This window comes from Nycticebus coucang, chromosome 7 (genome assembly GCF_027406575.1).
Source record: "Nycticebus coucang isolate mNycCou1 chromosome 7, mNycCou1.pri, whole genome shotgun sequence".
In the NCBI taxonomy this organism is placed as follows: domain Eukaryota; kingdom Metazoa; phylum Chordata; class Mammalia; order Primates; family Lorisidae; genus Nycticebus; species Nycticebus coucang.
In genome coordinates this window covers 23,947,736-24,091,914 of record NC_069786.1, presented here as the reverse complement: position 1 = coordinate 24,091,914, position 144,179 = coordinate 23,947,736, and the positions used below count along the sequence as shown (strand labels likewise).

Genomic DNA, 144,179 nt, shown 5'->3' with positions numbered 1-144,179 from the left:
AGAAACCTGTAAGAACCTGTGGCCTCAATTCTCATGAAAAGTCAACGAGTGATTCTTGGCAGGAAAGTGACATAATTGAGTTTGGAGTGTCTGGAGACACTTGGATTGCTCTGTTGCAAATCAATAGGAAGAGACAAAGTCTAGAGATTGGAGCTAGAAAGACCAGTGAGGGAGCTGTGTAGGTGTCTAGGTGAGAGGTAGTGGTTGCCTGAGATTATGTATTGGTAGTGGACTGTACAAAATGGGTGGATTTGAGAAAAGTTTAGAAAGGAGGATTGATAGGACTTGGTGTTAGACGTGATGTATGGATGGTATGGGACGGGGAGGAATCTAGCATGACACTGAAATGGCTCCAGGTTTTGGCTTGGATACCAGGCTAGTTTGGGGTTATTTATTGAGACAGGAAGCCCAGGAAGAAGAGCTGACTTGGAGGTTAAAATCTGGAATTCCGTTTGGAACATGGTAGTTTGAGGTGTACAGTAGATACCATCAATGACCCACTTATACCTTTTCCTGCCTACCATAGAAGAGGGAGGCAAAATTGCCTAGGCTGTGAATGCAGGTAATCAACACATGTTATAAATCCTAGTTCTATACTCTGACTTGTTTTCAGATTGGATGAATCTTTTGCCTTTTACAAATCCTAGTTCTGTCAATTTACTAGCTGTGGGTCTTTGTGTACCTTCTATGAATCTGCTTTGTTCTCTATAAATTGGAGACAGTCACTGCCTTATGGGGTTGTTATTAGTAAATATTAGATACCTATAATGTATAATGTAATTCACTACAGTTCCCATGCAAACTCCATCATCAAGCAGCATCTGGACTCTGCAGGGCAGAAAGCTGTTCTTCTCTTGCCAATGAGCACTTGACATTCATGTTTGCAGGTATATTGGAGAGACATTCATATGTATTAGTCTGGTAGTTTCCTATTGCTGCTGTAACAAATTAGTCACAAACTTAGTGACTTAAAATATAGCATAAATTTATTGCCTTGTAGTTCCAGAGGATGGAAGCCTGAACTGGGTCTCACTGAGTTAAAATCAAGGTCTTGGCAGAACTTTATTCTTCTGGAGGCTCTGGGCCAACTCTGTTTCCTTTCCTTGGCTTGTGGCACCTTCCTTCATCTTCAAAGACAGACGTACGTGTGGCATCTTCAAATCTCTTTTTGCCTTCCTCTTTGGGCTCCCTCTTCAATTTTAAAAGATCCTTATTACATTGGGTCCAACCAGATAATACAGGATTATCTTCTTATCATAAAGTCAGCTCATTAGTAACCTTAATTCTATCTGCAGCCGTAATGCCCTGTTGCTATGTAACATAACATATTCACAGGTTCTGGGGACTTATGGATTCTTTTTATGTCCATAAATCCATTTTTAATATTGTGTTATAAACATTTTGTGTCAAACTCATCTAGAACTAACATCTCCAACTTTTGTGATATTGTCGTCCATAATACATTATTGCACAATAAAATATGTCTGGAATGAAAGCAGTAGTGGTGATTTTAATTTTTGTGTTCATAATTTATATAAGAAACACAAAACTCAAACTTTTAAGCCCCATAGTAAATATATTATGTGGTAGAAAATAAATATTCATAGAACTTTTCCCCAGTCTTCGTAACAATGACAAAACAGCAGCTCAAAGATTATGAAGAAATAATAAATATTAAACACCAGTGGAAGCAGTAGCTGCCTAAAGATCCCCAGAGCACACAGTCACTCTTTACTAATGATTCTTCTCCATACAAAGACTTGCTCCTGAAGTTCTTTATTGGTACATTCCCTATAAATCTTTAATGAGCTCTATTGTACCCTATTCTGGGAAGGAAGGGAGAGGTAAGAAAGGGAAGCAGAAACACGAATGGCATAAATATGTACAAGGCCCCGAGAACATGGGCGAGGCAGCATTAACAACCCATCCAACCAGCCCCTGGTACAAGTTGGCCAGCTCACATGGGGGCCACAGCCCAGGCTGCTGGGGTGACCGGTGCTGAAAGAGGGGTTACTTGAAGGTTGCTGAATGGCCAGCAGCACCCAGCCTGAAATGCACCTTTAATCCATCAGTCTCTAAGTAGAAAAATCAAATAAAGTTATTAACATCTCTGCAAAGGCTTATTAGATTGATTAGCAGATTAGCAGAAGATCTAAAGGAATGGGACCCCAGCCTACCAAAGAAATAGGCAGAGCTCCCCAAGGAAGGCTGTAGGTCACCCTAAAAGCGTAAGAACTGGGCACCAAAAAGGATTTGAACACTTTCATGGAACCTCCCACTTCTTCATGTTGAGATTCATAAAAGTGACAGTAATGACCTATCATATGAAAATAGCTCCCACTTCCTGAATCTGTGTTAAACATGCACCTGGTACTGGTGCATTTTATATATTATCACCAGTTCACTGAGTTCTTTTCAGTGCCTACAATGAGTAGAGACGGAACTGAGGCCTGAGACTTTCAGTTACTTACCTAAGGTCACATAGCTGGTACCTTTCAGAACTGAGAGTCTAATTCAAGACTTCTGGCTCCAGAGCCCTCCTTTTCAACTGGGAAGTACCTTAGACAGCTTTTTCCATAGGATGGTTTCTTCCTCAGTGGGGGGATGTTTTAAATAATCAGCCCATCTTGTCCCATGAAAAGTGGCTTTTTCTAGGGTTATTTGGGATAAAGGCTGAGGCAAATATAGAGGGTAAGTAGGGGACATAAAGAATGGAAGGTAGGTGTTTTGCTCAATTCTGCATTTCCAAAAAGAGTGTTAACTTTTGGCTGCTTAGATAAGATGTGGGATCACGTGTGATACTTCGTATCAACAAATACTTACTTGATGTCATCACCAGGAGCAAAGACGGTTTCTGGTATTTCACACCTTGTCTTCAGGAAGACCTGTTTGACTTGATTTTCCTCTCTGCCTTGGACAGACTCAGAGTTGCTCAACAACTATGGGGAAAGGAGCTTAGGCTGGAATTGCTTCCCTAGATTTGATGCTGCCCTAGAATCTTTAGTTCTCCACTATTGCTCAGTCATCCTTATACTAAGACTTAGGGTTGCTCTGACAGTGGAATGTGTTACTGGGTATGTCATGACCATCCACCAACGTCTACTTGGCTGATGCTTGCACACAGGAAGGCACTTACTGCATGTAGCCACTGTGTTCCTGTATAGATGAGGTGGAATTACTCCCTCCCTCTTTCTGTAGGAAATGTGGAGAAGATTATGGTTATTTTGTTGAAAGAAAGCAGGACAATTATGGCCCTAAAATCAGCTTACCAGTGAAAACTTGTTGACGTGGTATAGAAGCAAAACTTAAACACCAGAAATATGGACTTTATTTTATGTTTCTTTGGGTTTTTTGTTTGTCTGTCCATTTTTGAGATAGAGTCTCACTCTGCCACCTTGGGTAGAGTGTCATGACATCATAACTCACAGCAACCTCAAACTCTTGGGCTCAAGTGGTCCTGTTGCCTCAGCCTCCCAAGTAGCTGGGACTATAGGCACCCACCACAACACTGGCTAGTTTTTCTATTTTTAGAAGAGATGGGGTCTCACTCTTGCTCAGGCTGGTCTCAAACTCCTGAGCTCAAGCAATTCACCCGCCTCAGTCTCCCAGAGTGCTAGGATTACAGGCATGAGTGACTGCATGAGAACTTTTTTTTTTTTTGAGACAGAGTTTTACTATGTCACCCTCCATAGAGTGCCGTAGCATCACAGCTCACAGCAACCTCAAACTCTTGGGCTCAAGCGACTCTCTTGCCTCAATTTCCCAAGTAGCTGGGACTATAGGCACCTGCCATAACACCAAGCTACTTTTGGTTATAGTTGCAGTTGTCATTGTTGTTTTAGCTGGCCCGGGCCGGGTTTGAAGCTGCCAACCTCGGTATATGTGGCCAGTGCCATAACCACTGTGCTACAGTGCCAAGCCATGAGAATGGGTTTTTAAACTTTTATTTTAAAAAGTATTATATGCAGTAGAAACTCCATAGTTGACTACCTCTCTACATTGACCACCCCTTTAACTACGTATCACTATGTGTCAGTACAGTAGGCCTAGTTCCTTATGTTGATACCTCCAGATGTTGACCACTTTGTTCCAGTGCCTTGGGTGGTCAACTTACAGAAGTTCTACTGTAGTAGATTTGATTTTGTTCTCACTATGTACAGTTCTATTAATTTTAATGCATGTATTGGTCTGAGTATCTATCACCAGGATCAGGATACAGAACAATTTGCATGACTACCCCAAAGCTCCCTCCTGTGATCCCTTTATAGTCATTCACTCCTGGCCCCTGGAAAATATTTATCTCTTCTTTCTTACAGGTTTGCCTTTGAGAATGTCATATAAATGGACTCTTACAGTGTGTAACCTTTGGAGACTGGCCCATGTCATTCATCCAGGTTGTTGCATATATCAATACTTCTTTTCTTTTTATTGCTGAGTATTATTCCGTTACATGAATGTGTCATCACCCTTAACTTCTTAAAAACTAATTTATCTTGTAAATTGAAGTATAATTCATATATCATAAAATTAACCACTTTACCTTAGTTTTGACAAAGAAGAAATGGGTTATGCGATAATCCTCAGCCCATTGACAGATTTCTGAACATGCCATGTCTGTCTGACTTTCTCCAGTTTCCTGTCCCCTTGTTCTTCTGCATTTGGAGAAAAAATTAGATTATTTCTAAATTTGGAGAATTGTTCAGTACAAATTCCTTCTCCATCTGCTGGCACTCATGTTATTAACAAATGTTCACTCTTTTCTATTAATGTCAACATGCTCCATTGTCTTTATTTTTAAATTTCTGTTTTTGATAGTTTACTTAAAACTAGCTCATTATTAATTTTCATGTACATTGTTTCCAAGCTTTGCCATTACAATGGATACCTGCAATGTATACAGAGTATTTATTTAAATCATTTCACACATGTGGAACCATTTCTATAGGATCATTACTTAAAAGTGGAATTTTGATCCAATGAATGTTTTGTATGTTTTCTGCTTTTGAAGGTGCTACCAAATTATCCTTCAGGGAAGTTACATCAACTTACCCTCTATTAGCAACAAATCACAGTGTTTCTATATTGTCTACAGGTAATTAGTAACTATTTTAACATAATTTCAAACATATCAATGAATATTTGATTATAATATCAGGAAATTAGCATTGTTGATCTTTAGATCTTTGTTTCTTTTTTTATTTTTATTTTTGATACAGAGTCTCACTTTGTTGACCTGGGTAGAGTACCGTGGCCTCACAGCTCACAGCAACCTCAAACTCTTGGGCTCAAGTAATTCTCCTGCCTCAGCCTCCTTAGTAGCTGGGATTACAGGTACCCACTACCACGCCCGGCTATTTTTAGAGACCAGGTCTGGCTCTGGCTCAGGCTGGTCTTGAACTCGTGAGCTCTGGCAATCCATCCACCTCAGCCTCCCAGAGTGCTAGGATTATAGACGTGAACAGCTGTGCCCAGCCCCTCTTTGTTTCATTTTTAAAGAGTCTAAGCCAATGTATTCCTCAAGGTGGGCCTATTTTTTCCTTAAAACAAAGAACCAAATTCAAAAAAGAAAAAAAAAATTTTTTTTTTTTTAAGACAGTCCCACTTGGTCACCCTCAGTAGAGTGCCGTGGCATCTTAGTTCATAGCAACCTCAAACTCTTGGGTTCAAACTCAAGTAAGTGATCGTTTTGCCTTAGCCTCCCAAGTAGCTGGGACTATAGGCACCCACCACAACGCCTGGCTATTTGTTAGAGATGAGGTCTTGCTCTGGCTCAGGCTGGTCTGGAACCTGTGAGCTCAGGCAATCCATCTACCTCGGCTTCCCAAGTGCTGGGATTACAGGTATGAGCCACGGTGCCCAGCCCCTAAATTCAAAAATTCAAAGAAAAAAAAAAACATGTGAAATTTACAAGGAATAAAAAAGAACAAGCAAAATAAAAATTTTAAATATAGTTAGCAAGTAAACTTACCTTCTTTGGATTTTTAAAAAGACTATTTACCATTTTTGAACATTTATCATATGCAAGATATCAAGGTAAGTATTTTGGCCGGTGATGGTGGGTAACATTGCACTGGGCAAGGTACTAAGTGCCTGGTATGTTTCTGCATTATCTCATATAATCCTAACAATAATCCCTTAATGTTCTGGTCTTCTCCCTCTTCCCTTTTTCTTCCTTTCCCTTCTTTTCAAATTAGAAAAGTTATACATAATCATTTTAAGAAGTTATAATAATTAAGAGGAGAATAAAGTAAAAGTAAAGTGCCCTGGTCCGTCTCCATTGTCCCCACACCAGTGGTAAACTCTATTAATAATTGGCCATGCTTATTTCCAGACCATTTTCAATTGAAATGAAGAATCTCACACTTTTCTGAATCCAAAGCTTTTCTTCACATAATGAATATTCAATGTTTCCCTCCAAGTACATTTTGTGAACATTCTATTTGGCTGTTAACTACAAAAAATTGAAATAATGATGCATGTAACCAAAGAGGAGGAACAAAAGCTGCTAAAACAAAAAGCAGTCTCGTTGTGTGCCAGTTAGTCTAGCTGAGGAGATGCCCAGGAAGGAGTCTGGAGCCAGTGGGTCCAGTGAAGCTCTTGTAGCTTCATGTAATTCAGTAGAGGATTATCTGGGTGTTTTTGGTGGTATGATGTCCTGGTAGCTCAAGTGGTGCCTGTAGCTCAAGTGGCTAAGGTGCCAGACACATACACCAGAGCAGGCGGGTTCAACTCCAGCCCCGGCGTCAGACAACAATGACAACTATAACCAAAAATAGACAGGTGTTGTGGCAGGCAGTGGTCCCAGCTACTTGAGAGGATCACTTTAGCCCAAGAGTTTGAGGTTGCTGTGAGCAGTGACGCCACTGCACTCTACCCAGGGCGACAGTTTGAGACACTTGTCTCCAAGAAAAAAAAAAAGAAAGAAAGAAAGAAAAAGAAAAATTAACCTTGCATTTTGGGAGATGCTTCATCCTTCATAAACTGGGAAACTGCGCAGTAGGAAGGACCTAGCAGTTTCACAGAATCAAGATTCCCTCTGCCGGGGCGGTGCCTGTGGCTCAATGGGTAGGGCGCCACCCCATGTTCCAAGGGTGGTGGGTTCGAACCCGGCCCCAGCCAAACTGCAACAAAAAATAAAAAATAGCCAGGCATTGTCGCGGGCACCTAAAGCCCCAGCTACTCGGGAGGCTGAGGCAAGAGGATCGGATAAGCCCAAGAGCCGGAGGTTGCTGTTGCTGTGACTGTGACTCCAGGCCACCGCACTCTACCAAGGGCGACAAAGTGGGACTCTGTCTCTAAAAAAAAAAAGAGAGAGAGAGAGATTTCCTCCGCTCTCTTTCTATTCTACTTGAGAAATAGATTCCACCAGGACTCTGACTATTGGCCTATTTGCCAATATTTCTTTAGACATCTTTTATCTTTAACTCCCTTTTCTTGTATTGTGCCCATCCCATCTTTGGGTTAAAGTAATTACAACTTCATAAAATGAACTGCATGGCTTTCCTCTTCCTCCTTCTCTTTCTCCTTGTTCTTTAAAACTCTGAAAACTTTGGATTATCGAGTCTTTACAGGCCTGTTAAAATACACTGTAAAATTGTCTGTACCTCCTGTCTTTGTAAATGGAGAGAGGAGTGGTGGGAGATTCTTAACTACCCTCTATTTCTTTATTGAGTCTTGTTTCACTGGGTTTTTATTTCTTGTAAAATTTTGCTAATCTTTGTTTTCCTAGAAAATAACTTCCTTTAAGTTTTTAAGTTTACTGGCAAAAGTTCTTTGTACTATTTATAATTTTCTAAATCTCTACCTTATTTCTAGTTATGCCACCCCTTTGTTTATCTCTGTCATATTTCATTCTTTATGAATTTCTCTCTCCATTGATGTTTTTATAGAAGTTTATATATTTTATTAGGCTTTTCAAAGAACCAGATTTTGGTGTCAATGACTTTAATTTGTGAGTTTTCTATTGCATCTATTTCTACTCTTATTTTTATCTTTTCCTTCTTTTTTCTTTTGGGGACTTAGTCTTTGTTTTCCCTTATTGAATTGAATATTGAATGCTTAATGGGCTTATCTTTAATACTTTTTTTTTATATAAATGCATTTTAAGGTCATATCTTGAAACGCCACTTTAGCTGAGAGGGCTGACATAGAAACAGATTTCCTCAGTTTGAATTCCAGCTCTTTCACTTACTAGCTACATGATCTTGGGCAAGTTATTTCACTGCTCTGTGTCTTAGGTTCCCTTTCTTGTTCAAATCAATTATACTTTACCTTTTTTTCTTTTATTTATTTTTTTATTAGTATTAGATCATAGCTGTGTATAGTAATACGATCATGGGGCACCATACACTGGTTAACATAGCATTCCTGGCATTTTCTTAGTTATTGTGTTAAGACAAAAAAGGCAGACTTTCAGTATGTCACTCAGCTAGAGTGCAGTGTCTATTCACAGGTGTAATAATAGCACACTGCAGCCTTTAACTGAAGGACTCAAATGAGCCTCCTCAGCCTTTTAAATAGCTGGAACTACAGGCTCACACCACAGCATCCAGCTATTCTTATTAATATTTTAAATGGTTGATCCATCATTATCTAACAAAGATGTGTTATTTCTCCCAGTTTATGAATTAACATATTTCAAGGCTGGTTTTTCTTTTTTTTTCTTTTTCTCTCTCTCTCTTTTTTTTTTTTTTTTAGTGCATACAAGATTATTTTGTCCTCTGGGTGGGCTATTCCTTATCATAGAGTTTTATGACTCTTCAATAATAATTTTTTACTTAAATTATATTTTTGCAAATATTAATATTTTAATACCAGATTTTTTTTTTTTTTGAGATAAGAGTCTTACTTGTTTCCCTCAGTAGAGTACTGTGGCATCACAGCTCACAGCAACCTCAAACTCTTGGGCTCAAGAGATTCTCCTCTCTCAGCCTCCCAAGCAGCTGGGACTATAGGAGCCTGCCACAACTACCGCTATTTTTAGAGATGGGATCTCACTCTTTCTCAGGCTGGCTCAAATCTGTGAGCTCAGACAATCCATCCATCTCAGCCTCCCAGAATGCTAGGGTAGAAGCTTGAGCCACTGTGCCTGGCCCTTAATACCAGATTCTTTTGTTTAGAATAGATGGTGATAGTTTTTTATTTTTTCATAGTCCATTTTCAAAGACACCCAGCTAGTAAATGGCAAAGCCAGTTTTATTTCTAGATTCCCAGACCCTCTAGTTTTCTATTCCTTTTTTCCTATCATGATGTGTCCCAGGTCCACTTTCTTCCATGACTCAGCTCAAGTCATTCTTCAGTATGAGGCCCCCATGAACCACCCAGTTTTGTGGTTTATGACAGATGAGGCATTCTTCACTATGAGGCCAATGACTTGGCCTATTCCCCTTCTGAGTATGAATGCTCAATGTCCACAGTACTCACCCCATCCTTTAAGTCTTAAAGTATGCTATCCTGTGCTTGTGTTGATATCTATCCTGGAAGTTCTTTGAAAACTGCAATGTGGATTATTAGATATACTCCAGGATTACTTTAGTAAGGGGGTGAGGGTTACAATCTGGTTGGGAAGGGAATGCCTAGGGGACTTGTCTCAAAGCTAAATTTGCATAGCAGACAAACTATTTTATTTGCAGTGACTGAGGGTGGGTGTTACAAAGGTTGGAAGAGGCGAGCTAAAGCTCTCTTCAAACACCATTTCAGCTGCCACTGACTCTACTGGGTTTGTATATGATGGTGGTTTCTAAACAATCTAGCTGCTCTTCAAAATGACCTCGGGAGTAAGATTAGAAATATGTATTTTAAGATTCCTCCACTCCCGAGAACCACTGAATCAGAATCCCTTGGTTGGAGTCTGAGAATCTAGTGTTTAAGAACCTCTGCTAGTGCTGGCTGTGGTGGCTCATACCTGTAATCCTAGCACTCTGGGAGGCCAAGGGGGAGGACCCCTTGAGCTCAGGAGTTCAAGACCAACCTGAGCAAGAGCAAGACCATATTCTCCACTAAAAATAGAAAAAGTTATCTGGGCATGGTGGTGAGAACACTGAGGTAGGAGGATGGCTTGAGCCCAGGAGTTTGAGGCTGCAGTGAGCCATAAGAATCATGGTGATACCACTGCGCTCTAGCCCAGGTGACAGAGTGAGAATCTGTCTCAAAAAGAAAGAAAGAAACAGTGTGGGACTGTCAGAAATACAGAGGTCGGTCAGGTTTGGTTTTAGACAAGTTAAATCCAACAAAATAATTGAAACAGGGAGGTTCCTGAACAAACTTGGCAAAAGCCCACTGACCTTAGCCTCTGCGGTGTTTTCCACACACTAACACCCGTCTGATTTGCGGTGTTTTATACACACTAACACCCATCTGATCCACACATTCTTTCTCGATTGTGTTATCAGCATAAAGATTGCAATCAGGTCTCACACTTCTTGCTGGCTGGGAAGTATTTTGCCTTGTTAATATGGCTTTTGTTAAACATTGTTATGAGATTAGTTATAATTTAACTCTCAGAGTTACAGCCCGCCCCGCTGCCTCTCCAGGTGAGAAGCCAAGAGTACTAGTCACAACAGCAATGTAAAGAGAGAACAGATCTGAGAGGACATGACAGAGCTATACAAATTATAAAGGGACATGGAATGAGAAAGAAAGAGGAGTCTCACCATTCAAAAACTATTTATTGCATATCTATTACGTGTCACAAAAGCCATAGTGGTGGGAGAGAGGTGTAGTCAGTAAGCACCCTGAAGCTTTGGGGTTTTCAGGTCTGAGTGTTTGGGAATGTAGTGAGGTCAGATGTAGCATTAGGAACAGCAGAGAGAGGAAGACAGCTGATGAATTGAGATTTAGCCGTTTTAAATTTGGTCTTCTGAAAATGTATAGTGCAGATGTCCAGTAAATAACTATAGACACGGGAATGAGGTTAAATCCAACAAAATAATTGCAGTTGGAAGGTCAAGAGAAAATTCAGGGCAAGAGAAATTCTAGGGTTTATCTGCCAGCATGCAGTTAATGACACAGCCATGAGGGACGAAAGCCTTGTTTCCGAGGGTAGCAGGGTGGTGCAAGTGGAGGCTTCTAATGGAACAACCTACAGCTGCTTCAACAATCAAGGAATTACAGAAAATTGGTGAAAGGAAGAAAAAAAGAGAGGTGAACATAGTGCAAACAAGTCAGCCAAGCCAGGAGGAGGCTCAAAATCGGAACTTGCTTTTTGAGATATTCATTTCTTTGTGAGAAATACTCTACCTGTGTCCAAAAATCTTCATGTGTAGTTTGTGTGATTGTTTGTCTGAAAATATTCACCCTTGAAACTTTAGATGTAATTTCAAAATGTTCGAAGGTATGTCAGTCTGTGTGTGTATGCGCATGTGTATTAAACTGGAATTTCATATAGAGAATCCATTCTGTGGACAATAGAGAAGCCGAGAAGCCAACAGGGGCCAACTAGAGATTAACTCTTAGGTCAGAAGGGAAGTTGGAAGGAGGTGGTCTTACCTGACCATCTTACCTGACCTTCTAGCTGGACCTGCTACCATCTGGAATGAGTTAGCACCAACACAGGAACTGCCCAACAGGGCTGGGAGTCAAGAGAGACAACTCACAGAAGGAGACATCCCACCTTTCCCCCTTCTCCTTTCCCAGTTTACAGTCAGCACTGTCAGTATTTCCCAGCAGCAGGGCCTGGGAATGGGAAATGGATGCCAGAGGCCAAGGGAGCTGGGGAATTATTGTTCTTTTCTTTTTATAGCACCTAACTATCTTTTTGTTACTAATTTGTGTTTTTATTAACTGTGATCAAAAATATGTCTATATGACAATGATCATTTGGTATTTGTTGAAACTCATTTCGTGGCACAGGACATAGGCAATTTTTGTAAAATATTCCAAGTGTAACTTGAATATTCCTTATTTTTTTGTGTGTTTAGGATTCTACATATATCCATCAGCTTTGGTTAGTTAATTGTGTTGCTCATACAATAAAGATAAATCTTCTTTATTCGTATGACTATTTTATCTGCATGAAGTCAGTTTTCAAAAGAGGTGTGTTAAAAATCTCTCATTCTGACTGTAAGTGTATCAAATTCACGTGTCAGCTATGTGGAGAATAGCCTATAAATTCACATTAATGGAAATAGTCAGAAGGCTGGTACAATGGTTCAGGTAAGAAATGGTGATAGCCTGACCTAAGACAGTAAGAATATGGAGAGAAAAGGAAAAGAAGGAATTAATGCTGATTCCTAGGTTTCTGGGATTGGCAACTGGAGAGATGGTGGTATAATTTATATACACAGACTGCCACTGACCAGTGCTCTTCCTTGAGCAAATTATATAAACTTTCTAGGCTCAGTTTCCTTATTGATAAAAATGGGTATAATAATAGGCCATATTTCATAGGGTTAATGTGATGATGAAAAGAGTTAACATATATAAAGTACTTAGCATAATTTTTAAATAATTGTTCAATATATGTTTTTTTATTACCAATTATTACCTGTTTTGGTTAAAGGAGGAAACGTGTGGGGTTTGAGGTGGGAAATCAAGCTTCCCTATGGAGGCCCATTCTGTGCCTGTTATTTTGAAGCTTTCAGTCAAGAAGATCCAAGTCATCTTAGCAAATGCTGCTAAGGGATCAAGAGACATGAGAAAAGACCACAGGCAGGTCCAAGGTAACATTCAAGAGGTGGCAGAATCAAGGAAAGATTTTCTTAAGGTGGGAAGAGTAGGATGTGGTTTCAGGCAGAGAGTAAGGAGCCATTTCAGAGGGGAAAAAAGAAGAGCTCACACCACGTATTTTCCTGTTCATTTTGTTTTGCGCTGCTACAGTGCCTTCCTGCCTGGGCTGATTCCGAGTATGGAAGCCAATCATCCCCAAAAGGCGGGAAGAGAGCACAACTCTGGAAAAAAATGACTGCAATGAACAGAGCAACATTAACTTACAGAACGGCCATCACTTACCTCGAGTGTGACTTATCATATGATTAGTCAACAGATTACTCTAGCGACAGTTGTTAAGGAGTCTGTATTAAATTTTTGATGCAACAGGAAAAAGTGATTAACTTGAAAAACATTCACATGCACATATGTTTCTAGCTCTGAGCTACTGGGTGGAATGAAAACCGAAGTTGTGAATTCCGTAGTATTCACTGGCTTGGCAGATTTCAGTGTGAGATTAGGTATGACTATACCTCCCTCACAAGTCTACACAGGCTTAGGAATCTTCTTTTGAAGGCTGTTATGCAATCTGGATTTTAGTAAGGGCATACAGATGCATAGAAAGAATATTCCCAGGCATATTAATCTTGACTTATAATTATGTATTCCCCTTCCTGGGTTAGGGCTGAATTACTTTTTCTTTTCTGTATTTTTAAGAAGGAAGGAATTGCTTTAAGCCCATTATAATTGGAGCCATCTTTCATTACCCAGTTTTAGAAAAATCACAAATAAATTACAAGCTAGATTCAATTATGAAGTCATTTTACTAACACACTTCACATAAATAGAAAATGAAAAGCAAGCTCTGTACAAAGATAGATTTTATATGCACTTCTATCATCTTGCCTTGTGGAAATCCCAGTAAAACTACCAGTGAAGAGATATTTTAAGGCTGAAACTCAATAAATGTAGAAAGCAGAAGTGGCAATTTTGGAAGCTGGAAAACAGATGACTACATAGTGATAGAATGAGCAGATTTGAGAAAATTGAATCCAATCAGGGAGTGGACAAAACGAGAAACAAATATGATTTACAGTTTATCCAAAGACTTGGAAACTAACGGCAGCAAGAGCCTTCACAAGTGCAGGGCAAAAGAGGTCCGGATGAATAAGGAGGATGGTTAGGGAATTCTCTTCAGGAGGAATTGGATTGGATCTCTAGACCCCTTCTCAGATTTGTGCAGCATTCCTGGAGACTGCACCTTCCTTAACTGGCAAAAGCAATGGCTTATTTTCAAAATGGGGTAAAATTGATGATTATATACTGCAAGAACACCAATACAGTTGGTGTGAAAGAATAGTACTAAAAATAGTAGACTAAATGAATTTATGCCTATTTAGCTACCCCCATTCCACACCCATGTTTCCCACTCTGAAAGTTAGACCTTCATCTTCCAGGTAGGATATCAACTCTTCTAAAGGAATTATTAATATGATTAGTCCATGCTGAAAGACCTGACATTGGAAAGATACTTGCATCCAAAGTTGCCTCATCAAACAGCCCACCCTGCTGCTCCTTCAGTGGAGCCCACATCTGCCCAGCACGGCTCTCATACTGTCAAAGCTTCTGCACTGGTGTTTTAGTAGTTTACTCTTAAATATTGTCAGATACAAAGGCTGTAAGACAAGATAACTGAGGAAAGCCTTTAACCTGGAAGATAGAAAGTAAAATAAAGAGAAAAAAGTAATGTTAAGGACATAAAATTAAAGTAAAAATAAACACACAAAGAGAAGCTAATATGACCATGAAACAAGACTAGAACTCTATGCAAAAAATGAGCAAGCAAATAAATAAATGGAATATATCAGAAACATGCAGAAGGTCATAAGAATTAAATACATAACAGAAATGAAAATGTTCAATGGAAAGACTGGAATATGATGCTGAGAATTTTCCCAGCAAGGAGAGGAGATGGAAACTAAAAGATAAAAACTTCAGACAATTAAGAAATTGGAAAAAAAAGAAAAAGAAAAAGAAATTGGTTGGGCGGCACCTGTGGCTCGGTCGGTAAGGTGCCAGCCCCATATACCGAGGGTGGCGGGTTCAAACCCTGCCCGGCCGAACTGCAACAACAAAAAAAAATAGCCGGGTGTTGTGTACCTGTATTCCCAGCTACTTGGGAGGCTGAGGCAAGAGAATCGCTTAAGCCCAAGAGTTGGAGGTTGCTGTGAGCTATGTGATGCCATGGCACTCTACCTAGGGCCATAAAGTGAAACTCTGTCTCTACAAAAAAAAAAAAAAAAAAAAAAGAAATTGGTTAAGGGGTGTTAACATTCCCGCTAAAAAATAAAAACAGAAAGAGATAATAGAGAAAATGGAGGAAAGGAGTTAATGATCTGAATTTCCACTCTGAAAATTTTATTAAGGACAGAGAGTCTCAGGCTAATGCACAAGATGGTAAACATTAAAGGCAAAGAGAAGACCCTGCCAGATTGTAGAGAAGAAGAAACATACCCAGGTCACATACACAGGATCAGCAATTAATGAGCATAAAAGAACTTGTTTAAACTCATATTATTCATCAACATAATTCTCCCCATTGAACATGCTTTTGCAAACCAACCCATCAGTTGGCCCTCTGCTTCTGAAATTCAGCCAGTCAGAGATGGTTTCACTCCTATAAACATCCCTCTAAGTGCTGACTGATCAACAAAGTGTCACAAAGCCTTGGAAAGCCCACCAGTCCCTGAACTCCATGCTTCCTAAAAACAGCAGGCTTGAAGATGCTGTTCCTTACCAGTATAGCTCTCCCTCAGTAGAGTAAATTCAGCTTTGTCTTCTATTTCAGATATTAGTGGTGGTCTCATCATCCTTTGACACAGATTTTTAACTTCTGGACAGCAATATTGGAAGCCTCAAAGCAATGGAGAAAGGCTTTCAAAATGTTAAAGGAAATAACAACCTAAAATTCTACACTCAACCAAAGTGTCATTTAAATACAAGTATAGAAAAAGAAAAGACATGCACCGTCTCAAGCAATATGGTGTTCAAGTATTTTTTCTTGGGAAGTCACTGGAGGAAGCCAAGCAAAAGAAACATGCAGATTACTGGAAAGAGGAGATTTAATATAGGAAAAAAGGATAGGCCCAAGATGAATGGCAAAGACAGATCCCAGAATGATAGTTGTACTCCCAGGAACAAACTGGTCTATATTGATACTGGTATCACTTTTCTTGTTGTGGCATATAACAAACCAGCCCAAAATGTGCTGACCTAAAACAAGCATCTATTTAGGTTACAGTTTTGCTGGGCAGATCTTCTGGCTGATCTTAGCTAGGTTCATTTGTGTATCTGTGTTCAGCTGGCAGTTCAGCTGGGGCTAACTGGTTCCAGATGGCCTCATTCACATGCCTGACAGGTGTCTTGGTGTTGGCTAGGAAGATGGGGATGAATGGACTGTGTTTCTTTCCTCATCAAGAAAGTGAGCCTGGCTCATCACATGGCAGCAGGTGTCAAAGAGCCCAAAGCACAGGTCTCAGCAAGCCTCTACTGCATCATGGTTGCTAACATTCCATTGAGTAAAGCAAGTCTCATGGTCAAGGCCAGAGCCAAAATGGAAGGAATACTGAAAGTTACAGAGCAAGAGAGCATAGTTATAGGAAAGGCAATTGTTGCTGGCCATTTCTGTTATTAATCTATAACAGAGCTCATCAGAAGATTCCAGGAGAAAGTACGAAGATTGAAATTGATAAAATGTACCTGATGTGTCCATACATGTTAAGAAAAGATTTAGACAACTGTCAAGGAGTTTGATGTTGAATTCATGACAAATATAAAGACAACTAAGCATGAAGAAAATGGGCAATTATTATTCAATAATCAAAGCACAACAAGGGTATATGTGGTATAGTTGTGAGCATAGCTCCCCTCCAAAGCAAAGCATGTAAAAATAACCAAATAAAGAGATAAAGCAAATAGAAGTAACCATAGTCTGCAACAGATTCAGCAGTAAATAGTACTTACTTATTTATAAATAAGTCAGTTAACATTCAATATTGATGATATAGTCTGAAAATTTATGTATCCCCAAAATTTAAATGTTGAAACCTATCATATACAGTGACTATATTTAGAGGTGAGGCCTTTGAGAAATGATTCAGTCGTGTGGGCTCTACCCACATGGATGGAATTAGTTCTCTTATGAAAGAGGTTTCAGGGATCCAGTTTGCCCTTTTTTACCATCTGAGCACACATAGAAGGCATCTATTACTTATAAAGAATGGGTCCTACAGAGGCCAATTCTGCAGGTGGCTTGATGTTGGACTTCTCAGCCTCCAGAACTATGAATAAACTTCTGTTGCTTATAAATTGCTCAGATTAAGGGATTTTGTTATAATAGCCCAAATGGACTAACATTATTGAACTAACCAAAATTATAATTTGACCATATTAGGGTAAAGATAAAGGGCAAAAGGTGGGTAAAGATGGTGAAGCAGGAAGGATAACAGTGAGCTGAGTCCTAGTCTTTGTCTCCTCTTCCAGAGTGGAAAATTAAAAATTAGATCTAAAGTAAAATCAAGAAGTAACAACACAAGAATGCTATCGAGAAAAATGAAAACAAGTACCCAAACCATCAGGTTAAAGAGATGAAATGGGTGCCTCTTCAAAGGGAGAAATGGTAAGTGGGGTGGACAAGAACCTTGTCCTTATGGTTTTTCACAATAAGTCTTGGAAAACTATTCATCTTTAAAACTATGTGCATGTTAACGTATATAAAAATGAAAATGAAAGAAAAAGAAAGAAAAGAAAATTTTAGTGTCATTAATCAGACAGATATGCAATAATCTCTGTGTACTATTTTTTACTTCCAAATCAATAGGTTTCTTATTGCATCATTAAAAATTGCAAGTAGGTCTTAGAAATCATCTGGCAGCTGGACAATTCTTAGATCTTACTCTTCTACCTGCTGTTTATTTTTCAGAGACATAGATACCATTCCAAAATTTTCTGAATGTGATGGTATTCAGTGGTGGGTGGGTGCAGTGGCTCCTACCTGTAATCTGGGAGGCCAAAGCAGGAGGATGCCTTGAACTCGGGAGTTCAATACCAGCCTGAGCAAAGTGAGACCTTGTGTCTACTAAAAATAGAAAAATAAGCTGTGCATTGTGGTGGGAACCACAATTGCAGGTTGATTCAGCAAGGGAGGCTTGAGGCAGGATGGCTTGGACCCAGGATTCTGAGGTTACTGTGAGTTAGGCTGACACCATGGCACTCTAGCCTGGGTGACAGAGTGAGACTATGTCTCAAAAAAAAAAAAAGAAAGAAAAGAGGCCTTTGTTGTTTTAATAGTCAAGCCTCTAGATGAGACTGGCAAATGTGTTCTTTATTTCTTCCTTTCCTTTCCTTTCCCTTTTCTTCCTTCCTTCCTCTCTTCCTTCCTTCCTTCCTTTCTTTCTTTTGACAAAGTAGCACTCTGTTGCCCAGGTTAGACTGCCATGTGTCAGCCTTGCTCACAACAACCTCAAATTCCTGGGTTCAAGCAAGCCTCCTGCCTCAGCCTCCTGACTAGCTGGGACTACAGGTACCCACCACCACATCCAGCTGATTTTTCCACTTTTAGTAGAGATGGGGTCTCACTCTTGCTCAGGTTAGTGTTGAACTCCTGAGCTCAAGCAACCCTCCATCCTTGGCGTCCAAGGGTGCCTGGATTACAGGTGTGAACCACCATGCCCCAGTCTGGTAAATGTGTTTTTAACTGTAGTGGCTTGCTGAATCAATGCAGCTGGCTTTGTAACAAGCCCAATGTCATTTCCTTTAAGGAATAACTCCTTTTCCAGCCTTGAGATACTGAACAAGCAATAGCCGGCCTCATATAAATCCTACGGATGTATTTTCTACCCATGAAATACTGTATTTCAGCAAGAGACCCATACTCATGGATAACAATGTTGATAGGGAAGTGAATATACACAGACCGTATCTTATAACCAAAGCCCACCGTAACACCCTTGATCAGGTTCTGTATGTGACAAATAATGTGAGCCCTAGCTGGTTCCTTTACATTTCCACATCATTTTATTTTTCTTTCCCAGGGGACTGAGTTGTACACAGCTATAACTGAATCCCTCTGGGGCCTGGCACAATGACTGTGTCCCTTCAGAGTGATGTCAACATTTTCTGGAATGTCAACAATTTGATTGCTGGGAATGCTCTTTATTTTTGCAGTGGATGCTGAAAAAATCTGTCTATTATTAACTGGGAAAAATTAGTTTTCCAGTGAATATAGTTTGTATAATTAGCTATTATTTGTGTTTTTAAAAGGAGGTAGTAGCAAATATAAATATATGTGTATATATGCCTAGAATAAGTTATCAGCAAACTCTGAGAGTCTACCTTCCAAATAAATCCTGATTCCAATCAAAGCTTGCCCCTCCATCGCTCCCACACTTCAGAACACCTTCACTTGTTGCTGACACTAGGGCAGGGTTCTTTCTCACAGCTCCTACCCTTCAGACTCCACACTGCAGCTGAAGTATCCCAGTTAAAAAAACAAACAAATCATATCACCTCCTTCTTCAAAATCCTTACAGGTGTTTCCCGCCCCCCCCCCCAACACATCTAATAAAACCAGACTGACTCTTCAGCAGGGCCTCTACAGTCCCATGTGATATGCTTCTGACCTCTTACTCATCCTGTTCTAGGTCATTCTTACCCCATTCTCCTTACAACTCATGGCCCTGAATCCTTCCCCTGAATGTCTGCCAGGCTGGCGTCCGCTTACTCAGACATCATCTGCACAGATGTCATCTCCTGAAAGGCTGGCTCTAGGCCCTCTCTCTGCCTCTTCCCTCTCCATGTACTACATACTGTCATTGTAGCTGACTTATTTTTCTTAATGGCACTTATCATCACTTGACCTTTAACTACATATACATAGTTGTTTATTAGCCATTTCCCACAACATAAGGATAAAGTCCCAGGGAGGCAGCCATGTTTGTCCCCAAGCACCTAAAACAGGGGACATGGTAGGTATTAATAAATTTCTTCTGAATAAATTAACAAACAATGAAAAATATACACAGAAATAAAACCCACACCTATTTATAGTGGCTGCTTTGGGAGGGGAGCTGGGAACATGGGTGTCAAGAGTGGGAGAGCAGGAGAGACAGAATTGACTGTCATTGCTTTAGGTGCTGGCCTAAAATCCCACAGCACGGAGCTCCAAGCAGTGATCTCCTCGGTGCTGCATACCTACAATAATCCCCAAGGATGTAGAAGGGTAATGCAGGTACATTTATTTATATTGCTTCATTTTCTTTAAGAGAAAGAAAGCATTACAAACATTTAATTCATAGAGTTTGAGTACATGCATTTATAAATTATACTCTGGATTGCATGTTCAAAGTTTTCTTAATGACAAGGGTATACAATTGAAGAAATTTGGTCTGGAAGTGTTTAGTCACAAACCAATAGCCTATAGGTCTTGTAAACAGCAGGTGTGTTTGATTTGCCTCATACTGTTTTAAAATTGTTTGGACCAACTTTATTTTTTTTTATTGTTAAATCATAGCTTTGTACATGAGTGCAATCAAGGGGTACAATGTGCTGGTTTCATATACAACCTGAAATATTCTCATCAAACTGTTCAACATAGCCTTCATGGCATTTTCTCAGTTATTGTATGTAGACATTTGTATTTTGCCTTTAGTAAGTTTTGCCTGTACCCATTCTAAGATGCACCATAGGTGTGGCCCTACCCATTACCCTCCCTCCGCCCTAACCTCCCCCCTCCTTCCCCTTCCTTAGCTCTTTCCTCATAGTCTTGTGCTATAGTTGGGTTATAGCCTTCATGTGAAAGCTATAATTTAGCTTCATAGTAGGGCTGAGTACATTGGATACTTTTTCTTCCATTCCTGAGATACTTTGCTAAGAAGAATATGTTCCAGCTCCATCCATGTAAACATGAAAGAGATAAAGTCTCCATCTATCTTTAAGGCTCCATAATATTCCATGGTATACATGTACCACAATTTGCTAGTCCATTCGTGGGTCAATGGGCACTTGGGCTTCTTCCATAACTTAGCAATTATGAATTGGGCTGCAATAAACATTCTGGCACAGATGTCTTTGTTATATTGTGATTTTTGGTCTTCTGGGTATAAATCTAGCAAAGGAGTTATAGGATTGAATGGCAGATCTATTTTTAGGTCTCTAAGTATTCTCCAAACATCCTTCCAGAAGGAACGGATTAGTGTGCATTCCCACCAGCAGTGTAGAAGTGTGCCCTTTTCTCCACATCCACGCCAACATCTCTGGTTTGGGGATTTTGTTATGTGGGCTACTCTTACTGGGGTTAGGTGATATCTCAAAGTAGGTTTGATTTGAATTTCTCTGATGATTAAGGATGATGAACTTTTTTTCATGTGTTTGTAGATCGTGCATCTGTCCTCTTTAGAGAAGTTTCTCTTCAAGTCCCTTGCCCACCCTGAGCTGGAGTCACGTGTTCTTTTCTTGCTAATACGTTTGAGTTTTCTGTGGATTCTGGTTATTAGACCTTTATCGGAGGTATAACCTGCAAATATTTTCTCCCTGTCTGCTTGCTTTACTTACTATGTTCTTGGCTGTGCAGAAGCTTTTTAGTTTGATCAGGTCCCAGTAGTGTATTTTTGATACTGCATCAATTACCTGGGGAGTCCTCCTCATAAAATATTCACCCAGGCCGATTCCTTCAAGAGTTTTCCCTGCACTTTCTTCAAGTATTTTTATAGTTTCATGTCTTAAGTTTAAATCTTTTATCCAGTGAGAGTCTATCTTAGTTAATGGTGAAAGGTGTGGGTCCAGTTGCAGTCTTCTACAGTTTGCCAGCCAGTTCACCCAGCACCATTTGTTAAATAGGGAATCTTTTCCCCACTGAATGTTTTTAATTGGCTTCTCAAGGATCAAATAACGGTAAGTAGCTGGATTAATCTCTTGGTTCTCTATTCTGTTCCAGACATTTACTTCTCTGTTTTTGTGCCAATACCATGTTGTTTTGATCACTATCGATTTATAGTACAGTCTCAGGTCTGGTAACATGATTCCTCCTGCTGCGTTTTTATTGCTGAATAATGTTTTAGCTATTGGAGTTTTTTTCTGATTTCATATAAAATGAAGTATTATTTTTTCAAGATCTTTAAAATATGACAATGGAGCTTTAATAGGAATTGCATTAAAATTATATATTGCTTTGGGTAGTATAGACATTTTAATAATGTTGATTCTCCCCAGCCATGAGCATGGTATGTTTTTCCATTTGTTACCATCTTCAGCTATTTCTTTTCTTAAAGTTTCATAGTTCTCTTTGTTGAGATCTTTCACGTCCTTTGTTAGGTATACTCCCAAATATTTAATCTTCTTTGCCACTACTGTGAAAGGAAGAGTCCTTGACTGTTTTTTTCAGCTTGGTTATTGTTGGTGTATATAAAGGCTACAGATGTATGGGTGCTGATTTTGTAGCCTGAGACATTGCTGTATTCCTTGATCACTTCTAAAAGTTTTGTAGTAGAATCCCTAGTGTTTTCCAGATATACGATCATATCATCTGTGAAGAGTGAAAGTTTGGTCTCTTCTGACCCTATGTGGATACCTCTGATCGCCTTTTCTTCCCTAATTGCAATGGCTAAAACTTCCATTACAATATTAAAGAGCAATGGAGACAATGGGCAACCTTTCCTGGTTCCTGACCTAAGTGGAAATTATTTCAATTTAACTCCATTCAATAACGATATTGGGTGTGGGTTTGCTGTAGATGGCCTCTATTAATTTAAGAAATGTCCCTTCTATACCAATTTTCTTAAGTGTTCTGATCATGAAGGGATGCTGGATATTATCAAAAGGTTTTTCTGCATCAATTGAAAGAATCATATGGTCCTTATTTTTTAGTTTGTTTATGTGCTGAATTACATTGATAGATTTACATATATTGAACCAGCCTTGAGACCCTGGGATAAATCCCACGTGATCATGGTGTATAAATTTTTTGGATTCTGTTTGATAGGATCTTATTGAGTATTTTAGCATCAATATTCATTAGTGATATTGGTCTATAATTTTCTTTTCTTGTTGGGTCTTTCCCTCGTTTGGGGATTAAGGTGATGTTTGCTTTGTAGAATGTGTTGGGTAATAGTCCTTCTTTTTCTATATTTTGGAAGAGGTTTAGTAATATGGGTACTAGTTCTTCTTTAAAGGTTTGGTAGAATTCTGACGTAAAGCCATCTGGTCCTGGGCTTTTCTTTTTAGAGAGATTTTGTATAGTTGATGCTATTTCAGAACTTGATATAGGCCTGTTCAACATTTGCACTTCATGCTGGTTAAGTCTTGGTAGGTGGTGTACTTACAGGTATTGGTGGATTTCTTTCAGATTTTCGTATTTCTGAGAGTAGAGTTTGTTGTAGTATTTGTTAAGGATTTTTTGAATTTCTCAGGGGTCTGTTGTTATTTCATCATTGCTATTTCTGACTGATGAAATTAGAGATTTTACTCTTTTTTTTCCTGGTTAGGTTGGTCAAAGATTTATCTATGTTATTGATCTTTTCATAAAACCAACTTTTGGATTTATTGATCTGTTGTATAATTCTTTTGTTTTCAATTTCATTTAATTCTGCTCTGATTTTGGTTATTTCTTTTCTTCTGCTGGGTTTCGGGTTGGAGTGTTCTTCCTTCTCCAGTTGCTTGAGATGCCCCATTAAGTTATTAACTTCCTCTCTTTCTGTTTTCTTGAGGAAGGCTTGCAGTGCTATAAATTTCCCTCTTAGGGCTGCCTTTGCAGTATCCCAGAGGTTCTGGTAATTCGTGTCTTGATTGCTGTTGTCTTCCAAAAATTTGGTGATTTCCTTCTTAATCTTGTCTACAACCCATCTATCCTTCAGCATAAGGTTGTTTAGCTTCCATGTTTTTGTATGGGTATGCAGGTTCCTATTGTTATTGAGTTCAACTTTTATTCCATCATGGTCTGAGAAGATGCAAGGAATAATTTCTATTTTTAAAATTTTCTGAGGTTAGATTTGTGGCCTAGGATTTGGTCGATTTTGGAGTATGTACGTCGGTTGTTGAGAAGAATGTGTATTCAGTTTTGTTGGGATGAAATGTTCTGTACATGTCTGTTAAGTCCAGATGTTGAATCATTAAGTTTAAATCTAAAATTTCTTTGCTTAGCTTCTTTTTGGAGGATCTATCCAGCACTGCTAAAGGGCTGTTAAAATCTCCAACTACTATGGAACTGGAAGAAATCAAGATGCTCATGTCTGTTAGAGTTACTCTTATAAATTGAGGTGCGTTCTGGTTGAGTGCATAACTATTAATAATTGAAATATCATTATATTGGGCGGCGCCTGTGGCTCAGTGAGTAGGGCGCCGGCCCCATATGCCGAGGGTGGCGGGTTCAGACCCAGCCCCGGCCAAACTGCAACAGGAAAATAGCCGGGCGTTGTGGCGGGCGCCTGTAGTCCCAGCTGCTCGGGAGGCTGAGGCAAGAGAATCGCGTAAGCCCAAGAGTTAGAGGTTGCTGTGAGCTGTGTAACGCCACGGCACTCTACCCGAGGGCGGTACTGTGAGACTCTGTCTCTACAAAAAAAAAAAAAAAAATTAAAAAAAAAGAAATATCATTATATTGAGTATTAACTTTAAAAAATATGAAGTGTCCATCCTTATCCTTCCTTATTTCAGTTGGTTTAAAGCCTATTGCGTCTGCGAATAGGACTGCAATGCCTGCTTTTTTCTGCTTTCCATTTGCCTGGAGTATAGATGACCATCCCTTCACCTTGAATCTATATTTGTATTTTAATGTAAGATGTAATTCTTGTATGCAGCAGATATCCGGCTTGAGTTTTTGTATCCAGTCAGCCAACCTGTGCCTTTTAGAGGACAGTTTAAACCATTCACATTAATTTAGAATATTGATAAGCCTTTTGAGAGTCCAGTGGACATTTTTTATCCTTTTGCAACTGTGAAAGTTGGAATTTGATCAAAATTTTCTGGGTGAGTTTACTTTTGTGGTGGAGGATTACGCTGGTCTTTATGGAGGATAGGTCTGAGAACATCCTGGAGAGCTGGTTCAGTTATGGCAAATTTCTTCAATATGTGAATGTCATTGAAGTATTTAATTTCTCCATCATAAATGAAACTCAGTTTAGCTGGGTATAGGATCCTGGGTTGAAAGTTCTTTTGTTTTAGGAGATTAAAAGTCGATGACCATCCTCTTCTAGCTTGAAAGGTTTCAGCAGAGAGATCTGCGGTTATTCTAATATTCTTCCCCTTGTAGGTAATGGTTTTCTTTCGTCTGGCAGCCTTCAGAATTTTCTCCTTCATATTAACTTTAGTGAAATTGATTATGATGTGTCTGGGGGATGTCTTATTCGGTTTGAATCGTGCTGGAGTTCTGAAATTGTCTGCTACCTGAATTTCAGAATCTCTTGGCATGTCTGGAAAGTTCTCCTTCATAATCTCATGGAGAAGAGACTCTGTGCCTTGTGAAGCCACTTTGTCGCTTTCGGAGAGCCCTATAAGACGAATATTGGTTTTCTTTGACTTATCCCAGAGCTCTCTGAGAGAGTGATCTGTTTTTGCCTTCCATTTCTCTTCCTCTTTGAGAGTTTGGGACCATTCGAAAGCTTTGTCTTCAATGTCAGAAATCCTTTCTTCTGCTTGCTCCATTCTGTTACTGAGGGATTCTACTGGGTTTCTCAGATGTTTGAGGGCTACAACTTCTTGTCTCAATGTGTCAAAATCTTTGGTCATTTGGTCTTTAAATTCATTGAGTTCTTGAGATATCTTTTGGGTTATTGCTTAAAATTCTAATTTGATCTTATTTGCTATCCAGATTCTGAATTCGATTTCTGACATCTCAGCTATTTGTTTGTGCATGGGATCTTGTGCTGTATCTGCCCCATTGATCCTTGGGGGAGTTGATCTACTCTGACTATTTATATTGCCAGAGTTTTTCTGTTGATTTCACCTCATGATTGTTTTTCACTGTTGCCTCTGGCTTTCCTCAGCGTTGGGGAGGTGTCTCTCCAAGATTAGACCTCAGCGGTATCACTCTATTGTTGCTGGATCTTTCTAGGGAGTGACCCTGTGTATTTCCTCTGGGGCTGCACCAGCCAGGGAGTTCTGGTTGTGGAAGCATTTCTGGAGTGTGGCATACTCAGATCCAGCAACAGGGCGGGAGGTGGTGCACACAGTTCTGGGAGTGCCTGGTACCCACTGACTTTGGCACAGAGAGCCCAATGCTCCAGCAGTCTCTGACCAGAAGAAGGGCTCTGCATATAGGCAGGGAGGGCTCCAGAAGGCACGCAGCTACCAGAGTCCCTGGCCAGATGAGCGGGCCGGTGTGGAGGCAGGGAGGGTACAGGCGGGAGCATGCAAGGTTGCACAGCTCTTGCAGTTCCTGGTCAGGGCATGCAGAGGCCTGGCAGGCGCAGGTTGCTGGTCAGGGGTTACAGCACAGCTCTTATGGAGGTCCGGACGGAGCCAAGCCCAGGAGTTTGAGGTTGCTATGATCTGTGACACCACGGCACTCTACCCAGGGCAATAGCCCGAGGCTCCAGTGTGCTAAAACCAGTCTCACTCTTCCCCTGAGGGTTAAGGCTGTAAGGCAGCTCATTCCCTGCTTTTAGGCTGCTCAGTCGCTAGAGCTCCTGCCTGATTCTTGCTCTGTGACCCTGAGGGTGGAGCTAGCTAGGGCAGTTCTATCACAATGGCTCCCTGAGGCCCACATCCGAACACTATTAGCTCCGTCTGGCTCAGCGGCTCAGTCTGGGGCCCTAGACAATGCCCAAAGTTCTCCACAATCCTGCTCAAGCTCTCCCCAAGGCAGTTCAACTGAGTGCCAAGTCCAAAAACACCGAAACAGTTCACAGGTATGGCCTTTCTGGTTTACAGTCTCACTGCTGCTTGTACTTATGGCTGCCGGCGGGATTAGGTCGATCAAACACACTCAACTCCTTGCCAGTTTTCCACTGTTTTTGTCCTCTTCTTGGGGTCCAGAATTCCCCTGCTGACTCCCTGTATCCTCAAAGGGATGATTATAGGCAGATCCCATGAGCTAGAGATACCTGGAGTCTTATCTCCCCAGACTCATCGTGCCCAGTTGCAGGGAAGCTGTTACTGGGCCGCCATCTTGCTCCTCCCTCAGACTAACTTTAAAAGTCCAGAGATTTCACATAAAATTTCACATTTCTCACAATAAGTGAATAAGTGAGGTGAATGATACGTTGACCAGTTTGATGTGAACATTCTAGATTGTATATAGAGTCAGCAATTGTACCCCATAATTGCAGTAATGTAAACAGTTAAGATTTAATAAAAAAAATTCCACATTTCGTGTTTTTTTGAGATATTTGGCGAGCTGGAAGTGCCAGTTCTTAGAAAGTGTGCTTAGAAAGTGTGCATGTGAATGTCTGTATGTGCCTGAGCATATGGGCGTGTATGCACGCATGTGTGTCTGCATGCATGTGTGTATCTGAGTATGTGTGCATTTGTGCATGAATGTGTGTCTGAGCATGTGTGCATGTGTATGCATGTGTGTGAGCATGTGTATGTGCACGCATGTGTGTGTCTGATCATAAGTGTGTATGCATGTGTGTGTGAGCAGGTGTATGTGTGTGCACAAGCACGTGTGAGAGCACGCATACATGTGTGTGTCTGAGCATGTGTATGTGTGCACACATGTGTGTCAGAGCAGTGGGTGTACACATGTGTCTGAACATGCGTGTGCATACATGTGTGTGCCTGTGCATGTGTGCACAAATGCATGTGTGTCTGAGCAGGTGTGTGTGTGCATGCATGTGTGCGTGTCGGAGCATGTGTGAGCATGCTCTTGTGCACTAGGTCTTCCCAATGGCTTCCTGTAGATTCTGATGTTCAGTTCACCTCACTCATTTGTCAGCCTGGCCCTGTACGCATTTTCATTTGTGGCCCTTTTCTGACTGTTTCTCAACCTCAGTCAAATCATTTGTAACTGAAAGCAGTGAAATTGCGAAATTTTTCTAATAATGAGCATTTTTCTGAAACAGAATCTCACTCTGTTGCCCAAGCTAAAGTGCAATGACATCATCCTAGCTCAAACTCCCAGGCTCAAGCAATTCTCCCACCTCAGCTTCCTGAATATATGTGTGCACAGCCAAGCCCAGCTAGTTTTTCTGTTTTTGGTAGACACAGAGTCCCACTCTTGCTCAGTCTAATCTCAAACTCCTGAGCTCAAGGAATCCTCCCACTTCAGCCTCTCATTGTGCTAAGATTACAGGTGTGAGCTACCACACCTGGCAATAATATACTTTGCTACCCTAACACACGGCACTTTATTTCGGTCTTGAGTGAGAATAATAGGGCACTGTGAGTATTTGTTGACACACCAGAAAGCAAGCTCAACAGGGGAGTGTGACCCTGTGATTCACAATCCCTTGGGTGTGTCCTGGCTGAGAGGAGGCTCAGAACCACGATCTGTAGTTCAGTTTTGTACCTTGATATTCTAATTTATTTACAGCCCTTCTTTGTCCCATATGTCTCTACAGCCTCATAGAAACTTCTTACAAGGACTGCTTTTTGCACAGTGTTTCTGAGTTCCTCAGAGTGTCATGTACTGGGAATATTTAATAAAGAATTAGTTGAGTGATTAACACAAAACAGCATAGATACTGCCAGTAACTTAAATCACCATGGTTTGTGTAGCTAAATATAGAGAGATAGTAAAAGGAACACACACACACACACACACACACACGTATGCAGATACAGTATAAGCAGGAAGAATGTCTCATTTTTATTTTCTAGGCTGTCCTTATATCATTTTCTCATTTGATCCTTACAATAGTCGTATGTGGGCGTTTTTTTCTTTTTTTTTTTTTTACCTTAATTTTATAAATGAGAAAATGAGGCTTAGGAAAGTGAAATGAATAGTTCACAGATACACAGCTATTAAATGGCAAATCTAGGATTCAAAACCAGATCTAATTCCAAAGTCAAGGGCCTTTTACTAAGCAATACTCCCCCAACCCCCAAAGCTAAAACAAACAAACAAAAAACTCTTGATAAAATATTGAAATTTCTTCAATAAATATTCCAAAGGAATCATTGAGTTGTTATGGAAAATAAACTAGAAAATTAGTATGTTCTGCACCATCAAATAGACACGTTAAATATGTCTTGAGCCAAATTAGTTCAAGGAAAACAAAAGGCATCCCAGAGCACAATTCAGTGTGAGGTTAAGTCAGGTGGCCAAGAAAAGCCCAACTCTTAACATTCTAAAAACTTTGTCAGAGGTTAGAGATAACCCTATAAAATAATTGACAAATGAGAATTTCTTTGCTATAAAAATGGGAAGTTTCCTTCTTGGCCACAACTTCTACTTTGGTGCAGACAAATTGTAGAGGCTGAATCAATTTTGTTTTGTTTTGTTTTAGTCTTGCTCTGCTGCTTGAGCTAGAACACCTTGGCCTCAGCCTAGCTCACAGCAATCTCAAACTCCTGGGCTCAAGTGACCGTCCTGCCTCAGCCTCCCAAGTGTCTGGGACTACACATAACCATGCTCAGTTAGTTGTTCTATTTTTAGTAAAGATGGGACTTGCTTTGCTTAGGCTGGTCTCAAAATCCTGAGCTCAAGCAAGCCTTCCACTCTTGGCCTCCTAGAATACTAGGATTATAGGCAAGAGCCCCTGCACCCAGCTCAATTTTGTCTTTTAATACAAGAGCAAAACTCCAGTTTCATTCATTCAACAAAGGAGTGCTGCTGGGCAGAAGAGATGCAGGATTAGAAGACTTCGCTCCACTCTGCAGGAGTTTCTCACTTACAGAAGGATCTAAGGAGTCCCCTGCTGGCAAGAGAGCATCAGGTCAAGTGAACCCCAATCCCAGAGGTCCTGCCAGCCAGGCAGACACTTTTGGATGGATGGCTGTCAAAAAAGGGAGCTTTGAGGCAGCTAAGAGTTAAGAGGTCACTCTATGCGCAGGCTGCATATAACACTGCGCTCTGCTGAGAAAAAGAGATGTGGTAACCAGAGTCTTTCACAATGAGATAAGATAAAAGGCTTAAGTAAATTAATCAGAATGGTTCTGAACATGATAAGATAAGAGGTTTAGATGAAGAGGGTGAGGCAGCTGTATAAGAAAAGACATACATATTTCTCCAGCAGAAGCAGGTTATGCAATTCAGGGCAGCTTGTATAATGGAAAGAAAAATATGTTAAGTAGATGGAAAGTGGAGTGTCTATTAAGGGTGTGTGTGTGGGGGGGGGGCTGATGATAAGTGAAAAATCAAAGATGAACCCTTAAGCTGGTTGGCAGAGCATTGTTCAGGTGATACGGGGGGAGGTTTCAAACTTATTTTTAACTTTTTCTGTTTTTTCTAATTAAACAAATAATATATACATATATTTCCTCATACAAATTATTAAATTTACGAATCAAAATAAGTCCCCTTTGACTACCTCTCAACTCTACCCTGACAAATCTCAGTTTAGGATCTTCCCAGTTTACCTTTTTTTGAAATTTGAAGTATAAGTGCATGTAGTATTTGAGCATGATGCAAAAAACGAAAAAGAAAAAAAAAACCTTGCAATAATAATAGCACGTTAGTTGTATGTTAATATAACTTTTACTAAGCAGGGGCTGTGATATTCAGCTTACACATAAGATAATAGCTTATTCAGCAAATGTATTGTGAGCAGCTACTAAGTGCCAGGGACTGGGAATACAACAGTGACCTGCAGGAGATCATTACCACCTTCAAGCTTGGCCTCATTTCTCACAATATACTGATAAGAAAAGTGAGAGTCAGAAAAATTACACAACTTATCCAAGGTTGTTGTAAGTTAGTTGGTAGTGCTGGGATTCAAATCCTCACCTGCTATATTCAAAGCCTGGTCCTTCTTCTACAACTATCCAATGGCTTTCAAACGATTCATTTTAAAAGCAGGTGTCTTTTAAAATTTTTAAATGAAAACAAAATTAAATTGTCACAACATAGCTTAGCAGAAAAAAAACATAAAAGTGAATGCACTATGATTCATTCAAAGTGACCTACTTGTCAGGCTGAATTTATTTTCAGCAAGAGGAGTAGATGGAATTGCTGATATAAAATACCTCAAAGGCCCATTGTTAAACAGCTCTAGGGAGAACTACCAAATGTGGGTTATAGATCATCAGGACCAGTAAATTCCAATCTGAGAAATGCTGGGAATGACAGATTCTTGTCATCTTCCTCCCACTAGTTGTGACCCTCTATTGCTGATCCTAAGCTCTCTGGGGTTTAGCAATCTGTAATTGTTAAAAGGTCCCCTTTAGAGACTCTTATGATTGCCCAGGTTTAAGAAGCAATCCTAATGCATCTCTTTTATCTGCTTAATTCATCTTTTGGGGGATGCTACTCCATCCTTCACCTGCTGTCTGATCTGGAAACATTTGACCAGACTTACATAGTAAGGACATTATATGGGATGCCTAGCAGTTGTGGATTACCATCCTGAAATACCTTGCTTCCCCTCCTTCTGCTTTGATTTTCATTTTTACCCACTCTTTAGTTGTGTGCTACATAATGCTTGTGAGAACGATGCAGGTCTAGTTATTCCAGGTCCCAGTCTAATTGCTGCTTTTTAGTTATTTAACTTCTCATCATTGTTGGTAAAATGTAAAACTCTCTTTCAGGTAATATCAAACCTTTTTGACTCAGCACTCATCTAGGCTTCTCTTGCTAATGGTTGACTACAGGCCAATTGTGGACAGTAAAGCACTCAGTAAAGAGGGCTCCTGTCCAGCTGAGTAATGAGGCAGAGTTTCTTTCTCAGATGCTCCCAAGGTGCTGTCCCCCGAGTGATGCTTTCTCCCTGCTTCACCAGCAAAGGTCTGACTTGTATGCTGGGACTGTCCTGTGCCCCATACTCACCTTGCCAAGTAAATGCACCTGTCTGCTGACCACTACCTTATTAAAAACTTCTTCCTGAACTCACTCCCCCTACCCACATCCAAGCCTTACCACTTACCTCTGTCAGTTTTGACTTCTATATGGTCCAACCTTAAACATGTTCCACAATTGCCCTAGTCCTACCTGCATGGGTTCTTAAGCCGACTGAACAGGGCCCTTTTCAAAAAAAAAAAAACCAAAAACCAAAAAACACGTTTTTAGGAATTAACTGAAAATAATTAATTGGTGGCAAGATTTCATATGTTTGAAACCAGGAGAATCTAAAATAGAAAAAGCTTGACTTTACCATCAAACCTGTGTACTGAGAACATACTACATGCAAAGGGCTGTATCAAATATGATGGATATTCAGAACGTGGGAGGTGTGGTTCATCTCATCTTATTGGGAAGATAAAATGAAAAATAATAAATTCACAGCACAAATCATACGTAAAATTTAATATGACAAAACTAGAGCACATGGCTAATTGCCAATGAACGATAAAAATAACTTCACAAGTTCTAGAAAGACCAAATCACTGTGAATTTTTTGATCAGGAAACTTCCTGAAAGAGAAGAGAAATTTTGATTTTGATTTTAAAGTATAGGCTACGTTATGGGCTGAATTTTGCTCCCCCCTAAATTTAGATATTGAAGTCTTAACCCCTGTGTGTCCCAATATGACTGTATTTTGAGATAGGGTCAGCTCTGGTTTGAATGCGTCCCCTCCAAACTTCTGGTGTTGCCTATATTAAAAAGTGAGTTTTTTGAAGAAGTCCAAAAGTGACCAACTTTAGATGAATTTATGGTATATGAGATGGTTTAGCACAGACGCTCCATTCAAATAGGGTTACCATCATGTCAAGCAGATTCTCTCTCTTAGAAACGTGACATACAACTGACAAATTGTGACTAGGTTGATGTTTTGAGTTATCACAAAGGATGAGTGAGCAATTATGAATAAAGGTAAGCTGAGAACAAAATATATTCATAGGAAAGTTGAGAAATTAGTGGAAATTGAAATGGCAGTAGCACAGATGGAAAGATGCTGAGTCACAGCATTTATAGGATTCCTGAAATTGCCAAGGCAGCACCAAGATGACTCAGACAAGTGAGTCTTCACTGAACGCTTCCAGATTTTGAGCGACTTCCAATGTCCAAGAGACCCAGCTCAATAGCTTTTCCTGATATACCAGAAGGTTCTTAAAGTCTTCATTTCCATGACTATCCTCTCACTACCCCCCTTCCCATCACCTGAATGAGCCACTCTTCTTTGTAGTGGAATGATCCTGACAAATATCTTAGTAATAATCTTGGCTAACATTTATTTAACACATTATGTGCCAAGCACCAAGCTGTTAATTTTATACATTCTAGCTCATTTAATTTTCTCAACCATCATGACAAAACAGGTGCTATTATTCTCATCAATTTGTGGATGGAGAACCCAAACTTAGAGGGAGTACTTTCGTTGCCCAAGGTCACACAGTCTGTGAAAGTGCTAGAAGTAAAGCAGAGGTTTAGAGCTCAAATCTACAATTCTCTTTAACTTCTGCCAAGTCACTTCATTTCTTTGGGATAATTTTGAAATATATAGTAGAAGCCAACTCCTTTTATTTTTCATAAAATAAAAAATATAGCAATCAGAATTAATAGGGAAAAGGCCCAATGTTATGTGTTATAAAATAAAGATGTTATCTTATTGAAATTTCATAAAAGAGAAGTTCTAGTTTCCCCAAAGCAAGAAATGGCGAATGGAAATTAATTACTAATTTTAGATACATACTATGCGCCAGATGTAGTGTCTTTTTTTAACAAATGGTTAAGGGAAACACGTATTTCCAGATTAATTATGACCTTGATTCCCCTAATTTCCCTGGAAAAGCCTTACGCTCCTTAACAATGAATTCTCCTACAAAGGGGTTTTAGACATCAAACTTGGGTGGAGAGGAGAGATTACTTTGCATAAAAAAGGGAAATAAAACTGTAGGGTTTAAAAGATGTATGCATTAGCAAAAGAAACTGTGGAATATAAAGTGTAAGCTTCTAACTCTTTAAATTATGAAGTAATAACTAAAGTTTATTTCTCAAAAATTGGGAAATATAGCAGAAATTTACCTATTTTAAAAATGAATAATAATGCTGAATATGTGTTTGCTTCTCAAGGACATAGAAGTTTTGTGTTTCCTTCACTGCTGGAGCCTCAGAAGCTAGAACAGCCTCTGGTTTATAGTAAGTATCGGTAAAAATCTGTGAAGGCCAGGCATGGTGGCTCATCCCTGTAACCCCAGCACTCTGGGAGAGGATCCCTTGAGCTCAGGAGTTCAACACCAGCCTGAGCAAGAACAAGACCCCATCTCTACTAAAAATAGAAACAATTAGCCAGGCATTATGGTAGGTACCTGTAGTCACAGCTTCTCAGGAGTCAGGCAGGAGAATCACTTGAACCCAGGAATTTGAGGTTGCTGTGCACTAGATTGATGCCATGGCACTCTAACCTTTGCAATAGAGTGAGATCCTGTCTCAATAAAAAAAAAAAAAAAAATCTGGTAAATAAAATAAAATGAATAAATGACTAAACTCAAGAGAAGGGATTATTCTCTAAATTTTATCTCCAACTGACATAATGATTCAAGTCATTTACCATTTTCTTTTTGAGACAGAGTCTCACTATGTCACCCTTGGTGGCAACACAGCTCACAGCAACCTCAAACTCTTGGGCTTGAGCAATTCTCTTGCCTCAGCCTCCCAAGTAGCTGGGGCTACAGGTGCCCACCACAATGCCCAGCTATTTTTTGTTGCAGTTGTCATCACTTAGCTGGCCCAGGCTGAGTTAGAACCCGCCACCCTCGGTGTATGTGGCTGGTGCCATAACCACTGTGCTGCGGGTGCCGACCCCATTCAGCATCTTTGGATGCAAGCTTTATTTATTTATGAAATGTTTATTTATTTAAAAGATATTTCAAGAAGATGTAACTTATTCTGCTAGATATAAAAACTAATAGCATGGTGCTGGTTGAGAAGCAAGCAAGAAGTCAATGGAATCAACGAAAAAATGTAGAGATACATTATGTATTTGTGTATTTAGTATAAATACACACCCACACCCACACACATATTATATGTATTTAGTATTCCACAAAGGTAGCATACAGAATTGATATATAAGATAAAATGAATTGGTTTATGAAATACGGCTGTTTAGTAGGACAAAGAATCAAGCTGAATTCCAGATAGATCAAGGACTTGAGCATTTTTTAATTAAAAAGCAAATTATGAAACTACAAGGAGCAAAATTCAAAGAAATGGTTTTATAACCTCAGCAGGGTGAAGCCATTTTTAAGAGTAATGCCAAACTTAAAACTATAAAGAAAACAGATTAAAATGTGAACAATTGTGCACTCTAGAGTTCAGGAGAAAATAAAAAGTGCTATGGAATTAAGAGGAAAATTGTGCACATAAAGAAGGCACCACACACTGAGGATAATGATGTTACTTTAACACATTTCTTAAATTATGAAAGTAATATCACATTACCAAAACTTTAAGGAACTTTAGATAGAAAAATACTCCCCAAGTATAACATAATGACTATCATTTTAGTTTATTCCTTTGCAATATTTTTTATCTTAAGATGTTCACATGCCATAAAATTCACTCCTGTAGAGCGTACAATTCAGTGGATGTTAGTGTATTCACAAAGACATACAGCCATCACCACACTTTAATTCCTAAACCTTTCCACCCCCATCCCAGACAAAATGAGCATTAGCAGTTACTGTTTACTCCTCCTCCCTCGGCCCCCAAGTCTACTCTCTGCAGCTGTTTGTTCTAGGTATGATTTATACCCAGTTGAAATGTAGGAGCTCTCCTTGTTTAACAAGCTTTCCATAAATGAAAAAAAAGTGTTCAAATTTTGGGGTAGAGAAATCATTTCTACAATATTTGTAGAGGGAAAAACATAAAATTAAAAAAAGAAAAACCAGAAAGAATAAAGGATAATTCCAGGATACCAATTAAAAAATGAAGATATAAATTATTAATTAGCAAGTATACAACTCAGGCCAAGAAGTGAATTGTCACTTGCTCAGATCATTGGAGAGGGATGTTTTCTTGGGTCCTGATGCCTTTACTATTGCCCAATCTTTAAAAAAAAATTTTTAATCAAAGCAGTATGTGTGTACACCTATAAAAAAGTCAATATGGTAAAAAGATTGTTGTTAATGGTAAGACTGCTTTGCTGCTACACACCCCCACCCTCAAGACCTTTGCCTTCTACCCAAACCCCAGACCAAATCCAACTTTTTAAAGCAATAGTTTTTTAAATTCTTCTGGGTGATTATTTCCCTATCTCTAAATAATACAGTCATATCACCATTTCTTTATTTATCAAGCAGACAGACTTTATCCGTGGATTTCCTTCCTGTTTTGATAGATGAGAACATGGTTCACTCACACCCTCCTCCCTCCTAATATGGGGATCTCATTATTTTTAGTTCCTCTATTGTAATTTTAGATAACTTACTTTAGTTCCTCTTTGAAACTTTTTTAACATATGAACCTTTGTTGCGTGTTTGGTTAACTATACCCTGTATCTCTCAGCTCCCCACTTTCTATAGATTTTCTTCCTTTCCAATTCCAAAATGTTCTCACTGATGTTTTCTGTATGATTTCAATAGAAGACGTGAAAAAGTTCAAGTGATGAGCACAATGGAATAAGGAATTTTAACAGTGACATTTAGAAAAATATTGTGAAATCGTTCACACACACAGCAAGAACAGAAACTAACATAAGAACACACATCCATCTACCACTTAGCTTTTATGAATTTTAGCATTATACCATATTTGTTCCCCTTTTAAAAGAGAAAGTATTTCTGATCTCTTGAGGGCCTGTGTACTACTAATGGACACTATTTCTGTTCCACTTCAATGTTCATATTATATTCAAAACCTCCCACATTAACTCAGTATCTGTCACTCAACCATAGGATTTCATACTTTTGACACACACTTTAGCATCCATAAACATACCTTAACAATGACATTTTTTTTTTTTGAGACAGAGTCTCACTATGTCAAACTCAGTAGAGTGCTGTGGCATCACAGCTCACAGTAACCTCAAATTCTTAGGCTTAAGAGATTCTCTTGCCTCAGCCTCCCGAGTAGCTGGGACTATAGGCCCTCCCACAATGCCCCACTGTTTTTTTGTTGTAGTTGTTATTGTTGTTTGGCAGGCCCAGGCTGGGTTCAAACTGCCAGCCATGGTGTTATGTGGCTGGTGCCGTAGCCACTGAGCTATAAGCGCCAAGTCAACAATGACATTTTAAAAAGTAACTACTAGGAATTGGGAAGCACTAATATTTCAAAATTCTCAGATTTTTTGGGGGGGTAAATATTGAAAAGTATGCAAAAAGTTTCTAGAGCATGACTCACAAGGCACAATATATATGGTAAAAGGTCAAAAAAGAATAACTTGGTGGCTCAAGAGGAATTCTGGAATACACCAAAGGAGGAAATTGAGAAGATTATTTTAAATTTTGCAGCAAGACAGATTTTAGATTGGACTACCCATGCACAGAAATGAAGAGCTGAAAGGAGGAGGAGGAGACCTGGCAGGGTCTCCTCACCACACAGGAGAGCATCAGGGAGTTTGAGGCAAGGTCCATCCTTATGGTGCAGTGTTAGTACCATGCACACTGCAGAGAAATGAAATTGAAGGATGGAGGGACAAGCATTGGCAGACTGACCCCACTTTCAGCTGATGAAGAATTTATAGCTAGAATCTCTCACAGAAGAAGCATATCTTCAAACATTTAAACTTGAGCACATTCTAGAGAAGCCAGGGCAAGAATCACAAAAGATAGCACAAAATGGCCAGGTGTGGTGGCTCACACCTATAATCCGGGCACTCTGGGAGGCTGAGGTGGGAGGATCCGTGGGCTCAGGAGTTTAAGACCCCCCTGAGCAAGAGTGAGACCCTCTCTCTACTAAAAAATTAGAAAAGTTAGCTGGGCATTGTGGTGGGCGCCAGTAGTCCCAGCTACTCTGGAGGCTGAGGTAGGAGAATTGCCTGAGCCCAGGAGTTTGAGTTTGCTGTGAGCTAGGCTGATGCTACAAGCACTCAAGACCAACAAAGTGAGACTCTTCCTCAAAGGAAAAAAAAAAGACTAGGAGGCAAAAGCAAGCTCAATGGTACAAAAATACAAATCTAAAGCTAATAATTTTTATTATGAAATAGACTTTAAAGTTTTATAAGAAATGTTTTTAAAGTCACTTGAAATTCCCATATGACTGTGTTGTAATTTTTTCATTCTTCCTATTTTTTCCCAATTTTATCCCCTCTATCAACACACACATACACACACACACTTACAGTATGTATATAAAGTTGACCTAGTTTTAATCATAGTATGATACACATGTTGGTAATATTCTTACTGATACAATTCCATTAGTTAGACTTATATACTCAACATTGTTTGATATTGTACCTACTGTTCCCAGTAGCCTGCTATTATAAATGATATAATGGGTATCATTGGCATAAATGGCAAACGAAAAAAATTTTTTTTCTTTTGAGACAGAGTCTCACTATGTTGCCCTTGGTAGAGTGCTGTGGCGTCACAGCTCACAGCAACCTCAAACTTTTGGGCTTACGCGATTCTCTTGCCTCAACCTTCCTAATAGCTGGGACTACAGAAGCCCACCACAATGCCCAGCTATTTTTCTTTTTTTTTTTTTGGTTGCACTTGTCATTGTTGTTTAGCAGGCCTAGGCCAGGCTCGAACCTGCCAGCTTTGGTGTATATGGCTGGTGCCCTACTCACTGAGCCAGCAAATGAAAAAATTTTAAAGGAAAATGTTAGAGATTTTGAAGTGATTTCTGGGAAGCACTTAATTCAACAGAATTGGGTTCTTATTTCTTGTACATTGATTAAATACATTTTATCTTCCCTAGCAGTTATGCAGTTCTGCTTGTGAGAATTTTTTTAAGATTTGGAAACATTTATAAATGATAAAAAGAATAGATAATAATATATAATATGCAATATCTAGAATTAATCAATATCATTACTTTTTTTTAAAAAAAGAAGGAATACTCCTGAAAAGTTGATGTCTCCTTCGTAGTCCTCTGCAGTCACATGAAAAGCCTCTTAATAACACCAAGGAACAAGACAAATTTGTCCCAAAGTAATTCACGTGAATGTTGATAAATGAATGAGGCCTGAGGTGATCGATGCAGGAAATCTTTGCTCTTGAAGGTGCTGCTGTTTCTACCATCATTATAATAATACCCTATGTTGCATAATACCCTATGCATTATAGTTTTCAAAGTGCTTTTGTGGCCTACAAAGTAGAGCGGGTGTGAGGTAAGCTGCTTCAACCAACACTGCCCCACTAGCCAAGACAGGGTATGGAATGATGAATAGGGAAATTTCTGCTACTTAATTTCAGTGACTAGGGAGCACAGAAAAGAGTTTGGCCCAGTGGGGGAATCTTGATTAGGTGACACTACTTTAAGATTTCTTCCTGTTACATGTGAGGGGGATAAGTCCCTTTTTCTTGGAGCAGTGTGATTCTGAGACAGCTGAAGGAGAGACAGGACAGTCTTAAACAGGTAGAAACAGAGAGCTCTAGCTAACATACTACTAAGAGAAGAAACAATAAAGGGCTAAGAAGAGAGTGACGCTAGGCACAGAGTACATCCTCCAAGGAAAGACAGCAGCACTTGCCAAAGTACAAACCTATCTGAAGTTGTTGAATGTCATGGAGCCTCAAAAGTGAGCTACATATTAGACCACAATACTGGGCCTCTCCAGCTCTGGCTTTTCCCAGTGCACATTGGTGGGGCCCAGGCTGGTTGATGCTGATAAGATAAAGACAGTGAAGAAAATACAGAAAGGAAAGACAGTGAAGAAAATACAGATAAGATAAAGACAGTGAAGAAAATACAGAAAGGAAAGATGGAAGTTTCAGAAAATAAGAGGCCGGGTGTGGTGGCTCTTACCTGCCATCCTAGCACTCTGGGAGGCCGAGGAGGGAGGATTGCTTGAGCTGAGGAGTTTGAGACCAGCTGAGCAAAAGTGAGACCCCTGTCTCTACTAAAAATAGAAAAACTGGCCAGATGTGGTGCCACATACCTGTAGTCCCAGCTACTGAGAAGGCTGAGACAGGAGGATCACTCGAGCCCAGGAGTTTGAGGTTGCTGTGTGCTATGATGATGCCATGGCACTCTACCAAGGATGACAGAGTAAGACTCTTTCTCAAAAAAGAAAGAAAAGAAGAGACGAGGGCCAGGCATGGTGGCGCACGCCTATAATCCCAGTACTCTGGGAGGCCGAGGTGGGTGGATTGCCTGAGCTCACAAGTTCAAGACCAGCCTGAGCCAGAGCGAGACCTCGTCTGTAATAATAGCCAAGCCTTGTGGTGGACACCTATAGTCCCAGCTACTTTGGAGGCTGGGGCAAGAGAATCACTTGAGCCCCAAAGTTTGAGGTTGCTGTGAGCTATGATGTCTCGGCACTCTACCGAGGGTGATAAAGTCTGTTTCAAAAAAAAAAAAGAATGGGCAGTGCCTGTGGCTCAAAGGAGTAGGGCACTGGCCCCATATGTCAGAGGTGGCATGTTCAAACCCAGCCCTTGCCAAAAACTTCAAAAAAAAAGAAGAAGAAGAGAAGAGAAGAGAGAAGGGGAGAAGAGAGGAGAGGAGAGGTGAGAAAAGGGAAGAGAAGAAAAGAAAAGAGAAAGAGAAGAATGTATTGGAGTTAACGTCAAAGGAGGCATACACACATGTATGTATATATGTGTATACATACACACGTACATACGCAGGCATTAAACTGTATAGTAAACTGACCCCAGTTTCAGCTTCTGCAGGAGAAATCACCATTTATATTTATAATGTATAACAGAATGAGCATAGCTTCTAGCATTGAAGCATTTCAACACCTAACCTAGAGAAGCTGGAGCAAGAGTCACAAAAGAAAGCTCAGTATTTTCTGTAAATATATATGCATATATATACACACACATGCACACACACATTTGTGAAGTAAACGTTTATATTTAAATTGAAAAGATTTGCAATTCTCCTCTGTATGAGATGCCGTCACTTTACCCTGCAGTAGAGCTGGCCATTTCCCTCTAATGACCATAGAGCACTTTCTATCTCGGCTCATTTTTATATCAACCATAATCACAATGTGTTCCCTTGTTTGTTCTGTTTGTCTTTCCCCACTGAGCTTTGCAGTACTTAGGATAAGGACTATGTTCTCCCATCCTCACATCTCTGGCTTCTGATTCAGCATTTTACTCAGCCCATCCTGGCTGGACCCCAGCCAGACACAGAGAGAGCAGCTGTGCTATTGATGTAACTTCTTCCAACCTTCCCACAGCTTTGTTTTCTCCTTCAGGCAGATGATCAACACCTATCACATCAAGTTCACAGGGGCTTTCTTTAATTTTCTCCCGTATCTGTTACATTTTTTTCACTGAAGCTAAGACACAAATTCTTCCTATGTGCTGTTAAAGAAAAAATAAAGACAATTACAGACCTAAGATTGAGACCAAGTGGAAAAAGTTTAACTGCCAAGTGGGGAATCTGGCAGGGACAGAGGCAAAGATCTAGGAGAACCTCAGGGATGAGATTTAGGAGAGGAGAAAGGGGGGAAGGGTGTTTTAAGGCTGAACCCTCAGTTTCTGTCCTATATTATGAAATCAAAGTGAGTGATTCCGATTGGCTGACCATGTTTGGGTTTATTGTCACATAATTCCGGGGCTGCCTAGGTGGTCTGCTGAGCCCTGTTGGGGCCATCTTAAGATAAAGGTATGCAGGTGCCTGATAACCTGCCCCAAGGGGGGGCTATGTCAGTCTCCTTGAGTGGCACCAAGTGCCCCAGTTTCAGCAGGCTTGGTGGGTTTTTCAGAGTTTAAGTGTGCACATAATTATCTTGGGGTTTGAGAAGTTCACATCTCTGCTTCTATAAAGATCATACACCACTCCTTGTCTCCTAAGGTGTGGGTGAGTCCCACACTACTCATTCAATATCTACTACACCACAGGTACTCCATTGTTTTTAGAAACTTTACATATGAAATTGAGTAGATATCACCATTTACAGAGGACAACACTTCATTGGTAAATCCAGGGTCAAAGCCAGGTCTAATCTGGCTTTGAAACCCTGACTGATAGCTCCTGATACCCTTCAACAGCGGCTCTCCCACTATCAATGAATGACCTGGGTAGCAGGCCATGACTTGGGAGACAGTATTTATCACAACCCAGACTCCAGTCTTAGGGATCTTGTGTTACTCACTGAGAGAAAGACTAGCAGTCGGGCAGTGTCAAGAGGAATGACCAGCAGCATGAAATATTGTCTAGTCAGGAGGAAAGAGAAAGGAAAAACTAAAGAAAAAACAGTAAAAGATTGAAAGTATTGAGGTTAGAGGAAACTGATGAATGTGTCCAATGTTTTATTGGTTTTGATAGTGGAAAAAGTAAAATGTAGAAGCATATGATACAGAAAGTGCCTTTTATACTAGAACTCACTGAAATTCAAATGAAGTAATGCATCTGAAAGTGCATTAAATAAAGTGCTACACAGCTGTGAGGGATTATTTGTATAAGAAGCAAACTTCTATGGGGAAAAACTTGAAAGTTAGTATTTTTGCCTCCTCTTTAAGAACTAGAGCTGTATCGAGAGTTGTTCCTTGTTAAAGAAACAACTCATGTTTATTTTCTTAGTCTGGCAGGATTGGAGAGAGAACAAAATTAGCTTTCAGGAGATGAAATTCTCTGGAACTATATGAGGCTCCATAACCCTCCTCGGAACTGTGGCCAAGAAGGCTGGATAGCACGTTTTAGGGTACTTTTAGAAAATTATATAGTAAGCATGATAAAGCTGTGTAGTGAAAATTAAATATTAATAGCATGCCTGGAGACTTTGTTCTAGTGAAATTATTTCTAGCTAAAAAAAATCAATTTTTATTTTAACTCTTATAGACAATTGGCTTCTATTTCCATTCTTTCTGCCTTGTCAATCCCCTCCCCAAATTCTGTCCCTCTTTTTCTCTCCAGGCTAATGTCTCTGATGGTACTACTTAGGGGAAAAGTTATTTTACTATTTCTTTCTCCCAAAATTGTTTCTTTGATTCTTTTTTGTTTGTTTTAAGAGTGAGACCCTCTGTCACCCCAGCTAGCGTGCAGTGGCATCATTGTAGCTCACTGCAACCTCAAACTCCTGGGCTCAAGCTATCCTCCTGCCTCAGCCTCCTGAGTAGCTGGGATTACAGGTGGGCACCACTACACTGGGCTAGATTTTTAAATATTTTTTTAAAGACAGGGCTTGCTCTTGTTCACGCTGGTTTTGAACTCCTGACCTCAAGCAATCCTCCTGCTTTGGCATCTCAAAGTACTAGGATTACAGGTGTGAGCCACTACACCTGGCCTGTTTCTTTGATTATTGCAGAGGTCCTCAAACTTTTTAAACAGGGGGCTAGTTCACTGTCCCTGAGACCATTGGAGGCCCGGACTATAGTTTAAAAAAAAAAAACTATGAACAAATTCCTAAGCACACTGCACATATCTTATTTTGAAGTAAAAAAACAAAACGGGAGCAAATACAATCATACCCCGGGCCGTAGTTTGAGGACCCCTGCAAGAAGGATCTGATCAAATACTTACCCGGCATGTCTGAGTACACATTGCAACTTCTTCCTTTATTTTTCCCTTAACCCTACCCCTACCACCTTAGAACTTTAAGTTCACACTACAATTCCAAATATAGACTATTTTGCTCTTCCTCCCACTTTGAGAGCTTAAAAAGCCTCTAATTACACTGTTCTCCCCAGTCCTTCCTCTCCTTTGCAATTTAGATGTAGCACAGCAATAGAGTTTGCTTGACTCTCCTCTGATCTGTCATGCTGTTTTGATGGAGTTCTATCTTACAGGACTCTTGCTTAAATAACGGCCCAATACCCACCCCTGTGTTTAAAAGAAATGCTTTGCAGGCAAAGCAAAAAGGCCACAGAGCTGTAGTCACAGTGGGCTTTGCTATTCATCAGTGCCAGGTTGCTGTTCAGCTCTGCAGTGTCACCCTCCTAAAATATTTCCTTCTGTTCTGTAAGATTGTAAGCTCTTCCTTCGACCTGGACTTGTTCACAAATGGACATTAACATAACCTGACAGATTGCCTCTTTTTCCACTGGCCCAGAGTTGTATTCTCTAAATGAAGCCGGGTCTGTGCACTTTAAGCAACCCCCCCCCCCAACAATTTCATGAGCTTTCCCAAATTTGAGAGCTACCTGAAAAGCTGTGTGGAGAAAAGAACCACAGATGTGTGTGGCGAGACAGCATTTTGAACATTAATTTCTGTTTTCCTCTCCTCCTACCTATTCTTTCCTGTTAGCCTTCCCCTCCTCATCCCTCAACCTCATTATTCAGACTAGTTTTTTATTGCTTCTTTATTTTTCTTTCTTCAAGAAAGAAACAAAACAGAGCTGACTCCTGATTATCTTGTGTTTCAAAATAGACTTTGAAACCATAAGCAGGGAAGTGTTTAAGAGTCTTTTCAAGGCCAAAAATTAAGGTTTTTTGCAATTTCAAAGTCAGTGCTTGAAGGATTCAAGGCTTGGAGTGTATACAGTATGGTAGAGCCAGACCTTCCTCCTTCCTGAGACTAGATAATGGTCTGGATCCAAGAAAGTGTTAGTGGTTCCAGAAAAAGTGGTCTGCAAGGTAACACCCCGGCCTGACAACAGTGAGGATGTGTGCCCCCAAAGCTGAGGCAAGGCAGCGACACCTTGGAGTCCCTGTGGCCTGCCAGCTGGAGTGGAAGCAGAGGAATGTCTGGGGGAGAGACGGGCAGGCGGGCCTGTGGCATCACCCAGACACCATTCTGGGGGAAAAAAAAATCTTGACTTAATTGATGTCAAGTTTCCAACACCTGGTGGCATTTAGGGGCACACAAAGGGAAAAGAAAGTTATGCATTTACTCTGTGGCCTGAAATTCATACCCATCACTACTCAGTAGAAACAGGAGATCTGGGCTCAGGTCAAGAGTCTCTTTTGCCAACTGTGTGTGCCACTGGGCAGTTGCTCAGCTTTTGTGAATCCTGGGCTCTTCAACATTACAATGGAGAAATTAACATTATACTGGGCAGGAGAAATGAATATTTTTGTAGGTCAAAAATGGTTGACTATTAGCTATTTCACATGATTCAACCTAATACTTATTTCACAGGCATAAGGAAAAAAATAGAATAATTATTAGTAACTGTCCTAGGGATTTAGTAAGTCCTTGGTTAATAATAAGTACGTGATTTATAAAAAGTGCCTGTGGGTCAAAGGAGTAGGGTGCCAGCCCCATATGCTGGAGGTGGCGGGTTCAAACCCAGCCCGGGCCAAAAACTCAAAAAAAAAAAAAAGACATGTAAAAGATATTTGTAAGTATGTGATTTTACGTGATTTATATAAAAATATGTAAACACGTAAGTCCTTGTGGGATAATGGTCATAGTATAATCTGAGCTTAACATATGCACTCTCTGCCAGGTAGTGCTTGAAATGCCTGTTGGGGGTTTGGTGCTTCTTCCCCCTCCCTTTTCCTCCTCTTCCTCTTCTTCCTCCTTCTTCTTAAAGTGTTTTTTAAATAGTTAATACAGTCTCATAATTTAAAACCAAAAAAGTGTAAAAAAAGAAAAAAACCAAAAAAGTGTAAAAAGAAATAACAGTAAAACATTTTCTATCATATCACTATTCTCTGAGTACTATTTCTTATGTATTAAATATTTTCCTGATGTTTAAAATATTTGAATGTGTTGTGTGAGTTCTAAAATAATTTTTAAACATCTGTGTACACCTATATAGTAGTCCAAGACTATTAGTCTACATATAATAAAGTGAGACTCCAAGAAATCCAGTCCCTTTGCCCAAGTTCACTCAGAGAATCTGTAGCAGGGCTTGAATGTTAATTACACTTATTCAACACTCTTTGAAGGCTCACATCACAAATTACGAATATGAACTTTAATGTAAATAACCTATTTTTCTAGGCAAATAGGCAAGGAAAGCCAGGTCAAAGTATAGTCAATCCTTGCTATTCATAGCTTTCATATTTGCAAATTCTCCTACTTTATTTATAACCCCCAACACTACTCAATGAGCACTTTTGTGATCATTTGTAGATATGTGAGTAACAGCAAGAAATTTGAGTTGTTGATTGCCTATGTTCTCAGCCGAATTTGAACAAGCTGACTCCGTCTTCTCATCTCAGCTTTTATCCTATGTATGTGTCCTTTTTCTGTCTATTTAGTGCTGTGTTTTTCACATTTTTGCTCTTTTTGGTGATTTTACTGTTTAAAATGGGCTCCAAATATAGTGATAAGTTTTGTCTGGTGTTCCTAAGCACAGAAGGCTGTGAAGTGCCTCACAGAGGAAATAATGTGCGTTAGGTAAGTGTCATTCAGGCCTGAGGTATGGTGCTGTTAGCCATGAGGTCAACATTAATTCATCAACACTCCAGATACATAAATTATCTTTAAACAGAAACACATGAAACAAGGTTATATACTGATTGGCTAACAAAAATGTTGTGACCAAAGGTTCACAGGAGCCTACCCCTGGGTTATCCCCAGGAGCAATGGTTCAGTATTTGCTAGTTGTCTGCAGCAACTTTATAAAATACGACCACCATGAATAATGACAATCAACTATAATGTAGATATACCTGGAGTCACATTTTCCTATCATGTTTTTAGTTCTTAAAGTCTATTCAATTTAAGTTTTTTAGAAAATATGATAGCTGCTGTGCACCATGGTGCATGCCTGTCATTTCAGCTACTGAGGAGGCTGAGGCAGGAAGATGAGTTGAGCCCAGGAGTTCAAGGCTGTAGTGCACTATGGTTGTGCCTGCGAATGGCCACCACAGTTCAGCCTGGCAACATAGTAATAGCTAGTCTCTAAAATTAAATAATTAAATAAATAAACAAGATTAATTAATCTTATATTGGGTGCAAAAATTGCTCCTAAGTGCCATTCTTCAAAAGTGGTTTAAATAGATAGCTAATCTCATACCCTCTGAACCACTTATGAAAAAAAGCTAGTATGACAGTAGCTTTGTTTATAGTTCCTTCAAGAATATCAATATATTTTACTAGCATTAAAGAAGAAGTTTATAGTAATTTTCAGTAGAGAATTATAAGTGGGTAACACTGTATTACCAACCTGGAACTCTACTTTGCCTTTAATAAAAAATACAGTTTTTATGTTAATTACAATGAAGATCAAGGTTTTCCTATAGTAAGTTTTTACTCATAACCACTAGTTTTTCTACCATTTATATCATAATGAGGAACAGGTAAAATACCTTGTGATTTGTTAAAATGAAGATATTTTCAGGAGGAACAACCCATTAAAAGTTATCATTTTCTTATCATTGCTTTATATCCTTTTGGACCATCATACATTATAAAGGGACATAGACAGCTCTGGCCACTTACCTCTCAGTGAATGAGTCGACTAGATGTTTTCCTGACCAGAGGTTGTGCCAAAAGACAATGCGGAGAGGGACGGGCAAGTGGGTATGGGATGGAGAGTTCAGAAAGGGAGAGTAAGCTAATCTGGCCAAATGGATGGTTACGAGTTGAACTGTGTCCCCCAATATACTGGAGTTCTAACCCCCAGTACCTCAGAATGGGTCCCAATCCAAAATGACTGATGTCCTTATAAAACAATTTGGGCACAGAGACACACGCACAGGGAAAACACCAGGGAGGAAGAAGTCAGAGATTTGAGTGATAGAGCAGAAGCCTCTGAAGGTAGAGACTGCCAGCAAACTACTGGAATAGATCCCTCACAGTCCTCCGAAAGAGTGGCTGACACCTGCATTTTGGACTTCTAGCCTATAGAACTGTAGGACAATAAATTCCTATCATTTAAGCCATCTAGTTTGTAGTTTTGTTACAAAAGTGCTAGCAAATATACAGACCATCGCTGGCTAAAGAACAAAACTAATCCCCCTTGTGCTTTCTAGTTTGGCTCCATTTCAACAAAATCAAAAAAGGATTTGCTTAGATGCTAGACATGATGAACTGAATCCTGCCCAAGGTCATCAAACCACAGGCTAACCCTTTCAGAGAACATAAAATCAGATTTTTCAAAGCCTATCTCAAAGGATGGGTCACTCTTAGGCCCTTTTAGGTCCCTGACAACTGTCCTGGACTCATCCATATATAATAGTAAGCTTTACTTATTACATGACTTGCCACATGCTTTTGTGTCATGAGAAGGTCAAATTAACGCAGAGAGAGACTGTTTTTTTTGTGTGTGGGGGGGCAGCAGAGGTCATTAGGGGAACAGCAGTGCTGAAAGCATTTTCTTACCTACTCCAGGTGCTGATTACATCTTTCTTTTGTTCAGCAAATCCACTTGGAACTATTTTGGGCTCAGCGTGGGCATCGTTCTTTGTGCTCTCTGCTTTATTGCCTGTGGTTTCCCTTTTGATGGGAGATTGCTAAAAAATGAAGATAAGAATGAAATGAAAATGGCTTTAAAATTTTCTAATGGCCCTGTCTTTCAGTACCATGTATTTTTAGTAACACGCCCATTCGTAATTTTACATCTCTGCGGGATATTTTGGGATGTGAGCCTTGTAATACGTACACGAATTCTTCTATGATTGTGATCATTGTTTTGCTCTTTGCTTAATAACGTGCCTGGTACTGTCACTTCAGTGTGTGAGACAGCATCCAGCCAGACAGCAGAGTTCAAGTCAGGTAGTTCAGCTGAGGGACATTAATACCAGGAGGTAGTCATGGAAGTGATGAAAGGGCTGGAAAGCCAAGCTGGGGAGGAAGGGCCACTCTGGAGAGCTATCCCATATAGCACCATATGGGAAAAAGATAAATAGATATTTTAGAAGCAATCATAAAACTCTATTTAAAAATAATTTCTGTGGACCCATACTAACTTGTTTGGATAACCAAATTAAAAAGTGTTCCTTGTCTTTAATTCATCCAATTGAAAGTTTTTGGATAATATTTTTTATTAATCAAGAGCTTTTGGGTGGAATCTAAATTAGTTTGTGTAGGAGATGTCTTTTTCACTAATTATGCAGGCATCTTGCAAAAATTAACGTTCAGAAGAAAGTGATGTATTTTTCTTACTCTCTGGTTCATCACAAAAAATGTGCATTTTGGAAAGCAATAATGGAAGCATGTGGAATGACAGAAATACAAATGTATATAGTTTTCATAAAAAATGAGGCCAAAGGACTCAGATATAATAAAAAAGGCCATGGTAGCTGTAATTTTCTAGGTAATTAATAAAATTCATTCCCTTAGAAGTTGTGAGCATAAAATATGTGCAGGCACTAGGTAGGCTCTGAAAACATACAGATGAATAATAGTTTCTGGCTTTGGGAAGTTACATAGACAAGAGAGAAACCTAACTACAGGGCTATGAGACAACTATGGCAGGAAGCCACAGGCAGAACAGAGGGGAGGTGTCCCCAGGGCCCCAGGGGAGACCAGGGGCCTCTGATTTCAGGGCTCCAGGATTGAGCCTCTGGAGCTCGGCTAGCCCAGCCCAACCTTGGCTGCCTGCCTTGGCAAGCTCCAGCTGGGTCTCCCACCTTGAGCTAACATCAAGTTGTTGTACACATGGCCACACCTCCTTTTTACCTCTCACTGCCAGTTCCCAAGGGCACCCTTAAGAACTAAAATCCACCCCATTTCACTTCCCATATGGAACAGATCATCTAGTCCTGGGACTACATTACTCAGAAGTATGTGTGAAGATTCTCCCTCTGTCCATGCCCACTCCCTCCGCTACTGTGCAGGTGCTCACCATTGTTGTGACTCCATCACAGTCACTCTTCCCATAAGGTCTCTCCACCTCCTGTTTTGAACGTTGTAATACAACCTTCCACTGGCAACAGAGCCATCTTTCCCAAAACATGTGATTTTTTCCCAGTGTCCTATGATGGATCCTCATTGCCAACACATAGTGCTTCTCAAACGTGGATGTTCCCCTGAATCATATGAGGAAATTAAAAAACAAAACAAAACAGATTCTTCCTGAATCAACATTTTCAGAAGTGGAGCCTGAATACTCTATTTTTAGCAAGTTGCTCCAGGTGGGTCTTTTCTGTCAGCCTAGCTTTAGTTGGTAGACCAGGGCTTTGCAAGTACAAGGTAAAGTGCAAATGTAGTACACTAAGTTGTTCACAGCCACTCTTCCCTTGTACACACCCTGGACTATAGGACAGCCAGAGCTGTGACCCATTGCTAAAACACCTAGGGTTCTTCTAAGCCTTTATGTCACTGCAATTGTTTTTAGCTCCAGAATTGCCTTTTACCTCCTTTTCCACCCTGGAAAGCATTCCCTAAGCCAGGTGTCCTGAAACTTTTTAAACAGGGGGCCAATTCACTGTCTCTCAGATGGTTGGAGGGCCGGACTATAGTTTAAAAAAAAAAAAAAAACTATGAACAAATTCCTATGCACACTGCACATATCTTATTTTGAAGTAAAAAACAAAACGGGAATACAATTCACACCGCTTCATGTGGCCAGAGAGCTGCAGTTTGAGGACGCCTAAGCCTTCTTCTTGAAGCCTTCTCTGATCTCTCAGCTGAAAGTCCTCCTCTGCTGCTAACGCCCTCTGTAAATCCCTGCTCATGATGCACTTTAATTTTTTAGATGTCTATTTTCCTTTCTGTACTTTGACTTCTTCAAGGGGTGGGGCTGCAAATTACTCATCTCCTTCATCTTAGTGTCCAGCCTTGTTCCTGGTTCATGCTGGCATATAACATAAATGAATGAAGGGCAGATGAATGAGCAGAGTGCTAGCTACACTATGATAAAGAATCAGCTGTACATGAGGCCATTTCTCTTTATGAGCAGAATAATTACACACCTTCCACGAAACACTAAGTATAGCTACCACAAGCTCATCAGCATTTGAAATGAAATGGAAGCCAAAATAAACAAATGCTACTGCAAAAACATAATCATTGCTTTGCATTGATGGAATCATTAAACATTTAGATTAATGTAATGTTTGGCCCATGTCCAACATTTTTATTTTCCATTTGCCTTTGTGTTTATTTATGAACTAACAATATAAACACATGCACAGTACAGCATTTTTTCCTTTTCAAAGTCAATGATTTGTTTTTAGTGCATTTCTTTGTTTTCTGGGTTTACATTTTCTTCTTCCTTAATGTTGGTAGCTTTTTTTAAATGAAAACATCATGAATCCCCCACCACTAAGCAAGAAATGAACAGTTCATTGTATTAGTTTATAGTACAATATAAATATAAATAAAATGTTTAATGGACTTTGTTTTTGCCTGCCTCACATTCACTACCCATCTTGGTGTAATAAACCCTTATCATGCCCTTTGTAACCACTCTTTCCTTTCTGCCCATGTGGTTCTTTTTGTTGGGACTGGTGGTAGGGATGGGGCATGTGACTTATGCTTGACCAACTGGAGTCACAGTGTTGTGCTCAGGAAGGACACCTGATCCAAGTTAGGCAATGACAGTCTCAGGGTCCTTGCTGGGACTACCGAGAAAGGTGCACTTACTCTTTGCCCTGGTGTTGATAAACTTCTAAGACAGTGGTTCTCAACCTTCCTAATGCTGTGACCCTTTTAATACAGTTCCTCATGTTGTGGTGACCCCCAATCATAAAATGATTTTCGTTGCCACTTCATAACTGTAATTTTGCTACTGTTATGAATCGTAATGTAAATACCTAATATGCAGGATGTATTTTCATCGTTACAAAGGGGTCACACCCCACAGGTTGAGAACCGCTGTTCTAGGACATAAGTCATTGTTGCCACCGTAGGAGTGAAGCTGCTTAAGAATGAAGCCATCACAGTGGCAAGCAAAGCCAAGAGAGAAAAAGAATCAGATTTGGATTGAATTTTTGAGCCTTTACATCCAGCTATGCTTGAATCCAATTTCTCCCCTGAATCCAATTTATAATTTACATTTACTTGAGCTCCACTTACTCAAAAGAAAAGAATTTCTTTTTTATCCTTAACCTGGCTTGAATGTGGTTTCTCTCATTTACTACCAAAAGTGTCTTGACCACTAGGACTTCATGCTAGATTTTAGATTTTGTAGCATCATTAAATTTGCTATTTTCCAGAAGAATTGTGTGAATTTTCAATGTGACTGTTATCTTTTATAAATCTCTAGGGCTATATTTAAGTAGAAGTACTCCACCAGTTTGCTGTGAGATCTTAAATATGTCACTTAGCTTCTCTGCACCCTAGTTTTCTCATTTACTAAACTACAGAGCTATAATGTTCTCTCTGTAAAATTATTATCCTGAAATATCCTAGAATATCTAATGGATATATTGTTAGAGCAATCAACCACTATTAAGGCATCATGATTCCCTAGGCATAAACTTGGTAATAGGACAGCACATACAGCAGGGGCTATGAGGGGTGGGAAGAAGGAGGGGAAGTTTGACAAACTTCACTTTGGATAAATCCAAAATAGTTAAATAATTTATAATGTGTCATATGCCATTGTTAAATTCTATAATTGGAAGACTTGTTCCAAAAATGTGAGAACAGTCACAAATTGTCAAACTTCCTAAAGGATGAAGATAGATTTGTCAGGAAAATATATACGTATTCTCTATCCAGTTTCCTCTCAGACTAGAATAAACTGCACAGTTTTAGATTGAGATGAGAAGCCTCGATACTTTTCAAATGTGTGTTTTGAAGAGAAGGGCAAAGCCTGTGATGGAAGCAGAAAAAAGACAGTAACTATTTAAAAATCTGAGCTGCTGTAAAACTAAAACTAGTTTTAATAAAAATATGATGTCCAGGAGTGGTGCCTGTGGCTCAAAGGAGTAGGGCACCAGCCCCATATGCTGGAGGCGGTGGGTTCAAACCCAGCCCCGGCCAAAAACTGCAAAAAAAAAAAAAAAAGGGATACAATGTCGAGCTGGGCACAGTGGCTCATGGTGGCCTGTAATCCTACCTCTCTGGGAGGCAAGGCAGGTGGATGTCCTGAGCTCAGGAGTTCAAGACCAGCCTGAGCAAGAGCAAGACTCAGTTTCTAAAACAAAAACAAAAACAAAAAAACAAATATCTGAGCATTGTGGTGGGCTCTAGAGGCTGAGGCAAGAGAATGACTTGAGCCCAAGAGTTTGAGGTTGCTGTGAGCTACAATGCCATGACACTCAACCCAAGGATGACTGAGTGAGACTGTCTCAAAAAAAAAAAAAAGGGCTGCACCTGTGGCTCACTGGTGGGGCACTGGGTTTAAACCGGCCCCGGCCAAACTGCAACAAAAAATAGCCCAGCATTGTGGCGGGCTCCAGTAGTCCCAGCTACTAGGGAGGCTGAGGCAAGAGAATTGCCCAAGCCCAGGAGTTGGAGGTTGCTGGGAGCTGTGACGCCACAGCATTCTACTGAGGGCAATAAAATGAGACTCTGTTTCTAAAAAAAAGCCTCCCAAAACAAAAACAGAACATGCCTACGCTAAATGAAATGTACACACTGGGAGGTCACACGTTTATGTATGACTTCCAATTTCCTCTCCAACTATCAAAGTCACTGCAACTTGTTTGTGTTTTCTCCCTCTCAAATCTACCTTCTCTAGTTTGAGATATTAATACTCAAATTAACGGGCTATTCCAAAGATTGAACTTGCTCAGACTGAATTATCCTAAAAATATCAAATGCTTATGTTGTGGCATTTGCATCGGCTTTTCGATCTGCTTAACTTCTCAGCAATTTTCTCCCTAACTAATTAAATTTTTTTAAGTTAAAAAAATTAATGCATATTCATTTTAACAAAACATACAATACAGAGTTGTAACAAAACTGTTAATAATCTTCCTTTCCAAAATCACCCCTGTAAGTTTGCATTGTTTAAGTATGTAATCTTCCATGTGCTCTTTATGCTTACACCACATATAAATATACACATATAAAGGGCCTACCCTTTCTTGCTTTTCCCTTCTCCCTTTAAAGCATTTTCCCTAAATATTAGATCATATTAAAAAACAAAGGTCACCAACTGATGGCTTGCAGTCTAGATACAGCTGGAAAAAATGTTTTGTTTTTAAAACATTGGGGAATTTAACTTAAGAAATCGGAAGATCTCAATTCACATGCCTACATGATATCATTGATGGCATGGGCTTTCCAAGGCGACATGTCTTATGTCCTACTATTTATACTTTCACTCATCCACCTTTATTTATATTACTGGCTATCACTAATAAACATTAGAGTTTATATCCTTCTGATATTACTTTGCATCTAACATTATAATTTGGCATTATTAATCAGAATTAGATTCAGTTGCATATAATCAAAATGACCAAATTATGGGAGCCTAAAAACTAAGGGGTTATTTTTCTATCCTATAAAATAAGTCTGCAGATGAGTAGTCCAGGGTCATGAAGAACCTGGGCTCCTTCTATTTACCTTCCTTAGAACATAGCTTGTAGATTCAAGATCAATTAATCACCCATGTTGCCTGTGAAGCTCTAGTCACCTAACCTGTGTTTCAGGCAGGAAGAAAGGTGGAGGGTGAAAAACAAAATGGTGATCCTTCTAATGAGTCATCCTTCTTTAAAGATATTTTCCAGAAGTTCCGCCCAATTACTCTACTTACATCTCATTGGCCATAACTTATTCACACAGCCACACTCAGTTACCAAGGAGATTGAGAAATGTAGTCTTTTGACTGGGCACATAGGCACCTAAAATCCAGGTACTGTCACTAAGGAGGCAGCAAATCATTCTCCCTTCCACATTCCCCGGATCAACACAGACAGATGGAAGAGACTGAAAGTTGCCATTCAAGATCCACCTTTGTCTTCTTTTGGGCTAAATGATTCTTCTGACTCAGCCTCTGAAAGTGCTGGAATTATAGAAATGAGCCACCATATCTGGCTATCTTATAATAATTTTTTGTTTTGTTTTTTTTGTTTGATTTGTTCATGTAATAATTTTTTTTTTGAGCACTTGTGTTCCAGGCTCTCTTCAAATTCTGGTAGGAGTATTTTCTAGCTGGAAGAGATAGACAATAAACAAATTAACTAGTAAATAAATAAATACATACATAAATAAAAAAATAAGACAGCCCTGGAGATTAACCTGGCGATAGTTGGCAATTTGAATAAAGTATATGTGAGGGCTGTCCAGAACGTTTCCAGTCTTTGTGAACACTATTTTTTTCCATAGTACCTGGATGGATATTTTCTAGCAACCACATTATTTCTAAAGTAATTCTTCATGGTTATAATCTTCTCTCTAACATCAGTATTTTTATTTCTGTAGGATTTACCCAAATGGGATTCCTAAGTCTAATATATGTGAGCTTTAAGGTTATTAATAGATGCTGCAGAACAATTTTCCAGAAAGGTATGGCAATTCACATTCTCAGCAATGTTCTGTATGTCCATGTTCCCATATTATCATCAGCCTTGGATACTTTTTTAAAATATTTTTTCTAATTTATAATTTTAAAAGATGTCTTTAGGGCAGTGCCTGTGGCTCAAGGAGTAGAGCGCTGGTCCCATATGCCGGAGGTGGCAGGTTCAAACTTAGCCCCGGCCAAAAAACCAAAAAAAAAAAAAAAAATGTCTTTAGAGAGTGGATATTTAAGTATTTATGTAACCAGTGCTTTCCACTAATGGCCAGGGGTTTCTGTTTCTTCCTCTACTTAAGAAAGTCTTCCCTTGAGATTATACAAAATTTTTCTGAATTTTCTTCTAATAATTTTTTTTTTTTTTTTAGAGACAGGGTCTCACTATATTTCCCAGGCTGGTCTTGAACTGGCCTCAAATGATTCTTCTGACTCAGCCTCTCAAAGTGCTGGAATTACAGAAGTGAGCCACCATATCTGGCTATCTTATAATCATTTGTTGTTTTGTTTTTTTTATTTGATTTGTTCATGTAATAATTTTTTTTGAGCACTTGTATTCCAGGCTCTCTTCAAATTCTGGTAGGAGTATTTTCTAGCTGGAAGAGATAGACAATAAACAAATTAACTAGTAAATAAATAAATACCTGCATAAATAAAACATTTTCCCTAGAGACTTAAAACGTGTTTATAGAGGAGAGGTGAGGCAGGCCTCCTTAGACTGGGTGGTCAGGAAAGGCTTTCCTGGGAAGCTATCTGATTTCGGAGTGACTGATGAGTAGGGAGGATTTCCACGGAAAGGATGCAGATGGTGTGTGTGAACTACAGCAAGAAGGTTGATGTGACTAATACACCGGGGAGAAGATGAGGTAAGTAGGAGAGGGAGGGAGGCACCAGAACATGGAGGGCTTTGCAGGCTACCCCAAGGCCACTGGAAATTTATAGTCCATCTAGAATCTGTTTTTATACGTGACATGAGATGTGTGTGTCTGTACATGTGTTTGTGTGTGGGGGTGTACCTTTTCTTTCAAATTGAGACTCAAAATTTCATTAAACTATTTATACTTTGCAGGCAGGGAGGGGACTTAGGTACTATCCCACAGAATCTCACCTCATTTCAAATGTGGCACAGATCTTATCACTCTATGAAACATATTTTCCATTGAAATCAAACATATAATCAGTATTTTTATCCTACTTAGTCTATTAGGACCATTATAACAAAGTACAGGTGAAACATTCCTAATCTGAAATGCTGTAAAATCTGAAACTTTTTGAGCCCCTACATGACATCACAAGTGAAAAATTCCGCACATAAGTACTTAACACAAGCTTTGTTTCATACATAAAATTGTTAAAAATATTGTATAAAATTATCTTCAGGCTACATGGAACATAAATTAATTTTATGTTTGACTTGGGTCCCCTTCCTAAGATATCTCATTATACACAAATACTCCAAAATCTGAAAAAATCCAAAATCCAAAATAATTCTTCTCCCACCATTTTGGGTAAGGGATACTCAACCATAATAGGTTTTTAAGCAGCAGAAATTCATTTCTCATAGTTCTGGAGGCTGTGGAGTCCAGTATCAAGCTGTAGGTGGATTTCACATCTGGTGAGGCCTGAATTCTGGTGCATAGATGGCTGTCTTCTCATGTGTCTTCACATGGTAGAACGTTTAGGGGAGTTCTTTGGGTCTCTTTTATAATGGCCCTGATCCCATTCATGAGGGCTCTGCCACCATGACTTGATCGCCTACCAAATGTTCCACCTCCTGATACTTTGGGAGTTAGGGGAGCCCATAGATTAAGTCCATAGCACTAAGGGATGTGGTCATTGAAGAAAATCTTTCTAGAATTTTATATTTATTTATTTAGAGACAGAGTCTCACTTGTTGCCCTCAGTAGAGTGCTATGGTGTCACAATTCACAGCAACCTCAAACTCTTAGGCTCAAGTAATTATTTTGTCTCAGCCTCTTGAGTAGCTGGGACTATAGGCACTGGTCACAGTGCCCAGCTATTTTTAGAGATGGAGGTCTCGAACCTGTGAATTTTATTTTTAAATTATGGTTGAGGCAGTTCATAAGTCACACAAAGGTTTTCAATGAGCAGTAATCATGCCTCACACAAAGGTTTTGATCAAAAAGCATAATTCTAGTCTTGGCACCCGTAGGTCAGTGGTTAGGATGAGGGCCACAAACATTGGGGCTGGCAGGTTCGAACCTGGCCCAGGCCTGCTAAGCAACAATGACAACTACAATTAAAAAATAGCCAGGCATTGTGGCAGGTGCCTGTAGTCCCACCTACTCCGGAGGCTGAGGCAAGAAAATCACTTAAGCCCAAGAGTTTGAGGTTGCTGTGAACTGTGATGCCACAGCTCTCTACCAAGGATGACATAGTGAGACTCTGTCTCAAAAAACAAAAAACATAACACTAATCGATCAGCCATTTTATTCACTGAACTTGGCCCTAAAGAAATGACTTTTGGTCAATTCTAAACATTACTTCTACATACAAAAGGCCAACATTTGCCACCAAGGAAGATATTTTAAGGTATGTACTGTAGGTTTCAAAGGCATGTCTGAAGGAGAGCCTCCAAAAATATTTTACACTACAGTATCATTAAAAGAGTGAGCATGCAAGCCCTAAGACAATGTCTATGCCTGTGAAGAGGAGGACAAAGTTTTGGATGCTTACTTTATAATTAAACCATATTCCTCTTGACCTTGTCCATAGTAAGATCACTCTATGATAGTCATTATGCTTTTTTTTTAATTAAGCTTTATAAAAACCCTGTAGGTTAAGCATTCCTGTCAATTTTATAGATTAAACAATAGAGTAAATGAAAAAGTTCATATTTAATTTACATCTCTTGATTCCAAAATCTGTGCTCTCTGTACATACTGACTCAACTGTCTAAGATCACACTATTCAAGAAAGGCAATCAAGAAAGGAGAAGCCAGGCTTCATAGCCCTTCTTTCTGATCACTAGGCTGCATGGACATCTTGATGAATTATGTATCTGCTCTTAATTAATGCTCTCTATAGGTTTGATTGATCTGCTAATTTGCAAATAGCCATCCTGGTAGTAAGCACCAAGGTTTTTTTTTTTGCATAAACCACAGAAATTTCTTACAGTTATGAAGGCTGGGAAGTCTAAGATCGAGGTGCTGGTTGCTGGCCATTATGGATTCTTTTTCCTTTTCTTTTTTTTTGAGACAGAGTCACACTTTGTCACCTTCGGTAGAGTGCCATGGCGTCACAGCTCACAGCAACCTCAAACTCTTGGGCTCAGGTGATTCTCTTGCCTCGGCCTCCCCAGTAGCAGGGACTACAGGTGCCTGCCACAGTGCCCAGCTATTTTTAGAGGCAGGGTCTCGCTCTTGCTTAGGCTGTTCTTAAACTCCTGAGCTCAGGCAATCCACCTTCCTGGGCCTCCCAGAGTGTTAGGATTACAGGTGTGAGCCACTGTGTCCGGCTACTATTTGGTTTCTGGTGGGAGCTTTCTTCCTGGCTCACAGTAGGTAGCCCTCTTATTGTCGTGTCCTCACTGTTGGGGTTGGGCTGGAGAAAAACAGAGAACAAATAGGCTCTCTGGTCTCTTCTTACAGGACACCAATCTTATTTTTAAAATAATAATATTTCTCATTTTAAAATAATGGAGATTGAGTGATAATGAATTTCTTGGACACTTTTTAAGATCCAAAGACATTGGCTAAATTAACATTACAAGTAAAGAACCCTGAAAAGGGGGTCAGAATTGGGTCTTGATCTGGATTGTCTCTTAGTTTCTTTTCCTTTTCTTTTCTTTCTCTCTCTTTCTTTTTTCTTTTTTTTGTCTTAGTTTCTTTAAGATATTGGGAACATCACTCAAACTCTCTAGGCTTCTGTACCACTTAGGGTTCTTAAATTTGATACAAGTAATAGGAACTCACATGGCTAACTTTAGCAAAGAGGCTTTATTGGAAAGATAATTTTTAGACTTACAAATGCTGGAAAAGTTGAAAACCAGGTTTGTAAACTGGCAAGAACCAAGCATCTAGTTGACTTGAACTAAAAGGAAATTGGGATGCTACTATGGAGGAATAAATGCAGAGAAGTCAAGCAAACCCCCATTGCCCACCACAGCTTTCCTTTTCACTTCTAACAAGACAATCTATAAGAAGCCTTCTAACTCTGACAGCCTCTGTTTCTGTGTGTGGAGAACAGTGAGCAAGTGTTGCACATGCAAACAAGGTGGTCAGAGAAACTCTGGCCGGATGTGCAGCTAAAGGCTGGGCCACCACAGCAGCCCAGAGGTTGAACAGTTTGGTATGCTGCAAACAGGAAGTAAAAGAGATCTTAAGCAAGCCAGGTGGTTGGGCAGACAGAGGAACAGGCACAAATGACATTTCCAACAAACATCGGAAGCTTCCAAATGCTCCCAATAGTTACTGCCTTTAAAAACAGGACAATCTTAATTGTGTGACAGATACTGTGATAGAAACTTTCCTTATGCTTATGAAATGAGAGAGGGCACTTAGCACTGACACGAGCTTCATATCTGAAGGGAAAACACCGTTAAACCACAGATAGCCTCTGAAATCAAGTTACAAACCGCCAGCATACAGGTCAGCCATGGCATGTAGAAAATTAGTTACTGTCTTCATCTGGTTTGTGCTGCTATAACAGAATACTAGAGACTGGGTAATTTGTAAAGAACAGAAGTTTATTTCTCACAGTTCTAGAGGCTGGGAAGTCCAAGACTGAGGGGCTGACATCCTGATGAGAGTCTTCTTGCTGCATCATAAAATGGCAGAAGGCATCTCATGGAACAGGGGACGGGAGACTGCTGAACTCCTTTTCATCAACAGAGCACTCCTGGATTATCAGCATTAATTCATTCACGAGGGTGGAGGCTTCCTGTCCTTATCATCTCTTAAAAGTTCCATCTTTCAGGCTTGGTGCCTGTAGCACAGTGGTTGTAGCACCTGCCACGTATACTGAGGCTGGCGGGCTTGGACCCCACCCAGGCCGGCTAAAACAACAATGACAACTGCAATAAAAAATAGGCAGGTGTTGTGGTGAGTGCCTGTAGTCACAGCTACTTGGGAGGCTGAGGCAAGAGAATGGCTTAAGCCCAAGAGTTGGAGGTTGCTGTGAGCTGTGATGCTACAGCACTCTACCAAGGGTGACATAGTGAGAGTCTGTCTCAAAAAAAATTCCATCTTTCAGTACTGTTTCACTGGGGATTTTATTTCTAAGACATGAACTTTGGGAGTTACATTCAAAGTGTAGCAGTTACCAAAGAGAAAAATACAGATTTTAGATTTCTCTTGGGGAAGAACAAAAAAAGGTCTGCAACACCAGGCCTGCATTCCCACACAGCAACTGTTGCCTACTGCCTTTCCTTTGGGTATAGGCTCTCCACATTGCCATACCCTTTCCTTGGCCCCCTTTACTTATAACATTACCTGCCTGAATGTGGAAGCACTCACGTTTCTGATCCTTGATATCACTACTTCCATGGCAACCACCCATGCTACTGCTGTCCCTTAGTGAGTTTCCTCTGGACCTACCTGTGGATGCTAGTCCACAGACTTCTCTCCCTGAATCCAGCACACAGTGTATGATACAATGCATGATTCATTGTGGACTTTGTTGGATACATTTTCTACAAAGCATCTGGATGCTAGTCCTCACAGACTTCCTTCCCTGAACTCGGGCACCCAGGGCCAGAGTGTGGGCTGCCACCTTGAAGGCTACCTGCATAGGTTAGTGGAGTGACCTCTGCTCTTGGAACCCCAGGATCAAGATCTCTTCACTCCCAGTTATCCTGTAACTGATAGAAACAACCATTTATAGTACCTTACCAAGCCACATCTGTCTTTTTGGTCAGAGCCAATTTTCAAAGAAATGCTTCCCCAAATGACTTTAATTACCTGATAGTGGAAGCAAAGAATCCCATCTAATCATCTAAAATGCAGGGGATAAACCAACAATGATGCATCTGAAAGAACTACTTCTGTATGACTTCTTTGAAGACAACTTCTGAGAAAAGTCTTCCTTTAGGATTATTTAGTGAGAATGGCTGTGTACATGCTGGACTCTAATTATGCTACTGTTGCCCCTTAGTGAGTTTCCTCTGGACCTACCCAAAGCCCACTGGATGCTAGTCCACAGACTTCTCTCGAACTCCAGCACACAGTGTATGATACAATGTATGATTCATTGTGGACTTTGTTGGATACATTTTCTACAAAGCTGCCACATTTTCTTCTCTAAATCCCCCTTGGATGGCTTCAAGTCGCTTTTAGGGTAAACATTAAAATGCTTAGAGCAGTTTACAGTTCTTTCATTGTTTTGATTCTTTTTTAACTCTCAGGCTTCACCTTCCCTGATTCACTTCACTTTGACCACTTGGATTTTCTTTCAATTTGTGGAAGAAGCCAAGCTTGACACATACTATTCTCTCTCTTCTCTTCCTTCTCACCCTTTCCCCCAAATCCCACCATCATTCAGGCCCCAGCTTTTAAATGCCAGCTGGTCAGAGCGCCTTTCCTACCTCCCACCTTGCTCCCATTCTCCCACTCTCCATCCTCATTTCTCAGAGTCCCCTGCCATCTTCTTTCTTTTAATGCAATTTGTCTATTTCTCCTTTAATATAAGAGCAGAGATATTATCTATTGGACTATATCTATTATTATCTATCTATTATCCCCTCTGAATATTCAGTCTGGCATGATCTCTACCATAATAAGAGTAGGTGAGCAATACTTGTCTGTCAAATGAATGAATGAAAAACCTGCATTCCATCCCCCAGGTCAGCTTAACACCATACTATATGATCTACTGGACTGAATAATACATTCTTTCTTAAGAAAACTATTTTTATTTTAGCCTCACATAAGCAAATCTATGATGGTTTATCATAAATCTACTGGAGAGGAAAGCTATTAACCTTTAGGTTCCTAAAGCAGCACTAGGAACTTATTAGAAATGCAAAATTTCAGGCATTATTCCAGACCAACTAATCCGAAAACTCTGAGGTGTGGCTCAGCAATCTGTGTTTTAACCGCCTTCCAGGTGGTTCCTTCCCATGCTGCTTTCTGCTTGCAGTTATCAACTTCTAATTTTTTTTTCCTGGCCTTAATCCTTGGTATTATCCTGATAGCAGGATCAGACTACTGTAAGAGGGAAATTTTTGTTATCACCCAAAGCCTTGAATGAAGACGTATTTGTGTTACGTAGGATGCATTCCTGAGGTCTGCCTTTCCTTGTGCACACAGGCCTGCCGGGGGGTGAGGTGGGGCTACAACTAAAGTCCTCTCACAATGCACAAGAGTAACAGAGTAAGACCTGAGAACAAAGGGCGAGGGACCAGGGCGCAAGCCTTTGTTTATACGTTCCCCAATTGCTCAACCTCTGTCTGATACCGTCTTTTCCACCCAGAAGAGCGGTCACTCAGGTTATAAGAATGGCTGCAAGCCGCTGACAACGTGTTCAATTAGGCGTTTTTTTTTTTTACCGCGGCACTGGACAAGCTATTCCTAGCTGCAGGAGGCGCTTCCACTCCTCAATCTAGCACAGAAGTAACTGAAACTAACCCAACGCTGGAACCGAAAACCCCCTTCTGGCTTCAGAAGGAAAACTGGAAGCTCGGGCTAACTTGCCCGCCTCCACGCTCCTGGAAAACCCGAAACGGACGGCTGTAACCCGGAGGCGGGGGCGGACGCCGGCGGCCGCGCCTGAGCGCGCATGCTCGATCGCCCCTCCCGCTCGGAGCCGGAAGGGGGAGCGCTTCGGGCCTGGGCCTGGCCTGGCCCGGGCGTCGGCACCGGCGGCCATCTTGGCTTCCCGGGGAAAGGCGGCGCGAGGGGAAGAAGTTGTAGGGTGGGGGCAGGAGTGAGGAGGAGGGAAGAGAGAGGGGGAGGAGGCCGCGGCGGGGCAGGGCGGGGACTGCCTGCCTGCCTGGGTTGCGGAAGTGCTAGCCGCTGACCCAGCCTGCTTCTTTCTTGCTACTGCTCGGCTTCCCGGCTACCCCCCCGGACGGTGAGGGCGGCCCGGCAGTGGATGGTCAGATAGCCCCTATCTCCTGCCGCTAACCTCTCGCCCCTACCAGCACGGAGCAGACAGTGGCAGCAGCAGCAGCAGGAGAGGAGGAAGATGGCGGGACGGCTGCCGGCCTGTGTGGTGGACTGTGGCACGGGGTAAGGGGGCTGATGGGCTGGGGTGGGGAAACTGAGGCGGAGGAAGGAACATGGCGGGGGAGGGCGGAGGCCGAGAGATGAATGGTGCGGCGAGGTGCGGCCGCCGGCTGTCAGTCTTAGACCCGCCGGCTAGCGAGGGGTGGGGCCCGGAGCCAGGGCCTCCCTCGTGCACCCGCGGCGCCCTCCTGGGACTGGGGCGCGGGTCCAAGACCCACCCCCTCCCCCAGAAGCAGCTTCCTTCGCGCGACCCCTCCCTGCCCTTCCCCCACTGCGGTGGGCAGCACCACGCAGAGGGAGGTGGGGACGGTCCCCTGCCCCAGGGCCGCGGTCGCCGTGGAGGTGGTCGCTGTGCCCGACCCACCCAGCCTTTTCTTCCGCACCCCTTTCTGCCGGTGGGATTGGGGACCTAGTGGATGAGCGCCGGGACCGCCCTGGCTCAGGAGGGGAAAAGAGAAGCGCTCCTCGTAGGTTTTGCAAGATCGCTCTGACAACACTGCCCAGGGTATGGGTGGGGAAAGGGAAGAATCGGACTCTGAAAATGGGAACCTAGAGTGGGGCTCTTGTTTGACCACCCACCTTCTCTTTTCTACTCCTGGTCATTTCCATCTCCCTCTTCGTTTTTACCAGTGAACCAAGTCACATTTTAATTCGAGAGAGAAAGATGTCATGTGTTACTTCTCTAGCCTCAAAAAAGTCCCTCAGTGAGCAAGCGCGCTGCAACTTCCTTAGTTTTGTCAAAGCCGCTTCCTGCTTTCAATCTTTTATACCCTTATAAGGTAGTTTTTCGTTTCCAACCTGGACCCATTTTACTAGAACTTTCAAAATTAAGCAGGTTTTAAAGAGAGTGAGTTACCACTGCTAGGTATCAATTTATGTGAACTTAAAAAATATATACTTGTGTTCCACGGGGAGGGGAGAAGTACAGCACCCAGGAAAATCAAATAATTTAAGTTGTGTATGTTCGTTCTCTGAAGGTATCTTGAGTCAGGAAGGAAGGTATAGAGGTATAAAGGAATGTGCTTATGGCAAGTAGTTTCTGATGAATCTGTAGTGTAGCTTACTAAAATATAGGATGGCTTTAAAGTGGTCATTCATTTTGTATTAATAGACACATTTTAGAGTTATACCACACTCTGCTTCATGGATAGAATGTTTTATGTTAAAATGTTTTCCTTCCTCCTTCCTCCCGTTCCCCTTCTCTTTCTCCTTTTTTTCCCCTATCTTTCGCTGATTACATCTCTTTAATTCTTAAAACACTCCAACTTTTTGCGGGGGAGAGTGGTGGTGGGGTGGATTGCCAGCCTTTTTTTTTTCCTATTCACCCTGTACTTGTACAAGGATTTTATATCCTTAGCTCTTCAGTTGTCTCTTTGTAAAACGTTTTTAATCTTCATACTCCTTAAGTTTCGCTAGTGTGGCAGTTTCTAAGATTCCAGTTAGGCAGGGGGACATAACTGACTTCTTAAAAACAGTTTCTCTTGGAAAACACTAGCCTGCAGGAGACTTGGAACATCTATGTATTTTTTTGATGGATACTTTTGTTAGTTTCTTCTTAAGCCAGTCTCCTTTGCCTGAACCAGTGTTTTTTTTTTTTTTTTTTCCTCCTTCTTTTTCTCTTAGGCTAAGTGTGTAGTTTTATGTTTAGGGTCAGTTTAAAATTAAGTGTAGCCTCAATGAGTAGGACTTCTCAAGTGTGTAAAGTGACAAGTATTGCTATGTGATTAATAATGCTTTAGAAATGACTGAGTTGTCAATAAATATAGTGTAAATAATTGTTGCCCCAAAACATAACATCTTAAGTAGGATGTTACTTTTTCTGTTTCCATTTTTCTCCTTTTGAAATTGTTTTGGTTATTTTTGAATTAGTATATTAGATGTATCATTGAGGTTAACTGTCCTTAAGTGACCTCTTTTCTGAAAGGGCAATGTTGAATTTAAAGCATGCTGAGTGACCAGTAAGAGTGAGGAGATGATTCAGTCTGTATTGGGATATTTTTGTTTTAATATTTCAGTTATTAACAGTACTACATATTTATGTTACTACTTTAATCTTGCCACACTAGAAGTTGTTAACTGGACATTCATTTTGATGTAAATGTAACTGATTAGGAGTTTCCTTATAACCTCACCAGGTTTTATCTTCTGTCACAGTCTGAAATTCCCCCTTTAGAGTTTCATTTCTTTTTGGTCTTTCCAGTTGCTTCTTAATTGCTAAAGTTACACCTTTTTATTACCACGTGGAGGATAAATCCTTGCTGTTGGTCTTGCCAGATAAGCATCTCAAAGCCATGCCCTTAAAAAGGAGTTTTACATACTTTGGCTCCCAAATGCAAACTGTGCACCTATAATTTGTGTATTTCTTTATGCATTAGAGACTGCATTCACCTTTTAGGTTCCTAAAATTACAATTATTCACTTAGTATTAAGTGAAAAACAATATTGTTTTAAACAGAATTAGGGAATTGAAATTACTTTTTTGGTGATAACTAGTTAGGTGATTCAGTCTGCTGTTTGAATCTAAGTTCTGTATTTAAGCCCTGTATTCGTTTTGTTACACTATGAGGACTCCCTTTTCAGAACTATACAAGTTGTTTTATTTTTGTTAATAAAGTTAACTCTATTTATTCTTGGTTAAAGTAATCTTTTTAAAAATATTAGCCTTGGTCGGCGCCTGTGGCTCAGTAGGTAAGGTGCCGGCCCCATATACTGAGGGTGGCGGGTTCAAACCCGGCCCCCGCTGAACTGCAACCAAAAAATAGCTGAGCATTGTGGCGGGCGCCTGTAGTCCCAGCTACTCGGGAGGCTGAGGCAAGAGAATTGCTAAGCCCAGGAGTTGGAGGTTGCTGTGAGCTGTGTGAGGCCACGGCACTCTACCGAGGGCCATAAAGTGAGACTCTGTCTCTACAAAAAAAAAAAAAAAAAATATTAGCCTTATGAATTTGGTTCAGTTAGTTAGCAAAACCTTTCTGTGTAATCTTTTCCGACTTGATTCAGACTTTTCTTTCTGGCTATGTGAATTCCTAGACTATGTTCTTGTTACTTTGCTTAAATTTAATCTCTAGAAAAAATTTACTCTCTAGGTTTTGTTTCTCAGGAAGTAATAATAGCTAGCATTTGTCAAGAATTATGTCTCAGGATCTGTGCTAAATGCTTTCTTTATACTATTCTCATTAACTTTTCACATCAACCAATAACTATTCATTTTATAGATGAGAAAATTTAAGCTTAAAGAGGTTAAGCTACTTGTCCAAATTATTATAGCAAGTAAGTATGACACAGCCACTACATTATATCCTCTTTATGTAAAGGATGAAGCTTTGGCAATTTGAATCATTTACATATTTTTGATTTTGGGTGGGAAATAAATTTATGCTGTAGTGAAAGTACAAAACAATGTTAGTAGCTTACACAGGTAGAAAAAGTGGTATTGTCTCATGGAAGCTTCTGATTTAATTAGCAGGGCAGGGACTCTGCATTGTAATGAAACTGTATAATACAATTTAGTCTCAAGAATCTTAGAAAAGAGCTAAAATTATTAAAAATTTAGAGGTTGGTAGAAATCTGCATTTAATCAAATGTTAGGATATTTACTTTTCAGACTGTAGTAGCTGTTTTATAGAAGGAAAGAAAGATTACAGTGGTGAGGGAGTTTTAGGAATGTGAGCTATTCTTTTAAGGATTTGGATAGATGTACAGGAGAGCATTTTACCAAGGGGAAGGAAAAACATGTAAGTCTGAAAAGAGAAGTTGCTTTGTGTTTAGCCCCTTTAGTATGGCATTTTGCACTGCTCCCCTCCTTTATGAATTGAGGACTATGTAATTCACATCTAGCCAGGGATCCTCACACTGGCTGGTGGGCCACATGAGGTGGTGTGATTGTATTTGTTCCTATTTTGTTTTTTTACTTCAAAATAAGATATGTGCAGTGTGCATAGGAATTTTTTCATAGTTTTTTTTTTTTTTAAACTGTAGTTCGGCCCTCCAATGGTCTGAAGGACAGTGAATTGGCCCCCTGTTTAAAAAGTTTGAGGACGCCTGACAGACAATGGAATGTGAAAAGAAACTAACATTTACTGAGCACCTCCCATATGCCAGATGTCATTATATTTCAACAAATTTTTGATTACAAAAGTTTTTGCTTGATAGGGAATACAAATCCTCCAGAAGAGTGAAATGTTGAAAAATAGGGCTTTTAGAATATTTGCAGAGTGGAACTCATGAGGATCAGATATAGAAGAGATACTTGGAATAAAGTTATGGGGCTTGGGTGTCTAGTAGGAACTCAAATGTTTGTTGAATGAATGAACATGAATTAGTAATATGGTTTAAAAAAACTACATCAGAAACACCCCATACCAAATGACTCAGAATCTCAAGAGTTGGGCCTAGGAATGTTAATTTAAGTGGGCTTCCTAGATGATTTTTTAGTAGCCCACTCAAGCTTCAGGTTTGTAGAAGTTCTGAAATGGCTATTGGCAGTGGGACTGGAGCAGAAATAAGTCTGGAAAAGATTACTCTTTTGTTTTGTTTATACCTTTCTTCTGTCAATTATATTGTATTGTTTATTTATGATTAAGCAACGGATTTGTAGTCAGCTGCTTTTTGAGTTCATTCCCTATTACTTACTAGCTGTGTGCCTTTATACATTTCAAACTCTAAAGGTCTTATTTTTCCCATTTGTAATTTGGAGATCATAGTTTACCTTATAGGATTTTTTTCTTCGAACCCAGCAAGCCCCCTCCCCCTCTTTTTTTAGATAATGCATGAAAAGCACAGTGCCTGGCACATAGTTAAGAGCACAATACATGGTAATTATTATAATAATCAGTTGGCTACCCCCTTTTTTGAATTGAAATTCTTAAGGAAAGGAACAGAGTGTCTTATGCTTATTTTCTTATCTCCTGCAGGTCATGGCCTGCCTACCACAGTTCCTTGCAGTCAGATTTTTTTTTTTTTTTTTTAGACAAGAGTCTCACTTTGTCATCCTTGGTAGAGGTAGAGTATTGTGGCATCATAGCTCACAGCAACCTCAAACTCTTGGGCTTAAGTGATTCTCTTGCCTCAGCCTCCTGAGTAGCTGGGACTACAGACACCTGCCACAATGCCCAGCTGTTTTTTTTTTTTTAAATTTTAGAGGCAGGATCTTGCTCTTGCTCAGACTGGTGTCCTGAGCTAAGGTAATCCACCTGTCTTGGCCTCTCAGCGTGCTGGGATTACAGGCGTGAGCCCTTGTGCCTGGCCTATACAGTTAGAATGTTTTCTGCTGATTTGAGAGATTGTGAAGGAGATATATCTAGGATTTGGCAGTCAATTTTAGTGGATTCTAAATATGCATCAATGAATATTTCAAGATTGTGGGCTTGAGTGATTGGGACAATAAGGGATTTGGTTTTAAGAAACTGAGTAAAATTGGAGTTGTTATATTTGGAATGATGACCTACAGTTGGAAATATCCTAGAGGAGATTAAAAATATAGGAATTTTAGGAATGAAAATGGGGACTTGGGAATCATTTTAATTTGTAAATTGATACTGTAATAAAATGAGAACATTCAAAGAGAAAAGAACAGAAAGATTGGATATCAGGGTTCCATCTTTAAAAAGTTCTGGACATGTTATTCAAGTTCTTGAGCATCACAGTAAGAAAAATGAACACATGTGGCTTGTGGTGACTGATATCTATGATGTGGCCTTCTGAATCCTAGCTTGTGGCCTTGACCAAATCCAAATTGTTTTGTGTCCTCACTTGGGGATCTGGAGAGCCACAGGCAGTCTTGAGGCTACAGGTTCCCTACCTCTAGGCCAAGGGAGGGCTGAATTTCCTTTGGCCGGCATGCTCCCATATCCCCAACTTGTGGAAATAGCTAAATGCTTGGGCTGAGGACAGAAGTGTGGAATGGTTAAAATGTAGCTTCAGGCAACAAGTTTCCTGAAACAAAATTCCAGGAAAGTTTGAATGTTCCCCTGTGATTCTCCTGGAACTTGTAGCCTTTTTATGACACTACCTGTGATAGGCACTAACAAGAAGAAGAAAGAACAAAGCAATTAATAATAGCAATATAAAAATATGTGTTATAGCTTACCAAACACTTATGTTCATGAATTTTTAGATAGCAGTGTGAGATAAGATGAAGTTATTGGATTAATGTTTTAAATGTGATTCTTTAGGATAGTGATTAATATTACTTTGTATGCTGGTTGTTTTATAACTTTATATGTGCCTTTATATTATAAAACATACGTAACTTACACAACTTTACTAATATCAGAGCAAAAAGACAAATATCTAGTTTTTCTTTCTTTCTTTGTTTTTTTTTTTTTTTTTTTAGACAGAGTCTTATTATGTCCCCCTGGGTAGAGTGCTGTGATGCCACAGCAACCTCAGACTCCTGGGCTTAAGTGATTCTCTTGCCTCAGCCTTCCAAGTAGCTGGGACTACAGGCACCCAGCACAATGCCCGGCTATTTTTTGGTTGTATAGTTGTCATTGTTGTTTTGGCAGGCCTGGGTTGGGTTTGAACCCGCCAGCTCTGGTGTATGTGCTCTAACCTCTGAGCAACAGGCTCCGAGCCAATATCTAGTTTTTCTAAAGGACCGTTTTGTAGGATTTTAAAAAGTTGGTTTTCAAATCTTGAAAATCCTTTCTGAACTGTTGATTTAAACTCCAGTCATTCTTGCATACTTGCAACCAGGAAAGGAATAGCTTGAATTGTGCAGCCAGGTGTATTCTTTTACCCATCTACTAGTCTTCTCCCCACCCCATACACAGCTCAGAAGAGTATTCATATGTTCTGATGCTCAGCATTCCATCTTTAAACATTCTCTCCTTGCTTTAGGTTTTCTTACCCTTTGTGAAAATGCAGTACTTTTGAGAACAGTGTCTTTGTGCCTTTTTCAGTATTTAGTGTGAATGGGGGTTTGCTGCCAGGTGAATAAAGGTCCTGAAAAGAGAATTGAGTGGTATGAAACTATAAAAATGTAACTCTGCTTTTAGTGTTGGGTTGTGGTAATATTTGCTTTTGCTTACTTAAAGTTTTAGAGATTATTATAATTAAATTTAGTATGCTTTTCTTTCGCTATTGAGAGTTATTCTAACTGTTGAGTCAGTTATTTTGAGGTAAAAACATAGCATTTAATGTGTATCTGTGAAACTTGTTTTAGTGAGTTAAGGGAATTGCCTAATGACTCACACAGACTTTTAGTGCTGAAAAAGGACTTGGAGAGATAATTTAGTTCACTGTTCATTTACAAATGAAATAGAGGTTGAGAGTTGAGAAAGGTCTTTTGGGGATGTTCTTAATTATTAATTGGTAGGTTTGTTGAATTCTCTTACGTTTTCTTATGAGCTGAAATTTCTTCTCAGTTGGAATAGTGTAACGTATGTCATTTGTAGAGAAGGCAGTCTTGATTGAAGTCTGGTACAGAACATGCTTCAGAATTGTTTGGTTGTTTTGTTGTAATGCAGAGGCATACTGTATGGCACAAATGAAAAACAGATTTTATGTTCCCTAACATAACGTTTATCTTAGACCAAGTTTAGAAACAGTTTTAAAAAGGAGCTGCACTCTGTAGATGCCAGGACCAATTACCTTCATAAAATGAGTACTCTTTTTAAAGAAATACTCTTTTTTTATTGTTTCAGAGATTCAAATCTTTGGTTTTCTTTTATGGAAGACTTATTAGATGTGTATAAATAAGCCATTTTAAGACCCTTTACAAGTTTTGTTTCTGGGATTGTTAATAATTACCTTTATAGAAACCCTACGAAATAAATACTATTATGTAACCCCATTTTGATGATGAGGAAAATGAGGAATAGTTAAATAAGTCCAGATTTATTTAGTCTTATTCCAGAGTCCCCCTTGCTGTATTGCCTCCTATTTCAGATATATTCAATGACAATGATTAAGATGTTAACTCAGTTTTTAAGAATGTTCATCTTATACCTACTTAAAAAAAAAATCTTGCTCTCTACAACTACTTAAATTTTAGTGTAAATGTGAAATATATAAGGAAGTCTTAGTAACATATTATCCTGTAATAACACATTAAAATTAAATGATACAGGATTCTTAATGGGTTATCTGAATATTGTGAGGATATATATTGTATCTAACATAATACAACTGATAATTGCTGATTAGTACTGGAAACAAAACTAATGTATGTGATACGTGAGGATAGCTTATTAGTATTTAATTGTTTGGGGAGATTAATAAGACTACTGTGTGGAGGATGGTTTATAAAGGAGCTGAATTTGATCAGATCCTTGGAAAAGCATTAATAGATGGAACACAACTACAACAGGGACTGTACCTAACAGATGCAAACTTTGTAACCAAATTCTTTTTACCCTTAAATAACCTGAAAAAAAAAAGTAAATTAAAAAAAAGCATAATAGAATGTGATAGATAAAAGGGAAGGAAGACTTCAGCAATGTAAGATAAGTGAGCTAAACTGAAAACTTCAGGATTGTGTCTTTTTTGTTCATTTTTTCCCCAAGTGATAGTCTTGTGCATAGTATTTAATAATGTCCAGTAAATATTTTATAGTGTCCAGTAAATATTTTATTGATGAAGGGAATTCAGGAAGGAAAGAATTTCATTATATTTGGGGAAGGGGTCAGTTAGGAAATTGTATTCCCTGGAATTGAGATATTTCTGCTGAGAGCTGTGGGATGGCAAGTAGTAGTATATGTGTTTCTGTCTTGCCTTATTGCAGAAGGATCTTCAGTGGGACAGAATGATTTGGAATTGATTTGATGGGCAGTAGTATGTTGTGTTGATCATGAAGCATACGAGTACTAAAAGTTAAATTTAGTTTTGTTTCTTATGTACAGTATTAAATAGCTTTATTGAGGTGTAACTCACATACCATAAAATTTACTCTTTTAATGTTTATTATTGAATGGTTTTTCGGATATTCACAAGATTATGTAACCATCTCCTATCACTTTTATTTTATGTTTTACAGTTGACAACATTGATAAGAATCCAGTCAGTTGTAGGGTTGGGCTCATGCCTGTAATCCTAGCACTCTGGGAGGCCGAGAAGGGTGGATCGCTTGAGCTCATGAGTTCGAGACCAGCCTGAGCAAGAGCAAGACCCTGTCCCTAAAAAACAGCCAGGTTTTGTGGTGGGTGCCTGTAATCCCAGCTACTAAGGAGGCTGAGGCAAGAAGATCGCTTGAGCCCAAGAGTTTGAGATTGCTGTGAGCTGTGACGCCATGGCATTATACCAGGGGCAAGAACGTGAGACTCTGTCTCCAAAAAAAAGAATCCAGTCAATTTCAGAATATTTTTATCACTCTAGAAAGAAACTCCACAACCAGTAGCAGTCATTCTCCATTCCCTTTATCCTCAATCATTGTCAAACTCTTATTTACTTTATATCTTTATGGATTTGTCAGTTTTGGCCATTTCATGAAAATGGAACCATATAATTCCTGGTCTTTCGTGACTGGCTTCTTCCATGGGGCAAGTATTAACTGCTATAATCTGTGTCTTTGGTGGTGGTAGTTGGACTGATGTAGTAGCAAAGGGTTTGGGAAAACATTGTTAAGAATCTTTTTTGTTGTTGTTAAATCATAGCTGTGTACATTAGTGCAATCAAGGGGTACAATGTGCTAGTTTCATATACAATCTGAAATATTCTCATCAAACTGTTCAACGTAGCCTTTATGACATTTTCTTAGTTACTGTATGTAGGCATTTGTATATTGCATTTAGTAAGTTTCGCCTGTACCCATTCTAAGATGCACCATAGGTGTGGCCCTACCCATTACCCTCCCTCCGCCCTAACCTCCCCCCTCCTTCCCCTTCCTTAGCCCTTTCCTCATAGTCTTGTGCTATAGTTGGGTTATAGCCTTCATGTGAAAGCTATAATTTAGCTTCATAGTAGGGCTGAGTACATTGGATACTTTTTCTTCCATTCCTGAGATACTTTGCTAAGAAGAATATGTTCCAGCTCCATCCATGTAAACATGAAAGAGATAAAGTCTCCATCTATCTTTAAGGCTCCATAATATTCCATGGTATACATGTACCACAATTTGCTAGTCCATTCGTGGGTCAGTGGGCACTTGGGCTTCTTCCATGACTTAGCAATTATGAATTGGGCTGCAATAAACATTCTGGTACAGATGTCTTTGTTATATTGTGATTTTTGATCTTCTGGGTATAAACCTAGTAAAGGAATTATAGGATCGAATGGCAGGTCTATTTTTAGGTCTCTAAGTATTCGCCAAACATCTTTCCAGAAGGAACATATTAGTGTGCGTTCCCACCAGCAGTGTAGAAGTGTGCCCTTTTCTCCACATCCACACCAACATCTCTGGTTTTGGAATTTTGTTATGTGGGCTACTCTTACTGGGGTTAGGTGATATCTCAAAGTAGTTTTGGTTTGCATTTCTCTGATGATTAAGGATGATGAGCTTTTTTTCATGTGTTTGTAGATTGTGCGTCTGTCTTCTTTGGAGAAGTTTCTCTGCAAGTCCCTTGCCCACCCTGAGATGGAGTCACGTGTTCTTTTCTTGCTAACACGTTTGAGTTCTCTGTGGATTCTGGTTATTAGACCTTTATTGGAGATATAACCTGCAAATATTTTCTCCCATTCTGAGGGTTGTCTGCTTGCTTTACTTACTATGTCCTTGGCTGTGCAGAAGCTTTTTAGTTTGATCAGGTCCCAGTAGTGTATTTTTGATACTGCTTCAATTGCCCGGGGAGTTCTCCTCATAAAATATTCACCCAGGCTGATTCCTTCAAGAGTTTTCCCTGCACTTTCTTCAAGTATTTTTATAGTTTCATGTCTTAAGTTTAAATCTTTTATCCAGTGAGAGTCTATCTTAGTTAATGGTGAAAGGTGTGGGTCCAGTTTCAATCTTCTACAGGTCGCCAGCCAGTTCACCCAGCACCATTTGTTAAATAGGGAATCTTTTCCCCACTGAATGTTTTTAATTGGCTTGTCAAAGAGCAAATAACGGTAAGTAGCTGGATTCGGAATAGAGATATTAAAGAAAGCCTACAGATAAAGGAAAATCTTCTAGGGGTGGAATTGTTTACAGAACACTTAGTGATTGTCATCCACTGTTATTTTAGTTCTTACAAAGGTCTTTGGAATTTAGTTTTATTTCTTATACATTAGGAATAAAATCTACAATCACAGGATCACAAGCTAGTAAATGGTGGAACAATCACTTCATTCACGTCCTTCTGATTCCAAGGTCCATGTTCTTTTCTCTCTACTAGTGAAAAGAAATTAAGATTTTAAAATTTAGGCTTGAAAGGACCAAGAAAATGTTGTTTGACACCAGAGGAGTCCATGTTCTTCACTCCATAGTCTATCAATCTGTTGTATCAGTTTAAGCATTGATTTGCATGTAGTAAGAAAAGTTTTTTTAATGATTGTTTCAAAAGTTGATTCTGTCTTATTCTACCTGGCAAATTTCTCTGTGAATTAGCAACTGCTTTGTTGTTCTAAAATTTCCTAAGATCAGATTACCTTTTTGAGCTTTGGTGTAGTATAAATGAAGCTATGGCTAACCTGATATTTGGGCTTTTATGTGAGTAGGCATTGAGATTAATTTGTAGATTTTGATTTTCTTTTAACATTTGGTAATTATATCTTATACATATAATAAAAATTACATATGACATTACTTTTATGATATGGTAAGGGTAGAAGAACTGCTCTTACTAATTCATTCATATTAGTGTAGAATTGTTTTATGTCAGTATTAAGAAATTTTGGAAAATAAGTTATGCTACATCAGTAAGATCTCTTCTGTCCTGAAGTTCTAGTGTCATATTCATTTTGTTATATAGTTTCAAATTGTTGAAAATTGAAAGTTAAAATTAGAGTGCCATGGCGGCGCCTGTGGCTCAGTCGGTAGGGCGCCGGCCCCATATGCCGAGGGTGGCGGGTTCAAATCCAGCCCCGGCCAAACTGCAACCAAAAAATAGCCGGGCGTTGTGGCGGGCGCCTGTGGTCCCAGCTGCTCGGGAGGCTGAGGCAAGAGAATCGCGTAAGCCCAGGAGTTGAAGGTTGCTGTGAGCTGTGTGAGGCCACAGCACTCTACAGAGGGCCATAAAGTGAGACTCTGTCTCTACAAAAAAAAAAAAAAAAAAATTAGAGTGCCATTTGTCCTTTATGTAGGCTGGAGGGTCACACAGGGTGTTCAAAGTAGTAACATGTTAGTTTTTCTCTAGTATGATTTTTATTGTAGCTTTTTATTCCAGATTCTTCTTGAAACTTTTTTTTTAGGTTCTATTCCCAGCATAGTGGTTCAATATTGGTAACTTTTTGGTATCTTTTAATAGCTTTTTTGATGTGAGATATTTTTCAAAGTGGAAAGAAATGTGAACCATTTTATTAAGTGAAAGTATTCTTTCTCAACTACAGGAGATACTGCAGGTTCAGTTCTGTTCCAGATTATTGCAATAAAGCAAATATCCCAATAAAGGGAGCCACATGAATTTTTTTTTGTTTCTTAATGTCTGTAAAAGTTATGTTTTACACTATATGATAGTTAATTTGGGGGTAGCATTGTCTACAAAAACAATGTACGTACCTTAATTAAAAATGCTTTATTGCTAAAACATGCTAATGATCATCTATCTGAGTCTTCAACGAGTCATAATCTTTTTGCTGGTAGAGGTTCTTGCCTCAGTTTTGATGACCGTTGACAGATCAGTGTGGCAGTTGCTGAAGGTTGGGGTGGCTTCGGTAGTTTTTGAAAATAAGACAACAAAATGAATTTTGCTACCTAATTGGTGTGTTCCTTTTGCAAAAGATTTCTCTGGAGCATGCAATGCTCTTTGACAGCATTTAACCTCACAGTAGAACTTCTTTCAGTATTGGAGTCAGTCCTCTCAAAACCTGCTGCTGCTTTATTAATTACATTTATGTAATAGTCTAAATTCTTTGCTGTTATTTCACAGTATTCACACCATCTTTTAACCACTTTTTTTTTTTTTTTTTGTTCATCCATGATAAACAACACCTCATCCATTGAAGTTTTATCACTAGATTGTGGTAATTCAGTTCTTTAGGTTCCACTTATAATTCTAGTTCTCTTGCATTTCTGCCATATCTGCAATTACTTCCTTCACTAAAGTCTTTAACCTCTCAAAGTATTCCCTGCCAGTTGGAATCAGCATCTTCCAACTCCTTTTTATGTTAATATTTTGACTGCTCCCATGAGTCATCAATGTTCTATAATGTTATATACATGGGCCACTGTGAAAGTTTTGAGATAGGTTATGCTATGGTACATTATTTCACTTCCAAAAAACACAGTGTACAGGGTCCTTTCTGATTCACTTGTGCAAGTTTCAACGTGAGGAGCTTATTGGTGTTGGTGGGAGGGCTTCATTTGTTTCCAACCACACAGGTTTTATGTTTTCTTATTTTTGTGTATCTAAAAAGTTTCCTAATGATCCACATAGAATGGAGAATCCTTTTCAGAAGGTTTTCAGTATGCTCAAATCTCTCAGAGGAATCACTGTCTATGGTAGCGATAACCTTACAAAATATATTTATTAAATTATAAGACTTGAAAATTGAAAGGACTCCTTGATCTATCAAGTGCATATTGTGTTAGCAGGCATGAAAGATGTACAGTAATCTTGTACATCTCCATCAGAGCTCTTGAGTGACCAGGTGCATTGTCAATGACCTGTCATTGTCAGTATTTCGTCAGGAATCTTTTTCTGTCAAAACAGTGGGTTTAAAATACTCAGTAAGCCATGTTGAAAACAGATGTGCAGTCAGTCATCCAGGCTTTGTTGTTCCATTAGAGCGCAGAGACAAAGTAGATTTAGCATCATTCTTAAGGACTCTAGGATTTTTGGAATTGTACATGAACATTGGCTTCCAGTTGAAGTCATAAGCTGTATTAGCCCCTAGCAAGCCCCTTTTGAAGCCAGACGTTGATTTCTCTTTAACTATGAAAGTCTAAGGATGGCATCTTTTTTCTCGTTTTAGTCTGTTTCATCTGTATTTAAAATCTCTTGTTGATTGTAGTCACCAATATCAGTTAACTTAGCTAGATCTTTTGGATAACTTGCTTCAGCTTCTACATCAGGACTTGTTTATTTCACCTTACACTTTGATGTTACAGAGATGGCTTTTTTCTTTAAACCCTATGAACCTATCTTTACTAGCTTCCAACTTTTTTTCTGTACCTTCCTCACCTCTTTCAGCCTTCATAGAATTAAATAAAGTTAGCACCTTGCTAATTAGGTTAAGGGAATGCTGTGGTTGGTTTTATCTCTACTTTCCTCTTGCTGGTTTGTTCAGGGGAGTAGCACTTTTAATTTCCTTCAAGAACTTTTCCATTCACAACTTGGCTGTTTGGCACAAGAGGCCTAGCTTTTAGACTGTCTTGGCTTTCAGCATTGCCTTCTTCACTAAGCTTAATCATTTTTAGCTTTTGATTTTAAGTGAGAGATGTGTCCAGTGCTGGGATGTTTGCCTGTAACTCCAGCTATGAGGGAGGCTGAAGCAGTAGGCTAGGGAGGAGTTCGAGATTGCAGCATCGAGATTGATTGGGTCTGTGAATAGCCACCGCATTCACACTGAGTGATATAGCAAGACCCTGTCTCCTTTTTTTTCTAAAAAGTGAAGACATGCAACTCTTCATTTGATTTGAACACTCAAAGAGGGTGTTATTGATGGCTGTCTCCAAATCCACTTCCTCCCTCCCCAGGGGCAATTTCTTCTAGTCAGCAAGGCTCTGATAGCTTCAAAACTGCTTTTGACTTCTTTCTTCTACATTCCCTTCTCCAAGCAAGTCCTTTCCTAAGTGCCTTATTACTGCCCAGTGTTGTAGATTATTTTTTATTGTTGTCAAAATCAGAGATTTTCTATATACAGTAGAACCTCCATAGTTGACCACCTCTCTTCATTGACCACCTCCTTAAGTTGACCTGATTTGCAGAGACTGAACGTGCACTCCATGTACTATGTTACCAGTACAGTAGGCCTAGTTCCTTATGTTGACTGCCTTCGTATGTTGACCAGTTTGTTACAGTCCTTTGGGTGCTCAGCCTGTTCTACTGTATTTGATTCCATGTACGAGTACAAGATTTTTTTATCTTTGATTATCAGTAGTTGGATTTTGTGCCTAGGCTTTTTTTGTATTTATTCTGCAGGGATTTTCTTGAGCCTCTTAAATCTATAAATTTCACCATGTCTTTCACCATGTTGAGAAAGTTTTCAGCTAAACTTCAAAAATGATGTTTATTACACACTATCTCTACTCCTTTTGGGACTTCATTATATCACATTTTTAATATTGTCCAAATAAAAGTGTCTTTTCCTTATCCATTATAATCATCATAGTTGATTCTAAGTCTTTATGTGATAATTCCATCAGTTACATCATTTTGGGGTTGCCTTCTGTTCAATGTCTTCTGGGACATTCCTCTGGTTCTTCATATGTAATTTTGTTTTTTTTTTTTTTTTTGAGTTCATTGCCCTTGTTTATCCACTCTCTTATTAATAAACATTTGTGTTGTTTCTTGTTTTGGGCCAGTGTGAATTATGCTGTTGTGAATGTATTTGTGCACATATGTGTGAAATGTTTTTATTTTTCTTGAGTATATAACTAGAGGTAGAATTGCTGGTTCAAATGGTAAATGAATATTTAACTGTTTTCTTAAGTGGCTATATCATTTTGTGTTTCGACTAGCAATGTATAAGAGCACCTCAGTATACTTAAAATTTTTGTATTTTTAATCCCATGGAGTTGAGCATGTTTTTATTTAATAGCTATTTCTTTTTTTTTTTTTTTGGCTGGGGCTGGGTTTGAACCCACCACCTCCAGTATATGGGGCTGGTGCCCTATTCCTTTGAGCCACAGGTGCCACCCTATTTAATAGCTATTTCTATTTCTGCATAATGGTTAGTGTCTTTGCCTTTCCTTCTTTCTTATTTTTGCCCTTCCTCCTCCTTTCCCTTATTGTCATTAACTTTCATTATTTATTTATTTTTAGAGACAGAGTCTCATTTTGTCACCCTCGGTAGAATGCTGTGACATCACAGCTCACAGCAACCTGTAGCTCTTGGGCTTAGGCGATTCTCTTGCCTCAGACTCCCAAGTAGCTGGGACTATAGGCCCCTGCCACCATGCCTGGCTATTTTTTTTGTTGCAGTTTGACCAGGGGCAGGTCCGAACTTGCCATCGTCAGTATATGGGGCTGGTGCCCTACTCACTGAGCCATAGGCGCTGCCCTGTCATTAACTTTTAATATCCCTTACACATTAAGGAAATCACCTCTTTCTTTGTAGATAATTTTTTTTTTTAGTTATTCTTTTGGCTAATGTAAAGAAGTTTTACATTTCATATAGTTGAAATATCAATTTTTTTTTTTTTAGTATTTGTATTTTAAGTTAAAGTTAGAAAGTCTTTCCCCACTCCAGGGTTATAAATTATTCCACATTTTGTTGTAAAACTTAGGTTTGAGACTTTTAGATTTATCCTACTTTAACATGTGCATTATGTACCAATTTTATTTTTTGGGGGGCAATTACCAAGTTTAAATAGCTTTTTAAAAATTGTAAAAATATAACAAGTTTACCATTTTTAACTGTGCTGTTTGTTGGCATTAAGTACATTCACATTGTCATTACTATCATTGCCACCATCCATCTTCAGAACTTTTTTTTTTTTTTTTTTTTGAGACACAGTCTCACTTTGTCACCCTCACCTCATATAGAGCCATGGAGTCACAGCTCACAGAAACCTCAAACTCTTGGGCTTAAGCGATTCTCTTGCCTCAGCCTCCCAAGTAGCTGGGACTATAGGTACCCCCCACAACACCTGGCTAGTTTTTGGTTGTAGTTATCGTTGTTGGCAGAGTGGATTCGAACCCACCAGCTCCGGTGTATGTGGCTAGTGCTCTAGCTGCTGAGCTACAGGTGCCGAGCCCATCTTCAGATCTTCCAAAATTGAAACTCTGTGCCCATTAAGCAATGACTCCCAATTTTTTTTTTTACCCCACTCCAAGTCCCTGGCAACCACCATTCTGCTTTCTGTCTCTATGAATTTGACTTTTCTAGGTACCTTATATAAATGGGATCATCAATTGTTCTTTTGTGACTGGCTTACTTTACTTAGCATAGTGTCTTCAAGTTTCATCCTTGTAGCATGTGTCATAATTTCTTTTCTTTTTAGGGTTAAATAGTGGTCCATTGGATGTATGTTTTACTTTATCCTATCCATGAACCCTTGGATTACTTCCACCTTTTGGATATTGTGAATTATGCAACTGAGAACATGTGTGTACAAATACTTGATCAAGTCCCTGCTTTCAGTTCTTTTGGGTTTATACCTAGAAGTGGAATTCCTAGATTATGTAATAATTCTATGTTTAAGTTTTTGAGGAACCACCATACTGTTTTCCCCTGTGGTTGTACCATTTTACATTCTCAGCAGCAGTATTCAATGGGTCCGATTTCTTTATATCCTCACCAACATTTGCTATTTTCTGTTTTATGATAGCCATTTTAATGGGTGTGGAGTGGTATCTCATTCTAATTTTGATTTGCATTTCTTAATTATTTGTGGTGTTGAACATCTTTTCATGTGGTTATTATATGGAGTAATGTCTGTTCAAGTCCTTTGCCCAGTTTTTAGTTGGGCTTTTTTGTTGTTAAGTATAATTGTTTATTCTGGATATTAATTAATCCTTTAACAGATAAATGATTTGCAAGTATTTTCTCTCATTTCATGGGTTGCTTTTTCACTATGTTGATAGTGGCCTGGTAGTGGCCTTTGATGCACAATAGCTTTGAATTTTGAGGAAATCCAGTGATCTCTCTTTTTTTTTTGGTTACTTATGGTTTTTTTTTTTTTTTGCAATTTTTTGGCTGGGGCTCGGTTTGAACCCACCACCTCCGGCATATGGGGCTGACACCCTACGCCTTTGAGCCATAGGCGCCACCCTGTTACTTAAGCTTTTTTGGTGTTATCTCTGAGAAATCATAGTCAAATTCAATATCATGAAGCTTTCTTTTTATTCTTATGTTTTATTGTAAGAATTTTATAGTTTTACCTCTTACACTTAGGTCTTTGATCTATTTTGGTATAAGATAAAAGTTGAACTTTTGCATGTGGATATGTAGTTTTTCAGCATCATTTGTTGAAAAGACTGTCCTTTCCCCATTTGAGCAGTTATGGGACTCTTGTCAAAAGTCATGGATTATATATGTGAAGGTTTATTTCGGGCTCTCTGCTTTCTTATTAGTCTGTATGTCTGTCTTTATGCTGGTACCACACTGTTTTGGTTGCTGTAACTTTGTAGTAAGTTTTGAAATCAGGAAATGTGAGATCTCCCAACTTTCTTCTTGTTTTGCAAGATTATTTTGGCTTTTATTTGAAGATTTTGTATGAATTTTAAGATGAATTTTTTTTTTGCAGTTTTTGGCTGGGGCTGGGTTTGAACCTGCCACCTCCGGCCTATGGGGCCAGCACCTTATTCCTTTGAGCCATAGACAGCGCCAACAGATGAATTTTCTGTTTCTGCAAAAGAACTGTGATTTTAATTGGAATTGCATGAATCTGTAGATAGATTTGGGTAAATCGCTTTTCAAATATGAAAGTTTGTCCCACGCCTGAATTTTTCTCTAAATCTAGGCGGCAAATTTAAGAGACATCTAAACTATTTAATTCCATTTTTGAAGTTTAATAGGAGGAAATGAGATCAAAGTGAGTACTAGCTGTCCAAATGAATTTTTTGCTAAAAGCAATTTAGATTTTGGGATGGGTGGCCCTGGAAGAGAGAGAATGAGTGCCTCTTGGAATATTTGTGTTTTAGTAGGTATTGTCTTTTTAAGTTGCTTTTCTAAATGACTTTTTTGAATACCCAGAAGGATTTAACAAAAAATTGCAAGGGCCATGGAAATAAATTATATGGATAGGATTTATGAATTCAAAGCAAAAAATTCATTTTGGAAAAGTAAAGTTAAAAATGGTTCGCAGTAATATTTGATCAGTGTTCTGAGGAACATTGTTATTCTTTAGAGAGCAATATATGTGCATCCTTAGAGAAATACTAATATGAAAATAGTTTGATTTGAGTCTAGATTGTTATTTGAACCTTGCATGTGTTAGTGAAAAGCAGAGCTTTAGTTTAAATACAGTGATTACATCCTTAAATTACAACTTAATGAATTAATATATCAAATGTCAATTGTGAGAAAGAGGTTTCTTTTAGAGAAAAAGCAAGAGAAATTCTTCTGCTGTCTACTTGTACAAAGTTTCTTTGTGGTGAAGAGTTTCTGGTTCGGCACCTGCAGCTCAGTGGCTAGGGCGCTGGTCACATGCACCAGGGCTGGAGGGTTCAAACTCGGCCCGGCCTGCCAAACAACAATGGCAACTACTAAAAAAAAAAAAAAAAAAAATAGCCGGGTGTTGTGGTGGACCCCTGTAGTCCCAGTTACTTGGGAGGCTGAGGCAAGGGAATCACTTAAGCCCAAGAGTTTGAGGATGCTATGAGCTGTGACACCACTGCACTCAATGGAGGGCAACATAGTGAGACTGTGTCTCAAAAAAAAAAAAAAAAAAAAGAATTTGAAGAGTTTATTAAAATGCTGTAATCAAGGATAATATGTAGTTATTCCAAGTATAAAGTTTGATAGAATTGTGAGGTTATGGAAGCTAGTTTACCCTTGAACAGTTCTTTTTTGGAAATTTTATTTTATTAGTTAATTTATTTTTTGAGACAGAGTTTCATTATGTCGCCCTCGGTAGAGTGCTGTGTTGTCACAGCTCACAGACACTTCAAACTCCGGGGTTTAAGCGATTCTTTTGCCTCAGCCTCCCAAGTAGCTTGGACTACAGGCTCACGCCACAACGTCCAGCTATTGTTTGGTTGTAGTTGTCATTGTTGTTTGGCAGGCCCGGACTGGGTTTGAACCTGCCAGCTCTGGTGTATGCGGCTGGCACCCTAGCTGCTGAGCTACAGGTGCTGAACCTTTTTTGGAAATTGTAAACAAATGTAGTAGTTAATGTCTTTCTTAATAATTTATGTTTTTTTTTCCTAACAGTTCTGTAATATAAAGGAAATTTAAATGAAGTTTGTAAAGCACACCTCTGATCCCCTCCAGTTTATTTGAATGTGCTTTTCTAATATTAGCGTATTTTGTGTGCATTGAAGTGAGAAAGGTTGAGGGTGTACCGTCCCAGCTTATCATTTATGGACTTGGCTCAGCAGTTCTTTAGATCTTCCTAAAGATCTAAAGATCTTTTTTCTTCTTATTATTTTCCCACTTGAATGTTTCTTACCTCTTCTCCTCTATGAACATTAAAACATTTTTATTTGAGCATTAACATGTACGTTTTTAGTTTTGAGATTTCTATTCTGATTTTTAAATTCTTGCAGTGTATTTCGTACGTACTTGTTCTCTGAACTTTGGCTCTTGTGATTTTTTTTTTGCAGTAACTTCAAAACTCTTGAATTTTATTTATTTATTTATTTTTAAGTAAATACACAAAAAGTTTCTTTAATCAAATAAGTTTGTGGCATGCTGCACATTATAGTGTCACAAGACACAGATACATTCAAATGCTCTAAGACGTCCCACAGTAAAAAAAATAAAAACAATGGCATGATTTCTAGTCTTGTGTTTCTCAAACTCATAACACCTCTTCAAGGCTTTCAAGGGATGTGGCTTTTCCAGGCTCATCTACAGGATCCTAAACTCTAACCACACTTGTAACTAATATCTTTTGAATTTTAAAGTTTGTTGATAGTATAAAGCAGTGGTTTTAATGAATGATATTCTTATTTTTAGTACTTTGCTTTCTGTTGGAGAAGATCAGACTTTTTGAAGTTGAGCCATCAAAATACTTTTTAGATTTTAGGATATGACTTTTTCTGTTGTTTAGATTTGTGTCACAGACATTTTTCTTTGAGCCAGGAGCCAAATTAGTTTTTAGTCTAAGCAACTTGTAAAGTTAAGTAAATTAGGACATTTCTCCTCAAATTTCTTAAGAATTGGTAAAAATATTCTCTATGATAATTATCAAAATTGTAATTTAATGGTCTGTATAACCTAAATATACAGACTTAAATGATTTTATTCTAGGATATTTATTTAAATTTTAAATCTAAGGCAGTTGGACAGTAGTTTATACGGTATATTTAGTTGGTGCTCCCCCAAATTCAGAAATTTATTTTGCTATAGCATTTAAAATACCTTAGTAATGATTAAATAAGTTACAGTGTATCCATAATTTGGATGCTATACATACTTATTTTTGTTTTGGTGAAGATCCTATTTGTTTTGATTACATATTAACTGTTTTGTATTAAGTTTATTAGATCTTTTATTTTTTTAGAATTCTTGCAGTGTATTTCCTATATACTTATTCTCTGAACTTTTAATGTTAATTTGAAAGTAATTCATTGATGAATTGGTTCAACCTAGGGAATTTGATTTTGTCCAGGAATGGAATCTTGATCAATCTGGAAAGCTGGTTAAGTGGAGGTTTCCTAAAGAGAGTTTCTCTTGTAATATGTTCTCTACTTCATATATCTTACTATCATATTTAGGAGATGGTATTTACACACATTAAAATAACAATTAGGCTTGTATACATGTTTAACAAGTAGTTGAAATGAAGAGTTTATTCAAAGAAAGACTGACTACAAGCTAAAATGATCAGGAAAGACTGCAGGGAGGACCAGCCAAGGCATATTGGAGGAAAATGGGTAGCAGGTGTGGTGTGCTTGGAACTGGGTGCATGTAAGCAAGTGATAGCAGACACTTACAAAGTTAAATCGGAGCTGATTATGCAGAACCTTAGTATTCTGCAGAAGGAATTAGAGAATTACATAAGTTTTTATCTGGAAAGGAGTTTAGGAATTATTTTACAATGAATAATTTTATAGAAATGGAAACAAGTTTGTCCTTATTCTTGTAGGGTTATCATTTGAAAATTTTTGGGTTAGGCAGTGTTATACTGAGAAATACATATGTGATCTTCTACCCTATTTCCTGACTAGCAGGTCCTAAAATCCTTAGAAACTCCAAAGTGATAGATATCTTTTTGTATCCTAATGAGTTGACTGATAGCTGGCAGCACCAAGGTAGTTTCTGGATGGGACTGGTCACCTGAGAGACCAAGGCAGATTAAAGGGGTGAGACTTTCATGCCTAATTAGAATTCAATTAAAGGACCCCCCTTACAGAACTGATTGCTTGCTTATTGGTAGGGAAAACCTTTCGCACATTTGATCGTGGAAGTCACCTGTGTTGTTGTGTGAGCGTAGAGGAATAAACAGTTTGAGTTTTTTTCCCCTTCACACATTGATTTTTAGGCATATTATTCTGTTTTTCTTTCTAGGAGGTATAGAGTTAGAAATTTTGTTGTGCCCATTTTAGCGTTTTTTTGGGTATAGCAACTTGAACTCTGCTGATGTATGAAAATAAAAGTTAGAGGAATTAATATGAAGAGTCAGACTGAGAATTAATTAGGTATTTTTTAGTAAATATTGGTCAGGCAGTAATAGACTTTTAGGTGGAGTATTTTGATTTAGATGGTTTTAGACTGTCTTGTATTGAGCAAGTCTTTATTTTGGTACAGTGTACTACTCAGTTCATTAGTCCATTGGGGGTGAAAATATACTGTTTGCTTTTTTTCCTGTCACTGTCACCATAACCTATACTTTTTTGGGTACTGTTTTAATTCTACACTCTTAGCTGGGATATTGTTAGTTTCAGTGAGGTCAGTGAGAACAGATTATTCCCATCAGTTAATGTGGTTTTGTGTATTGGAGAATTAGTTCTAATTTTTTTTTGTCTATAGACAAGGTGGAGTGTGAGCTGTTCAATCATGTTGACCTCCCTCTATTACAGGAGTTGTTTTTTTCCACATTTGAAAGTTTTACATTATTAAGGGACTGGATTGGAAGAACAGAAAAAATTACTTGGTGGTGGAAGAGTGATAAAAGTAGACACAAGCTACAATCTGTGAATCTACTATAGAATGATTTAGGTTTACGAGTAAAAGGGATAGTTTGTGTTATAACTGTAAGCATTTAAGCGTTCTGGTATTTGCATGGCGTTTATGATTATGGAAGGAATGAAAAATTTAGGGAGACTAGATGAAAGTGCAATTAGAGTTGACATTTATTCAGTGTGTATTTTGTGCCAGGTACTGCTTACCTTGTTATCTTATTTAATATTCAACAATCTTGAGTTTACTTTTTCTGATTTTTACAGATGATGGAATCAAAACTCAGGAATTACTATTAAGTAATATTTATGCCTATAAGGACAGAGGTAGTAAACTATCTGGGAGGTTATGAAAATTTTCATACTGAGGCAGCTGATACCTAACTTTTTCAGGATGAGTAAGAGTAGTATAGTTGAATTCAGGGCTGGAAGGAGAGCATCTAATGTGGTAGGAAGGAACAGTGTTAATAATGTCTTAGTGACATGAAAATGAGTTGGACTGTCACTGTCGACAGTTTTTATGGCTAGGGAGTCTCATGTGGTATCAGGGCAGCTAGGAGAGGTTGTCAGGGACCGGTTATTAAAGGGACTTTTTTATATGGCTTGCTAAGCAGTTTTATTTATTTTTTTAACATGGACAGTGGTGAACCTTTGAGGCAGTTTAGTCAATAGAGCAATATTCCATTTTGAACAGCTTATAGTTTCCCCTTATTTTTAGTGATTTAATCAATTTGGAACAACTCAGTTCTCAAACTTAGCTTGGGGGCTAAAACATCTCCCCAAAGAGATATTTTTTCATTTTTTATTAGAAAAAAATTCTGCATATGTTATTAGAGTCCAGGAATGTCAATAGCAACTTGATTGCCTACCACATATGTTTAGGAGTGGGTTTGAATATAATTATGTTCGTTTTTGAATAAGTAATCCATTTGAACAGTATGAAAAGATAATTAAAAATTTTTCCTCTCATCACTGTCCATCACTTACACAGTTTCCTTTTCTGGAGACAACTAAAATGACTGATTCTTGTATATTCATCCAGAGATGTTTTGTGCCTATATAATCAAATATATTTTATGTGTTCTTACCCCCCATTACTTGTATACAAATATACCATATTTGAAATGTATTGTTCTATATCTTGCTTTGTTCAGTTAATAATACATTTTGGAAACTATTTTATGTCAGTACATAAAGAGCTTCTTCAGTATCTTTTGGTAGTTGTATAATATTCCAAAGTATAAATAAAGCTTAGGCAGGTGTGGTGGCACAGGTCAGTTCTCCTAGCTACCTGGGAAGCTGAGGAAGGCTGGATACTTGAGACCAGGAGTTCAAGGCTTCAGTGAGCCATGAGCAGCACACCACTGTACTACAGCCTGGACAACAGAGAGAGACCTTGTTTCTTTAAAAAAAAAAAAAAAAAAATTCTAGCATGTTAAACTAGTTTCCTGTTTGATGGACATTTAGATTATTTCCAAATTTATAATTGGTAAAATACTAGTAAAATCTTAACAAATACCTTTTTGTTTTTCAGGTATACAAAACTAGGATATGCTGGAAATACAGAACCACAGTTTATTATCCCTTCCTGTAAGTATTTTTTCTAAGCCGCAAATGAGTGGATTAAAAGATCTCTTTCCTAATAATTAAAGTGAAAGAAGTAATCAGTTCTGACATTCTAAAGTATTTTATCCTTTGCTAAGTTCTAAGTGTGGCCTCATTTTTGCACTGTGACCATTCATTTCAGCTCTCTGTTTACCAAATCTACCAAATAACTCTCCTAAAGAGAAAAGATAACAAGTTTTCTGATAATTAAGCAATTTCTGCTTTGAGGATATTGCTGTTAACGGAGTGAGTGTAACTAATTATTAAGTAACGCATTCCCCATCACCTACCTACAAAGACTGTTCTTTGGTTTGTAGGTATGACTGATGAGTACCCCTATTTCAAAATAAGGGCAGCATGTCATCTTTAGAGATTTTGATCTCACTTTCTTTCTTTTTTTTTTTTTTTTTCTTTTCTTTTAGAGACAGAGTCTCACTTTGTGGCCCTTGGTAGAGTGCCGTGGCATCACAACTCACAGCAACCTCCAGCTCCTGGGCTTAGGCGATTCTTTTGCCTCAGCCTCCCGAGTAGCTGGGACTACAGGTGCCTGCCACAACGCCTGGCTATTTTTTTGTTGCAGTTTGGCTGGGGCCGGGTTTGGACCTGCCACCCTTGGTATATGGGTCTGGCACCCTACTCACTGAACCATAGGCGCTGCCTGACCTCACTTACTTTCTAATATCCTATAACCATGCTGTTCTTATATGTTATGTCTTTAGAAGCGTGTTTTTGTTCTATTTTTGTTAACCTCACTTTAGTTGACAATGAACTGTCTTTCAGTAGTTTTAAAAAAATACTCTGAGCATTTTGTTTGTTAGAGCTCTAGTTTGCTAGCATAGGTTGGGAGTTTGCTCCTCGATGAACATACTTTTGTACTTATGACTTTCAAGCAGTTCTCCTTTTTTGGTATATAATATAGTAACATCTTTGATCTATTTGTCCTACTGCTAAATTAAGACCTTTGTAGATCAGATGACTAACCCTTTGAGCCATTGCTTGCTGGTGCTAACTCCTAAGCAGTTTTGTTTTGCGAGTGTCACTAGTTTTTCACAGTAGTGTTTATATGACTGTTAGAATATTTTTTCTGTGTTGTTCATTTATGAAAATAAGAGGTGGAAAAATGAAGATGAGATAATATTGAGAACTGCTTAGGTTTCAAAATCAATGAAGCTGAGAATAAGGTAGGAATTGTTAGGCTTGCTTTAGTCTCAATTGGATACTCATTGGTCACAAACAGCTCAACTGTTTTGCATTTGCATAGCAAGAACCATATTAAGTGTGTGAGATGTGAGAAATACAAAGTCAAAATTATACCTAAAAGGGGAAATTATTTAGGGCTTTTATCTACTTTTTTACTTTTTAGAAACAAATTTATGTGATTTTTACATGTTTTATTTTTTGGTATACTTCTCTAGGAATTGATTATGGAAAGACTTAGGCTCCTACCTAAATGTGACACTTTTTAAATACCTAGAATGGATTTTAGGTGATACTGATGAAGTAGATTATATATGAGTATAGTGGTCTTGCTTTGAAGGTACTAGTGCCTTTTACAAAACATTTTACTCATATTTGTTGTCTATACTGAAGGATAGATTTGCTTTTATATATCAAAACATTTATCTTTTATTTTTTTTAAGACTCTGGTGACAAATGTTGGTCTATTGCTAATTAATGTAGAAGTACTTGTATGGGCTGGTACTTGATTTTAGTTATGTATGAATTTAGTATTAGACTATTGTGTATGAGTTTCCTCAGGCTGCTATAACAAAGTACCCACAACTTGGTGGCTTAGAACAACAAATTTGGCCAGATATGGTGGCTATCTACTATAATCCTAGCACTTTGGGAGGCAGAGATGGGAGGATTGCTTCAGGCCAGGAGTTCAAGACAGCCTGAGCAGAAGGGAGACCTGTCTCTAGGAAAAATAGAAAAATAAGCTAGATGTAGTGGCACATTGTTGCAACCCAAGAACTGAGTCTCAAGGTGGCGGACTGGTGGTGCCTGTGCATAGGGACTTTGCTTGACCGCCCAGGGTCTGGCACATAAAGGGAGAGAAAGCACTGAAAATTTTACACATAGTGTTCTGACCCATGAGAGATGACATTGTATCAGCCTCTTGTGAGGCTAATAGGTGCTGCTGGGAGCCAATATCCAAGGCCATTTATTAGAAAATTGGGGGCATGTATACACAAAGGCAAAAAAGTGAAAAGGTAACAGTTTCATGTTGTAATTTAATAGGCAGTTCCTTGTTCAAGGAGGAAAGATATCAGGCTGAAGGACAGGGGAGTACTAAGGTACAAATCAAAGAATAATTTGGAGAGAATTTAATGAAGGAAAGTTAGAGTCTACAGGTCAAGGCGCCTTCAGAGTATCTGCAGTGGGCAATTATCAATTACTTCCTAGTTTTATTTATATTCTTGTCTCTAAGCTGTTGTTCTCTAGTCATTTCCCAGACTATTTTCTTATCTACTCTGCTGGACATTCCCACCCCCTTTTCTCACCATGGGGGTACTTTGCAGCACAGGAGGTTGTGGTGGGGAGGTAGTGGGTGAAACTCAGGGCATAACCCACCTGAGATTTCAGGGAATTGCCAGCTTACTCTAGCTTCCATCCATAGCACATGCCTGTAATCCAGTGGTTCTCCACCTTCCTAATGCCAGGATGTATTTTCATTGTTACAAAGGGGTAGCAACCCACAGGTTGAGAACCACTGCTGTAATCCCACCTACTTGGGAGGCTGACACAGAATTGCTTGAGCCCAACCAGCTATGATGATGCTATGGCACTCTCACCCAGGTGACAAGAGACCTGTCTCAAAACAAACAAACAAATAAACAAAAAACTAAACAAAAAGAACAACACACTTAGAATTCTGGAGTGTGGAAGTACAAAGGCAATGTGTCAGCCAGGCCACCCTTTTGCTGGCAGCTGAAACCTTGCTTCTTGTCCCAGCATCTGATGTTTTGAAACCTCAGGATCCTTTCTAGGCTGGTAGATACCACTCCAGTCTCATGGATGTGTCTTTACATCATGGTCATTCTGTGTGTGTTTTTCTTTGTCCACATTTCCCCATATTATATAAGGATACCAGTCATTGGATTAGGGGCCACCCTGATAACCTCATTTTAATTCAGAAAATCCTGTTCCTAAACAAAGCCACATTCTAAGGTTGTGGGAATTAGGACTTCATCCCATTTTTCTTGGGGGACACAATTTAGCCCATTACAGTGCTGATTATTCCATCCCTTTGTTTATAATCTTTTGTAAGGCCTTCCATTGTGATTGTTTATTTCAGAAGATGAGTGAAATATTTCTGCCAGCTTTGCCAAAATTTGGTTTTGGTTATGTTCTTAAATGGCTGTGTTAAGTCTTTGTTGGAGGGTTATACCAGTTGTCTTGATCTTTTAAACTTTAGAATCTCATCACCATTGAATACATTCTTTATTTCATCTCTCTGCCAACATATGTAGTCTTTTTTGTTTTGTTTTGTTTTTGTTTGCCTTATGTGTTAGGTACAGCATGTTGAAATTCATTCACCTTTTCTCAGAAAGTTTTTGATTTTTGAGTTTACTTTTATATCCTCCCATTTTTAATGTGCAGATGAAGTGTTTATAATCAGCAGATGCAGACATTCCCACTGTCTTTTAACTGATGAATTTGAATGTTCAATCTGGAAAAACTGTAGATATGTTTCAAAGTTATTTTTGTATATCCTCATTTTTCAGGAAATTTATAATGAGCTATTTGAAAGTCTATGTACCTACAGATAAATTTCTGGACAGAATTTCTAATATTTAGAAGGCTGTGGATTTTTAATTTTTTCAGTCATTTTTCTACCGATAGTTGTAACTGTTATTAAATGAAACTGACAGTTGAAAGCCAGATCAGTGTAAGTACGTTCAGATAATTATTTTGATTGAAGAAAAATTCAGAAACTTAAAATTTAATTGAAACTTAAACTTTAATTGAAACAAGTTTAGTTCTGAAACTACGTTTTAAGGGGATTGTTGTAGTTTTTACCTAAATGAATTGAGATTTCCTTTTGCATATGTGTTTAAAGTTGAGCAGATTCCTATTGCATTTAAACTACTACAGCACAACAGTGAAATATATAGAGATGTGAAGAGAGTTTGTTTTGAAAAATTCTCCTTGAAGTTTTTCTTTTTCTTTTATTAGTGTTTTTCAGTTTTTCTAATTGTCCATCAAGCAGATGTCTACTTGGCTGAATTATAATTGTACTCAGAATCAAAAAAGAGCTTTCATAGGTTTAAAAAATATGTAACTGAAACATTCCCACAGTAGTACTCCCCTTTTTTTGGCTTTTTGCTTTTGAGGCCATGTCTCTTGACTGGAAGTTGTGATTTCACTGTGTAAAATGAATTTTATTCCTAGTTTCTTATGACCTTTATGCATTAGTTTGACAATTTACCTATTAGGCCATGTTTTGATTTATAACACTTTATAATGGTGGAAGTGTAAGTTGTTGTTGCAGTTTGGCGGGGGCCAGGTTTGAGCCCACCACTTTTCTGCATATGGGGCTGGTGCCCTACTCACTGAGCCACAGGCGCCGCCCAGGAAGTGTAAGTTGAAAGTTCATCTCCATTGAAGAAAAATTCTTTTTACATGTCCGAATAACTTATTTTAAAGGTATTGCTATAAAGGAGTCAGCAAAAGTAGGTGATCAAGCGCAGCGGAGGGTGATGAAAGGTGTTGATGACCTAGACTTCTTCATTGGTGATGAAGCAATAGAAAAACCTACATACGCAACAAAGGTATGTTTTTATGATTTGTGTAGATAAATAACATTTTCTTTCAAAAATTAGTTTCTTCAATGATTGTACCTTTTGTAATTTCACTCTATTATATAGATCTAATACCCTCAACCTCTTCGTAATAGAAATATCTTCTCTGTGGCCCCTTTCCCTGTTGCTTTAACTCTCTGCTCCCCCCATCGGAGAATAAACTTGTAGCCCTTTAAAGTCAGCAAGCAATATTTACTTTTCCATTCCCATTGAACTTAGGGCCCTCAATGGGATAATTACTTCCACCTTAGTATGTCTAGAGATATTTCCCTCTTATCTTTATTTTATTTTATTATTATTATTTCTTTTTTGAAACAGAGTCTTACTGTGTCACCCTCAGTAGAGTGCTGTGGCCTCACAGCTCACAGCAACCTCAAACTCTTGGATTTAAGCAATTCTCTTGCCTTAGCCTTCCAAGTAACAGGGTCTACAGGCGCCTGCCACAGCGTCTGGCTATTTTTTTGTTGTTGTTGTTGTTGGCAGTTGTCGTTGTTTAGCTGGCCTGGGCTGGGTTCGAACCTGCTCGCCTTGGTGTGGCTGACGTTGTAACCACTGTGCTACGGGCACCGAGCCTCTATCTCATCTTATTCAGACCCGTATTTCTTTTCTTTTTGAAGCTTATCTCATCTGGAAATCCTGGTTTCTTTTTTCCTTTCTCCTTCTTACTCTTTTTCCTCCCTCTTTTCACTGAGATATAACATATGTAGTAAAGTATGTTAGTCTTAATTGTACAGTTGAAATAATTTTTGTGACTATGATCATAGCAGTGTAAGATACAAAGCAAACTATACCCAGAAGCATTCCTTGAGCTCACTTTCAGTCACCACTTCACCAATCCTGTTCTGACCTTTATCATCTTAGTTTTTGACATTGACTGCCTAATTTGCAAATAATCCTCCTTAGTATTTCTTTTCTTCCCTTCTGTCATAATTTATTCATTAATGAGAAACTATCACTATTATGTAAAAATCTTTGCTAAATACTGAAAGTACACTGGCAAATAAGAAAAATATATTCCCTTACTTCAACGCTATTATGATATTGTGGAAAGGAAGACATTGAAGAAATAATTGTTAAGTGTGATGGCAGTTAGAGAAAGGAAAGAACAGGGTGCTCTGAGCTTAAATCAAATAGTAGCTAACCTACTTTGAGGATTCAGGAAAGTCCTTGAAGAGTAAATCTTTAAACTCAGGCTTGAAGAATAAAATAGGAATTTTCTGGGTGAGGTATGTGGGCTCAGTTGTTTTAGGCAGAGGCACCAGTATGCAGGGCAGTTTTAAAGTAAGAGAGAAGGGGAGCTATATAGCCATTGTGCCTGAAGCAGTAGAGAATGAGGTGGAAAGAAGTGAGCATTGAAAATGTTGTTAGGTTATGTTAATGTACTTGAACTATACCTTATGGGCAACATTAATGGGTTTAACTAGAGGAATAATTTCCATGCAAGTGCGAATATTGGAGTCTGCTTGTTTGAATATGAATTCTGACTGTGCTGATTTCTAACTTTGTGATATCATTCAGTGATATAACCTTTCTGAATTTCAGTTTTTTCATTTGTAAAATGGAGGTGTTATTCATGCTTCAGGATTGTTGTGAGGCTTAATGAGAAATTGTTGGCCAGGCGTGATGGCTTATGTTCTAAGCACTCTGGGAGGCAGGAGAATTGCTTGTCAGGACTTCAAGACCAGCTTCAGCAAGTCAGACCTCATCTCTACAAAAGATAGAAAAATTATTCAGGTGCGGTGGTGCATACCTCTAGTCCTAGTTACACGGGAGGCCAAGGCAGGAGAATTACTTGAGCACAGAAGTTTGAGGTTGCAGTGAGCTATGGATGATGCCACTGTATTCTAGCCAGGGCAACAGAGAAAGTCTCTGCCTCACTGCACCTCCCCTCCAAAGAAATTGTTATACTGTAGTTTTTTCAACATAATGTGTTAACTTAAAAAGAAAATTAGCAAGGCTTATACTTCGGAAAAAAGAGCTTTATGTCTCATGAAGGATAGCAACTGTTTGGTGGCCATTCAAACAGGTTGGGAAGCAGAGCCTTGGCCAGAAGCCAGGCACAGGTCCTTCAAAACAGAAAAAAAGGGAACAGGATTTTATACTGAATGGGGTGGTCATATATACATAGTCAATAAGCTGTAGGAGGGCTTAGGATTTTATTTTTGGTTCACAAATGTATACTCAATGTCTTGGCTACTTCTATTATTTAGAAAAGATTATTTATGCCATGGTGGCAATGAAGAGAAATTATTAAGGGGAGGCAAGCATGATTCTTAGAAGACTAGATGATTGACTATTGTAGTAGCTAAGGCAAGAAATATTAGTGTATTAGTGACTTGGACTACAGTGGTACAGTGGAGATATAGAAAAATAATAAAATTTTGTATGTTTATTCACACACACAGATTTAACTTTTACTGTGGGAAACTTAATATGTAAAAGTAGAGAAAAGCATATAATGAACCCTCTTGTTACCATCATACAGCTTTGGCAGTCAGTAACTTATTGACAATTTTGTTTTGTCTGTGCTCCCTTCCTTCCCACCCCCAATTATTTTTAAAGTAAATTGTATGTACTATTTCACTTACAGATACTTATCTCTTAAATATAAAGATTTTCTCAAAGATGATCATTATATATTAATATAGTATGCAATTTCTTAAGATTATCAAATATCTAGTCCTTAAATTACCTCAGTTATTTCCTATATTGGTTATTCTGTTTGAATCATGATTAAAACAAGATCTATTCATTGGTTTTAGTTGGTAAGTCTCTTGGCTGTTTTTATCTATAGATTCTTCTTTCTCTCTCTGTGTGTGTTTTTTCTTTTTCTTTTTTTTGAGACAGAGTCTCAAGCTGTCACCCTAGGTAGAGTGCCGTAGCATCACAGCTCACAGCAACCTCAAACTCTTGGGCTTATGCGGTTCTCTTGCCTCAGCCTCCCAAGTAGCTGGTACTACAGGTGCCCGCCACAATGCTTTTCTCTTTTTCCTTCTTGCTATTTGTTTAATGGAAGAAACTTTGTTGTCTGCTTGTTTGAATATGAATTCTGACTGTGCTATGTACTATGCCAAAAAGGTTGGGGACCAGCATTATACACTAAAACTTATTCTAATCACTGTAATTTTGTGTCCTTTAACCAACCTCTCTCTATCCCTTTCTCCTTCCTATCCTTGCCAGCCTTGGATAAATATTTTTCTACTCTATACTTCTATGAATTCAACTTCTTAACATTCTGCATATGAGTAGGAACATGTGGTATTTATTTTTCTGTTTCTGGCTTATTCTTGTAATATTTCTCATATTCTGGATTCTGATTCTTCCTTATTGTGTCATTCAACATGATATGATTCTTCCTGTATTTATGTTTTTGTTGTAATGAGGCAGTTAAACCTACAGGTATGTGAGTTTTTGTTTTTAAAGAAAAAAAATGGATATTTAAAGAGTAAGAAGGAATGATTAATGAGATTGGTGGGAACTAGACATATCACTTGAGGATACTTTCCAGCTCCTAGATAGTCTCTTATCCCTTGCCTCCTGAGATTGTGAACATTAAAGGAGAAACCCTTAAAAAAAGTTTTTTACATTTTTAATTGACAGTAGCAATCTTTTGGTACATACAATGTGTTGTGATCAAATTAGGGTGATTAGCATATTTGTCATCTCAAACACTTATCATTTTTTGTATTGAGCACATCCAAAATCCTCTTTTGTTGCTGTCTGAAAATATATAATAAATTGTCGTTAACTGTAGTCATTCTACAAAACTGCAGTCCCTAACTTTTGTGCACAGACCAGTACTGACTGTTGCGAACTTGACTGAACAGCGGGAGGTAATGGCAGGAGAGCAGACAACCCTTCATCTTTACAGATGCTCCCCAGTGATGGTTGCCATCACCACCTATCAGATCAGTGGGAGGCATTGGGAGTGTGAACCCTTGTATAAACTTTGCATGCGAGAGATCTTGTTTGTGGGATCTCCTACATGCTCCTTATGAGAATGTAATAATAATGTAGATGATGTAATAATGTAATAATAATAGAAGTAAAGAGCACAGTAAATATAAGGGGCTTGAATCACCCCCAACCCCCACCCCCCTGCCTTCAAAGTCTGTGGGAAATTGTCTTCATGAAACTGATTCCTGATGCCAAAAAGGTTGGGGACCAGTGTTATACACTAAAACTTATTCTAATCGCTGTAATTTTGTGTCCTTTAACCAACCTCTCTCTATCCCTTTCTCCTTCCTACCCTCGCCAGCCTCGGATAAATATTTTTCTACTCTATACTTCTATGAATTCAACTTCTTAACATTCTGCATATGAGTAGGAACATGTGGTATTTATTTTTCTGTTTCTGGCTTATTTCACTCAATGAAATATCCTCCAGGCTTTTCTGTGTTTTGTGAATCACAGGATTTTGCTCCCTTATGTATATGTATGTATACGATATTTTCTTTGTTCAGTCACTGATGAACACTTAGGTTGAGTTCATGTTTTGGCTGTTGTGACTAGTGCTGCAGTAAATCTGTGGGTGCAGATATCTTTTTAATGTACTGATTTCCTTTTGTTTAAATATATACCCAGGAGTGGGATTGCTGGATCAGTTTGTGGTTTTTGAGGAACTTCCGTACTATTCTCTATAATGGCTATACTGGTTTACATTCCCACCAACAGTGTGTAAAGAGTTCCCTTTTTTCCACTTCCTTGCCAACATTTGTAACTTTGTGTCTTTTTGATAGCCATTCTAACTAGGGTGAGAGCATTTGCATTTTTTACTGATGATTAGTAATGTGGAACATTTTTTCATATATTTGTTTGGCTATTTGTATGTTTTCTTTTTGAGAAATGCCTGATTAGGTCATTTGCCCATTTTAAAATCAGATTATTTTTATTACTTTATTTTATTATTATTTTATTATTTTTACTGTAGTTTGAATTCCTTGTTTCAATATTAATATGCTGACAGACATATAGATTGCAAATATTTTCACCTATTCTGTGGGTTGTTTTTTCCACTCTGTTGGTTTTTTGCTTGGCTCTGCAGAAGCATTTTAGTTTGATATAATCCCATTTGTCTAATTTTACTTTTGTTGCCAGTGCTTTGAGGTCTTTTCATACAATCTTTCCCAGGCTAGTGTCCTCAAGTGTTTCCCTTAGGTTTTCTTCTATTAGATTGTTAAGTATGAAATGTCCAATTCCCCTAAGTACTGAGCTTGACAGTTGATATCTCTGACATTTCACACTGACAGTTTTTCTTAATTGTGAAGGTACATCCTCATTAACTATACGTTTGGCTTGTGATTGGCTTTCAAATGTACTTTTAAAACCGTGTGTGTCAAACCATAAGTTAAAAATTTGTGTTATTTTGGGAGGGGGGTGGGGCCTTGGTGTGTGTAACACTTTATGGGGGCAAGACATGATTGCAAGAGGGACTTTGCCTAACAATTGCAATCAGTGTAACCTGGCTTATCGTACCCTCAATGAATCCCCAACAATAATAAAAAAAAAAAAAAGCAAAAAAAAAAAAAATTGTGTTATTTTTTAATATATGTTCATCCTTGAACCAATGAGCAGAAACAGCTCAAAATACCAATGATGTGTTTGGAAAGGATGTGGCTAATGAAAGTGCAGTACATTGATAGTTTGAGAAGTTCTGTCCTGGTGATTTTAATCTTGAAAATGAGACATGTGGGTAATCTGAGACCACGATGGATAATGATGAGCTGAAGACTGTAGTGGAAGTAAATCCTCCTCAACTTACACACAAATTAACAGCAAGGACTGGCATTGCTATTCCAATAGTATTGGACCATTTGCACCAATTTGGCAAGGTAAAGAAGTTGGATTCTGCATGAGTTAAACGAGCATCAGAAGAGAAGTCTTGAAACTTGCCTTTCTCTGCTGTCGTGACATCAAGGCAAACCATTTTTATACTGTATTGTTGACATATGATGAAAATGGATTCTTTATGACAATCGCAAGCGTTTGGCCCAACAGTTAGATAAAGATGAAGTGCCGAATCACAGTCTAAAACCAAATAGTCATCAAAAAAGGTAACGATGTCTGTTCAGTGGTCCAGTGCTGGTGTTATTCACTACAGCTTCATGAAACTTGGTCAGTTGAGTTTGGTGGATGTCTGTTGCAGTGAGTTTGATGAAATGATGAGGATGCTTGTCATTAACCTAGATTGGTTGATAGAGACAGACCAATCCTCTTGCAAAACAATGCTTGACCACATATGGCACAAACAACGCTGCTTAAACTACAGAAGTTGGATTTGGAAACTCATTGTCATCTACCATATTCACCAGACCTCATAGCAACTGACTACCACTTTCTCCAAACTTTGGACCACTACATGCAAGGAAAAACATTCAATTCTCAACAAGCTGTGGAAAATTGCCACTCACTCTCCAGGCTTCTTCACTGTTGGCAGAAACAACCTACCATTAAAATGGTAAAATTGTGTCAGTAGTTTAGGGGCATACTTTGATGAATTGTACTGCTTCTTGTTTGAGATGTTATAAACCAAACTTTTGATTTGAAATTGGACATTTCATATTTAATGACCTAATACTAGTTTTATAATTTTGAGTCTTACATTAAGACTTTAATACAAACTGAGATAACGCCGGAAAGGCTATGTTAACCACTGTGATAAAAATGTGTCAAATGGTTTACGAAGTGAGTGTGTGATGCCCCATAATCATATCATTGTATACAGTTATGATTTAATAAAAAAATAAAAAAAATAAAAAGACTTTAATACATTTTGAGTTGATTTTGTATATGGTGAGAGATAAAGGTCATTTTTAACTGATAAGTCTAATTTTGGACACATTGTATTTGAGGTACCTGTGAGACCTCTGAGATACTGTTAGATAGTCAAATATGTGGATTTTGAAGCTAAGAAATAAGACAGAACTGAAGGCAGAGATTCAAAAGGTATCATTTACCTCTGGAGGGGATGAAATCACCTAGGGGAGTGTGTAGCAGGAGAAGAGGCCTAAAACAGAGCCCTGAACAGTGTGCCAATTAGTTTTGAGTACAAGAGGGCAAGTCAGCAAAAAGACTGAGAAGGCAGGGTTAGAGTGACAGGAGTAAACTGGGAGAGGTGACCAGCAGTGTGGAATGTGCTGAGATAAATTAAGCTAAAGCCTATGGATAATTTGCTGTCTTTAGCTACAAGGAGATCATTTATAACGTGAGTGAGATAGCTTTAGAAGAGTAGTTGGGCTGGATGATAGCAGAATTGTGAATGGTACGTCAGGGAAAAAAGTCACAGAGTGCTGCTATTTCAGTATTGGCTGTGGTTGGGTGGGAGAGATAGATGAAGAGAAAAGTTACAGAGGTCAGATGGATGAGATGTTTAAATGCTAATGTGAACAAGCCATTAGAAAATGAGATTAAGCTAACAGGAAAGATGGGATATGATCAAGTTCTCAGAGAAAGCTAGAGAGATGGGAACTCAGATGATTGAATTGATACTAGGAGTCTCTCTTACATTGTGAAAGAGAAAAAGGGGGTAAGTGTGGAGTCAGTCTTACAGATTTGGTAAAGGGAGGGTGGATTCCTGTTGGCTTCTGCTTTCTCTGTGAAATAAGAATTAATGTCATCTGCTGCTTACGGAATGGGGGAAGAGGATGAAATCTGAATGGTGGGAGGAGAGCATTGAATAACACCATTGCCTAGAATAATGATGAACAGAGTAGGGAAACAGTTTTGCCAGGCATGGTTAGGTCCATTTGAGAATAATGAATATGAATTCTAAATTTTAGCAACCCAGGTTTGTATATTTCTGCAGTATAGTCATTATTGTGGGTATTGGCAATTTATGGTAGGGTCATGCCAGGTTGGATTTTGGTAAATGGGATAACAGAAGGAAATGAAATTAGTCTAAGTGGTAGGTCATAAAATCTAAACTGTGTGTGTGTGTGTGTGTGTGTGTATTCATGGCTAGAGAATAATTAGGGTAGTCAGTGGACTGAAATTCTTAATTGTGATCATGGGAGGTATAGTGAAGTGGTTGAGTGTGCCAAAATAATATGAGATTGTGGTTACAGAAGGGTTATACCTGCATTTCAGGGATATAGAGATGATAGTGATGATCAGCTGAAACTGGTCAAAATGGAAAAGAGAAACCAATGAAGGTGATGAAGTTAGTGAGCTGAGAGGCCAGAATTCCTCTGCACTGATTCTGTCCCCTCACCTGAAAAACATTTTCAAGTCTCCCAAGTGCCACTAATAACCCAAAATAACAAAATATCTGTCAATTTTTATTCATATCCTTTGTCCTCAGCAATTTAGCTGTATTTTTCCTTTCTTTTTAAAATCAGACTTCCTGTTGAGTTTCAAGTTACTTAATATACTTTTTGTAAATTGAATATAACAGTCTTTATTCTTCTTGATTTGTCTTTCTTTCTCATGATTACTCTGATTCTCTTCTAATTTGGACTATTCCGTTTATTACTTTTAATTTTTTTTTTTAAATTTATTTTATTTTATTTTATGAAATAGAGTCTCAAGCTGTCTCCCTGCATAGAGTGCTATGGTGTCATAGCTCACAGCAACCTCCAACTTGGGCTTAAGCGATCCTCTTGCCTCAGTTTTTTTTTTTTTTTTCCTATTTTTAGTAGAGATGGGGTCTTGCTTTTGCTTAGGCTGGTCTTGAACTCCACCTCCCTTGGCCTCCCAGAGTGCTAGGATTATAGGCATGTGTGTGTGTGTTTTAATCCTCCACCATCACTGTTTCATTCTCCTCCTTTGCATACTTCTCGAATGTTGGTATTCCCTAAGTACTGTCCTTGGTTCTCTTATTTTTTCATTGAAGACGTTCTGTAGGTGATCTCATCCACTTCTTGTCTACAACCACAGCCTAGGTCTCTGCTTCTATTTCCTTGACCAGATTTCCAACTAGCTGTCAACTATCTACTTCTACTTCCTGGCTCTTGTGTTTAATACAGTCAAAACAATACTTGCTGTATGATATACTCCACTGTTGTTATTCTAAGACTAGGTAAAACACAACTTTTCTGTTTTGATCAGCGGATCCTGTTCATCCTGGCCTCAGAGCTAGAAACCTGTTGATACTGCTTGAGTATTTTCCTCATTCTCACTGACTGAGAAATCTTGAATGTGGCCCAGCACCATCCATATCACAATTGTTCCTCTTGTTCTTTCTTGCTTGGTTCTCATAAGATTCATTTCAGCAGCTGTAATAATCATCTTCCTAAAAATTTAAGCTATTCTTGTCATGTACTTGCTTAGAAATTTCTATTGGTGTCCTTTTTCTTATAGAATAAAAATGAAACACAAGGGAAAAATTTGAGAATCCGGTCCCCTTGACTGGCATATCTTTCTGCATACTTTACCCCAGCCCTTTTGGCCTATATATTTTTCATGGATACTTTCAGTGTTGTTTTTGTATATTTTGCAGTATTTTTCTTTGTGTGTATATATCTTTTTCTATGTGAGTTCTCTCCCCTCTTCCCCCAAAAGAAAGCAAAACTGAGAAGATTGCTTCTTTAAAACCCAGCTTAGTTATAAGCAACTTCTGATAATCTAATTTCTCAAAGAAAAATGATGTTATTGAAAGGAATATAATATCATCTAATATTAAAACTGAGCTATCTCGACTTGCATGTAGATCCTGCAGTGTTTACTGTTAAATATCATTGTATTTCCCCAGAAAATTTAATATTTAGTAATACCTTTGTGAATTTGCTATGATACACCGTTAGTCCATTTTCTGTTTGTTATAAGAGAATATCTGAGACTGGGTAATTTGTAAAAATGGAGGTTTATTTTGGCTTATGCTTTTGGAGGCTGAGAATTCCAAGATGGGGCAGGCACATCTGGTTGGCTTCTTTTGAGGGCCTCTTGCTGCTTCATACACAGATAGGGTGGGGAGGCAAAAGGGGAAAGGGTCAGAACCTAAAGGGCAGTATCACCTTATAACAAACTGTTCTTAACTCCTTGGAGAATTAATCTAGTCCTGTTGAGAGCTACATTGGTCCCACTTTACAGCCTGATCACCTCTTAAAAGGCACTGTCACTTCTCAAAGGCCTTAACCATCTCTCAATACCTATTGCTACATTGGCAATTAAATTTCAACGTGAGTTTTGGTGGAAACAAACCATGTCTAAACTATAGCAGGTGTCTTGGCGGGCAGTTTTGGAAGCATGATTCTATACAAATGTATATAACTTTTCTTAGAAAGTTTTATGTGCTTGATTTTTATGATTATTCTAGCTATGTACTTATCAAGTGCATTTTTCTTATTCAGCATACAAATATTTGGTAATGAGCAAATCAATTGAAAATTAAGGAAACAGTGATGAACTATAATTTTTTGGGCTTTATTTTAGTGGGCTAAGTTTTCACATTGTTACGAAAATTTGCTAAATCTAGAAAGATAGTACATCTAGATTTAATAATTTTTAACATGCACTTCATGTTTTTTGTTGAACCATCTGACAATACGTTGTAGAAATTTCATTTATTTGTAAGTTTTTTTTGGGGGGTGGGTGGGGAAGCATCTTGCTCTGTCACCAGGGTAGAGTGCAGTGATCTCACCACAGCTCACTGCAACCTCAAATTCCTGGCCTTAAGGATCCTCCTGCCTCAACCTCCCAAGTAGCTGGGCCTATAGGCACACACTACCCAACCCAGCTTATTTTTTATTATATTTTTGGTAAAGGCAGGGTCTTGCTCTTGATCAGGCTGGTCTCAAACTTGTGGCCTCAAGTGATCTTCCTGCCTTAGCCTCCCAGAGTACTAGGGTGTGAGGCGCTGGATCCAGCAATATGTGTGTATTTTAAAGGGATGATCTGCAGCAGTATCATTACCACACTTGAGAAAATATACCCTCATCTAATATCCACTAATGATCTAATATTACTTGGTTAGTAATATTAAAAACTTGGTTAGTTTTTTTCTGGGTGGTATTTATTTTTGATATTAATAAGATTTAATTTGTATTTTTGTTTTAATAGTGGCCAATCCGCCATGGTATAGTTGAAGATTGGGACTTGATGGAAAGGTTTATGGAGCAAGTGATTTTTAAATATTTAAGGGCTGAACCAGAAGATCATTATTTTCTCTTGGTAAGTACAAGTTATTTTACTAAGGGCATTTTTGAAGTAACTTAATGAGAACATTTTTATTATACCATACTCATTAGATATACTTTGTTTTTTAAATTGTCATGTATCTAAAAATCTTTGTTATAAAGCTGAATCAAATTATCTATAAGACTGTCTACTTATGGGCTGCAGTAGAGTAGTAGTATGTCGAAGTACCAAAGCATGTACTAAGCATGAAAAGTAAGTAATGTTCAGAAAAAATTGGATATCTAGGGCTGTGTGCTGTGGCTCACACCTGTAATTCCAGCACTCTGGGAGGCTGAGGATTACCTGAGCTCATAGGTTTGAGACCAGCCTGAGCCAGAGCAAGACCCCGCCTCTAAAAATAGCCAGGCATTGCGGTGAGCACCTGTAGTCCCAGCTACTTGGGAGGCTGAGGCAAGAGAATCGCTGGATTCCAAGAGTTAGAGATTGCTGTGAGCTATGATGCTACAGCACTAAACCAAGGGTGACAAGTGAGACTCTGTCTCAAAAAAAAAAAAAAGTTGGAAATGTATGGTACTTTCTTTTTTTGGGGCATTTAAAAAAATTTTATTACTAGTCTGATTATCATTTCATTGGTAATCCTTGGTAACAAAAATACAATGTAACTTAGTTTTTAAACTTTTTTTTAATTTTATTTTTATTAAAGCAATACATGTTCATAGCTTAAAATTCAAATGCCTTTAAAAGACTTAAATTAATAGCACTTTCCTTTCTGATCTCTCCCAACTCTTGATTCATATTCCCTAGAGGCAAATATTTTCAATTTAAAAAATGTTTCCTTGGTAGTAATCTCACAAACTTAAATAATATATTTCATCTGTTTCTTACTTGTTTTTTAAACTGTTAAGCACTATTTACTAATTTTCTAGTAGGAGAAATGAAGATTCCTCTTTTTCTTTAAGCTTTCTTTTCCCTCAACACAAAATACCTATTCTTTTTCTCTCCCTGCAGTATAGTTAAATTACAATTTTTAATTAAATCAATATTCTGTATTTTATTATGGTGATTTATAAATATTGTTTATAATTGAATCATAATGTTAAAAGATTTAACTTTAGGGGCGGCGCCTGTGGCTCAAGGAGTAGGGTGCTGGCCCCATATACCGGGGGTGGTGGGTTCAAGCCCAGTCCTGGCCAAAACTGCAAAAAGAAAAAAAGAAAAAGATTTAACTTTATAGTACATGTTCGTATATCCATTAACATTAACATTTTCCTGTAATTGCTTTATGACAGCTATCCGTTTGTCATATCCTTTTTTTTTAATAACTTCAAAATGAGTTTCAGGTGGGAGTCATTTGACTCCTGAATGCTTCCTCATGTATATCGTGAACTAGAGTTCATTTGATTATGATTATTCTTCCTTAATATAAAACACACATAACATGAAATCACAGATTTGAACCATTCTGTGGATTTTGACTAGGGGTCAGCAAACTTTCTAAAGGACCATATAGCAAATATTTTTGGCTTTTTAGGTGATGTAGTCTCAGAAGAAAATGAGAACTTATTGGGTCTCTGTCATAGATACTCAACTCTGCTATTACAGAATAAAAGACATAGACAATACTTAAATTCATAGATAGGGCTCTGTTCCAATAAAATTTTATTTATAAAAATAGGTGATGGGCCATATTTGGCCTGCAGGATAAATGCTGACAGATATTATACATCTGTATAACCTAAACACTTACCAAGATGTAGAACATTACTAACAGTCTGGAAAGTTTTTATGCCTTTTCTTTTTTTTTTTTTGTTAATCTCTGCCCACATTCCCTATAGGCAAACTGTGGTTTTTTTCTTTTTCCTCCTTGTTGAGATTAGTTTTGCTTGTGTGTTCATTTTATGTAAATGGAATCATGCAAGATATGCTTTTCGGTAAACTTCTTTCACTCAGCATAATTGTGAGATTCATCCATGTTGTATATACTAGTGATTTATTGAGTACTCCATTGCGTGAATATGCCTCACTTTATCCATTTTCCTGTTGGTGATCACCTTGGCTGGTTCTGCTATGTTTTTTGACTATTATTAATAGTTTGACTATTGAGAACATTCTTGTATAAGTCTTTTTATGGACATATGTTTTCATTTCTCTCGTCTAAATACATAGATAATGGAATTGCTATATCATAGAATACCTGCATGATTGATTTTGTAGGAAATTGAGAACTTTTCCTAAGCAGTTGCACCTTTTTACATAACTGCGAATACACATAATGAATGCATCAATGATATGGTTGCTCTGCATTCTGTCTAGCGTTTCGTATGCCATTCTTCTTAATTTTAGCCATTCTGGTTAGTGTGTAAGATTTCTCTTTTGCTTTTAGTTTGCATTTTCCTGATGACTAATGATGAACATTTTTTCATGTATTATTAATAAATTATTGTCATATTAGGTATTTGTGTATTTTCCTTTATGAGGTCCTCTGGTTTTATTTTCTATTTTACTTGGAGAGTATGATTTAACTGTTTAGCTTTTTAATTTGTTTAATTTGATATGTGCCTATTATAAATTATCTTCAAACTTTTAAATGTAGTTCTAGAACTCTTCTAATAAGAGCAGCAAAGAGTTCAGCTATTTATTAAAGGTTTTATGTATGGAAAAAATAGTGTTTTGAAATAATGAAAAAAAGGGATTTAATTTGTAATGAACTAAGATTTTATCATTTTTTTCCTTCTTTACATTTAAGGAATATTTCCTTTTGTAAAATTTTAACATTTCTTTTTTTTTTTTTTTTTTTTGAGACAGAGCCTCAAGCTGTCGCCCTAAGTAGAGTGCTGTGGCGTCACAGTTCACAGCAACCTCCAACTCCTGGGCTTAAGTGATTCTCTTGCTTCAGCTTCCCAAGTAGCTGGGACTACAGGCGGCCTCCACAACGTCCAGCTATTTTTTGGTTGTTGTTGTCATTGTTGTTTGGCAGGCCTGCCTGGGCTGGATTCGAACCTGCCAGCTCTGGTGTATGTGGCTGGCGCTTTAGCTGCTTGAGCTACAGGCACCGAGCCAACATTTTATTTTTAATATTAATAAGGAATCACTTTTTACCTTAAGGTCAAAAAGATAATTCTCTATTTCTTAAATTTAAAAGTGTTGCTTCACATTTAAGTATTTAAGATACCACAAATGTTTGGATTGTCAAATCAGACTCACAGAATCAAAGATCTTAGCCAGTGTGAAGCTATAATAATTTAAATGATTTAAGTGATCATGAGGCATAGGGGAAACATCAAATCCAGGATTGGAGTGCTGTTCCCCAGTTCTCTTTTTGCTTCATTAGAGTGTATTTGGCCCAGACCTAACCCATGTGGTTTCTAAGTGATATAAGTAGCTAAAATCTAAGAGAACTATGTGGACATCTCTATTTTATACTCTTTTAACAGTTAAATAACTTAGTGTAACATTTTCTAGGATGTGATGCTATTAAATTTGTAGAATCCTGGCTTATTTACTATACTTCTAGACAGATCAGAGACATCCTGCTAAAAGCATCACTACCACTGGTGTTTCTTTGGAGGTCTGTCATTGCCGTACTTATGGGGTTCTTTGACTAAATCACTTTTTTCTTCCCTCTTTCTCTCCCTTTTCATTTCTTTTCAATGTTAATTCATTTAACCTATAGGTAGAACGATAAATACGAAAGCCAAAGAAAAATTATAAAGAATTTAAACACATATGTACATGTATAAAAATAATATGGTCTGTTCACATGAAAAAAGTAATGAAACTGTATCCCCATAAGTTTAATGCATTTTAAACATAGTGTTTGAAATAAATTCTTTCTCATTTAAAAATGTCTATGAAGTTATCAGAATAATCTGATGCTATCTATTTAATACTGTATTCAATTCAATAGACTGAACCTCCACTGAATACTCCAGAAAACAGGGAATATACTGCTGAAATAATGTTTGAGTCCTTCAATGTTCCAGGCTTGTACATTGCTGTACAGGTAAGCAAGTTTATGTATATTTAAGCTTGACGCTTAAATTTAATCTGGTTTAATTTATTGTTAAAATACATAAGTTTTTTTCTTTTTTTCCCTACAAAGTCTTAAACATAATGTCAAAGCATATCATAGTTCTATCCTGAATTGTTAATTTAGAAATAATACTATAAGAAATAGAGATAGAGAAAAAGAGAATTGTTAAAGGAAATAAGTTAATGATTGGATATTTCAAGGGCTTTCAGAGGATAGACAAAGGGAACTAGTATTTATTGAATGCTTATTCCATGCCAAGAATGTAACATACCTGTTTATCTATTCTTGTACATTCTTTATGCTGTTTATCATAGTCTTTTTGATTGACTTACCTTTAGATGTATTTGACCAGCCTCTCTTTTGTGTTTCTCTGTATCCTGTATATAATAAATATCTGTAATATTTTATTGCACTTAATTTGTGAATGTATCTATATGTAACAACTTCTCTTCCATCTCTCCTTCTTAAGATCAGAGCTTACCTGATCTTGGCTTTTTACCCCTATAACAAATGCAATACTTGACATATCACAAATGCTTTATGAGTATGTAAATATATTATTCCAATTAATTATAGCTATTTTTATTTGTTGTTTTTGTTTCTTTCTTTTTTTTTTTTGAGACAGAGTCTCACTATGTCGCCCTGGGTAGAGTGCTGTGGCATCACGGCTCACAGCAACATCAAATTCTTGGGCTTAAGCGATCCTCTTGTCTCAGCCTCCCAAGTAGCTGGGACTATAGGCACCTGCCACAACGTCCGGCTGTTTTTTTGTTGTAGATGTCATTGTTTAGCAGGCCCAGGCCGGGTTCAAACCCGCCAGCCCGGGCCTATGTGGCCGGCTCCCTAGCCATGGAGCTTCAGGTGCTGAGCCATATTTATTTTTTGTTTTTTGTTTATTTTTTTACAGAGTATAAAGCCTAAAATTTATTTATTTATTCATATATATTTCATGTTAATGTTAAGTTGTAGGCGACCAAATCACAATAATTGAATTTGTTAAGTAGGGTCCCTCTTGTAGCTATGTTTTGTACCCAAAAGGTGTGACATATACTCTTACATTATGCCTACTCATTGGGAGCACCCCAACTTGAATTGAAATGAGTTTTTCTCCTATGTGGGCATGAAATAAATTATCTGCTGGCTTCATATTAATATTGAGTACATTGGATATTTGCTTTTCCATTCTTGTGATACTTTACTGAGAAGAATGTGTTTCAACTCCATTCAGGTTAATATGAAGAAAGATGTGAAGTCATCATCTTTTTTTTTTCTTTGAGATAGAGTTCTATCCTATGCCCTAAGCAAGTGCACTGGTGTCATAGCTCACTGCAATGGGTTGTTTCCACATCTTGGCGATTGTAAATTGATCTGCAATAAACAATCTAGTGAAAATGTCCTAATGATAAAATGATTTTTTTCTCACGCAGGTAGATGCTTGTAGTGGCATTTTGGGGTCAAATAGGAGATCTAAGTTGAGTTCTTTGAACATTCCCCGTATTTCTTTCCAAAGAGGCCATATTAGTTTGTAGTTCCACCAACAGTGTAAAAGTGTTCCTCTCTCCACATTTGTGCCAGCATCTGCAACTTTGGGATTTTATGATGATGTGGACTAAACTTACTGGGATTAGGTGATTGGTATCTCAGGGTAGTTTTGATTTGCATTTCTCTTAGGTTCAAGACAATAAGCATTTTTTCATGTTTGCTAGCCATTCGTCTTTCTCAGAGAAGGATCTGTTCATGTCTCTTGCTCAGTGATAGATGGATTATGAGCTCTTTTTTTGTTGGTTAATTTGAGTTCTCTATAGATCCTACTTGTAAAGTGTTTGTCAGATTCGTAATATGAAATCTTTTCCCATTTTGAAGGTTGTCTATTTGCTTTGATTCTTGTTTTTATTTGTGCAGTTTAATTAAGTCTTATTTGTTAATTTTTGTTGTGGCAGTTGTTACAGAAGTCTTCTTCGTAAAATCTTTCCCCAGGCCAACATCTTCAAGAGTTTTCCCACACTTTTCTTCTAGGATTTTAATTGTTTCCTGCCTTAGATTTAAAGCTTTTATTCATCTTGAATCAATTTTTGTAAGTGGTGAAAAGTGCAGGTCAAGTTTCAGTCTTTTACATGTGATTACCCAGTTTTCCCAGCACCATTTATTGAATAAGGATTCTTTTCTGTAGTGTATGCTTTTGATGGCTTTAAGAGACTGTTTTCATCTCTTTTTTTTTTTTTTAATTCTTTCCAAATGTCTGTGTCTCTATTTTTGTGCTAATACCATGCTGTTTCAATCACTGTGGACTTGTAATATAGCCTAAAGTCTGGTAGGGTGATGCCTCTGGCTTTGTTTTATTACTAAGAATTGCCTTGGCAAGCCTAAAATTTAAAGACACTTTATTCAGAGTTAAATGGTTTTTTGTGATATGAGCTGATGTATACCTGACTTTATTCTTTCTTGGGATCAGACTGTGTTTTTGTAACCCCAAGGTACATAGGACCAATAAATGATAATTATTGGGATGGCTATTTCAGCTTGGATAGCAAAGGACTTTTTAATATTGAATGCAATCTATAAATTTAATGGCCTGCCTTTTAAGTTCTCTGTTGCTACAAATATTTAAGCATATACCTGTCAGGAACTTTATAAAAAGGAATTCAATCCTGAGTCTCAGCCCCTTTTTAATTCCTAGAATGTGAATAAAGCAGTGGTTTGGGGGAATTCATTTTTTACTTGTGAGTTTTTGCTTCTCGTCTTTATATTAAATATGCTGAACTTATGTTTAACATCATTAGTTATAGCTTACTTTAAAATAGTGGCAGTAAGATTTTTGTTTGATTCTTCTGGAGTCATTATTTGGTGTCTCAGTGCTTTTCTGAGTAGCCTCCACGTATACTTCATCATTTAGTCAGCTGGGTTGTGTTGGTGCTTAGCAGTCAATAAAAGTTCTGTAACAAGATGGCTGATACATACTGATTCTAATTTGGGATTTTAGCTACTTAGAAAAGGCTTGTAAAATATTATTGATAATAAATCATGGTTGTAAGTGATAGTCTCAGACTTATCTAAACAGGAGTGATATCTCACAATTAACTGTAAACAATTGTTTTTTAAAACTAGTATCAGTATGGAATTTTTCATATTTCAAAAAATATGTATAGTTCTGTAACTTACAATTATTACATTGTCATTCTGTGTAAATGATCTTGTGTAAAAATAGAAGGGTAGCCTAGATACCTTTCTAGGTCCCTGTCACCTATTATATTCCAAGTAGGTAAAATAAAGCCAGTTTAGGTCTGTTTTTAATTATTAGTCTTTGGGTCTTGGATTATAAGAAATTTTAGTTTTTAAAAAATAAATGGCCAATTTCTTAGTTTTCAAACCTTAAAAAGAAAGAATTGTCTTTTATTGGCTATTCCAAGAGTTCTCATAGAAAAATATTCCTCCCAACTCTGCTTCCTATTTAAATCATAGTAGTATTTGCAAGTATCCAGTGGCTTTTTCTGTGTATTACATAGTGCCTAACACATACTGCATTTAAAAAATTTGAAATTGATCTTTTTAAGAGTGATAGTTGTTCATAGTTATCTATGTATTGAATAACTTTGGAGGTTGGATGGTTGCATATGTTTTACCTCACATTGTCATTTGTAACATGCCAGCCTGTGGGAACATTGTTCACATTCTGGCAACTTAGTATTGGCAGTTCATTCATTCTTCCAAATTTTTGGCTTTAGAAGAAAAATAGCCCTCATAAAAATATATAAAAATTTAAAATATGCTCCTGAAAGCAAATACAACCCTTTTATATACTTGTCTTAATAAAGTATAGGTAGTGAACAATTTTATTGCATAATACAAAATTAATTTCACGTATTTTATCTTTCCATAGATAATATATTTAAAATTAAATAAAATATTCAAGTAAAATAGTTTTTGTTATTAACTTTTTTGCCTGTCTTATTTCTTTTTATTCAAGGCTGTCCTTGCCTTAGCTGCATCCTGGACCTCAAGACAAGTAGGAGAACGGACGTTGACTGGTACGGTAATAGACAGTGGAGATGGTGTCACTCACGTCATTCCTGTGGTAAGGATATTTTACAGTTACTGAACAGAACATGAAATAACACATCTGGCAAAGTTAAATTATATGAATTAATACTCTTTTTATATAAACTTTAAATGTATGCCTTAAAAATTTATTGTAATTTGGTCATTTGTTCAGTTATAGCTATATTTTATCTAACTTATTATTAACAGTTTGTTTGTTTATTTATTTATTTATTTATTTTTGAGACAATCTCACCTGGTCACCCTCGGTAGAGTGCCATGTTATCTTAGCTCACAGCAATCTCAAACTCTTGGGCTCAAACAATCCTCTTGCCTCAGCCGCCTCAGCCTCCCAAGTAGCTGGGACTACAGGCGCACTCCACAATGCCTGGCTTGTTTTTTTGTTTTTCTGTTTAGCAGGCCACAGCCAGATTCAAACTCACTAGTCCTGGAGCATGTGGGGCCGGTGCCCTAACCACTGAGCTACGGGTGCCCAGCCACTATTAACTATTTATAAACAAATTCCAAAACGTTTCTTTTGCTGCAAGTTTATACTATAATTAAGATAATTATGAACTGCAGTATCTGTGGAGTCTCTTAAATAAGTAGTTCTGTTTCTAGTTGGGTATGTGTTTGCCTTTTGATGTCCTCTCTTATTCATAGTTAACAGATTTTAGATTTGTCTGTAGGTTAACTGTGTAAGAACACCTCAAGGCTCTGTTTGGGTTCTCCATCCCATTATTGCTGCCTGGTAACTCTCTCCAGGCATTGAGATGGGGTGTTCATGATAGTCACCTTTATTTCATATGAATTTTCCTATTTTCTCTTTAAGTTGAAGAGGTCCAATACCTTGTATTCTTTCATGGCCAGGTGAAGATGTCTTTAATCTTCTTTCTTAATGAAATTTAATTTTGCTGTGTTATTTGTTATAATCCTAACCCTTATCAATCAGTTTATCAATCTATTCTATAGAATTTAGTTATTCGGGATTGTGATGGTGCATGGAAGGCCTCAGGCTTTTGAAATGAGTACCTACTTCATTAGGAAAATGATGGCTACTTTGTGAGTTAATGATCAGATTTTCTCCAATGCAATCTCAGTTTTTTGCTGAAATTATGAAAGTTTTAAAAATAATAGCCTATATGATGTAAATATCTGCTCTCTAAATCATTTGATATACATCTTCCAAAGTGCATCATTTTTGTGTTGTTGAATCATTTTATTCGATTATAAATTGTCAGTGGAGGAATACATTTAAGTTGCTACTCATTCTTTGTAATTTTTGTAGGGTAGTTTATTTGTCTTTTGGAGACAGAGTCTCACTATGTTGCTCTCGGTAGAGTGCTGTGACGTCACAGTTCACAGCAACCTCACATTCTTGGGCTTAAGCGATTCTCTTGCCTCAGCCTCCCAAGTAGCTGGGACTACAGGTGCCTGCCACAATGCCCGGCTTTTTTTGTTGTTTTTGTTGCTGTTGTCATTGCTGTTTTAGCTGGCCGGAGCTGGGTTCGAACCCACCACCCTTGGTATAATGGGGCTGGCACTCTACCCACTGAGCCACAGGCACTGCCCCTGTACAGTAGTTCCAAGGACATAATTTCTGTACAGTATTTAAGTACATTATGAGAAATACAATTCAGGAATAAAGATGAATTCTCCTGGGACAAAGTAGTGCTTGAGAATATAAATATACTAACTTGAGAAATTGGTCTTTAGCGGTTCATTTTTTAGGTTATCTTAATTTTCCAAACACTTAAATTTGACACCTTTTTTTCTCCCTATCTAGGCTGAAGGGTATGTGATTGGCAGCTGTATTAAACACATTCCAATTGCAGGACGAGATATAACATATTTTATTCAGCAACTGCTGAGAGATCGAGAAGTAGGAATCCCTCCAGAACAATCCCTGGAAACTGCTAAGGCAGTAAAGGTAAAAAGTAGTGATAGAAGAGAAATGCAATTTAGTTAAAAATTAAAATCACATTTATCACATGAACATGAAAAAGTTTTCGTGAAGAATATACTTAAAATAATCTTGTTAATCATAAATCATTACTCTTAATTATATATAAGTTTTCTCTCTTTCTTGCAAGGAAATATCTTTTGCCTGTTTTCGTTATATTGTACACTTAAGAGGACTTAAGTGTACAATATAACATAAGTGTACAATATAACATCATATAAGAACATTTTACCATATAACTTTAAAGTGAGTTTTGTGATTGTTCCCTTTATTGGGAATAAATATTTCACTTAGAGATTTTGCATCTCAAACTCTGTACTGAATTCTTTATATTAATCCAGCAGTTTGTCATAAAAATTATTTTGACGTAATTATTCATTGTGCTACACAGAGACAATATCTGGCTCAAATGATACAGCACATGAAAGAAAAATGTGAAGGCTATGTAAAATATTTTATTATTTTTTCTGCCACATATGTCTTTATTATGTCACTACTTTGTGCAAACTACCAAAATACTTAGTATTGTTTTTCAGTTTTATTATTTGCCAACATAACTGAAAAATGTAGTGGGTCTTTCACATGCTTTGAAAAACAGAACTGCCTTGGCAAAAATAACTTTAATTTGTTTGCCTCTTTTTGCGTATTTATTCTCCAAAGGTTGGGAATGAAAACAAATTAGCTATTTTCTGGGTAGTAAAGAACATACTGAATGACTGCCAAAAGTTATCCCAAGTTTGTGTCATAAAATTAAATATGTAAAAATGTAATATGTATACTACTATTATAATATCTTTGAAAAATCTATGAAATTAAAACAAAAAAGCACCAGCAATAAAATTTATTCCAGGGAACATTGGTGCTCAGTCTTAGTGTCTTTTAAGGAACATCATTTCTATGTAATTCCAATTTCTAAGGTTTGGAGAAAGAAGACCCCAAATAACATAATCAGATGTTCTTCATATCGAATATTTTTTCCCTTTATGTCTTTCAATTATCAGTAGTAATATTTGTAACTATACTAGAGTCCTTGATGTGTAAAAATATGGGGAAAGTATTCTTTTCTTTAAAAAAAAAAAAAAGGGCAGTAGTGAGTAGTCCTTAAGTTACAAATGGGATGTTATAACCTCTAACACTTTTCAGTTATGTTTTTGATGAAAACTTTAACTTAGCCCAAATAATCAATTATGCAACAAGATAAAAAGTAGTTTATATTTTAGCCTTCTTTTTTTGCTTATTTTCTCAGACCATAGTCAGTTTTGTTTCAGATAGGTAATAAGGATCTATATTAATATGTGTAGTCATAGCAATTATTATTTATTTTTCAGTTCGGTGTGTACTTTTCTTCATTTCTAGAACACAAAATTTATTATTACTGAAATGGGAAATGATTCATGAAATTAATGAATATTTTTAAGAAATAACATTAAAATAGTAGAAATTGTCTCTCAAATCTCAATTCTGTTTATATATGAAGTGAGAAAAAATATGCAGGAGATGAGTTATTTGTACTATACATATGATAATATCTTAACATAAATTTTTCTTCCAGCTTAATTTCCTAATTTTATTTTCTGAAGATACTGTTTTTCATTTGATTTTAGTTTACTGAAAATGTGCCATCCTTTTTTGCTATCCCTAAAACAATAGGAAAAACTAATTTTGTTCTTTTTGTGTTTTTAGGAACGCTATAGTTATGTCTGCCCAGATTTAGTAAAAGAATTTAACAAGTATGACACAGATGGGTCTAAATGGATTAAACAGTATACTGGAATCAATGCTATCTCAAAGAAAGAATTTTCTATTGATGTTGGTTATGAGAGATTTTTGGGACCTGAAATCTTTTTTCATCCAGAGGTAAGTTTTTATTTTTTATTTTTTTTTTTTAATAAAAGTGTTTTGAAATATCCAGCAGAAACTATAAACTAGAAGTTAGATATTCAGAGAGAATCTTATAAACTTTCTTTAGTATACTAAAATATTAAAGTCATATTTCAAGAAAAAGTTGCTTTTGTTAAAACAGGCTAAATTGTTACTGTTTTTGTACATTTAGAAAAATAACTCTGTCTCTTTAATATTTGTGGCTTATGTGAGGGTCATGGAAATAAGTGAAGCCCTTAAAATTTATGATCATTTAAATGAAATATTTTGGGCAAGGCTATTAAATCCTTCTCCCCCACTTGTGTAAAATGACATTATAGGCCTGGCAGGGTGGCTCATGCCTATTATCCTAGCACTCTTGGAGGCTGAGGGAGGTGGATTGCTTGAGCTCTGGAATTCGAGACCAGCCTGAGCAAGAGGGAGACCCCCATCTCTACTAAAAATAAAAAAAAACTACCCTGGCATTGTGGTGGGCATCTATAGTGGGACTGTGGTAGGCACCAGTAGTCCCAGCTACTTGGGAGGCTGAGGCAAGAAGACTACTCAGGTCCAAGAGTTTGAGGTTGCTGTGAGCTATGGTGCGACAGTACTCTACCTGGGGCTATAGAGTGAGACTTTATCTCAAAAAAATCTATAAATAAGTAAATAATAAAATGACCATTACACAAAGCTTCTGCCTCCCAAGTAGCTGAGACTATAAGCATGCACCCCAATGTAGCTAATTTTTTTTTTTTTTTTGTGGGGACAGGGTCTCACTCTTGTTCAGGCTGTTCTTGAACTCCTGAGTTCAAGTGATCCTCTTGCCTCAGCCTCCTAGTATGCTAGGATTACAGGAGCCACCCTGCCTAGCCAAGAATGGTTATTTTTAAATCTTATTTGCCTAGTAGATGTTAAGTGGATAATTTTCGTGGTTTTAAAGCATTGGGTATTCAAAGGTGAAAAACTATTTTATCTAGCTCTTAACTGAGCTCAAAGAATAAGGGAGGTGGTATTTATTTTATTTTTAACTTTTTTATTGAGACAGAGTCTCAAGCTGTTGCCCTGGGTAGAGTGCTGTGGCGTCACAGCTCACAGCAACCTCAAACTCTTAGGCTTAAGCGATTCTCTTGACTCAGCCTCCCAAGTAGCTGGGACTACTGGTGCCTACCACAACGCCCTGCTATTTTTTGCTTGTAGTTGTCATTGTTGTTTGGCAGGCCTGGGCTGGATTCAACCCTCCAGCTCCCGTGTATGTGGCTGGTGCCCTCCCTGCTGAGCTATAGGCACCAAGCCAGGGAGATGATATTTAAACAGGTGTAGTCTTTTAATGCTGTGGTCCCCAACCCCCGGGCTGTGGACAGCGGAAGGTGAGTGGCAGGTGAGCATGCAGAACTTAATCTGTTTTTACAGCTGCTCCCCCTCTCTTACATCACTCCCTCAGCGTGGCTGCCTCCTGTAGATCACTGGTGGCATCATTGGAGTACAAACCCTGCTATAAACTGTGCATGGGAGGGATGTAGGTTGTATTCTCCTTATAAAAATGTAATAATAAAATTAATGTAGTGTAACAATGTGGTAATAAAAGAAAGTGCACAATACATGTTCAAGTCATCCTGAAATCATCCCCACTCCTCTACCTAATGGTGGGAAAATTGTCTTCCATCAGGGACCTTTGCTTTAGTGAGGATGTAGGAACGAAGAGTATCCACGTCTGCTTGGAAGAACTAGGGAAACATCTCAGAGGAGATTATAATTGAACTTTTAACAATAAAAGGGTATTCATCAGTCAAGTATGTTGAGGAAGTATGTTTCTGGCAGAGGAGATGAGTTCGGCAGAGGTCTTAGGCTAGATAATAAAAGTATAAAGAACAGAGTAGATCAAAGTAGGTCTTAGGGATAAGTATGCTATGCAAGGGTGTTTACTGGATTCTGTAGTTATAAAGAAATTTTCAACATTTTTTGAGACAGATTCTTTGTTGAGCAGGCTAGAATGCTGTGGCATTAGTGACGCAGGTTTATATACAGTATTAGAAAGGTTACTCTGACAGCATTGAGTTGGATAGATTGGAAGAAAGTTGTGAATAGTGTTGGAAACAGGTGGGTTTATTATGGCAGTTTTTCAGATGAAAGATGAATAATGTCTATAGATCAACGAGAATGAGAAAGGCAGTAAGAGAGAAAGAGTCATCATGACTTAGTAATTGCTTAGATGTGAGGGCAATACAAAAATGAGGAATCTGTGATAGTTCCCAGGTTTGTAACTTTAAGAACTGGATGTGCTAGTTTCCACAGAAAGTAGGAATACTGAAGTTAGGAACAGATGAGTTTATTACACGCATCTTTAAAAAGGTTCAGAAACACTTGGGTTTGAACTGGGGTAGGTGTCCTGGGGTGAAGATGGATGTGAAGTCATCTCTGTACCTGGGGCAAGGGAAGAAGCGCTTGGCCTGGGAGAGACTGGAGTGGAAAGAAGGTGAAGAATAGGGCCCTGGTGAGCATGGACACGTCATGGTCAGGCAGAGTAAGAGGGACCTGTGAGGAATACTGAAGATGACAGAGAGGCAGCAGCCACGTCCGTCATGGTCATAAAATAGAGAGAAATGAATGTTTTAAGGAAGGAGGTTAAAAAGTGCCAGTTGCTGCAGTGAAATAACATGAGAGGACACCTGAGAAATGCTTGTGGGTTTTTCAATATCTAGGTTAATTGGTGGTCCTAGGGGAACAATTACAGTGGAATGGTGTGTTAGAGGCAGATTGTTCATCAGTGAGAGCTGAAGGCTTAGAAAGTGGCAGTGTGCGTGACTAAAGAGGATAGTGGCTACTGGGGACTGACTGATAAGGAGGCAATTGCAAAAAAAGAAAAAAGCCTGAGGATACTTTTAGTTTTTACGAGTGACAGGAGGGAAGGAGTTAAGTATGGGTGTAAGAAGGTATAGATGGGGAGGGCAGGAAAGCAGGTAGGTGGTTGAAGAAGTTCATCATAGTACAGAGTTTAAAATTTTTTTTTCAAAAAGTAGAATGAAGCTGATCGGTTGGGAGAAGGGAATTACACATACAGTGGAGAGAGTAGTAACTTTTATGATCACTATTGAGGGGAATGGAGAGGGTGACTAGATAGTGCACATTAACAGTAGTGGGTCACTCATTCTCTACCCACAGTAGTGAGGTTAGATAACCAAAACTTTTAGTAATATAATAGTGTTTTTTCTCCTAGGCAGTTGTGGAAAAGGAGCAAAAAGTTTTGACAAGGCAGAGGTTAGTATTACAGCATAGAGGAGAGAATAAATCTAGAAGGCCAAATTACTTAGCAATAGTGAGGGAGGGAGGGATGTAGGCAGGAATTGGAGATCATGGTAAATTGGCATATATATAGTAGATCAGCTCCTTAAGTTGACCTCATTTTCACTGACCCACATTTAAGTATGTTATCAGTACAGTTAAGCCTAGTTCCTTATGGGGACCACCTGTGCATGTTGACCAGTTTGTTACAATCCCTCAGGTGGTCAACTTACAGAGGTTCTACTGTAATTATAAATTGGTAGCAGGAATTGTGGTCACACTAGTAGTATACTGGAGTTTTAAGGTTATAGATGGCACATTGTCTTTGCAATTTTTTTTTTTTTTTGAGACAGAATCTCACTCTGTCCTTCTGGCTTAAATGCTAAGGTATCATAGCTTCTGTCAGTAGTCCTTTTGCCTCAGTCTCCCAAATAGCTGGGACTACAGGTGCCCACCACCACCACGAGGCCTGGCTAATTTTTCCATTACTAGTAGAGATGGGTCTTTCTCTGGCTCAGACTGGTCTTCAGCTCCTGATCTCAAGCAGTTCGCCTGTCTCAGCCTCCCGGACTGCTAGGATTACAGGTGTGAGGCACTGTACCCAGCCCTGTCTTTACAATTAAAAAAAAAAAAAAGAATTAAAAGTGTAGACACACACAATTTTAAAGGTCAAATAACACTGAAAGGCTTGAAATAAAATTGGTAGCTCCTCTTTACCCTCTGTTGTCTGTGTTCAGAGGAACCAGTAGCTCTTACTTGACCATTGCTCTTGGTTGGCATTCATTTTCAGATTTCTAAGGACTGCAATGCTATTGCTGTTTTTGGATGTCAGTGTTAATAATTTGTCTCCTGGTCTTCTTTTAATTTTTTTCTAGACTCTCTTTTCTCCCTGCCTGCCTAACTATGTTAGGTTACAGTTACTAGATAAATTAATGATATTATATTTATATATTCCTGTGACTGTTTACTTTTGAGGCAAGTAGTATAATGAATTATTTCTTTTTCTCTTTAAATTTAGCTTTTCCGGAACTTTTGCCTTGTTTCTTCATTTACTTCATCTTCTGTTCATTCTTTCATTTACTCATTGGGGTTGGAATTAACTGCCTGGCTACACAAAGTCTAGAAATGAATCTGGCAGTGTTGTCTCATTCTCTTTAGATAATTTTAACAGTTTTTTTTTAAAGCTGTGTTTCACCTTTACTTATGTGGTTTCTTAACTTAACACCTTCCAATTCCTGGGACTTTGGAAGGCTCTCCAGGGTGACTAGATTGACTTCTTACCCATATGCTCCTCTAGTAGAACTTGGGATGTAAAATTCCCTTTTCGCTCTCCAAGTAAGAATGAAAGATTGTATTTATTATTTCCTTGTCTCCTGTTTTTTTCTTGGACATACACCTTTCTCTTTAGTGGGGCTTCAAGGGAGTGGAGAAAGAACCACATGCAGCTGAAAGTTAGGAAAAATTTTCATATGGGGCCATGTTTATGTAAGTAGATGAATAGAAATGGATCAAAAGTCACTTGAGTTAAAGAACAAATTAATTTGAAATTAGAATGTTGGTGAAAGATACTAAAACCCCAAGTTGAGGACAGGAGTTAGAAAATTATGGAAGATCCTGAACCAAAGTCCTAAATGAATGGGATCGTGACTGCAAGATAGATAATAGTGTGGAAGACAGGAGATATCTGGGTTTCAAACGAAAAAGCATTTGAGTAAAATATTCTTGACAAATGAGCTAAGCTAATACATTGTCCGTCTTAAAAACTTTGAGCCATTATATATATAAATAAAATGTGTTTTGGTTGTCATATTGCTTAGAAAAGGGATAGATGGCTGAACGAAAATTTATCTTGATAATGTTTCATATATCATTTTTCCTTTTATGTTACCCTTATTGTTTGATATACTGGTTTTTTAAATTAATTTTTTTAACTTTAAAACGTCTTTTACTCTTTATATAGCTTTATGTTCCTTGCAAGTTACTTCTTCAACAGAGACATCTGTTTTGTTTTCTCTTTTTTAAAAAAAGTGTTTTTAAAAATCACTTATACAGTTGGAGGTTGCTGTGAGCTGTGTGAGGCCACGGCACTCTACCGAGGGCCATAAAGTGAGACTCTGCCTCTACAAAAAAAGAAAAAAAAAAAAATCACTTATACATCCACACATTGTTTTAAAAAGTCCTGTTCTACAAATTCTGACACAAATTACCAGTGTCCTGCATGTTTCCTCTTGTTTTCTATTCTTAGAGGTAACTACTTGAAACTCTTTTCAGTTGATTCTTTTGTTGATTGCCTCCATAGCTTCAATTATTTGGTTATAATGCAATTTCTAATTTAAGAGGAGGATTGCCTTTTTTGTCCTTCTGTCTCCACCACAGACAGTACCATTCCTTTTTCATTCCAATAGTTAACATTTATAATTTCAGGTAGGTTGAAATTCAGTCCTTTATTTTTGTGACCCCAAATTTTGTTGAGATCTGAGCCATATAGTCAACCATGAAACCTTTCCCTATCCTGTAATTTTGCTTTCTGTGGGCTCATTAATAAGTTGTTTGCTTTGTTTTTTGGGTGGCGCCTGTGGCTCAAGGAGTAGGGTGTCGGCCCCATATGTGCCAGGGGTGGTGGGTTCAAACCCGGATCCAGCCAAAAACTGCAAAAAAAAAAAAGAAAAAGTTGTTTGGGCGGCACCTGTGGCTCAAGGAGTAGGATGCCAGTCCCGTATGCTGGAGGTGGCGGGTTCAAACCCAGCCCCGGCCAAAAACCACACACACACAAAAAAAGTTGTTTGCTTTGTTTTAAAATAATTATCATTCATTCACCTCCAAAGTTGCTCCACTAGTTTTATAAATCTCTTCTCAGGAAATTCAGATGCATGGGGTTTTTCATGGGTTTAATTTTATGGAGCATCTAATATGTCTGAACCTGCTTCCTCTGCACCTAGTACAGAGTTGACACCTTCCTTCTTTATCATTCTAGGGATTCCCTTTGCTTCTCTCTTGTGTTGGATCCCTTTTTCTGGTATCCTGTCTTTTTTGTTCTTATTGGCACTTCTTTATTTTCGTGGAGATATTCTATTAATGGGGTTCCTGATAAAGGATGCATGAGAGGGGAGAATTTTAAGACCTTAAATGTCTGAAATGTGTTCATTTTATCTTTACACTTGTTTGGAAATTATTTTCTTTCAGCATTTTGAAATATTGTTTAATTGCTTTCCTTTATAACTTCAAGTAAGAAAAAACCCTGATTTCTTTGTATATGACCTATTTTTTATTTCTCTTCTGATATGCTCTCTATTTTCTTTGTCTTTTTGTTCTAATCTCAACTTTACCTACTCTGCCTTCTATTGAATTTTTAAATTCAGATAACATTTTTAATTCTTAGTTTTCCCCACCTTCTTTTTGAATATTTCTTTTTTATTACCTTGTTCCTTTTTTTTTTTTTTTCTGGAAACAGAGACTCAAGCTATCCCTTGTTGCCGTTTTATTGTTGCCTATTTTCTGGCTCTCTGAGGATATTAATCAGGGTTTTTTTATTTTTATGTTTTCAACTTTTCTTTTTTTTCCATAGTCTCTCTCAAGTGGTTTTTCTTTGTTTCAATTCATGTATTTTTCATGCTAGAGAGTTTTGCAGACCACTCTTTTAAGGAGACACTAAAAACCTGATTGGAAATCTGAGCTTTGTGGCTGGGGCTTGTTGATTGCATCCTTTTCTTTGCAGGAATGCCATTTGTGTGGGGTGTTTCTTTAGATCTTTTGGGTAGTCTAGTTCCCAGAGAACACTTCTGCCTGCTGGTAAAGGCTGACAGCCAAATGGGGGAAGAGGACTAGCATGTGTGTGTAAGCACCACGTTGCATGCCTTCACTTAAAATTCCCACTTTAATAATTTCAGGTGTGCGTAAGAGTTTTGGAAACTCTTTTCTTCTCTTTAGAGAATAGCTTATGTTTTTCTTTTTGGATTGGGAGGAGGCATTTGATGGACTTCATACAGGGCTCCTCAAACTGTGGCCCGCAGCCCACACGAGGCAGTGTGATTGTATTTGTTCCCTTTGTGTTTTTTTACTTCAAAATAAGATATGTGCAGTGTGTGTAGGAATTGAATAGTTTTTATTTTTTTTTAAAAACTATAGTCCGGCCCTCCAACGGTCTGAGGGACAGTGAACTGGTTCCCTGTTTAAGAAGTTTGAGGATCCCTGAATTCTAAGGGGCTTTAACAGCCAAGCCTTGCACCTCAATTTCAAAGCTGCCAGGGGCAATTAGTTTTGGGGGGGATTTGTGATATAAAGTAGCTTAGTTCTTGACTTACTTTATATCACTGATGACTTCTTAAATGTTTTAGAGTATCTGCAAAGTCGTCTTGTCCATCTGCTTTCTAGCTTAACAAATTTTATTACTGGGTTTTCCTCTCTTTTTCTCTACTACTTTTTGATTATTCCTTTTTAAAAACGATCTTTACTAGCATTTTTAGTGGAGTTTTGGAGAGAACAAAATTAGATATGTGTGTTTAGTTCACCATGTTTTTTCATAATAGACCTTTTTTTTTTTTTGTATTATTTGTACTGTGTCACTTCCCAGGTGAATTTTAAGATTCTTCTACCCCCGACCCTCCCATAATTTTAGATACTTCTGTGTCCTAGTTTCTCTGTCGCTTGAAGGAATTACTTGGTTTTCTGTTTTGGCAAGATGAAATTGTGGACATCTGAACTCTAGAACTTGAATGCTAAAGATGAAATGTATGAAAGAGGAAGGAAATTTTTGCACTGCTAAAAGTTCATCACAAATATGAGAAAGAATTATTTTTAGAAAGAGTAGGTTTGAGTTTTGGATTTTTTTTTAAAGGAAATTAATTTTTTTGACAAAGCCATCCTGTTTTTATAGGTTGCATAGTAAATTTCCAGGTGTAGAAAAGATTTGGACTGTGTTTATGTGGGTATATTTGCTACTTCCTACCTTTTTCTAGAGGACAGAAAAGATAAAGAGGCTGCCTTTGACAGTCTCTTCTAATGTTCTCAGCATTAGTAATCTTAAGACCAGATCAGGGAGCAGTTAGAGGCAAACTGACCCTTTTTCTGACAGTGAAAGAAAAGGCCTAAAATTATTATTAGGGACTCTAGGTTGAACCTATTGGTATTTAAAGTATTAAATAACCCTTAACAATGTATTGTTAATTCTTTTTTTCTTCATTTATTAAATATTTATTGCTTACTGCTTTACTACATATTATTTACCTGGTTCTCTTGGGGTTCTGCAGATAGTAGTTGCCATACTTTCCCAAATATATGCTCAAGTCAGACTTTATTTCTTTCTAAATTAGAATTTCTGTAGGTGGATCCAGAGTGTGTAAATAATTAAAGGTTCTATAAACACATGGGAGATACATTTCTTTTTTTTTTTTTTTTTTGGGAGGGGGAGATACATTTCTAATTAATAACTATTATGAGAAGGACACAGAGGTACAGGAATGAATTACTCAATTGTAACTTTCACTTACCTGTGGTGTGTAGCAGATAAATTATTTTATAGTTAGGGAGAGGATCATGGGAAGGCTAATTTGTGTGTGTAGGTAAATACCAAAGAATATGACCAATAAAGAACAACATAGAGATTTTGAAAGTTCTACATTAACAATTGATAACATTTTAAAAATTAATATTATAGAATACTTTATTGTCAAATTATTAATATTTTCTGTCCAGATTTGGGGGAATTAAATCTGTTTTAATAGAACAAATGACAGATTCTCAGGTTTAAGTGGTCACTATGGGATCATAAGAGCATTATATTTTGAGAATTAAAAGGCTTTTTAGAGATTTTAGTCTAAAGCCATGAAAGGATGTAGTCTAAAGCCAAGATGATGGATGTAATTGTGGAAAATAAATTTTTTAAGATTGGAATTCTGCTCTTCCACTTACTCAGTAAGTAAGCCATTCTCTGCGGGCACATGAGCTTGTTTTTAAATGACCTTAATAGAACCAATTAAATCAAGCTCTGTTGTTCTGTGTTTCCCCATATCCCTGACAGTCATACCCTAGTATGAGCCACACTTCTACACCCAGTGCTTCAAAAAAAAAAAAAAAAAAAGATTTTGGCTGCCAGTTTTTCTTTTATGTGGTCATAGATGTAGTAGAATCTTTGTTAGTGATTATTTTGCTTCACTAAATTAAAAGATTGTATATTATTAGGCTTCACTTTGATAACATTGTTTACATAGCCCCTAAATAATTTTATTGTTATTATTATTTTTTTTTTGCAGTTTTTGGCCAGGGCTGGGTTTGAACCCACCACCTCTGGCATATGGGGCCAGCACCCTACTCCTTTGAGCCACAAGCGCAGCCCCTGTTCCACAGTACTTTCAACTGTTAAATAACTTTTCATCTCAAATCTACCTACCTTAAACAGTTTATTAAAAAGGTAACTCTGAAAAGTATGCTATAGAACACATGTACCTACATGGTAAATAGCACATGCTAATATTTTCACATTGATTATATTGAGTTTTTTTTCTTTTGAAGAAATAGTACCATCAGAGACCCTTTTCTTTCTCTACTTCCTTTTCTGTTCTTCTAAAATTACTAATGTGAATTTGATGATTATCAAATTGTGCATATTTTTACGTGTATCCAAAAGTATGTATTTTTTCAAAGATTAAAATACGTGGCATTATTCAAATTTTTTTAAAGTTAGCTTTTAAAAATGAGTTTTAAGTGTTTTCTGTTTGGAAATATTAATAGTATGTTTATTTGTAGTACGATATGTCATTATGAATATAGAGTTGATTCTCGTTATTCAAAGTAGACACTCCATAATGTCCTTGGGAACACTGAATTTGTGAATACTATACTGTTGCTTCTAGGGGAAACACAGGATTAGGTTTCTGAAAGCCTCTGGTCACAATTTTGTCATCCCATCATTGCGTAATCTTGTTTTATGTGTGTTTCTGTTTTAAAGACAATTTATTTAGGATATATCATCTATTTATTAGCATTGAACTAACAGCCAAAGTACTAGAACTTATGCCTGGACAAAGCTATTTATAAGATAACTTTGCATATTCTCTATAAGATACACCACATCCTTACTGTGCTTAGGAACAACTAGACAGAACTTCATCACTATGCTTGGGAATCATTTTAAACAGCAAAATCACCATGAAAGAAAGAAAACTAAAGAGACCGAAAAGGACACTTGTTTACAATATGAGAGCTAAAACAAGAAGGCAGAATGTCACCATATTCAACCTTAACTGGGAATGTGCACATTGGTAGACTCAAATTTCATTCCTATTCATGTGTACATGTCCATCATGATTTTGTCTTGATTTGGGGGTTGTAAATAAGTTTTGACAAGTAGGCACTTTTGCAAATAATGGCACTTGTGAATAGCAAGGATGGCTGCATAACAATTACTTATTTCATCCCCTACTGATGGACTTATGGGTTCTTTTTGCTCTTATCTACAAGGCTATAGTGAATATGCTTTTATGCACACGTGTGGGGAGTGCCTTCAAGATTTTTTCTAAGACGTGGAGGTACTAATTAGTATGTACATTAAAAATTTTATTGGGTATTGCTAAATTGTTCTTCAAAGTGATTGTTTTGATGTATTATTAACAGTCTACAAGAGTTCCCATTTACCAAGATTTTTACCAACTTATAATATGTATGTGGCTTTACATGTGATGGTTATGGAATAGTATATGTCATCATAACTTTCTTTGGCTTTCTTCTTAGGTCTTTGAGAGACCTAAGTTAAAGACCAGAATTTATAATTTCTAAAAGTTCCCTCATTTTTAAACTGAAAACTTTTTTTCTTAACTTTTTATTATATTTGGTGATTTGCTCTCTAACATATATCCAACTTGACTTATTTCAGTTTGCCAATCCAGACTTTACGCAGCCTATCTCAGAAGTTGTAGACGAAGTAATTCAAAATTGTCCTATTGATGTCAGGCGTCCTCTTTACAAGGTCAGCATTTATAGCAATATTGTTATTCAAGGTCATACTTTTATAAAACCTTTTTTTGTTTTCTGTTTATTGTTGAATATTAAATACATCTCTTAAAAAGGATATAATAGAATTTTAGTACTGTTTATATATGCCTACATTTTTCTTGCTTTTTAAAATAAATGTCATATTTGCTTATTTTTTTTTTCACTGATACAGAATATTGTCCTCTCTGGAGGTTCAACCATGTTCAGGGACTTTGGACGTCGCTTGCAAAGAGATTTGAAAAGAACTGTAGATGCCAGGCTGAAATTAAGTGAAGAATTGAGTGGTGGTAGATTGAAGGTTAGTTTTCTCAACTTACTGGTGGGAAGGTTAAGGGTGCCTTGATTCTTATAATGGAGATGGGAGTGTTTGCCAGCATTTGCATTTGGTTTCACTTAAGATAAAAGGAACTTATATTGTTGTGGGAAGTGGTTAACGTTGTAGGTTCATGTCTATAATATTGTAGTCACTTGACTGTTTTAGGATATTGTTTGTACTTCTAGAAAATAATTTTTAGTAATATAGTTGTGAGAAAGATTTTGGTTTTTATTCTAGCAATAAAAGATTTTGGTTTTTATTCCAGCAATAAAATTTATTATGGATCCACAAAATTTTAAGTACCACTATAGAAGGACAACAAAGCAGAGTTGAAGGAGAAGTTGATGTTGAGTGGTCAAGCCTACTTTCAGAAACTGACTCCAGGGCCCACATAGCTTTTTAGCGATCAAATTGGTGGCTTAACAAAGTAACCTTTTTACTACATGTCCTAGGCCTTTGGGGCTGATGTCAAAAAAATCAAAATTAATTTTAAATTCTCTGATGTCTGCTTTCTGTATCCATGAGACAAATTTTCAGTACTTTTTTTTAATGCTTAATATTGAAGCAAAACATTGACTCATCAGATAAGTTGCTAAATAAAACACATTTCTATCTCCTTGGAAAATTACCAGGAATCAGATCTCTATCTGAGGCTACCACAATAATTCAAAAATTACTTAAAAGTAAAATATGACATTTTCAAGTTTGCTGATAGTTGAGAAATTGTGTGACAGCTGACTGTTGTCAGTACCTATACTTTGATTATCTGAAATAAATCTATCCCTGTAAGTATAGTAAAAAATGTACAGTAGAACCTCTGTAAATCGACCACCTAAGGGACTGTAATAAATAGGTCAACATACAGAAATAGTCACCATAAGGAACTAGGCCCACTGTACTGATAGGCACATGTGATGCATGTCCAGTCACCTGTGGAGGTTCCACTGTATGTTCTGGGTGGGAGACAAAATGTTATTGAGCTATCTACATAATGACATGACTTCATCCTTCTGGCAGTCTATTCATATAGCAGATTTAAAAATTTGTTTTTCTTTCTTTACTTGTTCAATTTCAGAATATTAGGGGTATACATGTTCAGAGTTTTAAAATGCAGACTTTGTCTTTGCACCTCTTTCTCAACCAGCTGACCCACCTATATCCATCCATCCATCCACCTATCTACCTAAAAAAGAAAGTCAGTGGGTTTTACAAGTGTAGTTTTAAATTCTCTCTACTGAGTATAATACTATTCATGTTGATTATGTGAACATAGTAGATGATGCAAGTTTTTCTAATTTTTTGTTAGAATGCTTAAAAGACTGAATTTTCTTAACAGATTGGTTAAGAATATTAGCATGGTTCTAAAAATCAGAAATATATAAAACATATGCTTGTTGTTATTTTCCTTCCATTCATTCTATCCTATTCTCATGCCTATCTTTTCCACAGTGTTCCCCGTTATTTCTGGTTTATAAGAAGTCACCTGAATTTAGTAGGGATATTATTTATATATATATGCTTTTAAGATTAAATGACAGAGAAATTGCTGTTTGAATTCACTATTGAAATTGTCTTACTGTATCTTTTTTTTTTTTTTAAGCCAAAACCTATTGATGTACAAGTCATTACACATCACATGCAGCGATACGCGGTTTGGTTTGGAGGATCAATGCTGGCTTCCACGGTGAGTCTGATGACGTGTATTTTGAAATTATGGTTCTTTTCTGTTGTTATATAAGCAAGGAGGAGGTTTGTTTAAGAAGATGTATTGCTATACAATATGCTAAGATGATCTGTGGAAGGCCAAGAACTAATGAACTATAAATTTTTATTACAAATAGAGATAATTAACCTTAGCCTGCGTAGTTACTAATGTTATAGTCTCCTGACATGTATAAAATGAAATAAAAACTCATGATTGATAGATTAAGAAATCATAAATTCTACACAGACAAATATGCACAATATTTCACTATGTTACATTCTTTTTAGAACAAAATTAATAGTTCAGTACTACATATGTATTTCAACAATATAATGTAGTACCTTTCTACTTCATGTTAATTCCCATAAGCCTTGGGCATTGAGAATATTCTCTAATTTGCATTGTTATCAAAAATGCCCTGATATGATTAATTCATATTGTATTCTTACAGCAAAACATCACATGTTCCTTATAAATATATACAACTATTATGTACCCATAATAATTAAAAACTAAAAATAGCCTCGTTGAAAGTTCTTATACACAAAACAAATTTAACCTGTACCTGATTATTTCATTGGAAAATTTCTATACAGGTAATTGAATGGGCAAAGTCTTTATTTCTTTGAAATAAAGCTGTCCAAATCTTTGCAACACCAGAAATATAATTACTTAATAAATGTTTTGCAATTTGGAATTCAAAGAGTTATTACATACCATGGTTCTTTTTTTTAAAGGTAGACAAGCCTATCTTAGAGAAGAACAAAGCGAATTCTTTTAAGTTTATTAACAGTCTATGAAACTTTAAAAATTGTATATGTATGCATATAGTATTTTAAAAACTTGAAGCCATTTGAATTTATTTTCTTTTTTTACTTTGCTAGACATTATTTTAGAGGGAGCATTTTTACTATGTTTTAAAATTTACCTGTAGGGAAAATTGTTTTTAAAGCTGTGGTAATTTGGTTATCAGAAAGTCATTGTTTTTGTGTGTGTCTGTGTAAATATTTGAAAACACTAAGGTAAAAGTTATGTTTCATCGTATAGGAATTAGGATGTTCTAAACAGAGTAAAGGGAATTTGTTCTAAGAACCCTGTTCTCAAATCAAAACATCTTTAAAGCTTCTTTAAAAGGGGCCTGGGTGTGGTGGCTCACACCTGTAATCCCAGCACTCTGAGAGGCTGAGGTGGGTGGATTGCCTGAGCTCACAGGTTTGAGACCAGCTTGAGCCATAGTAAGAACCCTGGCTACTTGGGAGGCTGAGGCAAGAGAATCACTTGAGTCCAAGAGTTTGAGATTGCTATGAGCTATGATGGCCCAGCACTCTACTGAGGGCAACAAGTGAGAATGATCAGAAAAAAAAAGCTTTTTTAAAAGGTTGTTACAGTATCATTTATCTAGTAAATTTTAGTGTATTGTCCTAGAAGTACATGGAATATTAAAATGAAGGGGATTTTTATCTGAATTATTGAATAATTTTACAATTTTAAATGAATTTAAAACCATTTTAAAAAGTGGGTAGTAAAAGTTATTAATCATCTTCAATAGTGCTATAAAACCTAGTTAAATTTGTAACTTTGCCCTGAGAAATGAGGAAATACAGAGCATGAAATAGTCTATTTTCATTAGGTCTTGAGTGAGGAAAGGCAGATGATCTAGAAATTTTTAGAACTGGATAAAAATTAGTCATAGCATAACTAGGACCAACTGTATCCTAGACTAACGCTGCTTCTTTAGATTCTTATTTCAATACAAAGTGTGGGAAAGCCTCAGCAGTATATTGGACATTTGAGAACCTTTTATTCCTCAAAATTGCAAAATCCTAGGAGGAACAGGTGTTAGAGAGGAAGATGGGGGGACATGAGTTAAATGTTCTTTTCTAGTTCTGATAAAGATGGAGAGCTGATTTTATGTCATGGCCCCTAGAGTTACTAAGCTTTGAGTACCATTGGTAGACTAATAATAAACCTTTTAGATTTAACATCTCTTTTTAAAGCACTTCTTTTAAAGTATGTTAAAAGATGATTGATTTCTGACCTTTATAAAAATACATATTTTTGTTTTCAGCCTGAGTTCTACCAAGTATGCCACACCAAAAAGGATTATGAAGAAATTGGACCTAGCATTTGTCGTCACAATCCAGTGTTTGGAGTCATGTCGTAAAATTGACTTCATAGTTATTGGGGTTAGGGAGGAGGGGAAGAGATAATCTTTCTGATTACCTGTTTTGTCTGGATGGCTGGTTTTGAGGTTTTAAACCTTACTTGAAATAGTAAGACCAAACATTATTATACAGGAATATTTTAATAAGTGTATCAACATGAGATGTAGAAGAGAGCAAAAATGATTGTTTTTCTTTAGATTGAATATTTGAATCTTATGTGTAACAAAAAGAAGTGGGTTTTAGTTCTTTCTGTGCCCTGATATTTTGTATATTAATGAATTATCCAAGATTTGATGGAATTTATCAGTGTGTAGATAGCTCTATAATGCTTGAATTGTATACTTCTAAGTGTGCAATGCAAGAGCTTGTTTATATTTCATACTTTTTATACTTTGAGGAAAAAAAGTCAAAGAAAAACTTAGTATTTGAGGGAGAAAAAAGTGACTAAGCAAAGGATAAATTAAAAAAATGGCCTCATGAGACTTGGCATACACACTCATGGGATTCCAGTTACTATGAAGTGCTTCCATCCCCCGCTGCCCTTTCCCCCCAAAGGTTTTCTTTTGCAAGTGCTTTTGGAACTAAGAGCTAGTATCTTGGATTAAATGATGCCTGCTAGTGCTTTCTGATTACTCACATTCTGTTTCTTGCTTTAAAAGAAAAGTAAACACTGTTGGACCAGTATTGCAATTCTGTAGTGTCATTTCTTATTTAAAAAAAAAAAAAAACAACACAATAATTTGATTACCAAAATTGGCATATTTAAAGCCTAATGACATTCTAATAAAGGCACAGATTTCTTTTTAATACTTGTTTCAAGCTCTTTAATCTCTTTATAAGTTAACTAATCTATTTTCTTCAAACCTCTGCAATACTTCTTTAAAATCACAAGAGTTGGTTAGCAAGCTAACTTTTTTATGTGCTCTATACAAATACTTGTGAACTTTTAATATGTTGAGTGCTTTCATTTTGATAACTGGATCTCCGTTTGATATTTTCATTTGTATAACTCATTTGCAGTCTGAAAAGTTTTTTTAGTGCCAGTCCCTGACATATCATTGAAAGTAATTTTCTTTGCATTTTGAAATATATCATGGATCATGAAGAAAAAGATGAAAATAAATTAAAACTGAATTACCTTTTCTAATGTTTTATTTTTAAAGGAGTGTAATTGTACTTTGTGTTTATGTATTTGATATGATTTCTGTTTCTTTTGAAATATGGGAGTCATTGAAATCTCTATAATGTATATGGTAAAAAAATTCTTGTGAACTTAAAATTTTACCAGTTATTTAATTTATAGAAGGTTAAAATGGGGAAAATGTTTTATAGGCTTTTTGGCAGAAATATCAGCAAACACTTGAACTCTGTTATTTATGAAAATGAAACATTAGGATTAGAATACTATTCAAAAGTTAGAGAACACTGAAGTGTTTTTGTTTGTTCTTACTATAAAGATAGAATTGGGGAGTAAACTTCAGCTTTTGTTTAGAGTGAATCTGAATATTTAAAATCTTATTAATCAATCATTTATGTGAATCTTAATTCTCTTGAGTATACTCACTGTCCTACAGTGGTAGTAGCATTCATCAATATCCACGATCTCTTTTTTTTTTACTCGAAAAATTATGTCATGAGTATTTCAAAGAACTATTCCAAACTAGTACCAAAGAGTAAATTGTGAAAGTGGTTTCTTTCCTACTCTAGCCTGTCTCATTTTCTCATTATTACGCACACGACTAGGAATGTCTTACATATTCTTGTAATTTTTTGTGCAAATAGTAATAAAATAGCTCCCTTATTTTATACAATAGGAACTTACTGTGTATATAGTAATCTCCACTTTTTCAAAGATTTTTTGATACAGAATTAGATTCATAAGCAGTAAAGATGTCACTCCCGGCCCAATACAGCGTTGTTAGCATTGTCATAAATATTTCTTTCCCATGTTTTAGGATGTTTGGGTGGTAAATGAATAAGCCAGAAAGACATAATTATGAAGTTGTTTGATTACAATCTCAGGCATCTTGAATACAGAGGTGTACTTAACTGTTTAATATGAAAACAGGAAGGTCAAAAACTTTACTTTAAGCTTATACTTAATTGGGAAATAAGAAACCTTTCTTGTGTCTTTCAGAATATCCCTTTTTCTGTGCTTTTTAGAGGATACTAATATGATGTGATAGCAGCACTCTTTTTTCTTTATATCTCTTTGTATGCCATTTTTTCAACTTACAGCAACTTCGGGTGTGTGTGTGTGTGTAGAGGTTGGCCAAAGTGAACTAAAATCTGTTAACAACTGATTACCCATCAGGCAGCATGAACATGTACCCTAGAAAAGTACCAACTGAGGCCAGTGATTGAAGTATTTATTCTGGTTCTACTAATTGGTGATAGAGCTCCTTCAAACTTTGTTTTTTGTTAAAGCATGGAAAACATATTTGTATCATCTTGAACAAATTCTTTAAATTCTCTGGACCTTAATTGATATATATAGAGGCGTTATACTGCAATTTCTATGAGTTGTAAGAATATAATCTAGCTTTTGGATTTTTATTAGCAGGTTCTGATGTAAAACCTAGCCTTTTTCATTAATTCATAAAGATGTTATCTAATTTATCTTTTTTAATAGGCAAGGCTGTGATCAATTGGGAAATAGTAATGGACAGAAATAAAATCACTGATCATTATCTAATTTGATGCCTACTTTTTTACAGTGTAGGCAGTTTTTCACATCTTAGTCCTTAAACAGTAATATACTGTAGGTGATCACCCTCTACTGACCTGTCCTCTTTTCTAATAAGAGATAAGGTGGTTATCTATTCAAGCCAATCCAAGTTTTTGGTTTGTTTTTAGAGCTAAATAGATGAAAACACCTGCTGTTTTAGATATCTAGAAATATCTTCAGAAATAATATGAAATATAGGATAGTAGGTCTTTATTCTTAATGTCTACAGAGAAGTCCTAAAAGTTATATAAATGGAATTTTTCTTTTTCAAATAATCTTAAAGATGGTGCCAAAGTATTTGTAAAATTATTGAGGAAGTTTTGCATTATAAAAGCTTATTTGTACCATTGTAAAGAATGCCTTTGTTCCTCTTCAGATTGGGCTGATCTGTTAGTAATAAAGTCCCAGCATTTTCCTGCTTTTCTTACCAGCCCAACTTTGCCTCCTGAAACCTGTGCTTTCTGATCTTGTATAGTTCATAATCACCAAGCCTGAGGACCTTTGCTAGTTCTCTCAAGTCTCTTCTTTAACTGTTAATGCCCAGATTCCCAGCTCAAAACAATGGAGACTAAATATGTTAGATAGAATACATTCAATCTGAAATATGCACAAACTGTGGGAGGAAAGCATTTTCGCACTTAGAATCCTGTGTCTTAGGACATATTTCAGTATAATAGCACTTGATGTATACAGTTGGCCAAGGATAGAGTTCTTTTAAATAAGTTATGTGAACTTTCACAGCAAGCCCTGAAAATAAATACTTTGTTTTTGTATTAGATTAATACCCTGAGTTGATCTTCAGCAAGAACTTTTAGATCTGAAATGGTATTTGGACTTCATTGAAAAAGGATTCCTGTTATATTGTTGATAACTCCTCAATACTATATAAATGGTCATCCCTCTTCCACATGATTTGTTTTCTAGTATACTATATACCGGAACTTCTCTTGCTATTTGCTGTGGTCTTATTAGAATCTTAACAAAAATAAATTAAAATCTCTGGTTGTCTGAGGTGTTCTCCATGCCATAGCGCAGGTTAGCTGATGCATTTAGAATTTGGGAGCTGAAATTAAATAAAGTCTATTCGAGGTAAGTATTGTATTTTTATGAGAGCAGTAAAAAAAGAAACAAAGATAAACATAAATGACTTAGGAAGTAAGGCAACTAAAAAAAAAAAAAAAAACCTGAAGGAAAAAAATGAAAAATTGGAAGTCCATGGTATTATTCTTTTTATTGTGATTGAGAAAATTATTATTTTTTAATGTTTTGCAGTGTTCCTTCGTTTGGTGACTTTTATAATTACATTAAATTGAGATGCTAAATCAAAATAAAGTTTCACTTTTGTTCAAGCACTGATACTCACTTATACTACTTATATATTGCATCAAGTTTTGGGCCCTCAATCCCAGAGGCATTTATTGACTACCCACTAAGGTAGTCACTGTATATAAAGATAAATGTTCTGTTCTGAGTTTATGCAGGAGTCCTCAAACTACGGCCCGCGGGCCACATGAGGTGTTGTGATTGTATTTGTTCCCGTTTTGTTTTTTTACTTCAAAATAAGATATGTGTAGTGTGCATAGGAATTTGTTCATAGTTTTTTTTTGTTTGTTTTTTTTAACTCTAGTCCGGCCCTCCAACAGTCTGAGGGACAGTGAACTGGCCCCCTGTTTAAAAAGTTTGAGGACCCCTGGTAGAGGCTAGTCAAATAGTAAAGCCACTCTTTGAAGAGTGAGGATCATTTCCCAGATATGATTTGAGAAATATTGAGCTTAGAATTTCTCTTCACAAAGATGGTGATGGTCATTGTTTAGAGCAGTGTTTTTCAACCCTTTTTATCTCACATTACACTTGAACCTGTAGTTAAATTTCCGTGGCATACTGGAATTATGTTGATCAAAAAAAAAAAAAAGTAAAAGAGTAAAGAAAATGTACTTTGTTTGAATTTCTTTCAACAATAATTAATGATCTTGGAAAATTTTTGCAGCTCACTGGTTGAAAGTCCCTGGTTTAGAGGGAGAAATCCAGCTAAGTAGGATGCAAGTTATGAAGTTGGGGGTGGACTAAGCCTGTGGCTGGCTCAGTCCCAGCACTGTGGGAGGCCAGAGTAGAAGAATCATTTCAGGCCTGGTTTTAAGACCAGCTTGGGCAACATAGTGAGACATCAGTTCTACAGAAAACTTTAAAAATTAGCCAGGTGTAATGGTGCACACCTGTAGTCCAAGCTACACAGGAAGCTGAGGTGAGTGGATCACTTGAGTCCAGGAGTTTGAAGTTGCAGCGAGCTGTGGTCATGCTACGGCACTCCAGCCTGAGCAACAGAGTGAGACCTTGTCTAAATAAATAAACAAATAAATAGCTATGGTTTAAAATTAGTATTTTGTGTGCATCTGAAATTTTTTACTTAGTGAAAAATGTTACACTGAACAATAGGTGACGTAATTCTGTAGTAGGCTCTGCCTTATTCATTTGTATTTCCAGTACTTGCATAATGCTTGGCATATAGTAGCAGTTGGGACGATGTGTTTGATAGAAAAATGAATGAACAAAATATTTCACATTGAAATTAAAACTTTGAATTAAATGAGTATACAGCTTTTGTTTCTTTAAAATATCCATAGTTGTCAAAAAGTAAGACCAAATTATTAAATTTCTCTTAGTTTCTCTTAAAATAATGGAAGGGATATTATTTAGTGATCGTAACTTTTCTGAAGTAGGTCTTAAGTCATTTTTAGGTCTTCAGAAATTTTTGTAGTGTAAATGATTGTCATCTTTAAATCAGAGAATTGTATAATAATTGAAATGCTCTGAAATACAACATTCAACATCAACTGTAGAAACACTACTAATTTGTAGCTCTTGTTTTTATTGATTAATTTTGATTTTCTTTTGTCATCCAGATCCCATTTTAAACCACTAGACTTAAAGATTATAGCCTAATTCAAAATGTCCTTTACTTTTTGATGATTAAGATTCTTTGATGTGTGGTGGCACCTGTGGCTCAAGGAGTAGGGTGCCGGTCCCATATGCTGGAGGTGGCAGGTTCAAACCTAGCCCCGGCCAAAAAAAAGATTCTTTGATGTGGTAGATTGTTAATCTTATTTAGAGTTTTTATAGAAAGTTGATACTGGAATTGGAACCTTTGATCCTTTTCCTATTGGAAGTACGTGGGATCTTCTGCCCCCAAATCTTAACATTCCACTATTCAGAAGGTTGCGCAGTAAGAAAATCTGAGCCTTGTTTTTTGTTCTGTAATGGTTAGTTGAAATAAGTATATTCATGAGATGACTAAAGCATTTTGCTGGACAATTTCCATTATGGTAGACTGATTCTCTTCTCCAGAACCTTGAAAGATAACAGTTTTGATTAATAGGGGAGATGTTGTGGGTAAGGAAGAAGAGCCTGAGTAACAATAAGCATTGGGAGAGGGATGAGCATGTTGTTTGGAGAAGAGTAGAGGAGAGGATTGGCGCATCTGCCACCTTCAAACAGTGGCTGAAAAACTAAAAAAATGTTGATGTACTTGGTGGTGAAATCTTAAAGCACGCAGTTGACATCAATTGCACTGTAGACTTTTCAGTAGTTTTATCTGGTTCATCTCATTTTGTAGTACAGGGAAACTCAAATAAGTGACTTCGCAAAGGCCACATGCATACTGGCAGAACAGGTACTGTTAGTAATGATTGTTTTTATGTTTTATTTGTTAAATAGCACGTGGTTTATGATTTTTTTTTAATTGATTTGGCAACATTTCTTAGCTCTTTGATCCATTCTGTTGGGAAAGCTGATAGCAACGTTATTGTGCTGGATGCTGCTAGAGGGAGATATCAAATGACTAAGTCATGCATGCAGTTAACTATCCTGTAGTTAACTAGGATAACTAGGATAAAGTGCTGAACTAGTAAGCATGAGCCTAAAACTCAGCAAATCTATTTGCGATTGGATTGGACTTTATGAATAGGTAATATGAGCTCTTTATGTAAAAAGGACATTCCATGTACAGAAAAACCACTGGGATTTCAAACTGCCTGGTCTAGGCCAAGGGGTATACTTGAACTCATTCACATTTTGGCTATAAGTAGGATAACTCCAGATTGGTGCTAAATTTGTGTGCTTCATTTCTGATCTCCCTATAATAAAAGGTTAACATGACAGATCTAGCTGGATTTTCTATGAATTACAAGTACCTCAACTGGCTTTAAAGACTGGGAAATTCTTTTTAGGCTACAAATTAAGTGAATTTCGTGATGATGTCATAAAATATAATGCTTGGCATGTGGCAGATGTTCATATGTTTGTTGAATAAAGTTACCTGAATCAAAAAGGATGTGTGGAAAAAGCTGCTATTTCTGATCCTATTATGGATCCTGTAATTATAGGCAGGGTAATGTCTATTTTTAAAATAGGTCACAGATTTGGTACAAATTAAAATTCTGTTTGCACAACCATTTATAGCTCTCTTAAAATTCATTTCTTCTGAGATGGTCCATTGAAAGATTGAATCAGCCTTTATATGTGTATATGTTTTAATAAGCATGGTAAAGGATGTGCTAGTGATCTCACATTCACATTACATTTGAGTTGAATGTCTCAATTCACCTGCCACTGGTACATCGCTAAAGAAATGGTTATTTCGTCTGAACAGTACTACTTTTTCCTATTTATCTTCACCTTTTTAAACTGGAAACTGGCAACTCTCTGGACATTATTCCTCGGGGTACTGGAAGCATGAATGAAAAGGTTTTGTGTAATTGTTTTCCACCCTCAAGGAGAAAGGAAATGACCTAAACACCAAAGAGATTTTTCATTCAGTCTTGTATTTTAGTAGTATTCTTGAAATTGAAATAGCTGCATGCTGTTGACTTGTTTTCAGGAAGCTGACAAATGACTTTCAAAGACATTTAGCAAGAGATAGGAGTATCTGATACGGCTTTTGAGCTTAGTCCTTCAGTCCATCCACTAAATGTCTCTCTTTTTCTCCCTTTATCCATAAATGCATATACAGTAGAACCTCCACTGTTGACCACCTCCCTACATTGACATCTCCTTAAATTGACCTCATTTTTGTAGACTGGACATGTACCACATGTACGTATAAGTAGGCCTAGTCCCTTACAATGACCACCTTCATATGTTGACCAGTTTGTTAAAGTCCCTTGAGTGTGTAACATTCTACTGTTTTTCAATCAGTTGCTGCTATCAAAAGCAAATTTGTTCTGAATTATGGAAACAACACATTTGATCTTCCCATTTAAAACATGATGTTTTCAACACTATACCCATGACTAGTAAAAACAAAGATGTTTTCTAGGCTGTGACAGTAACTCATAGTGGGATTTGTTTATCAGAAGTATTGATTTGGAACATTCCGTGTGCTAAATATTTAGTTCAAGGTGCTGGAGATATAGTGGTAAACAAAACAGATGTGGTGGGCGGCACCTGTGGCTCAAAGGAGTAGGGCGTCGGCCCCATGTGCCGGAGGTGGTGGGTTCAAACCCAGCCCCAGCCAAACAACAACAACAACAACAAAAACAGATGTGGTTTTGTATCCTGAAAACTTATAAGGATATTCAAGCCATAGCGAAATATGTTAAAATTTCAAAATCAGAACCAAGATTGTTTATGTTCTTGTGTTAAGGAAAGGCAAGAGAGGTAAGGGATAACATTGTAGGATTTTTTTCATCCTTCAAGTTCCACTTTCACAGTACTTGCTGGTGTTCTCTATGTTTCTATAAGGTTGGACTTTGTACAGTTTCTCCATTGGGAAGGATGAAAAGTCAATTGCAAAGTTCACTAAAATTTAAGGTATTTTCTTCCCTTATTAAATTACATGGACATGATAATTACCTTTAATTCATTATGCAGATTTCAGGTGCCCCTGACTTAGGCCCCACATTCATCCATTTATGTATCTGTGGATCATTTGGAAAGTTTTGAGGAATGCAAAATTCAGGAATGTAAAATCCGCACAAATGGAAACAAATGAAGCCCTCCCAGCAACACTGATAAGCCAAACAAGTTGAAACTTACACAGGTGAATCAGAAAGGACAGTGCTGACTGTGTTTCTTGAAAGTGAAATAATGGGCCCTAATACCGTCTCAAAACTTTTGTGATGGCCTGTGTATATACATAGGACAAACAAAGGTTTCTTCTCCAGAAAAGAAAGTTCACGAAGTATTTATTTCCATATTTGCAACATATGATCTAGAAGTACATAAGTGGTCTTTTACATGTATCCAACTAAATCTAATTGATAGCATGTATTAATTTAACCAGTTGCCCTTAATTATTTTAGCCTAGAACTGACCATTAGCATCTTGATCCCAATATACTTTCCTATGGTGAGCTTTAGCATGGAAAAGAATTGTGATTTTAGTTCTTTATTTTATTTTATGTATTTATTTTTTTTACGGAGTCTCACTTTGTCTCCCTCAGTAGAGTGCTGTGCTGTCACAGCTCACAGCAACCTCCAACTCTTGAGCTTAGGTGATTCTCTTGCCTCAGCCTCCTCAGTAGCTGGGACTACAGGTGCCCACCACAACGCCCAGCTATTTTTTCATTGTATTTTGACCGGGGCTGGGTTTGAGCCCTCAGTAGATGGGGCCTACTCACTGAGCCACAGGCATGGCCCATGGTTTTAGTTCTTTATTCCAAGATATATTTATTTAAGATGTACCTTCCTTTGTATCCTAACAATTTAAGTTAGTTATTTCTCACAGAATATATCAATAACTTTTTTCAAATGATCAAAGTCATAAAATTATATGAAGAACTAACTCGAAATGTCTGATGATGTTCTTAGATCCAGGCCTCGTGTGCTCTGTGAGGCTTATGTCCTTGGCTAGATCATTTTCCTTTTTCAAGCAGTTCTCCTTGGGTTCATTGTTAACCCAAAACTGGGCAGCTGTAGCAGAAGTGGTTAAAATTCTGTAGTAAGTGGGTGTGAGCTGTTTCAGCTTAAGTAGCAAATAAAGGAACTGAAGTTATACTTTATTAAAAGGTGTTTCCTCCACATGCTTTTATATTCTCTGAGAGTATCCTTATAAAATCTGCAAAATGGACTAAACACAAGACCAAAGCTAATGCTTAAAGAATGTCTTCATCTCAGGTTTTTTCATGTTGGAGGGACGGCACTCTAGATTGAGATAAAAGTTGCCTAAGTTTAAATACACATAAGGACTTGTTAAGTATTTTGAAAAATGGAATATGTGTTCTGACAGTTCAAAAGTATTTCAGGTAGCCTTGAGTTATTTTAGAGAGAGGGAGCTTCCTGTCTGCATTTCGAATTATGCCAGGGAAGACTGCTTTAACTTGTCTTATACCCCTGGCTCCAAGCAGCCGTGTGATGTCATTTCTGGCCTAAAGGGGGCCCCACACATTGAGTAAAAACAGTCTTTTAGAGGGAGACGCTAACTTCATCGCTGTTGCCCTTGAGTGTGAGTCTTCATTTAAGGGCCAGTTGTGCCAGAAGGGGCTGATCAATAGGATGTGGTAAAATACTTGGCAAAGAATGCTCTTTAAGAATGGGTTTCATGTAGTAATCTAAATTAAGTTTTTCATTTTATAATATAAACCTCGACTGTGAACTCTTGATTACAGTTTGGTGCAGAGCAGAACTGCTTTATCAGATGGGAAGTTTAGTCTCATGTTCACCAAATCCCAGTTTACCCTAGAATTGTTAAATGCATAGAGAGATATTCTATTTTCATATCTTTTACTCTTGTGAACAAGAGCTTTTTGTATTGTCCTCTGGATTACACTCACCCAGTCAATTTACAGACAACTCCTCGCAGTGTTAACATTTCATGATGAAGTGGAAAGTGTTTCTATGACACAAAAACCTTTGGCTTAAGGGATACTGCAGGGTTAAGAATAGTTTTCCACTCCAAATAGTTTCATTATGTTCTCTATAATGGGTATGATTATTTAATAATATTTGAGCTGACATGATTGAACATGAGCCATAAAAACTCAATGGGGTATGCTTTTTTATGCAATTAATGTGTGCCTAATGTAGGATAAGACAGAAAAGGCTGATTGTCTTCCATAAAAATAGCAAAATTTAAAAGATGCAGATTTGAAAATATCATGTTCATGTACACAGGGTTTACACAGAAGTCTGTCTTGCATGCCGAACTGCCTAATTTCCTTTGAAAAGCTCCCCTTGTAGGAGCAACTTTGTTGAATAGATTCTTTTTGAAATCCTATTAAAATAATGTTTATTACAGGGCGGCGCCTGTAGCTCAGTCGGTAGGGCGCCGGCCCCATATACCGAGGGTGGCGGGTTCAAACCCGGTCCCGGCCAAACTGCAACCAAAAAATAGCTGGGCGTTATGGCGGGCGCCTGTAGTCCCAGCTACTCAGGAGGCTGAGGCAAGAGAATCGCTTAAGCCCAGGAGTTGGAAGTTGCTGTGAGCTGTGTGAGGCCACGGCACTCTACCGAGGGCCATAGAGTGAGACTCTGTCTCTACAAAAAAAAAAAAATAATGTTTATTACAGCTGAGGAAGAGTGTGGGCTTGCCTTCAGCCAGTGGGAAGCTCTTTTAGGGAAGCTTGCTAACTGCTGCCCTGTCCTCCATAGTATTTTGGGGGCCTGATGTGTCCTCTTTGGTGAACTTAACAATACTGCTGCTTCTTGGTAATCAGATTAAGTCCAAAATTCTTTTCTGAATGTTTACCATATGGGAGACACTAGTAGACCTTGGTGGGGATATACAGCAGTTTTGTAGCCTAGCATGGAGACAGTCCTGAATATTACTAACCAAAATTCAGGTCACTGTTGAACCAGAGGTGAGATAGTAAAAATTAGCTTAGTTTGAGAGAGTATAAATCTGTCTTGTCTGGGCAGCACCTGTGGCTCAACGGAGTGGGGCACTGGCCCCATATGCCGGAGATGGTGGGTTCAAGCCCAGCCCTGGCCAAAAACTGCAAAAAAAAAAAAAGAAAAATCTGTCTTGTCCTTCATCAAACACAGAGAAAGCCAGGAATTCCAAGAACATGCTCCAGCTATAACTGGTCAGAACTCCCTTTGAGTGACTAATGATTTCTTACTCACTGAGAAACTTTGTTTTCTAAAATCATAGACTGTCAGAAATTTTACTATTTAAAATTCTATCAGTAAGAGTGAAACGTCCCACTTTTATGTCATTCACTTTTAACAGAGAAGTGGCCTTGATTCTCTAAGGAAATCTAGAGCTTCAGCTAATGAGTTCTTGGACACACATTTCACATCTGTCTTATCTTTGTAGTTTCCAAGCATACAGGAGTCTAGACCCACTTGCACACCAGATACCAGACCTGATATTCAGCCCTTTATACATAGCCCTGCTTTGTTCTGAGCCTATGAAGATGCTGATTCACTTAAATTCCACCCTTCCCCTAAATTTTATAATTTCCATGGTTCATCCAGATACAGTTTCATTCATAGTAATGAATCATTTTTGTTGGATTATAAGTTTTTTTCCTGAAGTTATAGGGATGATTGTGCGAGGATAGAAGTATATTTCAAGTGTAAAGCATGACAGGGCAGCAAAACTGATATTAATTGAGTATTCAGGAATACTTCAATAAAGCAATTGCATTAACAATTTATTAATTATTTGTTGTCAGTATTTTTAACAGTATTTGATATTGCAGATATGAGACTAAGAAATCTCTTGCTTTTTTCCATTTTGATAATTCTCAATTTAGCATTCAATATATATGTGTGTAATTACACAATGTATGTAATATATAGCCTTGTATCCTGTTTGTTCACTTTCAATGGTTTTATATACAGAAATTTTTCTTCTACAAAGTACTGTCATCCTGGAGGGTGGAGTCCATGCTCGAATTCCACCTGATTTCTTTCATTGTCTTGGCCAACACTGGGGATATTGTAGATGTTCAATAAATACCACATTGAATCAAAGCAGCTTTCCATTTCAGCGATTTCCTTGAGGCTTTCCCCAAGTTTGAAACTGATTGTTTCAACTTGGCATTGTCTGTGGCATCCTGTTCATCACAATTCCACCTTCTGTACTACAGAAGCACAAATTACCCTCAGGCAATGAGGCAATGGGCAATTGAAGCTTTTTATAGCTCTATTTGTCTGCAGTCTCCTAAATGTCAATGGATAGATGTGTTGGTCATAATGTGTGGGAGGTGCAAATCAGCCTCTGGTTAGTAGTATCATTAGAGATGAAAAGGATGCACAGGAAATAGGAACAAAAGATGTCATGAGCTGTCAGGTTCTACTCTGAGGAGATACAGAGTGTCATTTCCTCCTGAGAATGTGCAGAAGTAAATGCACAGTTCCTTAGCCCAACCTAATTTGTTTTTCAAACCTTTGCTTGTTTATATTTGTTTATCCATTAATTTGGTCAATGCATGGTAAAATAAGCCATTAATTAAAAATAAGTCAGGAAAACCACTAATCAGTAGATTTGAATATTTCAGTGTAGGAAAAGCAGCCTCAGTTTACTAAATGTGGCTTCAAGGAAGGCCAGGCCC

The 144,179-nt window shown here is 37.7% G+C and overlaps 1 protein-coding gene across 1 annotated transcript; it reads left to right on the top strand.

Moving 5' to 3' along the window:
• The first annotated feature begins 62,790 nt into the window (after positions 1–62,790).
• On the top strand, positions 62,791–132,101 carry ACTR3 (actin related protein 3). The gene is made up of 12 exons (XM_053596428.1): positions 62,791–63,176; positions 87,669–87,724; positions 92,390–92,514; positions 103,540–103,650; positions 107,525–107,620; positions 111,615–111,722; positions 113,472–113,615; positions 115,332–115,505; positions 126,655–126,747; positions 126,946–127,071; positions 128,690–128,773; positions 130,863–132,101. The coding sequence occupies exons 1-12, from the start codon at positions 63,133–63,135 to the stop codon at positions 130,956–130,958; spliced, it is 1,257 nt and encodes a 418-aa protein (XP_053452403.1). The 5' UTR covers positions 62,791–63,132; the 3' UTR covers positions 130,959–132,101.
• The last annotated feature ends 12,078 nt before the right edge of the window (positions 132,102–144,179 follow it).

Excerpts from the sequence above, each read along its gene's own strand:
- ACTR3 (XM_053596428.1), top strand. The coding sequence starts at position 63,133 with ATGGCGGGACGGCTGCCGGCCTGTGTGGTGGACTGTGGCACGGG. Across the intron at positions 103,651-107,524 it reads AAGATCATTATTTTCTCTTG|ACTGAACCTCCACTGAATAC; the intron begins GTAAGTACAAGT and ends TCAATTCAATAG. Across the intron at positions 115,506-126,654 it reads AAATCTTTTTTCATCCAGAG|TTTGCCAATCCAGACTTTAC; the intron begins GTAAGTTTTTAT and ends GACTTATTTCAG.